The 144,179-nt window shown below is 43.8% G+C and overlaps 4 protein-coding genes and 4 long non-coding RNA genes across 10 annotated transcripts in view; 4 read left to right on the forward strand and 4 right to left on the reverse strand.

Moving 5' to 3' along the window:
* Positions 1-10,085, forward strand: part of slc30a6 (solute carrier family 30 member 6) — a 60,062-nt gene extending 49,977 nt beyond the window's left edge. Inside the window, exons 11-15 of the mRNA XM_026190990.2 lie at positions 5,299-5,418; positions 5,800-5,902; positions 6,008-6,055; positions 6,797-6,865; positions 9,132-10,085. Of these exons, the coding sequence (XP_026046775.2) occupies positions 5,299-5,418; positions 5,800-5,902; positions 6,008-6,055; positions 6,797-6,865; positions 9,132-9,764 (973 nt within the window). The 3' untranslated portion in view covers positions 9,765-10,085. The remainder of the gene's footprint in view (positions 1-5,298; positions 5,419-5,799; positions 5,903-6,007; positions 6,056-6,796; positions 6,866-9,131) is intronic.
* Positions 10,086-15,380: 5,295 nt separating this feature from the next.
* Positions 15,381-69,681, forward strand: LOC113034873 (uncharacterized). Its single transcript, XR_013901065.1, has 9 exons — positions 15,381-16,557; positions 22,454-22,663; positions 22,774-24,388; positions 24,476-27,474; positions 27,797-27,948; positions 28,041-28,258; positions 58,613-58,768; positions 66,872-67,040; positions 68,476-69,681. It is a non-coding gene; the product is annotated as an uncharacterized LOC113034873 (long non-coding RNA).
* LOC113034875 (uncharacterized) lies at positions 34,757-40,546 on the reverse strand. The gene is made up of 2 exons (XR_003274255.2): positions 40,079-40,546; positions 34,757-38,601 (listed from the first exon to the last, which is right to left on the reverse strand). It is a non-coding gene; the product is annotated as an uncharacterized LOC113034875 (long non-coding RNA).
* A 3,200-nt stretch (positions 69,682-72,881) lies between the features above and the next one.
* LOC145419729 (uncharacterized) lies at positions 72,882-78,685 on the reverse strand. The gene is made up of 2 exons (XR_013901067.1): positions 77,263-78,685; positions 72,882-77,031 (listed from the first exon to the last, which is right to left on the reverse strand). It is a non-coding gene; the product is annotated as an uncharacterized LOC145419729 (long non-coding RNA).
* An 11,272-nt stretch (positions 78,686-89,957) lies between these two features.
* On the reverse strand, positions 89,958-92,310 carry LOC145419728 (uncharacterized). Its single transcript, XR_013901066.1, has 2 exons — positions 91,167-92,310; positions 89,958-91,069 (listed from the first exon to the last, which is right to left on the reverse strand). It is a non-coding gene; the product is annotated as an uncharacterized LOC145419728 (long non-coding RNA).
* A 6,293-nt stretch (positions 92,311-98,603) lies between these two features.
* On the reverse strand, positions 98,604-102,847 carry foxg1b (forkhead box G1b). Its single transcript, XM_026190270.2, has one exon. It carries the CDS (start codon positions 102,453-102,455, stop codon positions 101,274-101,276), a length of 1,182 nt encoding a protein of 393 aa, XP_026046055.2. The 5' UTR covers positions 102,456-102,847; the 3' UTR covers positions 98,604-101,273.
* A 24,159-nt stretch (positions 102,848-127,006) lies between these two features.
* LOC113035310 (acylphosphatase-2) lies at positions 127,007-133,272 on the forward strand. Of its 2 annotated transcripts, none has more exons than XM_026190797.2 (4): positions 127,007-127,185; positions 127,474-127,490; positions 128,269-128,378; positions 132,892-133,272. In XM_026190797.2, the coding sequence occupies exons 1-4, from the start codon at positions 127,122-127,124 to the stop codon at positions 133,004-133,006; spliced, it is 306 nt and encodes a 101-aa protein (XP_026046582.2). In that variant the 5' UTR covers positions 127,007-127,121; the 3' UTR covers positions 133,007-133,272. The 2 variants fall into 2 exon arrangements, with proteins under 2 accessions (XP_026046582.2, XP_026046583.1); XM_026190798.2 differs by having other exon boundaries at positions 127,011-127,181.
* A 5,573-nt stretch (positions 133,273-138,845) lies between these two features.
* LOC113034882 (spectrin beta chain, non-erythrocytic 1) overlaps positions 138,846-144,179 on the forward strand; it is a 100,506-nt gene continuing 95,172 nt past the window's right edge. For both annotated transcript variants that reach the window (XM_026190024.2, XM_026190026.2), the window contains exon 1: positions 138,846-138,985. The gene's annotated coding sequence lies outside the window, so the exon portion shown is untranslated. The remainder of the gene's footprint in view (positions 138,986-144,179) is intronic.

Below are 144,179 nucleotides of genomic sequence, written 5' to 3' on the forward strand. Positions count from 1 at the left end.
GTGCAAACCTCTCAGGGTCAAGGGAGGTTCTACCTGTGCTCTCAGGTGGGCGGAGACTAGTCTCTGCATCACCTTGATAACATGATGGATGGTTGACCTCTGATGGAGGCGACTTGTTGGTCACAGGAGACGTGATTGTGCCACGGAGGTCACGGAGTCCCACGCCTTTTTCTGCCCGTGCAGGCAGGACGTCTGACCACAGTCAAAATCATTCGACACTTAGAAATCTCTACCAACTTAACTCAGTTGGTAATTTAATTTTCTCTTTATTTTCTTTTTTCCATCTAAATTGATTGGCCTGGAGAAGGCCAGCACAAAGATGATTGGACTAGACTAGTGATGTCACAATGAGCTTAGATTAGCCCCCAAACACCTGGGCAGCAGACAGATGTGTGACTGCAGATGTTCATCGTTGAACGTCTGTATGAGCTGAAGTCTTTACACATATTTAATTGTTTCCCTTGCAGATCATGTGATGTTTACATTGAGCTGCTGTGTTGTGTCATATTTCAGGTTATTGTATGCAGGACTCCTTTTGCATTGAAGTAAAAAACACTTGCTGTATCACTGAGCGTCTTCTTCTCTCTCTTTTTTTAAACTGGCGTTTTTTTCTAATGACGATGTGAAAATATTGTGACAGCGCGAGAGCGGTTGCCCGTAGCGTTGTTTTCACTCGCAGCAGGCGTCTGTGTTCAGAGGAGAAGCTCTAAAAAGCCACAGCGGAGTACCTGCTCAGCAGCAAACAGACACGGCTCAGTCAGACGCTCGCTGCTGAACACGGAGAAGCTTTTAGCGGCTCGAAATGCAGACGTTTCCCTCGGGAGCCGTCGGGCCGTAGCTCCCGGATCTGAGACGTGTCGCAAACAGAGAAGTGTTTCTGACGGCCAGCAGGGGGCAGTCACACTGGCTCCAATAACGCTTCACCTTGCATGAATTTTACCTTTCCTGATGCCTTTATGTGCTCACAGGCTGGATGTAAATTATTGTTTCATATTCAGGAAGCAGGGAGGAGTCTGTACTCCTCCCTGCTTCCTGAATTCCACGGGTCCGTCACAGTTCACTCGAGTCAGGCTCGAGTCAGGCTGCAGGGAGCTGAATATCTGCACACCTGATATTTGTGGGTGGAAGCTGAGACTGGAAACCAGTTTGTCTTAAATTGTGTTGATCTGGAGTTTTTTCCTGCAGATGTTTTCTGGAACTAGGCCGGGATGCTAAAAGCGTAGCCACGGGAACGACGTTATTTATAAACAAACTGCAGTGTAGAAATTAGAGATGGCACGATGCCACTTTGTTACTTTGAAATGCCGTTTTGGTAGCCAGGCTTCAAATGCTCAACCAGACCGCCGACAGGTCTCGCACGCCACAGCCGCTCTATCACGTGACGCATACTGCTCCGACGTGCTAACGTTATGAGCTGAATTACGCCGTATCGCTAGTTTTGGGAGGTGCTTTGGTGATATTGAATGGATCAGATTAGATTTTTTATGTCTCTCCGATATCCAATCCAGTAATCTAGGTCAGTATCGGACCGATGCGTGATATTGGTCCATCCCTAGTAGAAATGAAACATGTCCGTACATGTCGATCGTAATTCCCTGCAGCTCCATCAGAACCTCTGACAGAGATTCAAACCTGCATCACACTCAGCGTGAGTCAAGGATGCTGCTGAATGATGCACGAGGTGGTAAAAGCATTAAAGGGTTATCTACGAATGTCCACTAGTGACCGGCTACAAAGTGTACGCAACAAGTTAATTGGTTTAAACGTGGACGGGCTTTAGAGGATTATCCCAGGTGTGCTCAGTGGTTAATGAGGTGTCAGGTGTTCCTCAGATGGTATCAGTGAAAACGCCGAGTTCAAAGCTTCAGCGCTGGACCGCGTGCATTTATACCGACTCCGTTGTCGTTGTTTCAAATAAACAATCATTTGTCTCCAATGGGCGTGAACGACTTCAACCAGCAGCAACTTTAAATGTGATTGGTCCCCTAAGCAGATCGCTGCATGCTTCGGACGGCGCTTCAGTCGAGCCCGCGTTCAGCCTGGAGAGTTCACAGTGATCGAGTAGTCGTGGTCCTGCCTCCTGCAGCGCTGTGTCCAGGCTCCGCCCCTTACCTAAACTGGAGTTTTCCCACAGGTTAACGGGTTGCAGTTTGGGCGTTTGTCTTCTTGTTATCGGGTTCGTTGTGGAGCCGGCAGAGCGCCACGGGGTATCAAGAGTTCGTTTGTGACTTTGCTTAAATCCTGCAGCCGCTCTGGATGAGCACACACAAGGTCACATGTCAAATTATATCAATGCATCAGCGGGGATTATGGGATCGCTGGGATTGTCAGGCTCATCCTCGACACTCTGAGTCTCGCCTCCTTTTTGTCTTTTGCTCTTTCCAGTCCAACACTAAAGACAGGAAGTCTCACAGTGTGCAGACTCAGTTTTTCACTGAATGTCAGATTAAAGAGCCCGGAGCTTTCCTTCAGTAACAAGATCAGATGGTCATTTTGTTTCGTCTGTGCCTCAGTTTTACGTAAATTAAAGGAAAAAACTCTCCAAACATCCATTTTTTCTTTAATTAAATGATCCAGATGAATCTTTGCAATCTTAAAGCTACGAGCAGTGACGATGATGATGAGGAAGACACCTAAGACACCTTTTATGTCCCCGCAAAGGTCCTGCGGGGACATAAAAGCACCTCCTAAGCCTGGCGAGGGGAACCCAGCAGCTCCCGTGTCGTGAATCATCGCTCAGGTTTCCTCGCCGCGGCACAGATATGAACGCGGAGCGTCCTCCGGTGAATCACAACATGTGCTCGAGTATCCCGCTAACATCGCCGCGTCCTGCCCGGCCCTCCATTATTCACCGTCCGAGGAGCCGCCACAGGATCTGATGACGCCGTCAGCTGACCTTGAAGACATTAAAGGAGGAGCACGTGCATTTCTGTTGTTGCTGCTAAACATGTGATGTCCCCCCCCCTCGTCTGTTCCCCCAGCTCCGCCCGTGGCGAGCACACGCCTCTCTGAATGACATGTTTGACGTTAATTACGTGTTGACATGCGTGTCTCTGCGTTCTTTCTAATCATCATCTAATGATACACGCCCAGGCAGCGGCGGCAGAGTGCGGCCATGTGACATATTCAGTCTCACCAGGGGCGCGAGGTCTTTTTGCTGCGTTTCATGTTATGGATTTTGGTTGTTGGCACTGTGGGCCCTCCGTAGAGGTGCTCTTTTAGGCTTTGGGGCAGGATTAGGACGGAGGATGTCCTTTTCTTCTGCCACAGCTGGAACAGCAGGATTTTTGGCAGCGTGTCCTGAGGCCAACGTTTCTCTTTAGCTGTTTATAAAATGACGGCGAGCCCGTCCACAGGCTGCGTTCGATCTTCGTCTATGGACGAGGCGTCATCGATGGGCGGTCCTCTCTGACCTCTTTCAGTCGAGTCTTCTCAGGCTGAACATCCGGCGCCACGCCGCTGTCTCTGAACCGCGACGTGTGGCGCTCCACCGGGACACCATCCCGCCACCGCATGTCACGCCGCGTTGCATCACGTCACGCTGTCACATCACATTAGGTCCTGTCAGATGCATCGTTTCCTGCTGAAGTGCCTTTGAGCAAGAAACCGAAACTTTCCACAGCTCCACAGGTGCTGTTTTTTACGCTAGCGCGACCTTTGACCTCAGCTGAGAGGAACAATAAAGGTCGAGGGGTCAAACTGTTCCTGCAGGTGGTCGACTTTCATCGCACACCTTTATTATATTTGTTACTTCTTCTTCTTTATTATTATTATTATTATTATCCAACCAGCAGCAAATAATGAGCATGTATCTGTATAAATATTAATATCTGCTGTTGTCTGATACATGTGACTGTATTTAATAAACCATTTTAAATTCTTTTTGATATTTCACTGTATTATTATCATTTATCAGGGTTTTCTTTTGTACTGTGGGATAAACTATATTTCATCTTCAGTGCCTATTTCCTCGTCCTTCTGATGATCATGGAGTCGGGATCGCTGCTTCTTGGAGCAGGTCCTTAGCGTTTAACTCCCGGGATCGTTTAGATCAGCGTCCCCGTCGGCTCCTCCCACATTAAACCATTTGCTGCTGTTGGCATGAACTGAGAGGGAGTTTTTTGTGTGACGGCTCTTCTCCGATGCTCAGGCAGGATGTGCGGGAGCTCGGTCGGAGCTTAAACTAACATGAAACAAAACAAGAATGATCCCATCAGGTCCAGTTCAAATCCCCCTAAAGTCCATTATGATGGCGTGATCGGGTTAAAGGCCTAAACCTGAAGACAAATATAAACACCGGAGGATTCAGGGCTCTGCCTCCCAGAGACGCTGCTGGGTTTCAGGAATTCCAGATACTATGAAACTGTGAAGTCAGTTTAAATTCATACCTTTGCGCACCTGTTACCTGTTTGACGCCAGAAAGACTTGAGAGCACACAGACTCAGAGGTGCGAGAATTTGACATTTTATTAACAAGTTGAACCTGCTGCTGTGTCTGCGATGAGCCAATGAGGTGAGGGTGTCCTGTTAACCCTGTGAGGTCATCAGTCGAGAACCCCTCAGGTGTGTTCACACCTATTTTTGCACAGTCTGATTTTGTGCAGCGAAGCCGACGGGCGCAAACGTGAACAGAAGCAAATCCAACCAAAGATTTTAACTTCGGCAGAAAGTTTTCACGTGAGCAGCTGGCGAGACGTGGAGGAGGAGTTATTAATGCTGAGGCTGAGTGATTCATGGATCAATAGGTCTCCTGGTTCATCTGACGCCTCCGGGACGCATCGTACGTGATGTTTACAGTTTTGTTTTTTTTAATTCGCTCGCTGCACGACCAATGAGCTCGTGCGACGGGGAGGTGACTGTCACACATCCGTCCTTGCACAGTTGATAACGTTGCTGCTCCTCCGAGTGTTGGTCTGATTTTAATGACAGTTTCATTCACAACGATCACCAAACAGGCTGCTCGGCTCTGCTTTGCATCTTCACCAAGTTTAAGGGCAGCTTACTTTAAAACTACAATTTCATTATAATCATAAAGAACATGCACGTGAGCATAACTGCACTTATTTTTAATAATATACAGTTAGAAAAAAAATTATAAATCAAAACTAGGATGTAGGAAACATACGTAAAGGAAGCTTCCTTAGGAAGTGACCTGTTTCATGTTTCGTCGTATTTTAATCATTTTTATGTTTTATTGACGCTGGAGGAGCTTTTGGAGTTTGTTCAGTGGGAGAATGTGGAGGTGATCATGTGCACTAATCCTGTTTCTGTTTGTTTCCCTGTGTGTGTCTGTGTGTAGTTTGTGTGGCATCGTTCCAGGCCTGAGCAGCGTGCTGCTGCCTCGCATGAACCCCTTTGTCCTGATCAACATGGCGGGAGCTCTGTCCCTGTGCATCACCTACATGCTCATCGAAATCAAGTAAGAATTTAATCTGCGTGGATGTAAATCCCCACGTTCACGCTCGTCCACGATCTGTTTAACCAGCCCGAGTTTGTTCAGCTGATGCCGTTTCCATCCCTGCTTCCCTTTTATATCTTCAGCTGTGCTGAGCTTAGAGCGGCAAACGTGCACAGATGAAAATGTCGACCAGCTTCAACGAATAACATGAATATTGTCATTTATTCCTCTGAAGTCTTCCTCAGAGTGAACTGTGCGCTTGTATCGGCTCATTTACAGACTGGATTATATCAGGATCTGTGGTGGTGACAGTGATGTCGTTTATTTATTTTAGAAAAGTGGAAATCTTCTTTATGTTTGATGAACCATTTCTTCTCTCGTGTCCGTGATCTGTGTGCTCAGCAACTTCAACGCGGTGGACACGGCGTCTGCGGTCGCCATCGCCCTCATGACCTTCGGCACCATGTATCCCATGAGCGTGTACAGCGGCAAAGTGCTGCTGCAGGTGAGACAGACGGGACAGTGCGCTCCCCTTTGGCCTTTAACCCCAAAATATGATGCAGGTATGGAAGCCACGTGATCATGATTATTAACCACCTCTCGCCCACAGACCACGCCCTCCCACATCATCGGGCAGCTGGACAAGCTTCTGAGAGAGGTGAGAGCCGGCGCTTTATCGCAGCGTTACTGCAACATCAGGAAGTGTTTCTACTGCTTAGTTTTATCCCAGAATTCATCATAACCAGAGTTTAAAATCCAAACATAAACTGGATCCACCAATCAAATTCTCCCTGCGAGGCTTCATACATCACTTACATTGAGTCCAGATTGTTGCATAAAACTGTCACTTTTGGCATTTAAGATCAAATTTCAAGCGCAAATGTAACTGTTGACGTATCGATCGGGTGTCCAGCACACTGCACCATTAAACTGTGCAGAAACTCCGAATTTCAAACCTCTGCAGCTGACCGGCTGCCTCGGGGCCGACTGCGATTTCACCGACGCTCAGGATCTCGACTTCGTTCACAGTCAATCCAAACCACGAAGTAGCAGATTACTGACTGGGCGGATCATTTCACAGCTTTCGTTTTCAGCTTCCTGTCGTACGATGGCGTTCGTCTCCGCCCATCAGGGACTCACAACATGAACTTTAGTTAAAGAGAGTTAACGAGTCCTGAGCTAACCCTCCAAACATGGCTGCTGTTCATGTTTCCTTCATTCACGTTAACGGTGACGGCAGCTTGGTTTCTGAGTCCTTCAGACACAACACGAGGTCAACGTCAGACGGAAACCAGCGAGCAAACGCCGTAAACCACGTTAAACTTTATTAGGAACAGCTGAGAGAACAGCACACTGACTGATTATGATTGGCTATTTGTGCCTTCTTGTGTCCAATCAGGTGTCGACTCTGGACGGGGTGCTGGAGGTCCGAAACGAGCACTTCTGGACTGTTGGCTTTGGACGTCTGGTGAGTGACAGAGGCCGACGGAGAAACTCTGGATTAACTTATCCAGTTAATCGTGGCGTCGGATCGCTGGCGTTAGAATCAGTGAAGCCCGATAAGGAAAACGTATCCTGGGCTGAGCCTGAGTGCAGCTCTGCAGACTCGTAGTAAATAAATAAGTGAGGGCGCCGCGATCTCTTTTAAAGAAATGAATCGGGTTACTTACAGAGCGGGGTCGGAGGTCTCTCAGGGTCTGCTGATCAGTTCCTCTCTGACGGTTCTTCCTCTTCCTGTTGAGTTTGTCCCGTCTCCCTCCTCCGTCCGCTCCTCCGTCATTCGTCGGATTAGAGCGATGATCTGCAGGGATTTGTTCAACGAGACGAAAAGAAGGAACGACTCATTCATGCGGAGACTTGGCTCCCCCCTCCTCTCCCTCTCTGTTTTTTGGGGGTGCGTTGTTGTTGTTGTTGTTCGTGTTGCTGTCGTCGCAACGCAAACAAACCCAGCTGGCTTTCAGGGCGGGACGCACACAGAGAGGAGCGCACACACCGACAGTCTCCTCTGCCGGGCTCAGATGCTCATTATAATTTATGGATAATTTAACCGTGCTGCTGTTGAGCCTGAAGGTTCACACGAGGAGAACTTCCTGTCCACTTCCTGCGTTTTTTTAACGTCCTAAAAACAAAGTGAGGAAGTAAAAGTGAAGCTGTCGCTAATGAAAAACAACAAAGTTCAAACAGGGATAAAATAGTTCATCTGCACTTCATGAGTCAGCTTTCAGTTCTGCTTTATAGCTTATTATCTTAAATTAGCAGCTTTCCTGTTGGAGTTTTGTACTGAGACGCTAACATAAGGCTAGCACAGTTTCATATCACTCGGCTCATACATGTTAATAAAACCAAAACACAACGTTTAGTCAAATTTATCCACCCTGCAGCGCCCTCGAGACTTCAGTGAACACACCCATTGGTTCCGGTGGTTTAGATGGGTGGAGTGGTTGGGTCAGGTGGGGCGATGGGGTGGGAGGGGTGGGTGCTTTGAGCCTGTCAAGGTTTAAATATGGTTGAAATCGGCGACTTCAGGTTGAGTTTAGACTTCTTCTTGGATCTCCTGTAAACGAAGAGCTGCGAGGCACGGAGGCGTTTTCCAGCCGAGGCTCATGTCTGTGGGGTTAAAGATGACATCACCACAGTATCCATGGTTACAGGCCAAACCTTCTGTGTTAGGCGTCTGTCTGCTGAAAGCTCCTCTCTGGTATGAAGGATGAAGGCCGCCGTTCCTCTGCCTGCCTCCGGGTGGCGCAGCGCCCGTGTTTACCTCGCCCTGATGCTGTTTTTATTGTTTGTATTCGTGTTGTCGATGCCGCCGCCCCTCGTGTTGTCGTTTGTGATGCTGCTGCAGTTACACAACTGTTGGTTGTTGGCCCACTGCTAACAAAGCAGCTGTCCAAACTGATTTGACCCCCTGACTGCACTTCTGCCCCATGGGGCGATTTGCTCTGCATGTGTGTGTGTGTGTGCGTGTGTGCGCGCGCGCGCGCGTGTGTGTGTGCGCGTGTGCGCGTGTGTGTGTGTGTGCGTGTGCGTGTGTGTGTGCGTGTGTGTGCGCCTGTGTGTGTGCGTGTGTGTGTGTGTGTGTGTGTGTGCGTGTGTGTGTGTGTGCGTGTGTGTGTGTGCGTGCGTGTGTAAGAGAGGGAGTCTGTCCTTGTGAGGTCTGAATATTCCCAACAACAGAAATGACAAACTGTGTTTAATGTTTTAAGGTCAGAGAGGTTGGATTTAACAGCGTTTAGAGTCCAGCTAAGCTTCGTTTCAGCGCACGTTTGTGACGCCGCTCGGTTTGCCCGAGGAGCGCTGCAGGAACACTGGAGACGTCTTTGTTCGTCTCCGAGTTTGGATCTGAACTGTTTGCATGATTTTGGATCAGATGATCGCTCTCGTGTCTGCGCACCGATAACGGGGTCACGGACTTGAAGACACTTCAGGCCATGTGGGCGTGGCCACCGTCACATAACCCGCTGGTTTCTGCATTTTGAAGCTTTTTTTTTGCTTCATTTTGGGTTTTCGGAGCCAGATATGACCATATTTGGGCATCGATAGACATCGTATGGGCATTTTAATATAGGCGTGTATGTGGAGTGAGCCCCGTGTGGACGTCAGAGGAACTGCATGATCAGGCTTACTGTAATCTGTGTGTTATTGATCTGGTCTGGAGCGTGTTTGTATTTAATCGCTTTGCTGAGCAGTTACTGAAGAGTTAGCTCTTCTCTCTCTCTGTTCTTGTGTTTCAGGCTGGCTCCGCCCACGTCCGGATCCGCCGCGACGCCAACGAGCAGCTGGTTCTGGCTCACGTCACCAACCGGCTGCTGCCGCTCGTCTCCACGCTGACCGTGCAGATCTTCAAAGACGACTGGTCCCGGCCCCTCCTCACCGGGGCCCTCTCCTCCTCCTCGTCCTCCTCGCCCGCTGCCTCCCCGCTGGGTGCTGCCGATGGCTACGCCGCCCTCGCCTCATCGCTGCCTCCTCTGCTCTTGTCCCCGGGAGGAGACTTCGACCCGCTGACCTCCACCCCCTCCAAACCCACCAGCCCCCCTCCGGAGTTTTCCTTCGACACTCCGGGGAGGAACGTGCAGCCGATGGTCCTCGCCGCTTTGGGACACCACACCCACAGGCCGTACGGAGGCCTGGGACTCTCCTACGGGTCGACCCCCTACACAGGGATGCTGAATCAGGGCCTGGCGCGGCCTGGTGGCGGGATGGGACTGGGCACACAGGGTCTGGGGGTCGGGCTCGGACTGGGCGTGGGCAGCGGCGGCGGGCCGTCCTCTCAGAGCTACAGAACTGCGTTTGGCGGGTCGACGGCGCCGCTGCGCTTCGGAAACCCTCTGGCTTCACAGTCGCAGTACCGACAGTACCGGCCGTGACCGCTCCGGCGGGTTCAGGACTTTCGGGTACTCGAAATTCATTTGTGACGGTCGGCTCCTCGGGAACGTCGAGTCAGGCAGCGGCGTCACAGCATCGACGACGGCGCCAGTTTCTGGTGTTAGATGTCGATGACTTCAGAGGAGCGATGGTGGTGATGTATTTATTGTCCGGACGAGGAGACCACCGCGTATCTTTGAGTGCTTTCTTTGTTATGGGACTGATCGTGAGGTTTGGCGGTTAGAAAGTGGCGTGCTCGTACTTTGTAAGCTTTTTTTTCCTGCAAACATTCCTTAAAAAAATAAAAGTCTTTGAGTCTGAAAGAGTTTGATGTTTAATATTTCCAGCATTGCGTGAAACAAGTATCACAGCGAACTCCACGTCTCACCCGAGATTCACCAAACATCAGAAATCCTCGTTTATCTTTTCGTTTGAGTCGTTTTCATGCAGATTTTATTAACGAAGAACTTCCTCACAGACCGACTTCGTCCAGCGTGGTGGAGCTCCGCGTCACGGGGCAAAGGTGAGACCTAAGTGATCAGGAAACTTCCCAGATCTTTATCCGGTCCATAAATCTGCTCAGTCCATCAACTATTAAACTTTAAACACCATCAGTGACTCCGCCCCTGTACGAGGTTTCCCGCGTCCTGGCGTGTGGGGATGATGAGGAGGAGGAGACCAGCTTTTATTTAGGCGGGTCCTAATCAGGAAATCAGGGCTGCACATCCCCATCAGACGAGCTCACAAAGAGGCCATGAGGCTTTGGGTACAGTCGCACAAATCAGCTCCTCTTCCTCCTCGCTGTCCTTCAGTTTCAGGAGGTCGAGGGAATGTTTGAAGGAGAACAGAGTGAAGCCAAAAGAACTCAAACAGTTCCTAATGACACTAAATGTTGGGCTGTGACGCCTCTGCTCCAGTCGTTAAAAGCAAATCGTTGAAGTTCTGAAGTCCGAGCCAGGAAAACTTTCCCGACTTCTTAAATTTGATGTTTTCTGAGGTTGGAAGTTGACTGAAGACATTCTTGACTCTTCTCAACATCTGAAGCTTCGTCTGATTTTGTGAACATGAGCCGAGCTCTTTGGAATCCTCATCGTGTCCTGTAGGACGCTGGTGACCTTCTGACCTCTCAGCTTCTACCTGATGATCCTCTGTCTGTACTGAGACAGCCCGTCCTCTCTCACGCCCAATACAAACACAGACAGGTCCCCATTGGTTCACCTGACCCCCTCAGAATCAGCTGATTTTTTTAGATTAATAACTTTATTATATTTAATAAATCCAAAGTTTTACCTTCATACTATGAATATTCTACAGGACCTCCATTTAGTACTTTTAAATTATGCTTCCAGCTGTTTTGACTGCTCTGCTGAACTTCATAACGACGGCAGAAAAACATGTTTAAAGTTACTTATTTTCAAAACGAATTAGTTACTTAGTTACTCTTTAAAAGCATGATACACAACCTGAGTACGTAATAAAGACAAAGACCTTCCAGCCCAGTTCTATTTTTTCTGCATCATATAAACTGAATCAAATGAAAACGTCTCCTTTTAAAACTTTTATTTCGTTTTATTAGTTTTAATCTTTTAACAAAAATTAATCAAGCAAAAATTAAACTATATGCAAGAAGAAATGTGTTTAACATTTAAACCTATTGTCTGCATATTCCAGCATATAAAATAAAATAAAACACTGTTTTGTGTTTACACTCTTTCAAATAGATGCGAGTAAAACACAGCAGAAAATAAATAAAATCAAAGACTGAGCAGCTCTTAAATCTGTTGTCACCTGTTTGGCAGGAGTGGGGCGGGTGGAGGTTTGCCCACAGCGGGCGTGTCAGTGGGGATTTCTCTGTCAATGTCACGTTCCCGTGGCAGCGTGCTCGCCGCTCGCTCAGATTTGAAGTTTCATTTTTCGCTGTAGAAACAAGTTTTCTTCCCACGCAGAGTGAACAGCGGACGCTAATGTTTGTCACGTTTTACTGGATCAAACTTAAATTAAGGTCATCTTCCAGCTGTGATCCCATCTACGTCCGGATCATTTTGTGATGTGGAGCTCATGGACCTGTTAGGTCCTGAACAGTTTTCAAAACCCTGGAAGCATCAGAGGGTCTGAGGACGCCGCTGTGGCGTGTCCTCACTTCATCTTGTTTCTGCTGTCACATCCAACGAGGCCGACGCCACAAAGCGTGCTCAGCCACACGCTTGCATTTTAATGGATGACACACTTTAGCGACTTTGCTGCAACTGGTCATTATTTTGTCCCCTGCAATTATGTTATCCTCTCGGCCCTCGGTTCGCCGCCCTCGCATCCTCATCAGCCCAGAAAATATTCAAATGAGTGAGAGACGCTGCGGGCCGGCGAATGAGAATGAAGCGAGGAGACAGCTTCGAGGCCGGCGGAGTCGCAACGTGTTAGGAGGCCAACAGACTCCTGACCCCGTTACTGAGGGACCCGCCTGGTCTCCAAAAACCGCTAATAGGCCCAAGTTTCGCTGTTTTTCCAGCTCGGCGCACATTGATCACTGTGTTTGTTCAAATCCAACGATGGGGAGAAGATTGGGCACGGAGGGAAGCTCGCCGTTTTCCCAGGAGTTTACTAAAGAGGTGCGTGTTCAAACTTTGTCCCAGAATGTGCCAAACGCGACCAAATGTTTACCGACACACTCGTCCCCTCTCGGGCTCCTCCTGCGGTAAACGCAGTGATGCTCGTCTCTCACAGAAACGCATCACTGAGCCTCACGCAAACTGACAAAAGCATTTCCTTCCCCATGAAACATTCACACGTTTTACTCCGAGCTTCATGTTTCCTCTGTGATCAGGATCCTTGCAGGGCTTGGCTCAAATCTGAGGAGTTTCAAATACATGAGACACAGCTCTCCACCAAATGAAACTTTATCATAAATTTCAGCAGCAGAAGTAAAACACTGAGGATAGATGACATGCTCAAGTCCATCTTTGAGACATAAAACTCACTGAAGAGGCAGCTGATCACCTCCTTATGTCCTCAGCACAATGCCTTTCACCTTTCAGAAGAACAAAGGTGTGCCTATTTTTGTAGAATCTGAATGTGTCAGAAACACTGAGCAGGGTTCAAAGCTGCACTTTGCTGCCACTTAAACTGGCCTAGTTTGGTTCACGTTTTCAGCTCTGCTACAAACTCAACAATCTGACTTTAGTTCGAATGCAAAGACTGTACATAAAAGATGGGGATCCAGCTTCCACGCTATCATCATGAGGTCACTCACTGGTTTCTTGGCTTCAGATTTTGAAGCCACTGCATTTGTATTTTGGCCTGTGTTAGCCTGTATGGATACATCACACAGATAACGGCAAGACCTTCTTTGAAATGTGACACAAAGGAGATATTTTGTCATCTGCTGACCCATCCATCCACCCTAACCACCTCTGTCCCTTTTTCAAGTCACCACTAGAGGGCAGTGTCACTTGATGGTAAACCTTAGGCTGTACATAAAAGGCTGAAGTCTGAACAGTAGTGCTCTGGATAATGCCAGAAGGGACTACATTCAGCACCCGAGGGTAAAGTGCTAATGCTAGCAAGCTCTATTAAGAAGATGCACTAATAAACTGTAATTGTGCATCACACAGGCACAGATGTGGTTAAGATACTGATATGAAACTGGACATAAACATCAGTTTCCTGTTCAAGTGCATCGGCTCCATCAACCTGACCTCCCCCCCATCCTTCAGTCATTGTTACAGCTGTCATTAGAGGGTGTGTCTTAAAAATATAAGCTGTAAATAAATGATGGCTGTAGCTACTGTGACGTCACTGGTTTAAGTATTGTGGTCATCACCGTCCTGGTTTTAGCAAGACAGGTAAAGCACTAAGTTATCAGGTAATGCTAGTGATGTCAGTCAAAGAGGCCACGCCCCTATTAGCGCAAATGTTAAGCTTTAATACAATTTAAGCTTTCTCCACCTGTACAGGTGTTACAAAGGTGGTAATTACCCATAGAGACGAAGCAGTTTGTGTGTCAGGCTGTAAACATGTTTATTTCTGGTCTATGGGGACTGACTCACTGCTGGTGCCTCCGCTGGACGTTAGAGGAACTGCAGCTTTTCCTTCCTCATTGGCTTCATCTTTCAGGATTTGATGTTTGGTTTTGCCGAGCCCACAGCTGCGCTTTCTGTTGTTCTAAGCTTTGGAGCCTCGTTTTTTGGATGATATGTCAAATTGTTGGAGCTAACAAGTCGCACAGCGCCGCTCGTATTTCCCCCCAACACACACTCGCAGAAGCTGGAACCCGTTTAAGTGCCTCTTCTGAAGAATTTCATTTCCTCTCCAAAGGAGGATAATCCCTCCTCTGGTTTTGTTCTGCGGCTTTCAGAGGAGATTTTGACCAAACAATCAAAGAAGTACTTTTCCTTGGAAAGCTTAGCGGGAGCTTCTGCTCCCTCAGCGCTGGATGTGCTCAACAGTCATTAAGCCTGTAACGAGGTCCTGCAGCATTTCAAAGTCCGGAGTGGCAGCGTTTTTATGAGTGTTGACTTCACACGCTTGTTACAAAACAAATGGTATTGAGCTTTTGTAATCTGTGACCAAAATCCCCACCAAATGAACAGGATCAGTGCAGCGCCGCTGCTTTCTGGGTCAAATCTGACACCGCCGAGGTCGACGCTGCCCGCCCCACGGTCAGCTCAGGTCACACCGGCCGACTGCGTACACGCAACCTAACGAGGAAAGTAGAAGTACATTTACTCGAGTACTGCTTGCTGACATTCCACTACTCTTTCAGGAGGGCGGAGTCAGGATCTCACCTTAAAAAACCAAACAAGCTGAAAAAAAAATAGATTTCTGACATTTAAATAGTCAGATCTGGACAAATCTCTTGGCTCTCTTATTAGAGATTAAATGAGCGACCATGATGATATTTATAGGCAGTGTTGGAGGGTTTATGCAGAAGCAAACACCTGCTGATGTAATGTACAGGCAGAGTGAAGATCTCTTTACTTCGAGCGCACCTGTTTGGTCTCCTTCACAGTCTCAGTGTCTCTAGTAATAATAGTTCCTGTAACAGCTCCAAAGGCTGCCGTTGGATTTGAGCTGATAGACCCTGTGCACGAGAAAATGCTAACTTCCTCGTTTGAGACCGGATGTGGGGTTGTACATTTCCGGTAGCTTTACTTTGCGGTCAATCGCTGGTGCGAAGATATATCCTCCAAAATCATGTCCAAAGCTCGAAAACGGAAAGATGGCGTTAAGTTACAAAGAGCAGAAGGTGGGAACACTCACCGCTGTTGTGTCATAAAAAAGTCTAATGATCAATTTTGACGTTTAAAGAGTTTAGATCGATCAGTTGTTTGCATCACTCAACACAAGCAGAACTGCATCACTGCAGCAGAAGACACATCGTCCACATTCAGAAGCACATCTCTGTATCGTGACTGGTCTCATGATTTAAACAGGCAAATGTTCAGCATTCAAACTACAGGTGAAGAATAGTCGAACCAGATTCACCAGGTTCACCTTTCACCTCGCTGTTTCACAGATTTTAGTGCAAGTTTGCATGCTTTTTTTTCTCGTGTGATTTCTGAGGATAAAAAAACTGACTGGAATACAATGATGATGAGGAGGAGGAGGAGGAGGAGGAGGAGGAGAGCAGCGTATGTAGGGCAGCCTGCTGGAGGTGGAGCGCGGCTGCAGGGAGGTGACTGAGGCTCTGCTGGTCTTTTAGGAATATGTCGGGTTAAGAAGGATTACAGCGTAGAAGGATATCTGCATGAAAAGCAGAGATGTGGTGCACGTGCTCAGTGCGGTCATGGCAGCCGCAGCAGCAGCCGCGGGGGCGATAATGATGTCAGAGGTCCTCTGAGGTCACAAACCCTGACCTCAGCTGCGCCAACTGGAGCAGAAAACCTGGAGGGGAAGGGCGGGGCCTGTGACCTCACTGATGGCTGGTCGCTCGAATAGACTTTCAGAGGTGATCGCGTCGTTTATATGGCTGACAGATTAAAGGAAAAGCCAACATCGAGCTTTTCATTCTGCAGCTTTGCTTCTCCTCATGGTTTTATGCTTTGATGATGAGGATGAAGATTCAAAAGCCACCATCAGTGTTCAGTTGGGCTGAGATACGAGGACTCTGAAGGAGTTAGCACAAAGTGGGAATCACCAGATTTTTAACGTTTTGTCAAATGCAGAGTGTCGGAATAACAAATATTGCGATTTTGTTAGTTATCTCACGTCACCTTTGATCTTTTTGAGATTGTGAAGCAAACAAACACTCGCTAAAGTCAGTCTGCAACTGAATGCTGCAGAGTTGCCAATCACATGCATTGTGTTTTGTCCCTGGATCATTTTCATCCTCGGTACAACATTCAGTGACTTCTTGCGTCCTGTGGGAGACAGCGCTATCATCCTGTACGCGGTCTGTAGGAGATACATAAGCTCAGTGTGATAAATTATATATTAGCCTCACATGGGTCCTTCTGGCTGCTGTAAAGTCGAGCTTTAACAATACTTCCTAATTCCCAGCCATCACATGCTCCTGATAACTCTGTGCAGGAACATTCTGGTGGCAGAAAAACAGGAAATGAGTAAAAGAAAGTGACGCCCTCTGAACGCAGGCGTTTAGACTAAATTCAGTCATTTCATATCCAGCAGGTTCCAGAAATCTGAGCTGAAACTGAATCTGGCTGCACATCGCATCATACCGCTGTGGTCACAGCACCATGGAGCTGTTATGGAAGTTTATCGATACTGGAGTCTCTTTAATGAACCACTAGGGGGCAGCACCTGTGTTGGCACTCGACAGGAAGTCGAAGCTGGTTTCTGGTGAGTTTACAGTGACTCCTTTTTGGTTCGTACTGGGTAAAACATCAAGTCTAAAAAGGCAGACATGTAATGTGTCAGACAGGAGGGTTTTCCTGCACATGCTCACTGGATGTCGCTAGATTCACACCACAGTCGTCACATCTGGTGAACTCAGACAAAGGAAGCTCATTTCCACCACTTGTGTCTTTGACCTCATTTTTTGGTCACTCCCTGCAGCTCAGGGTCGCAGATCGACGGAGAACCACTCCTGATCAGTCGTAACCAGACTGCATTTTGTTCACATCTGTCTCAGCCCGATCCAGTTGTTGAAAAACGATTAGTTTTAATCACGTGTGAAAAGGTTTTCCTCCCATCCTCGCCTTTCACAATAAAAGCCCCACACAGTGAGTGTAAAATAGATTTTGTCTTTGTTTCATGAACCAAATCCACGTTTTCTTGTTAAAGTTGGTTAAAAATCAGAGCGTGAATCACCTGATCTCTACCTGTGGCTGAGGCTGTGCGTCACTAATGCTGTAATTCTTCCTGCTGTCATTTTCTGATTCCTCAGAGCCGCCTCGTTTGAAACGTCGGCCCTCCACAGGAAGCAGTTGTGTGATCAGAATGAAATCACTGTGTTAATCTCCGCGTGTTGTGTAACGCTGGCAGTGAACACTGTGTTCAGACAGGCGGGATCACTGCATCTGTTTACAGCGACCTGCAGATTAGATGCGACCTCACACTTCAAATAGAGACTAATCCGACGCAACACACACACACAGCGCCGAGCTCCGCGGGAACATTAAAGTCAACGACCTAATCCCCCGAGGCCGAACAGAAACACTTAGAGCCACAATCACTGTCTGTTTAACATCCAGCAACACACACACACTACAGCTGCTTCCCTCTCTTAAAGCAACCAAAATCTTTTTTTTATCACCACACACACACACACACACACACACACTCGTTTTTCTTGTAGCTGATTTGTCAACTTGTTTAAATCATGGATTTTTTTTCTGAGAGCTCCTACCACAGATCAGTGAGATAAAAGTGATAATAGGATCTTAATATTCAGACCTACTTCTTCACTTTCTGAACTTTGTGTTTTAAATGTTCAAAAATTAAAACGGGCGTCCTTCTGCTCCACCTGCAGAATGTTTGCAGCCTGATACGGTGCTCTCTATCGTTACTTCCCCATTTATAACAACCCAGAGGGTTTTATTTTTAACTCACCTGTGTAGGCTCAAATTTAGCATTATTAGGGGCGTGGCCTCTTTGACTGACAACTGAATGATGTCACAGATGACTCTATAGGTGCTAGCTGTCCGCGAGGCTTCGCCTCAGCTAACTGGAGCCCCTGAATTTGACCTCTGTGCTCAGTCTGTTCTTAATAATATTGTTTTAAACAGCACTACATCATCAGCATTTAATGATGTCATATGCTCATTTTTAGCCCTCAAGCATCATAGCAGATTGTTGTCCCTCCGGCTAAACGACCTCCTCAACATGTCTTGTAGTTCTCCAGAGGCCTGGTAATGAACTAATCATGTGATTCAGGTGTGCTGACCCAGGGTGAGGTCTAAAACCTGCAGGACACCGGCCCTCGAGGCCTGGAGTTGCCCACCCCTGGTTTAAAGCCAGCAGCGTTCCTGTGCTATGCACTGCAAGCTTAAACCTGCATTACTTTTAATGGCCACTGGGGGCGATAACTGCGGCTGCAAAAAGACTTCCAGTCTGAGATTATGGGCTCAGGCACATATCTGACACAAGCACTCGCAGCACCTTCAGAGTGCGGTTCGCAGGCAGCATCAGCGGAGACGCTGTATTGGAGGACTTTATGACACCCTTCCACCTGAGGCTAGCTTACCTCAGAACAGGTAACGCCTCCAAGCGATGATGCAAATGTGTGGGGCTCAGACAGGAGATGGGCCAGTTAGAAAGGAGGGCAAACTGACAAAGACAGGAAGTGTAGCTGACAGCAGAATTCCCAGGAATACACCGAGACCAGCTCCATTACGTTCCAGCTGTGATGTAATCGTTCCCACTGAAGACAAAGATTTCACTTCCAAAGACTCTGTGGATAAAACGTTCCTCTGAAACGCTCCTGCTGTGATCTGAACCCATGATGGCAGAAAATGTGTGGAGATGCACAAACACACGATTCCTGCAGAAACTTTCCTCAAAATACAAACAGTGTGTACAATGACCAGTCAAAGCGTAGGTTGGAGCGACGTCTTCAGCTCACAGATACTTTCACAGATTTGAGGCTCATCTCTTAGCTCCAACAACCATGTCAGTATATCTTCATTAGGGATGGGTACCGGTGTCCGGTGCCATGATGGCACCGGTTCTGACATAAACGGTAGTAACCAGACCGAAAAGCAGCGCACATTTCGGTGCTTTATTTCGGTGCTTTTTTTTCCCTGAGCTGTGATACACTTCTAGCCAATCATTTTACGTTTCCGAGGATAGTAGGCGGGGCCAGGTACGTACGTTCTGTTAGAGCAGAGCTACAGATTAAAAATGCCCAAGGCGAAGCGGTCAAAAGTCTGGCTGTACTTCACAGCAAAAGATGCAAACTCAGCAGCAACAAGTGCTTTAAGCTGATACTGTGATACTGTCAAAGGAGGTAACACCTCGAATCTCATGAAACACCTGGAGACGCATAGCGTTTTTTTAAAAGCCGAGAAATGCGCCGTATTTGATAGCTTGCTGCGAGACCTCACACCGAGCACATCTACTGCGGGTGGGTTGCCTGTTATGCAACATCCCCCAAAAACCCGAAGAGGAGAGTCCTGGCCCCTAGCCCTGCCAGTGTAGCAGAAATGATGAGGATGATGATGCAGCAGCAGCCGTTCTTCTCTGCGTGAGTAGCTTAATGTTGTTCGTGTGTAATGCATGTAAGGTGAACTAGCAAACATCATCATAGCTTCATGCAGCTGTCCTCTTGTTTGATGGCAGATACTCCCTTCACCCTGGACAAAAAGGCTAAAATGACCAAAGAAAAAGTGGAAAACAGTTAAACATGAGAGGATTTAAGTTTGTGTTTTTTCCATTGTTTAAGCACTGCTTCCAGCCAAGAGTGATGCCATATATGCCCCATAGCTGCAGAAAAGGCTAACATTGTTATCTTTTTACAAAAAACAGATGAACATGAGAGGTTTTTGGACCAATTTTGTGTTCTCCATTCTTTAAGCACCGGTTTGAGCACCGTTTAAGCACCGGCACCGTTTCAAAAGTACCGATTTGGCACCGGTATCAGATAAAACCTAAACGATACCCATCCCTAATCTTCATAAACTGAGTTACCGTGAGAACAAACTGGTCTCCTCTCATTTACAGTCTGATAAATGTGAGCTGTGACTGTGTTTAGAGAGCAGATGCAATCATGTAAAACTGCAGACAGTTAAAGAGAACACAGGCTGAGGTCCGATGAGGTGCAGTGCTCCCGCTGCAGCAGCAGGGCGGCGACGTTGAGCTGAGTTTGAATGCTGCTCGTTTTGACGTTGATGCTGTTTGACGTCCCGCCGCCTCCTCGCTCACCCACAGTCAAACACTGAGTGCTTCACTCCCATTAACAATGGATAGGGTGTGTGTGTGTGTGTGTGTGTGTGTGTGTGTGTGTGTGTGTGTGTGTGTTTGTGTTTGGCTTTCTGAATGCTGACTCCAGTACTTGATCCTACAGTTACTGTGACGCCGCTGCTTCCATCTTTTCTTGAACTTATTACTACAAGCAGTATTTCAGTAGCACTGCTGGTAGTAATGGTACTGCACACTGGTTATCCCTGTCCTGCCACTGATGAAAAATAACTCACCAGCCACTTCATTAGGTACACTTTGTTATTTTACCTTCAGACTTGTTTGAATTCTTCATTTCACAGATTCAACAAGCAGCTGCAAACATTCCTCAGAGATTTAGCTCTATGTCGACATGACATCATCACCATGTGAATATTTATTTATTTTATTTAGGACAGTGCATGTTAATGAACATAAATGTAAAAAAAAATAATACATGAATGTAAACATACCAGATTATAGCCAAGGGCTAATTTCCATCTGTTGTCCTTAAGCATAAAAAATAGGCATAATAATTCATAAAAATTCATCATTCATTCATAATAAAAACTCCATCACCAAACTTACACATACACACCATTCTGTTCCCAAATAAAACATTAAAACTATACAACTCATACATGATCACACACTTGATTTGTCCATAACCAGTTTTTAAGCTTTGCCTTAAACAAATTGAATGTAGAGCATTCTCCCGTTCCACCACATCCTGTTTCTGGTTAAAGTCTATCGGCCCATCCATCAGCCCCACCTCGTCCATATTCCTTAAAAATAATTGCAGTTGTCACTAGACAATAGTAATCCATAGGATGTAATATATTAATGATGGACGTAGCCACCGAGACACCACCCAGTGGTGATGTCACTGGTTTGATCTGAGACCCCACTGTGGTCATCGCCATCCTAGTTTTAAAGAGCCATACCCCTTTTGGACAGGTGAACCACTAAATTATCAGGTAATACTATGGTAGCTAAGAGGCCCCGCCTTAATAATACAGATGTTGAGCCTTGATACAATTTAAGTTATAAAAACACATGTAGGTGTTTTGAAAGGAAATTATCTATAGAGACCAATCAGTTTGTGTATCAGCCTGTAAACGTGTTTATTTCTGCTGTAAAGGTTTAACATGGGAGTCTATGGGGACTGACTCACTGCTGCCGCCCTGCTGGGCATCAGGGGAACTGCAGGTTTCTTTCTTTAGAATCTATATTTGGAAGTTAGTTTAAACCTTTTTGGACTTAAATATGCCTGAAATATTTAACATTTATAGAGAGGGAAAAAGGCTTTGATTATATTTATATTCTTATTTTGTTCATAATAATTTATCTAAACACATATTTTATTTAAATATGTCCTTTCTTTAAATCATAATTAAAATTAAATATTAGTAATATTAGTAATTCAAATCATATTATTTAATAGGATTAAATAAATGTAAACTGAAAAACAAACTATTCCTTAATTTTAAATATAAATGAAGAATTGAAATGGCACCAAAAAAACGTTTTTCTTAAAGTTGACGAAGAACTATAATTAGTCTTTCACTTAACTAAAATCAACCTGTTAGCATCACACAGTGTCCTGTTTTATCCTGCTTTGTCTCACCTGCAGACAAATGTAATTTACTGAGTTTTAAAACAGTGAACACAAACCTCTGGAGCCTGAGACGCTTTCATTAAAGAGTTATCGGCCTTTAGTCTTTAAAATCGTTTGGCATTAATCATCAGAAGTGCAGATACATAACTCTGTGTTGGCAGATTAATCAATCACAGTCAGCCGTTTTCAGCGGCGATGCGGCGGCAGATAAAATGTCAGCGTTTGAGCCCGGGGCAGTAGAAACAGGAGCAGCTGAGTGTGTGGATGCAGTTTGCTGCACTGAGCAAATCTCTCCAAATTTCAAGTCGATACCAGCTTGAGTTTCCACCGTGTTTCAGCTGCAAATGTCAGCGTGTGTGTGTGTGTGTTTAACAGTAGGTAACGTATTGACTGTGGATGAATGCATGAATGGATGGATGGACAGCTGGGTTGGTTGGTTGGTTTAGCAGGAACAATCGGAGGGCAGCAGGGTTAGCTGTGTTTCCATACAACAGATAACTGCCAGAGGGTTGAGGGGTGTGTGTGTGTGTGTGTGTGTGTGTGTGTGTGTGTGTGTGTGTGTGTGTGTGAATAAGGGGATGGAGAGAGCGAGAGAGAGAAGGGGTAAACAAGGCCCAGAGATCAGAAATCTGAACATGTGACCTCAATATCTCTGGTTTGAAGGTCGGACTGCATGTTGCAGAAAATTGGAGGCAGGATAATAACACGTACGACGTGTTTGTTTTCTAAATATACTTTTAGTTTCAGGTGAGGAAACAGCTGATATCTGTGGAGCACATATGCACTCCGGCGAGCCTCTGAGAATCAGGGTGGAGGGCGTCCATGCTGCGGTCACACAGGGCAGAGTGGAGTCTTTGAATAAAGGAAAGAAATCCAGAAAAGCATCATCATCAAAGCTCATGTCCCCTCCAGCTCTGTGATGAGCTGATCATCTGTAAACGATCCCGGGAGGTGATAAACAAATATTTAAATCTGACCGATGCAATAATATTAACTGTGATCATTTTTTTGAAGTAAATACTCCACAGACCAACCTTCTTCCTTCCACCTGCTCCTCTCAGGTCCTCGCTGTCCTTCAGGACGTGCTGAGTGCTGATGAAGAGGAGGGAGCGGAGGAACCTTTTAAAAACTGAAGGTCACTTCTAACAAAGCAGCGCTTTGACCAGAGAAACAAATCTCACCCTGACTGTGTGCGAAGGTTCAGCTGCTGCGTGTTCCCGGGAGAAAAAGGCCACAACTTCAGAAACATGGTAACACTGCTCAGCATGTGACGTTCACAGGAGATACGTAAAAGTCAAACACTGGATCTGTACGTCTGACAACAGCTTGATACGATAATTATAACCAAGATTATTAGAATAATAATAAAATACACTTGAAACAAGCATTTTATGAAAAGAAATATCCTTATAAATATAATTAATAAAAATAAAGAAGTAAATATCTTCAGTTTTAGAACTCGTTCATCTAACGAGGCTTTGGATGATCAGTGAGAGTCGACTGTTTACAAAAATCAGTGTTTTTATATTTAACACCTGTGCTGTAGATCTGACGATGAAATCAAAGTAAACAAGCAAACGTGCAGTGGAAACTCAGCCAAACAAACTCAAAAGTCAAAACAAAATAAACATAAACACTAATATAAAAAGAAAAACGATGATGACAGACGTTGAACTTTATTTATGGGCAAATTAATGAGTTTCCTCAGATGTGACAGGATTTTGTGTACATGCACTTTTTGTTTACTGACCATATTCAAAAGTGAAGTCGTCCTTCAAAATAAGAGTACAAAGGTGTTTTGGTCCGGCTGCAGAGGCTTTTGTAGGACTGCTGTGACGCTGTCTGCATGTGTCAGGTAGCAAATAAATGATTTTATGATTTTTGTTTTGGAGTTATTCCGTCTTGATTTGGACAGTTTGAGTCTGTGTGACATCTGGAAACATTATTATTACATTCTGTCCGCACTGAGTACTTTGAATCGTTGCCTCGGCCCTTACAGCGCGAGTCCTTCCTCTTCATGTATCTGCAGTCACGTCTCAACTTTTTACTTATTTTTAAGGATTATTTGATCAGAAGTTTATTGTTCTGGGATTTAAGCTCCATCAGCCTGTAGATCTGTGATTGGTCCAAGAGAGGGAGCCAAGAGAGAGAGAGAGAGAGGAGTTTACCCCTCCTTTACCTTCAGATAGCACCCCCCCCCCCCCCCCCCAAACTCTACTGACTGCTCTGTGTGTGTGTGTGTGTGTGTGTGTGTGTGTGTGTGTGTGTGTGTGTGTTTGATGCTCATGCGGACCGACAGCCGAGTCTTCGGGTCACTCTCTGGGACGTCTCGGGACCCCGATCAGTCCTGGCTGAACGCCAGACTGTCTGGGGGGGGGGCTCTGTCTCAACAACACCAACACACACACACACACACACACACACACACACACACACACACACACACACACACACACACACACTACATATCTTCTATTTGCATGTAGGTGCTGTGTATCGTGCACATTAACTTTGAACTCTCTTGTGCAGTAATAACTGCAGACTGCACTGCATTATGGGAAACATGCATGATGTCACTCTAAATGTTTAAATCTGTAGTTTTTTTTGTCAGTTTTGTAGTTTTACTGTCTTTGGAGCACGCGTGTTTCACACAAAGTCACATCTGGACAATATCAGGTAATATTTTAAAAATCTGTTTCTAAATCAGTGGATTTGATCCTGTGAATGACCTTTAACCTCGTCCTGTGGTCATCAACATCCCAGGTACAGGTAGACTGCTTCACGTTAACGTTGGACAGAAGGTGTTTTTAGTGCAGGAAGCACTAACCTCAACTTCTTGTTCACTTCCTGTGATGGAACCAAGCATCTGTGTTTGGATCGTGTCAGCGATGAGGAGCTAGCAACGCCATCCAAGCCACGACTGCAGACTCTCCTGGGACTGGCGCATGCCTGCTGCTACCATCACATGATCGACATGATTGACAGCCACGCTGCCAAAGTGGTCGCAAGAAAAATTAGTTTTGATTTAAAGGCTTTGTTGGAAGCACAGGTGGGTGATGGTCGCTGATGGTGAGAGGTCTTGGTGCTTAACTTCCTGTTTGGGTTTTTTATTCTAGTGTTTGAAGCTTTGAAAGATTTCGTTATTATTCTAACGCTGACTCTGATTTCGTGTCATATCGTTGAGATCCTGCTTCTGTTTGACTCTGTGGTTTTCTGATTGGCTGTCGTGCGATCCTGTGTTTTGGTTCATGTCTCCATTATTGTTTCACTTTGTGGTTTCTACTGAGAAGTTGTTGTTTTTATTTACTGGACTTGGTGCCTCCTTGTCTCTCACATCTTGTTGAGCGTTCATGTCAGTGTTTGTGATGGTCTGCTCCTCCCTGATTGGTTCACCTGCTGGTCATTACTTCCTCACTTGTCCCACTGCAAATTTTGGGAACATATTTAATCTCTGAGATATCTCAACATAGTGAAATACAACTTTTTGGGCTTCAGTTAAAGAAACAAACGTGTAAAATGACACATAATGTTGTTTAAACCTCGTGTTTCTCTCGTCTTTGTTGCGTTTCCATATCTCAGCTTCGATTATCAAAGCAGTTCTTTGGACTTTTATATCTGGTGCTGTGGATTTATTGTGTTTGCCTTGGTAGTATTACGACAGAAATGTTTCCAGTAATGTTTTTATCTAAATATTTATATAGAATATGTATATTCTGTATTTCTTTAAAGTATATAAAATAATATTTGAAATATGGAAAAATTGGACTCACTAAATAGTAAAACAATAATAATATTAATAACAATTGGGAAATACTCCCAAAAGATGTTTTTAGAGCAGATACTGTTGCACAGATTCATTTTGATACTTTCAGTTACCTGGATAAAACTGCATGTCAGAGCATTTTTCGATCATCAGCCCGCTGAGGCTGAAATTAAAAATACTAAAGTCTGATATGTAGCTTCATAATCATCTCTTCAACCACTCAGCCTGTTGATTTATGAATAGTTAACCCCTTTAAGTAAATCCCGTTTTTATGACCTTCCGGGGGGTAAAACAGGATTCTTGAAACTACCGGCTAAACGTTTTCCGTAACAGGAAGTGAAGGTTAGCGAACATCAGAGATGGGCAGTTACTGTAATCTGATTACTTTTTTCAGGTAACGAGTAAAGTAAGGGATTACTATTGCAAAAACTGTAATTAGATTCCCGTTACTTTCCCGTAGGAACGCTGCGTTACTTAAACCGTGATTTTTTTGCGAGAATGTCTCACAACAGTGACGTAAGCGAGTGCGCCGTTCGTGACAACAGCTGTGTGCAGATCAACAATGGATCATATATCGATTGCAGAGAGAGTATGAGCGTGCAGCGTTTAAAGCGTGGAAGTACTGACCTTACTTTGAGTTTGATTCCATAAAAAGTGACAAAAACATTAGTGTCCGCTGTGCGTGGGAAGAAAACTTCTTTTTACAGCGAAAAAAACCCCTAAACTTCCAAACAAGCACCAAGTAGCTACGACGTAATGGATTCTTCCACTGACCGCGGCACACCTGCACCAGGGTAAACCTCCGCCTACCCTGCTCCTGCTTTACAGGTGAAAATAGAGCAACAGGACCGCTGAGGTTTTGACTTTATTTATTTTCTGCTGTGTTTTACTTGCATCTATTTGAAAGACTGAGTGTAAACACAAAAAGTATTTTATTTTATGTGCTGGAATGTGCAGAAAATAGGTTTAAATATTAAACTAATTTCTTCCAGTCAGAGAATGTTGCAGATAATTAAATTTTTGCTTGATGCATAAAGTTAAAAGATTAAAACTAATAAAACAAGTTTTAAAAAGAGACTTTTCCATTTGATTACATTTTGTATGATGATTATGCAGAAAAAGTAGAATTGGGCTGAAAGATCTATCGCTTTATCACCTATTCAGGTTGTAAATCGTGTTTTTAAAAAGTAACTAAGTAACTAAGTAATTAATTACTTTTGAAAATAAGTAATCAGTAAAGTAACGGGATTACTTTTTTGGGCAAGTAATCGGTAATTAGTTACTTATTACTTTTTTCAAGTAACTTGACCAACACTGGCGAACATTAATGGAAAACGCTGCAAAAGCACACAAAACACAACGGAAATAGGAAAAAACACAAGGGAAGTGTTTCTGGGGAGACAATAACCCGACGCACCAGTTGCAGGAACTCAAAACATGGTGGGTGTGTCTTATCATGATTCATAAAATACTGATGACGGATTTTTGTGCTAATAGTTAGGCTAACACACTTACTGTTCATCTTTTCTTTCCTCACAAAATCGACAGATCCTCCGCTTTTAAGTGTCTCTCAGTTCTCAGCATTTTTTGGATTATTGTCTCCCCAGAAACACTTCCCTTGTGCTTTTGGAAATCAGTTTTTTCCTTTTTCCGTTGTGTTTTGTGTGCTTTTGCAGCGTTTTTCTTATTGCTGGTGTTTTCTTTAGTTGCAGTCCGTTTGGCCTCTCAGGGCCACCGTAAGGTTGTCCTAAGATGGCACACTATCTCGTATCAGTTCAGTGACATAAATGCTAAAATGCAGATTTGATTTGAGTAAAACAACATTTTCTACTCAGCCTTTTTGCATTTCCTCATTTCTTATTTTAGCTTGCACATTATTTCTTTCTCTCAACAGGTGAAAAAAAAATCCTCCCCTGAAGTGTTAATGGGTAAATGTGACACTGCAATCAACACATCAGTGCAGGATTTTTACGCCTTCGAGCACGAAATAAAGAGCAAAGTAAAACAATAGTATTCACCTCATCTAATGAGAACCACATGCACCTGCTTTGCTTTGCTAGCTAATATACTGAAAGTAAAAACTAACAAGTAGCTAATTTTAATGTGAGTGCATTTCAATACATTTAAAAACACATTTTTCACTGTCAGTCTTTGAATATTTCAGTATATTTTCCAGTGTGTGTCACATGTATGTGCGCTGTGTAGCAGCACAGTGTAAAATGACAGTACAATGCAGATGTGATGCTGTAAGTCAGTCGAGTGTATTTAATCGTGTTTCTCTGCTTGCATGAAATTAAATGTCATGTTTTCACCTCTTGCAGGTTTTCTGTTGACTGTTGACGATACTCAGACTCTCTCAGGCACTGTGTGCCTCACATTTCCTCATTCATGTCTGTTTAAGCTCTAATTCACACGCACTGAGGTCACACTCTCGGTTTGGAGCATAAAAGAGCAGCGGGACGACGGACATGAGGTTAGATACACAGACAGACAGTCATTAAGACATTCCTCTGCACGCCGAAGCGCTCACTCATCCCTCGGCCTCTTTCTTCTTTTGTATTTCAGCCACACACTCCTGAAGGCTGCTGGGAGAGGCACGGGAGGGCGTCTCTGTCTGGACCTGCGTCGCTATGGGTCTTCAGTCCAGCACTGCACAACAGCAGCAGCAGATTTGGAGGGCGTTTGGCTCGGTTCATCGGCTCTGAACGAGCGGCACCGCGGTGGCTCTGATTGGCTGGCTGGACATCCACTGAGCGCGACTTCAGGTGACGGAGAGGTTTAAGGTAAGACTCGTGTTTTCATACTGAGACAGCAGCTGTTGACTCTCAGCTCAGTCTGGCTGGTGTCTTCGGTGCTGTTATGCTGCTGAAACTTCTGAATTCTGATTGGTTGGAAGGTGTGGATTTAAATAACTGGAAACCTGTAATGGAGGCGATATTCTGCCAATATGAATCAGTGTGCTAGCAACAAACTGCAAGCAGAGACAGCCAGTCCTCAGCTAAGGAGAAGCTAGAGAGCTCAGGTTATTTCTGTAAACACCAGCAACAATCTAAGGAGGACAAACCAAACTGGACACCTCGATGGGTGATGTCACAGTGGTTCAGGCCATCCTTTATATACAGTGGATTAACTGTGCAATTTGGTTCAGATGGAAAGCTGAAAACAGATTGAAGGAGATTAAAAAGAAAAATTCAAATAAAAAGTTACAATTGGTTTTTTGTCAACAAAGCAAATGCATTTTTTCCAGTATCCAGCAGGGGGCGACTTCTCTGGCTGCAAAAACACGATTGTCTATGACAAAATTGATCTATGGACTCTATAAACACTTCCCTGATCATGTTTAATGAATATAAGATGAGTTTGTTTTGTAAATTATAATCCCAAACACCACTTTATTGACACTAAGAGCAAAACAGCAGCGTGTTTTTCAGGTAAGCTACTTTTGACTGATGAAGTCAACATCTAAAAGTCCAGCTGAAGGCTTTTTAAGCAGAACTTTGTTTAACCAACATTTCTGTCTGTTTTACAATTTGTAATATGGCTCCAAACACCAGCTCATAATTATCACCACTGAAACTTAGGGTTTACTCACACCAGAGCACAGTAACCTCCCCGTGATGACCAACAATCAGTGGTTGCATTCAGTGTTTTTGCTGTCACAGACTGATTGGTAGAAAATGGTAGAAAAGCAACCGATCTGCAAACAGTCCAACAATCACTGTCAAATAATTACAGTCTGATTTATAAATGCAGGTTGTAAACAATCTAAGCTGGTCTGCATCGATTAACTCGGATCATCTATGACGTGTCTTTGCAGTAGGGGACTTGACTAAGCTGGATGCCAACTGGTTGTATTCTGGTTAAAGTCCTATAGTTAGTGGTTGGTCTTCGTCACTAAAGCACCCCTGTTTCTCCCTCGTGTGACTGCAGGATTAGCCGGGGCTTACATCTTGTTTTTCTTTCCACCAGTTTTAATAAATTAAACGTTAGCGTTCAACTGCTGAAATGCTCGTTTCAGTGGTGCTCAAGCGGGTTCTGGCAGCACTTCCAGCTACTAATAACTGGACTGTGATTAAATCTGTTGTATCAATTATTTGTGGTATTTTAAATAGCCGATATATTGGCTCACAAATGGAGTCATATTCTTTACCTGAGCCGAGCGTCAGCATCAGGTCACATGATGACGGCCTAAAGGCCTGTGATAAGAGAGCAGGAAGCTAGCAGCTGGTTATTTAATGCAGCGGTCCCCAACCCCCGGGCCATGGACCAGTACTGGTGCCCGAGTCGTTTGGTACTGGGCCGCGAGAATTGAAGCTCAGGTGTGAAATTTATGGTTTTCAGGGTTTTTATCGTTGTTGTTTTTTTATTGTTTTTATCGTTAACTCTGTTTCCCTGTTTTTTTCTTTCCTGTGTGTTATTAATAAATATTTTTTTGGTACTGGTTTTATTTGTAGCATTTATCCGCGACACCTTAAAGGTCAGTCCGTGAAAATATTGTCGGACATAAACTGGTCCGTGGCGCAAAAGAGGCTGGGGACGGCAGATTTAATGTATTGTGAAATATGTCGTTGGTGAGTCCTGAGTGAGCGGACACCAGCTTTCCCGGCTCATCGGCCTGTTTGTTGGCTTTGCCTGTGAATCTAAGCTCACGTCCAGGTGTTTGATGAAACTGCCGCCATTACAGCCCCTACAGAGCTGCTGAGTTTGTGTGGTTTGTTGGTTTGCTGGCAAAGTGGTTTATTTACTTGTATTACACTTTTCTTTTCAGTTCCCAGCCACCAGATGAGTGTAATTTGTTTTTGAACACCACAATTAGATAGAAAAACCATGCATAACTAACGTTTCACAGAATAATGCATAACGCTCTTATCATATTATAAATAACTCATACTGCCAACCATACAGCCCCCCCCCCAAAATGAAACACCTTTCAAATGCAACAATTTTCCAACCCCCGCATCATTTTTAAATCTAATTGTTTTATGTTAATTTTGTGCAGTCACATCTTTTCAGGCCCTGTCTGTGTGTTTCTCCCTCATCCTTTAAAAATCAAAAACAATGCGAGGCCGCGATTTTAAACACGTCGACTTCGAGTCAAACGAAGGTCAGCAGGATGGCATCGTAAACTCTTTTCATGGTGTCGTAGATTTAAATGTGAGGGACAAGGAAGTGAAAGTAACTTAGAGCAACCCCAATTATGAATGATTAAAAAACTTAAAAATTGACAAAGAAACCAAACCTGCAGAAACAAATCAGGGGATCCAAACAGTGGGAGCTCTGAGGAGGCCAACAACAGGAGTTAAAACCTCAAACAGGCTCAAAACTCAATTATATCACAAAAACTCAGCGCAGTAACACAAACCTGGCACCGTGTCATCTTGTGTATTTAGCCGTCGAGTTCATTAGTTCATATCACCCCCTGCAGCCGCTCGGGCCCATCGGGATGGTCTTCACTGTGAGAGCCACGGATCCAGACGCGGCCGCCCAACACTCCCATCCGGCCTTTTAAAAACACCTTTTTCCATTTTAGGAGTAGGACCAGAGTTAGCCTGCAGTCAGGGTTTTTATTCTTCTTTATTTTGTTCATTTTGTTTATATTGTTTAATTTTCTTTGTCGTTTAATGTATGAGATTTATCTGTTTTTTACTGGAGAGCACTTTGGTCACTGGTGTTATTTTTGCTCTATAAGTAAAGTTGGATTTTTAGAGTGAACTTTTTACACTAATGCAAAATTATGTTTTAAGTCATTTTATTAATCTTGCCCACATGAGGTCACACTGGACTCGTGTTTCTCATGATGACAGATGAATTGACAGCTGTGACATGTTGTGATTTGGTGCTGTGTGAATGAAACTGAATTGAATTAAATGTTTGTGTTTGCATCCTGCAGTGTAAGGAACTGTCCCACTATTGCATGTTAAAGCATATCTCAGCATTACAAGTATGATCGATTTCACACCACAATGGACTTTTCTCAGGTTATAAACGTGTTATAAACGTGTAAACAGTGTTGAAGCTGCGTCAAAAGTGTTGCTGGGGTTTGATCGCTTAAGCGAGCCAGAGCTTTGGGCTTACTCCAACACAAAACTGTGGTCTTAAAATGTGTTGCATCAAATTGATAAATAACTGAAAGTATATTGAATTTTTTAGATGTGGCATTAGGAAAAAGAGGAGCCTGGACCTCGAACTAACGTGGACGGCATCACGAGGGTTTCAGTCCTGCTCTGTTTAGGCTTTTTTCATGAACGCAGCTTTTCAAACTCACGTGACTTGACGCTGTTGTCATTGGTTAGTGATTCTAAAAATATTTGCAGCAGTTTATGACGTACGGCTCATACAAACTCAACCGAGAGCTTAAACTGGAAGTAGAAACGGAGAGCTAGTTTTCTGTGATATTCACAACACATTTCACCTGAATAACTGTGCGAATTAGATGTAATATTTATCTTTTGATTACCAATAAAGTCAATGTTACTGGATATTTAAATATGAACAAATATTCTAAAAATCTAAGATCAAATAAAAGCACATTAATACATTTAGAAGCACCAAACATTTAAGAGTCGTAGTTCCTAAATTTTAAGGCTTTTTGTCAATTTTCCACCAATAATTCATTAAGTTGACCTTAAAGAGCTAAATGGATGTAAGCTACATTTTTTTATGGATCGTAGACACGACCCCACTCCACACCCCCACTGAGTTTTATCAGCATAAAGTCAAAACTTGAAAATGAGCTGTGGTGTTGACAGAGGGACACGAATGCACACGAACGCTACCAAAAACAGAACCTACTGATGATAACGATTTCAACAAAGGATTTAAAGAACGTGCAGAACAAATTTTACCAAGAATGGTAATTTTACTCTTTCTCAGTGTAAGCATGCACGTCTTTATTAAAAAGAGCAAAAAATAATAGAACTTGTATTTTATTTACAAAACACGAGCAATAACTGATGTATTCTTCATTAAAGAGAAAAAATAGGAGTGACTTGAAATGAAAATGTGATTTCTATAACACATTTTCTTACACTTAAACAAAAGAGAAACAAAGACATGACCACACGAGCTGTTAATATAGACAAACTTAATGAATTATTGATTAACAGAACATTAAAGCATACACTGCTGAACACGGATATGCACCCAGAGGAATTAAAGATAGGATAGGAAAGCCTGAATAATGCATTGGGATATGGAAACAGTTGTGATGGATCTGAGGTCTACTCTAAGCCAGACTGGATCTAATCCTGGATCTGAGACCCCCCCCCCGACCCGTTCACCCTGCCCACAGTGTGGCAGGTGACTCGTGTGCAGGATACAGGTCTGGTATTCAGCATGTGACAGACAAATATACTGTATTTTACCCCAGCTCAGTCTCTATGTGAATAATATAAACATGCATTGCTACACTCATTTATTCCCTTAAATCCATGAAGCTGTTTGGCACAGTAAACTCTGCATAACTGAATAATATAGCAAAAATAACTTCCCGCCGGCTTCACTTATCTATAGTATTTCATTCTTTATCGGTGCTCCATCACTGCTCCAGATCGCCACTGAGGCACATGATTCGTGGTTGAGCGTGTCCGAAGGAGGCCGACTGCTGCTGCGGTGTTGAAGTTAAAGAAGCGTTGACTTGGAAATACTGGACACCACCAGAATGTAGGAAAAAAGACTAAAATGCAGTCCCACATAAGACGAGACAGCGGGACAGGTTTGTGCTGTTCTATGTTAAAGCAGATGCTACAGGTTTGATGGTTTGGACGGAGCTGCTTTGCAGGCAGGAGAGTTTCAAAGTCTGTGTAATTTATCTGAACATACTCTTTGTTATCTGCAGCCTATCTGTGGACGCTACATCTAGAAATCTATTCACAGACAAGAGCAGAAGCATGTGGATGATAAAACAAACACATAACCACGTATCCCGTCAAACTTAAAGAACACAAACTCTTCCTAATATTCAATTTAATTCACTTAAATTTATATAGAGCCAAAACACAACAGCAGTCACATCAAAGTGGTTTATAATGTAAACTAAAGAGCCTACAGTATCCTTATGGGAACCAACTTATTAATTAATGTCCTCTTTAATGCACATTTGTTTTTGGTCTATCTTTTGAGCTGCCCCGTTGTCGAGGACACATCCTGGGCTTTCTGGATATCTGGTGTGTTTGAGTGACCTCTTTTAGCTCCAAAAAGGAAGGAAATCACAAAAAACACTTTCCCTCCATTCTCAGGAGGAGACGTCTGAAGTTAGGCAAACTACTTTTAAGTCTCTTCGCTGTGTTTTAAGTTTGTTACATTCATATTTTCTGATACTGATCGTCGTTTTCCTGTTACTGAAACACATCTGGATCCCTTTCCAGAGTGTTACTGACACTGGGATGCAAACATGGATCGGATATGTGGACCAGTATAACTCAGAGTTCTTCTGCAGTCTCCTGTTTGGTTTAGCGTGTGGATAGTTGATGGCATCATCAGCGTACATCTGTGAAGTTGTAGCAGGTCGTTCGCTTTAATTCAGGTTGCTAACATACAGAGTAAATAGCACAGGACCAAATATGTCAGCATACTGGTCCATGTGTGAACGAGCTGCTGTGGAACTGTTCAGTTGGGGTCCATGAGGGGGCAGTAGACTCCCTCCTGGACCACCCGATGGTCTGAGGTTGTTTGTGCCGGTGTGTTTGGGGGAGTCTAAAACGTGGAGGTGGAAGGGAAATGAAAGCAGAAGAGCCATGTGCTGGTTGTTGTTGTTGTATGAGGTGTTGGATAAGGAGATCTGACCTTAAATCTGGATCATAAAATGGAAATAACAGGAAGTTTCATGGGATTAAAACCGAGCTGAGGTCGTTCAGCAACAGACAAAACACATGTGAGTGCAGGTTTGCTTTTCAGACTTCACTGTAATGAGATTACAGGAGCTCTGCAGTCTCTAAATATTGTTGCATGTTATTATTTCAGTCCGATTCTGGAGGTGAAAGACTAACAACAGTTATTGTATTTTTAAAATCAGCGATCCCTTTACTCCCAAACACACAATCGCTCGTGTAGGTTTAAATCTCGTTTTCAGGGGCCGACCTCGGCTGCGTTCAGTGACCCCAAGGAGCAATTGGATGTTGTTTACATCCTCGATTACATCTGTAAGGTCAGGATTAATCTACACGTTTCTGTTTTGTAGGAGCGGGCATGAAAAATAAAACGTCTCCTTCATTTATTCAAACACACCAAACTCTGTGCAAACAGTTCAGCTGTGACTCAAACAAACACACTGCAAGCATCTGTGAAAAGCATTCAGCTGCCAGTTTATTAGGCACACTATTCTGTGATACATTACACCTTTATTACAGTTATATGGTCAGTGTTCCTGATAGTGTCATACAAAGGGGTTGTATGACCTTTTGTGACACCAACACACTATGCTAATATTTTAAACTTGATGTACAAGACATAAAAATAATCAACTTTGTGGTCGTGGTAAGAAACCGTTTGAAAGTTGAGAGAAAGTTTAAGAAAGAAGAAGAAGACAGAGAAGATGGTGAACTGTCAAAAATACCTCAGAGTCGGGTTGCAAAGAAATCCAACATTTGGTTAACATTGTTTGTTTTTGGTGAAATTTAGCAGTGAAAAGGGGAATGTAGAAAGTTTTATGAGGTTATTGTTCTTGTATCGAGCTGTTTCTGTTATTTTGTCCATCCCGTTAATTCCTAAATAATAATAATAATTAATAATAATTGTCGTATAATTACATTTTAATTTTACTTCATCTGTAATACCCATAACAGCTGAACTTTATTTTAACAACTTAGCTGGAAAAGTGCAAACGATTGATATAAAAACCAGACGTTTTACTCCATACGTGACTGACAGTTTTAAACTGTGTTTGTTCTGCTGCATAATTACTACGTACATACAAAGTACAAATACTTTGCTGAAAGTACTTGAACACTTTTCTACATTAACAAAGTTCCAGACTTGTAATCAACTATTTTTACTTTTGAACGGTTCCTTACTGTATAGTTCAGAACAATTCAAAGCAAAACGTTTGTACGTTATCAAAATGAATTATTGTAAATGTAAACGAATGAAAATAATTTAAATACTTACAAATATTTTAAACTAAACTTTGATCACATGTATTTATGCTATATTATATGTTACTTGCACCGACCTGTTTTAATCTTAAATGTTGTGAAGTGGCCAAAAACATTAGAATCATTCATGTTAAGGTAGGTTTGTGTGTGTGTGTGTGCGTTTTGTTGCACTACCACATGTTACAAATACAGAAAGGTTTAACGTCTCTCTCTGTCCTATTACGTGACAGATTTTGTACAATAATCTCAGATTTTAAGGGAAATTCTTCTTCATGTTCTTTGACATTTGAGTTTACTGTGCTGAGGAAAAATCCTCCCGTACATGTGAACACAGCCTCTGTGTCACAGTCAATGATGGCAATCAGTAACGGAGCAACACAGTTTTAAAGTACACTCACAGTGAGTGCATACAGTGCACATTTTGTGTATCAGTACTCGAAAGAACGTCTTAATGCAGCAGGCTAGTGAGAAAGAACCAAATGTTAAAGGCTGGTGTAGAGTACCGTACACGGTACATCCAGACTCAGACCAGTTCATAAAGTTTGGGGGCCATACTGGTGCCTATTGGCATCCGTCAGCATTGTCATGTAAGAAAGTGTTTGTGGGGATTTATCTATTTATTTTAGCAGGTTTCAGATTTGCATTTTTTTTACTGCTTGTAATGAAAACTCTCAGGAATATAAACTGAAACAACTTTATCATGTTTTAAGTTTAAGAAATAAATACACGTAAAAATGTTTTTCATTTAAATTGTTTGAAACTATTAATTTTTTTATGTTTTATTGTAGAAGTACTTTTAATATTTATACAGTATAAATAAATTATAGGTTTTATTTATTCACAAAATACCTCTTATTAAACTATAATTAGAGATGTCAGCTGTAAGATCATAATATTCAATTCAGTTTTTTTAAATATTGAGGCTCTTTATATTTTGAAGGTAGACCCTACAGTAATACATACAATAATATCATGCATGGAAGTGGACGGTAATTATTAAAAGCACAGTGTGTGTTCGTACTGGGCAGCTCCCAGTGTGGATGTGCAGCAGAGTGGAAACCAGCTCTGAGCTCTTCTCTGCAAACACAAGAACGCGAAGTCTGAAATACAACCAGACGGCAGCTTCTGTGCTCCAGGTTCCAGCAACGCTTGTTCTCTGCATCCAGAGGGCAGCGTGGGTCATTCAAGACGTGGACGGAGCAGGCTTTGGCCCATTTTAGGTACAAATACTTAGATTAATTAATAAATTATTAAATAAGAAATAAATGAGATGAGGAAGAACATGATGTTTTGAAAAAAAATCAGCATTTGTTAACCTTGAATATTTTGTGAGTGAAGTGTGGTGGGTTTAAAAAAAGCTGATAGAGCTGCGTTTGTTGATCCATCTGTCCAAAATTACACTTTACAATAAAATAAATTCTTTCTTTTAGTATTTTTTAAAATGTAATAGCAGAGCATACACTTTTATGTTTGTGAACAAAGGAATTCCCAATATTTGGGGATAGATTAGCGTTTCCTACCTGGGTGATTGAATGATGAGACAATAGATCACGCAAATAAGAAACGGTTCCCTCAAACTTGTATCTATACCAAACGGAGAACAGCACTGAAGGACAGGACCGTGTTCGTGCACGTGTTGTTAGTGGGAGGGCCGACGTGGCCGAAGCGAAGTTCATGTAAAGCATTCAGAGCATTGTGAGACTTAAGTAAGCCTGTGAAACCAGAATGATCTCTGGATCCAGTTTCATCTGAGATATTTTCACGGGAAAACTTAATTATTCCAGTTTTTCTCATTTTCTAAAACCAAAGCAGATTAGGACCTGGCTCACAGATAAACCGTGCAGGTCACAGACGGTGACGGTGTTTGTACTCTGTCATATCCTGTTTCCACTTTCCCCTAAACCAGCACTTTACTATGTTAGCTCTCACTTCAGCTCCGTATTACCTCGGAGTTTCAGTATGGATGTATCCAGAGTTCAGATAAACACTTCCCGTTCACACTCACAAGTCTTAACTTTCTGGAGCTGGTTGATCCCTAGGAAAGTTTCCCACAATGTAGATCCGGAGAGACGGGATGAAAGTAGTTTCCCAAAAGGGACACACCTGATCACTGTACACCTCAGCAAATATATAGTAATAATATAAATATATTAAAAAAGTGTGGGTGTTCAGATATAAAATGTGACAAATGGATTTCTGACATTTGCGTCTGTAGTTACCTTTGTGTTATTTTATTTTATATCTATAAATTAATTTTATTTGCATTTCTGCCTTTAATTCAGCGTCACACCTGTTATATTCTAATATAAACCAGCTGAAAATTGTTACTGTGTTAAATGTTAGAATTGTTTATATATAATTAATTTATATTAGAGTTCAAAATCTTTGAATTTTGTGTAATTTTGCCCACATTAACATTATTTTTAAAGTTTCTGTATTTGTAGTTTTGGTCATCTGTAGCCTCACAGCTGTTATATTTACCTTTGTTTATGATTGATTAAAGCAGTGGATAGATTTAAAATTTGAAATCTTTCTTGCCCCTGTCGACCAGCAAGCGTTTGAGAACCACGTAGACGTCGAGCAGAGCTCCTGACGTAATCTGGATTTCTTCTGCCCGACACGAAACTGCACAGCGTGACTGAAACCTGAACATTTTATTCATTTCATATCAGAAACAACTAAATAAATAAAGTTGCTGTAATCAGAAGCAAAACTCTTCACGGTGGTACCAGTGTCACCCGGCAGAGGGTCGCAGTGCGTCTCCCAGCTCATACTGGGCGAGGGGCGGGGCACATCCTAGGCTACATGTGATGATGTCACTGTGCCCGCCCACACCCTGTGATTGGCAGGTGCTCTACAGGAAGTGTGGATGGCTGAACAGTACTTTAATGTTGACATAACCTGACACGAGTTTATACAACAACACGGGGTCAAAAACACGATGAGACGTCGCGCTAAACGTGAGGCTTCAGCTCCCAACAGGAAGTTCCTCTTTTTAACGGCGGCTCGTCTGTCGTCTGTGTGTGGACACGACACTGTGAACACAACACTGTGAACACGACACTGTGAACACAACCACACAAATCCTGCTTATTAACAGTTATTACCAAAACATCGAATAGCCGCACCACGTTTTCACTAAATTTAGGAAAGTTAATTTCACTATTGCACTTATTGTCCATCATTTACACTTAAATATCGCAAACATAAAGGAGCACTGATTTATTCACCGATGTCTGATCAACGTTCGGCCACATCTATGCATCATAAACCTGCTGCAGGTTATTATTTTTCCTTTAATCCTGCACAAACCAAGTGAAGTATTACTGCAGTAATAAATGAAAGGCTGTAATAATGCATGTAAGAATCAAAGTGATTGAAAAATCTCATTTTTCTCACACAAAAGTAAAGAAGCATCCAGAAAGAGTTCTTTGATAATGAAACCTCAATAAAACAACGATCGTCTGCTTCTATTACAGGTAACAAATATATGCTGTGTAAAATACATACATTATATCATTTCTTTATCCAACTTTTTTATCAACATTAAAACACACTGAGCTGCATAAAAACTCCAGAAGTGCTGATTTTATTTAAATGAGGTGTAACTGTATATTTTTAATTATTATTACCAGAGAAGTTTTTTTTTACTCTATAATTATTTCTTAATAACTCGTCTGGATTGTTTTTAAAACTCACGTGACCTGGAAATATTTTACATATTTTGTGTTTTTTTCTATTTTACCTCCAGAGATGAAACGCTTCATTAAAACACACAAATATATACATATATATACATATTAAATAATAAATTTATTTAATATCCTGTTCTATAAATTTTTATTTCAACTTTTTTTTAGTGTCTTTACCTTGTTCTGCTAAAATAAAATCCAACGCTCTGACATTAAAGTTAATTAATTTTAAATTTCTTACACTTTCCGTATTTCTTTTCCATCTTTGAAGTATTCACACACAAACACTCTGATGTCCTGACTTGGTTTGGAATCGAAGCCGTAACGGTTTAAAAGCAGAAATATGAAATCGCTGCACTCTTGACGGTAAATTCAAAGTGCGACATTTAAAACGATGGATTCAACCTGGAGCTCTCAGAGTTTTACATTCATGCTGTTCTTTAATTAAAACTAGGTTGATGTACGTTATTTCGAGACGTTTTGGACACCGACGATCACCAGGACGCTGCTCTGCAGTCGAGTAAATTCTGTGTAATTGTAGGAAAACGTTGAATAAAGTGAGAAGAGGAACGTAATCTCGACTCAAACGGGACGATTTTATCTCCACTTTCAGGATTTTTATAGCGTCGTGAAACTGCGACGGCGGCTCGCACGTTTTCTGTAGGTTTTTATATTTTATTGCATCAAGAAAGCCCAAACAGCCGTGATGTTAATTCCCTTTGAGAGGATCACACAGAGTTACTCCACCGTGAGAGGCTAAAACGAAGACTGTGAGTGGAAACGACTTCTTTTAACAAGACGACCACGACCCTGAACGCACCTCACAAAAGCTGGATCGGCTCGGGCTCGACGGCAGAAGGACCGGAGGAGGAAAAATGTTCTTTTTGCAGCAAAAACCAGGAGGCTCGAGCGTCGCCTCCCTCCTGCAGCTCTACAGTGGCACCAAAGCACTCCCGGCCAGCGCCGCCATTTTGTGTCCGCAAACCGTTTTCGGTTGCAGTTGATCTGTTTGGAAAACCTTTGCAGACTGGAAGGCAGCTCCTTGTTTTCACCGCCGCCTTCGCTTCCCTCCGTGTGCGAGCGGGCGACACCTGCACGAAAACAAACCCCGGAGTGCGTGGGAGTGTGTGTGTGTGTGAACCCCACACCCTCTCGCGCCATTAACCCCCGACAGCCTCGCTTTTCCCCCATCACACCCAGTGACCTCTGTGTTGACGCATCGGCCATCTTGTTCCATTACAATGTAGTGTAAATGTGTGTGTGTGTGTGCACTGTGGCGGGGCGTGCAGACGCTTCTTTCATTGTCTGGCTCGGTTCATTACCAGTCCGTTGGTGGTCATCACTTCACTGATCATTAACGGCTGTACAGCTGGACGCTGGCAGCGAGCCATAAGTCTGTGTGTGTGTGTGTGTGTGTGTGAGCATTAGGGCGTATTATGTGTTTAAAATGTTGAGTTCACACATTTGAATGTTTATCACTGCACAAATGGTAACAGCGAGCTCTTAAAGTTCAAGACAAGTTTGATCAAAGCTTTTCAACGTGGCTGAAATGTAACGCAGCAGCAACAACGCCTCGTCCCTCTGGCATCTACGGAGACGCAGCTTCGTGTGCACACCAGTCAGCATCTGGTTTTAGACACCTACACTTGGAACCGCTGTAGCAGTCCAGCCAGGCTGATCGCCGAGGCCTCAGTCTGTACCGCTTCCTCAAAGGTGCCGGCGTGGCTGATGGGTGTCTGCAGAGCCGTGTGTGCTGTGGCTCTGTGCTCGATGTCAAAGGTGACAGCGATCACTCCCGTTACGTGTGAACGAACAGGCTTGTTGCCGTTAACGGGTCGTTTTAACCCAAACCACAAATCTCCCCGATCTTTCACCGAGTCGTTTTTACAACATCAGCATGACCATCGAGTGGAAGGCGGAGCAAAAAGAAAAAATGTGCAAACTCAGCAGAACCCTTACCTCTGGAAACAAAGTCCCTGCGACTCCTCCGACCTCCACGATGTCCCCCCGCAGCAGAGAGAAGTGCCTCCATCCATCCCTGCCCTGTGACGGAGGTGCAGAAGCATCAAAAGCACAGCTGGCACATCAGGAAGCAGCTCAAGTGCAAAGATGTTTTTCTTCTCTATTTGACTTTGCCTGATTTTATTATTACTTTTATTATTCATTCATTTTTCTACCGTGCATGCTTAGTCACCTGCGTCCGTCGTGGACGGTGGATGTAGCCACCGTGACTTCACCGACTAACGACTGTGACGCGTGCCGACAAATCGTGAGCGAATAATAGAAACCCTCCTTTCTGATGCTTGTAACAGACCGTGATCAGCATGGAGCCACACTGCTGCTCGCTCAGCTTCACGGCGCGGCTCATCAGCTTCATCACCAGCACACTTCTCTTCATCGTCCCCTCGCCCTCCAGGATTGTGTTAAAAAGCTCTGTGCGCGCTCTCCTCCGCAGCTGCCTTTAACACGACTGTTGCAAAACTGAAATGCAACTGTATTCATAGTAAACAAGTGTTGATATCTGAGCGTCTCCTACACCGGACGAGGTTCTCGTGCTTTTAACTCTTTAAATAAGAGACCGTAAAAACTCGTTGGGCCTTTCCGGCTCTGTTCACAGTCAGCTCGTCTTCAAGCTCAGCTTTTTAAAGCTCACGGCCTCACCGAACGCCGATCATCTCGTTGGTCACATTCTCTCAGCTGAAGTTTGGTCTGTTTTTGGCGTCTGATACTTGTCTTTCGATCGTGGCTCAAGAGTTGGGAGTTCGCCTTGTAATCGGAAGGTTGCCGGTTCGAGCCCTGGCTTGGACAGTCTCGGTCGTTGTGTCCTTGGGCAAGACACTTCACCCGTTGCCTACTGGTGGTGGTGGTCAGAGGGCCCGGTGGCGCCAGTGTCCGGCAGCCTCGCCTCTGTCAGTGCGCCCCAGGGTGGCTGTGGCTACAATGTAGCTACCATCACCAGTGTTTGAATGTGTGTGTGAATGGGTGGATGACTGAATGTAGTGTAAAGCGCTTTGGGGTCCTTAGGGACTAGAAAAGCGCTATATAAATACAGGCCATTTACCATTTACCATTCTCCTCCAAACATGGCTGAGATTTCGTTTTCTTTTCTTCCAGCAGAGCTGAAGGTTTTTGTTTTTTAGGAATCCTCCAGTTGGATCGTCTGTAGTTAACTTCCTCCTAACTTGGCAGTCGTTGTAAATTTTAGTTTACATGGGTGTCGCTTTATTCTAACACCTGGGAGAACTAAGTGTTTCAAACTGGTTCCCAGTTAGTTTTGAGGACATGAAAAAAGAACCTGGCCCCATAAACAGTTAAGAAGACAGGATTTAACGAGCGGATGACTGTCAACCCTGCGACCGTGAGCGCCGTGCTCACTTTAGCTGTATTATGTGTATTTGTGTTTATTTTTAGCCGTGTGGTTCACTGTTTCTGCCCCCAGGACTCATCTGCTGTGTCCCGGCCTGCAGTTTGGATAAGACATGCTGTGTGTCATCACGCCCACGTCTGTGTGCGTTTTTGTAGAATCTGAGACGCTGTAGTAAAAAAATGTGACTTCATGCACGTTTGTCTGCTTGACTGCATGTCTGCGTGTGTGTCTGCGTGTGTGTGTGTCTGCGTGTGTGTGTGTCTGCGTGTGTGTGTGTCTGCGTGTGTGTCTGCGTGTGTGTCTGCGTGTGTGTGTGTCTGCGTGTGTGTCTGCGTGTGTGTGTGTCTGCGTGTGTGTGTGTCTGTGTGTGTGTCTGCGTGTGTGTCTGCGTGTGTGTCTGCGTGTGTGTGTGTCTGCGTGTGTGTGTGTGTGTGTGTGTGTCTGCGTGTGTGTCTGTGTGTGTGTCTGTGTGTGTGTCTGCGTGTGTGTCTGCGTGTGTGTCTGCGTGTGTGTCTGCGTGTGTGTCTGTGTGTGTGTCTGCGTGTGTGTCTGCGTGTGTGTAAATGTTGCACATAAATGAGCAATTTTGTGTGTTTTCCTGAGGGCTGGGGTAGAGAACATCTGCAAGTTTCTGTGTGTTTTACAGTACAGCACACACACACACACACGTGTGTCACGGTCTGGCTGGGGCAGACCGTATGTGTTGCAGAGGAGGACTCAAACGCAGACCAAAACGTGGTGTGGATAACAAAACAAGCCGTTTATTGAGGTTAGCAACGAGGGTACAAAATAATAGGGCATCGGTGAAAACTAAACAATAACCTAAACTGGGAGAACTAATAACAAAACATGAAAAACCTTAACCATAGTGAACTGACATGGGTACCTGGAGATGAGACATGGATGAGCAGACGACCTGACAATGGCATGAAGAAAACAAAAGGCTTAAATACAGACATGAGGTGATCAGGGGAAGTGGCGACACATGGGGGAAAACCGCTGACAGACATAAACCTAATGACAGGACCAGGGCCCTGTTTCAGGAAGCCGGTTTGGAAAACTCAGAGTGAAAAACGACACTCACGGTTGAGTAACCCCGAACTGTCCAACTCGGAATATTCGGTTTCAGAAAGGCTGATAACAATTAGTTCAGTCAACGCGGAGTTGCTTTAACCCCAAGTGAAGCGCGCGGACGAGGATACATAAAGCCCTGATTAGTGGAGCACAGATTAAGCGAGTCACCATGGAGACGGAGGGAAAGAAGGCGCGGTCAATGTATCTTACAGCGCTTGAGGCCGAAATTCTGATGGCAGCATATGCCGATAACATGCAAATTCCGCGGAAAAAAGTAACACAGCCTCAGCTGCAAAAGCATGCATGGCAAAACATAGCCGACAGAGTGAATGCGTGAGTGTTAATTTAAACATTGATCGAGGGATTTCCACCCATTTAACACGTTATTTTATCATATGTTATTTTATTTGTTATTTTATACATTTGATTTTGTGACGTGATGTGAGCGCAGGTGCAACCCAACAGGCCCCAAACGTTCCTGGCAGCAAGTAAAAATGAAATATAAAAATATAGTCCAAACAGGTAAGGTGTAATTGTATTATGAGCCATAGTGCTTGGTCTGTTTGTCCCATGTAAATCAATTGCAGTTAGAGGCTACATTAATTTTCTGTCTGTAAGCACTTATTGAAATTATCTGAGCACATTACAAGTACATATTTGCTTACTCTGTATGCTCAAATGTGGCCCGTTATAGCCAACAGAAAAAAAGCGGAGGCCCGAAAAACAGGTGGGGGTCCTCCACCACCACCACTCACAGAGGCTGAGCAGTTGGCCCTCAGCCAAAACAGTGGGCGCCCTGTGGCCGAAGGCATCTCTGCGGGGACATCCTCTGAGGCAATAACCCCGCAAGACACAAGTGCCTACATAGGGGGTAAATTCAAAATAATACATGATGTGCATACATCCTTTCTTCACAGTCACCTTTGCAGTGCTACTCATTCATTTGATAAACTCTTTACCATAATGGATTATTTTGTAGTGAAGTTATTTTCCTACTGATCTTGCCTTCCCTCAGTCTTGGTTGTCTTTGAGAGCATAATGACAATGAAGTGTAAGGTGATTGGTATGTTTGTTAATTGCCATTTGGTCCCTTGTAAGTTATAAGTGACCTGTATAAACCTCATATTCTATCAGTTGATGGTGATGGTGTACTGCATCTGGTGCAGCCTCCTGTTGAGCCAGACCAACATGCAGTTGTGAGTAATACTCCACAGATCATATGAGTTTACAGTAGAACAGCAATGTTGTTTATTTCTTTACTACAGGAAAATAATGAAGAAACATTGACAGCTGTTACAGAGGAGGAAGCAACAGAGACACTTTATGAGGTTTACATCTTTTAATACTTTGTGTACAGGAAATACAGGCGACCAATAAAGCCAGTTGAACAAAAAATCTGTTTATTCTTCTTTCAACATGTTGAGGTGATGGGTCAAAGGAAATGATTGTGACATATGGTGTCTCTGACTGCTCTTCCATCTTGTATGTCCGTGGGAGGGTCAGGATGTTCATGGTTTGGATCACTGCTGATGTTTGGTTCAGAAGGACAGTGTTCTCCTCTAATTGTGGCAATGTTGTGAAGAATCACACATGCCACAATAATGTCACATGCCCTTTCTGGGGTGACCCTGAGTCTTTGCAGGCACTGGAACCGGGCCTTAAGCATTCCGATAGTCATTTCAATTCTGGCTCTTGTCCTGCAATTAGCCAGATTATATCGCTGCTGTGGGCCCGGTTCAGGGTCAGGATAAGGGGTAAGCAAATAGGGTAAACATGGATACCCCCTATCACCAAGCAAGTAGCCAGTGAACTCTCCTAAGACAGAAGGATACACTTCAGTTCAAATGTCCCTGAAGCAATTGGTCTTTATATATTTTAAAGTATTCTCAACTCACCATGTCCAAATTTTGTGCTCAGTGTACATTCACGGAATATTTGTGAGTCATGTACAGAGCCTGGCCACTTGGCTTCCACATTTGTGATAATGTTGGCAGCATCACATATGATCTTCACAGTGCAGAGAACACAAATTAGCATCCATTACTATAATGAAATAATTTGTTAGTTTGAAATGCTACAGGGAACTATGTACCTGTACATTAATGCTGTGGAAAGACTTCCTGTTCACATAGTCTCCTTCATTTACTGAAGGAGCAATGATTGGAATGTGAGTGCCATCTATACAGCCAATCACGCCTGGGAACCGTGAGAATAAATGTAAAATTTAAGTAGTAGTCCAAGTATCACCACATCATGAATTAAGTTTCGTTCATCCTGATACCTGCAATTTTGTGGCATCCCTCTTTGATAAATCTTGTGGGTCTATGACCGGGGAACACCACAAACGAGTACAGGAGACGTTTCAGTGCAACTGTAACATTCCTGACTGCCCGACAGACGGTAGCCTTGGAAACGTGCTCAGCGTCACCAATATTATACAGAAAGCTCCCGTTTGCAAGAAACCGAAGTGCAATACAAATAATATGCAATGAACTGAGAGCATGTCCGCGATGTGTCACATGCGTAATATATGGCCTGAGGATGTTATCCAAATAAATTATAGATTGTGCTGAGAAACGGTAACGTTCGCACAGACAATCATCAGGAAATGTTAAATGTCCAAACGCGCTCTAATCACTCTCTCCCGGCGGAGAGCTCTGCGGAGAATTTGGGCTTCACGATCTACTGGCTCTTCAAGGAAGTGGCACGCCATGTCCGACACTTCCTACTGTCAGGTTTCCGACAAAGGGGCGGAGACAGTCAGGGTTAGTTGAAGTAAACCTGCTAGGGGGCAGGTTAGCTTCACGGAGTGTGTCGTCATAGTAACTCACTCAGGCTGCAGCTGAACTCGCTTTGTGAAACCGAAAACCCAGAGTTTTCGTTAACTCAGGGTATACTTACTCAGTTTTTCCACTAAACCGGCTTCCTGAAACAGGGCCCAGGAGAGGAAAGCTAAATACAATAAACAAAGAACACATGACATTGTCAGAATAAAACAGGAAATACTAAAACATGACAACACAACTTAACAGACCTAATATGTGATGAATAAATACAAAACCCCAAAACATAGAAAACCCAGGAACAATAACTGCCTAAACTAAAGGCAGATAGGAAATAACACAAACTAAATCACATAACAAAATGAGACAAATACAAACATGAACTCAGAGCGCTGGGTCAGAGACCCAGCCTGTGACACTTGTGTGTCCATTATTGCAGTTTGACAGCACGCTCATATCTCCTGTTTAATTGATTGATTGGTTTTATTAAGCACATCAAAACACATTTATTGAAACCACATAACTGCAGTCTGATATTAGATCAGCGTTACAGCCTCGATCTCAGCAGCTGCTGCATGCTCTCCATCACCAACAGCCTGAGGCTCTCATATGCAGGGTGCATCCTGCACAGGTGTGCAGCAGGTCAAAACGATGAATATCTTATTTAAGTGCTGTTGTTTATGTCTAATATTCCTCGGGTGCTGAGCCCCGACAGGGGGCAACTTAGGCGTGGTGGGTCGCCGGGCTTACAGTATGCTGGCGGGAAACCCTCTGAGCTTAAACAGAACGTCAGGCCATCTGTCCCAAAGTTTAAGTTGTACTGTAAATGCAGAGGCCTCGTCTAAGCCATGGCTCACTATCATGGAAAACACAGACAGCAAACGTGAGCTGCAGACGGCCGTGCTGGCTGCTGAGCCGGGGCTGAAGCTGCTTTAAACGAACACATTTTATTAGTTTAGCATCAGGTCACAGTCAGCGTCATCCGCGGGTGTTCTGTCGTGTGAGGAAAACGTCCAGCGTCACAGGAAGAAACAGCGTACTGTATATAAAAGATGGATGTAGCGTCTGCGGGTTCTGAAGTGCATGAAACCTGTATTCTGTCCAATGGCCAGCAGGAGGCGACTTCTCCAATTGTTCTTCACTCTCAATAAACCTGAAGCAATAATTCTGAGTAAAATGCAACTGAAATATATAAAATCCAAAGTTTATTGATTCACATAATGAATCATTCAGGAATGTGTTTGGTGTACGCTGAACGTGTGCAAGCCATTTCATTTGATGTGAACAGATTTGACATTTTAAATTGTGCTTAAAGAACTAAACACACAGAAAACTTGCAGTAATCACATTTCAGTCAACAGTTTTTTTTGAGTGATTGGGAAATTATCCCGACGGATTTAAACTTCAGTAAAAACTTTTCTTGTTATTTTGTGCACTCGGTCAGTGCTGTCATGTCTTTTTTATTATTATAAAATGTGAATAAATGTAAGTTTAGGTTATGAACCTGAACTTCAGTAATCGAGCTCTACATTTAACTTTTCAGCTCAGTAGGTAGATCGCTCGCCCCGTAATCGGAAGGTCAGGGGTTCAAATCCACTGAACAGCTACCCTGAGGTACCCCTGAGCAAGGCACCGTCCCTAAGCACTGCTCCCTGCCTCACTGAGTGAGTGGGTTAAATGCAGAGAGTAGTTTCCCTACAGGGGATCAATGAAGTACACGAAAACAAAAAAGTATTTCAACATTATTGTTGACATATTAATTCTGTAAGTGCAGAATAAAAATAAACAACCAAAAATATTATTGCTGTAAAAGCAGCAACAATAAAAGCTCCGAGATACTCAGTGGTGTGTCTAGAAAAGTTTTGTTGGGGGGGCCAGGTGGGGGCACAGATTTGGAGAAGGGTGGCAGATAATGTTAAAAACAAATCTACCAACCGTTCATCATAATTCAGTAACCCTATAAAACTAATAACCGAATGTGCTTTTAACTCTTATTATAATGAGGTTTTAACCACTACAGTGCAAAGTTTTTAGATACTGCGTTGATAAAGTACAAGAGATACAATCAGTCAGTGTTTACTCAGCATTTAAGGACAGCAATATTTGCATAGTATTTTTACTGATATGTAGTGCACATATGTTTTGGGTGAAAACATTTTTGAATATTAAAATACGAACATTTTTAACATACAATTGGCAAATTAGCCAGTTCCAATGCAAAACCAATGCCTATTAAAAAAAGAAGATAATCTTCTCACAAACTGGTGTTTGATTTTGAAACAGGAAAAAAGTGGGGAAACAACTGAAAAGACGAACATTTGAATAAAACCTGAAAGCAAGTAAATACTTTCTATGCTGCCTTATGGTAAACTTTGGTAATATTGATAAAGAACAACACTGGCTGATGATGAAATCCAGTCAGCTGGCATGGTGACACTGCCAGTATTAACCTGCAGGGCTGGACTGGGACAGAAAATCGGGCATTTTGACTACAGACCGGCCCACCAGGTAGTAAAGCCATAAAGCCTTTGAATGAAAACAGACGCTGTGGTGACAGTGATGTACAGTCTTTTTGGTATATGTATGATTTCTATACATTTTACGTATAATTCGCAAGATTCAGATAATTATTTAATAAAAGCTAGATTTTTAAAATGACAAAAAGAAAGAAAGGTATGTCTTTCTGCCCTCCTCTCCCTGTTAATGCCCTACCTGCCCCCCTGGCATAACTTTGCTAGACCCGCCCCTGCACAGTTACCAGCTGTCAGCTGCTTAGAAAAGGATCCTGGTGTTATTAGTCTCTCAGAAACAGTTCATAACTTCAACTCATCCATGTCACCTAAAAGGTAAACCTGTTTCTCCATCACCTGTTCAGCTCTGATGATTCAGTAAGGACATCTCCTGGTTTCATCTTCATGTTTCCCTCTCACCACATATCCAAACCGACATCATGACCAGCAGCTTTACAGCTGTGGCTCCAGCAAACATCAGCTGATACTAGAAATTAATATTAAATCAATTCTAACAACAGCTGATCAAGCTTAAACGTGCTGCTGTTGTTTAGCGCGACATCCGCTGGTTTCCTCTTTCTGGCGCAAAGTGATAAACAAACAAGAGAGAAAAGCCGATCAGCTGATCATTGATCAGTTTCATGATTAAAGTAGCAACAGGAGAGGGAGGGGGGAGAATGAGAGGAGAAGAGGCAGCTGTGCAGCAAAGACACAGAATAACTCCAGCTTTGTGTCTTTTCCATTCTAGCTGAAGTCCGGGACAAACTGTGTTTCTTTTCAGCTCAACACCAAACGCGTAATATTTTCTCTGAATGCGGGATGATTTTGTTTTTTACAGGACGGTTGGCAACTTTACTAACTGACCTTATGAATAAAATAAAGTTCACTATCAGTAACATCACAGCACCCACCCAGCTGTATAGGAACTCCGTCATGCTAGCTCACACAGTACGAGTTATTGTAACTCAGCGGTCCCCAACCCCCGGGCCTCGGACCGGTACCGGTCCGTGAGTCGTTTGGTACCGGGCCGCGAGAGTTGAGGCTCAGGTGTGAAATGTTTAGTTTTCAGGGGTTTTATCGGTTTTCAGAGTTATTTTGTTATCGTTTTTATCGTTTACTCGGTTTTCCTGGGGCTTTTCACGTGTGTTATAATAAATTTTCTTTTTTTCGGTACCGGTACCAGTTTTATTTTGTTGTATTTATCCGCGACACCTTAAAGGCCGGTCCATGAAAATATTGTCGGGCATAAACCGGTCCGTGGCGCAAAAAAGGTTGGAGACCGCTGTTGTAACTGACTGTAAAAAGTCAGCACAACGAAAAGAAACTCCACCTAAACTTGGTTTATATCTGACCCAGACAGACTGCAGGTCAGAACTTCTTACCTGAAGTTCACCTGACGCTCAGACCGGCGGCCACCTCAGGTCTCTGCTCCTCCGCCCCCCATTTCCCTCATCCACCTGCTGGCCTCTGTGGAAGCTCCGCCATAGCCACCACCAAACAACTCAGTTATTTTTACACATCGGCAGCATCTGGCCAATCCACCACCTCTCATTGTTCATGCCGTTACAAAAAAAAAGTCATCAGCCCACCGGTAAGCCCGATGGCCAGTCCAGCGATGTTAACCTGCAACCAAATCTGCAGCTCCATACAGCAATGTTACGACTTAGATTATATCTTATAACTCATAACTCTTATGTTAGCTCCCCCAGCAGTCTACTGTCTGAAATATTCGACGGTTGCAATAATTCTTTAAGTGTTATTTTTTCCTTGGGATTGTAATTTAAAGTTTACTAAACTCAACAAACTTAATATTACTTACCGGGACATTTATTCTCTCCTCATTTTCTTTCTCCGAAAAATTGTTTCCTGCAGTGCGTCTTTCTCCTTCCTTTGCTAACATGATGCTCATAGTGCCGAAGCCGGTGCTGCATTCACTTACACTTGGATATCTGAGCTTCACTGTGAAAACATAATCGTAGATTTGCTATTTGATTGAATTTTATTGTTTTAGCTTCGGGGTGGCACCTGGGGTGGCCAGTCTGGGGGGGGCACGGCCACCCCGCTGGACACGCCACTGGAGATACTAATGGCAAAGAATAATAGAGAAATTAAAGTCTTGTCATAAAATGTTCAAAACTGAAATTTTGATTTGTTTAATAAATATTAAATCTTCAAACTGAATAAACAAATGTAAAAAAGTAAAAAGATTCCAGAATTTTTTTTCTCAGAATCCAAACAATAAAAGAAATAAAGGAAACAAATACAGTTTCTATTCTTACAGAAACATGATAATAATAAAATCACGCCTCTCTGATCTGGGCACTCACAGACTTTCAGGGTCACGTTTATTCTTCTGCATTTTAATCTCCTCCGTATTATTTTAATATCTCAGTGTATTTCTGTGCCTTTGTTTTGATAAATGACTCAAACTAACCGTGTTTCCTCTCGTCTCTGTGCTGGGAAAAAAGACTTTGTTCCTGTTTAAACCTCAGACCTTATTTCCCCTGAAATCAATACAAACATTTAATTTTAGCTGCCCATTGGTGGGGGTGGGGGGTCAGGGTAAAAATCATTTGTGGGGATGTGATATGATTAGCGCTGACGTAATGAAGTGGGTGTCTGAGGTTGGGTGAATAATCAGACTAGCTGCTCTGGTTTCTGGAGGATTTATTGCAGGTCGGTTTGTCTGTGATCATGTGACAGCTCCTCCTTATGATTATAAGCAGCTGTGATTGGACGATGCTGTCCGTGTGTGTGAAACAGCAGGTGTGACTGTTGTGGTCTCTGTGAGCTTCAGTGTGTGTCCATGTTCTCTCTGTATGTGTGCTATAATTGTACGTGTGCCGTCCCATTGATTGAGCACTTCCTGTTCTCTGATTGTCATTGTTTCCAGATGCCTGATTATCAGTGAATGCCCCCCACCCACCCGCCCACCGACCCCACCAGGCCAAACACAGCAGCTGTACAGTGATACATGTGCAGCATGGATGGCTTCCTGTGTGACTTTATCAGCGTCGTTGCTTCGGCTTCACATTTGCAGCATCCATTCATGCACAGCTCTCTGAGCTCTGCACTCTGGACCATCGCTGCAGCTTCTATCTGTCCTTTTTCAGCTGTTCTGTTGCAGATTTGCTGCTGTGATTGGATCTTTGTCCTGTAGCTGTGGGACATATTTGACTCTACTTCGGTATACTGAGGAGTTCACGGTCCACTCCTCCCCGTGCTCACAGCTGGTCTGAGGAGTTGGTTTTGTGCATTAAGGACAAACGTCTCCTCTTTGGTCTCGTCTGTTCCAGCAGTTGTTCTTTGTTCAGATGCAGCTTTGCAAACCTAAGCTGTGCTGCTAGCCTTTCCAAACCTGCCATGACCTTTAACCTTCAACCTGCTAACTGAGGCCTGTAGAGTCTGCGGTGGAGCTTTTGGGTTTTTGCAGCTCCTCTGAGCAGCGCTCGGTGTGGCCTGGGGTCACTCCACTACTGGGAGGACTGGGAGCCGTCTTGATGATTCGACTGAATGTTTGTCACTGTTTGATGACGGGCTGCAGAACACTCTCCACACTGATGTCCTTTTGACATTGTGTGAACACAACTGCAACACCTCTGCTTTCACAGATGTGCTCACGCTCACTAATGAATTCATTAATTAGCGTATCTGATTAGCAGCACCTGAATGCAACGTGCCCTGTCCAGTTTTTCACACACTGTTTCTGCGGTTTTCCTCATCTTTTAAAGAGCTAACGACACAGGGTGAGGTTCTCTTTATTTAAGACCTGCAAAGGAGCAGATGGTTTTTAGTATGTCCTGAGAAAACTTGAGAATGGAAGGAGGAGGAGGGTATACTTTGTTGTCCACTAGTGTATATAAAAGGTGGCTGTAGTGACATCACCTGTTGGTGTGCAATAGTATTGCCGTTTTTTGTATGTGAGGGTGGAGAGCTGAGCTGCACAGAGCTCAGTAACATCCAAAAAAAATCCAAAAAAAATCCCAGAACAGACTTCTTGTGTGTGTGTGTGTGTGTGTGTGTGTGTGTGTGTGTGTGTGTGTGTGTGTGTGTGTGTGTGTGTGTGTGTGTGTGTGTGTGTGTGTGTAAGCTGCAACAGAAAATAAATGTGCAGATGTTGATTCTTACTATTTGTAGACAGATGAAACCGTCCTGTAGCTGTGGACTTCTGGACATTGTGTGGGCTTTTTCAGTGATGGTGTAGATGACAGACTCAACAAGAACTCAAACCAGCAACCTGCGTGTTACCAGTCAGGCAGCCAAACCTCTGGTCTTTATCACATGGCCTCACAGATCCAGCACTCCCACAAAGACAGATGAACACTCACACAGAGCTGAAAAATCAACACAACACTCCTGACATCTGTTAAATCCATTATTGACAATCGTCCATCTTTTAGAAGGAATCTGTCTCTCATGATGCCAGTTTGGACCAGATACTCTTCCTCTAATCCTGCTTCATCGTCCAGGACAAATATTTTACAAATATCTGCTGTACTTTTTAATCTTTCCCAGTTAAGAGTTCAAAGAGCAGATCTAAAGATCCCTGGATTCTCCTTACATCCTGTCAAAGCACACAGAGGTTTGGAGGCTGATTTTCAGCATTTTTTGACAAAAATGAGATTTTTGCTTTATCACTTTCTGCTGTGGCAACATAACGTGCTGCTCCTCGTTTTCCAGCCTGCTGTTGCTCTAACAAACGTTAGCAGTGAAAGAAAAGAACAGAAATATCACCTTTCACAATACATGGTAATAATCCTTTGGAAAACCGAGGGCGCCGACGACTTCTCAGAGCATCTTCGTGTTTCCGTTGCCATCGAGGTTTTCCCTGGCGGCGATGACATGTGTAAGCACATGTAGAAATGTCGGCCATATTGATCGTGAGCAGCCTTTAATCTGCGGCAGCTCTTTCCTCCATTACAGCTGATTAGTCGCCGCTTTAGCTTCCTGCCGCGTTGTGAAACCTGAGACGGCGGTTGTGGAAACACGAGTGTAATTACAGCCGGGAAAGACACAACAGGCCGGAGAGATGGCTGCGTGCTGTTTGAAAATGTTTGAATATGTTTATTGAACGCAGCCTGTAAAATCCTGACCAGTAAACCACAGTAAATCCCTGCAGGGCAGATGGTGGTGTAATTGCTCTCTACTGCACCCTGCCTGGTGGAGCGCCGGCTGGAAAACAAGGTCTCAGTCCGGCCTGGGAGAAATATCTCAAAGAGCGAATCAGCAGCACCGATACAATCAAACACATTTCACATCCTCACAGTTTCTTCTTTTGATCATTGTGACAATTTTTTCTGGTCTGAATTTGTGTTTTCATCACAGAAATACAGAAACGTGTTTTCCAGGTTCATGAAAACTGTGTTGAAGCTTCGCTGCATGAAGTTAACTGAGAGGCAAAAGTGAAAAGAAGAAATGAAACTTTTAAGAATGACAGCGAAACATAAAACAAACAGCTGAGTGAAGCCGTCGACCGAGGAAGAGCGCGGGGGGATTAAAGTAAACGTGCCCGTTAACCTGAAATCATCGATAACGATCACAGTGACTGTTCCCCAACTCCTCCTGGAGGTGCTGATCAGTCGGGATGAAGCTCACTCTGTTACTGGCCGTGGGACCAGGATCATCTACGTATATATGTATATATGTTATCTGTACTAATATCTATAGAGCCTTGGAAATTATACGTTTGCAGTATGTTTATGCTGTTGTTTGTAAATAAATTATTTGATAGAGAATCACTGCACTAAAAATAGTTTAAGTCCACAGAAATATGTTGTCATACATATCTTTAAATAAATCCTCATCGTCGGTGATGCTAACAGAGCCTGTAATCGATCACTTTGCCTCAGAGCCGGAGCTCGGCCTCGGGGCCGGTGTCCTGCAGGTTTCAGACGTGTCCGTGATCCATCACAGCTGATTTAAATGGATAAATGACCTCCTCAACATGTCTTGAAGCTCTCCAGGAGCCTGGGAATGAACTAACCATGTGATTCAGGTGTGCTGACCCAGGGTGAGATTTAAAACCTGCAGGACACCGGCCTTCGCACCCTGGAGCTCCACCACCCCTGTCTTTAACTATGAATATGTAGCTCGCAAAGAAGAAGAACAATAAATATGTTTTTATAACTTCGTTATTAAAGCGATATAATGAGCATAAAAGAATGACGTGGTAAATTAATATACACGTCTGTGTTTTCATTCATAAGAAGCAAATAAGCGCTGCATGCTGCTGGATTAATAATAACTTCTCAGGAGCAACAGGATAAATCTGACGTGGGAAATGTGACGGCTTTCTCATGAAAGTGTCTGCTAAAGGAAGTGAATGAGTTCATCTGCAGGTCATCACAGAGCTTTAAAATCAGCTGACAATAAAGTATAATTTTACACTGACATTCAGAACGAGGCGAGATGGGAAAACTTCACATCCAACTTAAATGTTTTTAGTGGGTTTGTGGGGGCTAATCCTTTTTTTCAATCATTCAGATCACCCACAGTTGGGACGCTCCTGTATGCAGCGATAAGCCGGTCAGCGCTATGGATTACTTCTGATCGCAGCAGTTGTGCGATACATCAGTTGTGTGTCTGCTGCACAAACATTGTGTAGGTCGGCAGGCTTAAAGCTTAAAGCGGCTCTCCAAATGATAAAGAGACAGCGGATAAAGTCGAGAACACTTTGTGATGCAACTGTTCTGATTTCTTCTTTTTCTCTGGTGCTCCTTTGCTTGGTCAGTGAATCTGTTTGGATTTTCTTGTGTTTTCTTAGTCACTTTGTCTTTAGTCCTTTTTAGTTCTCTATTTTATTCTGTTTTGGTTTATTCTGTAAGTGTTTTCTTTGTCCCGTCCATTTGCCTCCACGTTAAGTTCATTCATCTCTGCTGTTCCTCGTGTAATTATTCTAACTTCATGTTCAGTCTTACTTCCCTCCTCTTGTCTCACTGTCTTGTTCAGCGGTGCCTCCTTACCCTTGTGTTTCCACTTCTCTGATCACCTTCATGTGTATAAATAGCCCTGTCCTTCCCCTCAGTCTTTGGGGTGCGTAGTGTCCTTGGTTTGTTCTCTGGTAGGTTTTGGCCGTCACCTTGCAGGCTTTGTATTGTGGATTTTTCTCAGCAACCTGAACACCGTGACATGAAAAGTAGATCTGAGTAAATTTGTCTTAATATGTGTTATTGGAAATCAGAATAAAGGGTAATAATCTGCTTACGGTAAAAACCCTTCAGCTCTGTCAGTGAGAACGTAACGTCTAAATATCCTAAGACTTTTTGCTCTTTTTTGGAGTTTAAACATCTTGTTATAAATGTTCATGATCTTTTCTGAAAACAGAAAAATCACAAAAGCCCTGTTTCTCCTTTGTGTTCCTAATGTTCTGGCCCATAATGTAATTAAAGTGATAGCTGAGGAAATTTAGAAATATTTATAAACATAAGAGCTAGCTTATCGAGAGGCTTACTCAGCATGTCACCATCCTCTGGACGTCAAATCTGATGCAGAATTTAAACTGTCTGAGAAACATCCGTCTTCACGGGCTCTAAAACAAAGGAGGAGAAATCTGAGACAATCAAATGATCTGCTGATGAACTCTTGGTAATTACCTCTCCAGCTGCTCTATTTACCTTACAGTCGTATGATGTGACCACGAGAAATCCCAAACAGACCTGCGAGTCTAAAGAGAAAGACTTAAATTGACTCAGATGACACGAAGCCGTCCATTAGTGTCTAAATCTGAAATCTAAGGAAAACATCTGCGCCATCAGCGTGATGCAGACTTCACATCAGGCCTGTCTGGTTCTGCCTGGACAGTTTGTTCCTCAGAGTTTTTCCCTGGAAGTGGAGCGTCGTGCGCCTGTTGTCAGTCGACGTTTGGAAACAAAGCGTGCAGAGCGTCATCTTTTCTTAACAGACCATCAACGCACAGCCAGAGGTGAAGTCACTTTTATGGAAATGAGGAAGATGAGAGGAAGCGGGTGGAGCCCAGACCGGCTTCAGACCGGCTGAAGTGGCACACAGTCCTGTGTATGAGTTCAGGCATCGAACCAAACTAGCTTCAGCAGCCTGTTTGCCACGAGCGAGTCCACCACGATGGTCTGAAGGTGGGCTGATGGTGAACCAAGAAGGTGTTGCTTTGTTAGACGTCCCTGTCGTGTGATTTTTAAAAAAGAAACAGAAACTGTGATTGTTTATTTTTGATGCTCCTCCCTCCAGCCCCAGCTACCCCCAAACACCTGCACATGAAGACCTGAAAACCAGCAGCTGGCTTCAGCTGTACCTAAAACGTTTTTAAGACATGATATTTAAGCATGGAGCTACTGTGATCAGAGACTTAAAAGTCAGCACATGATAAATGTAAATGATTTCTCTGATTTATAACTTTCATTTTACTCCAAATCAGTGAGATTTACTGTTATTTATGTAAAACTGAATTACGCGCGTTAATCTGTTTCTGAATTTATTCCCTAAAAGTTTTGGCCCTGTTTGAATTTAACTGTCACCAGTTTGAAGTCACAGTGTCTAAAATCTAATATTAATATCATATTAATTGTATTATATTTGATACTAATATATGATTAATATTTTAATATTATGACTCCCTATTTCTGTGTATCACTAGTCCAGCCATAGACTGTATATTAAAGACTGACATCCATGATGTCATCCTTGAGGGCGGAGCCCTTCAGTGATGGAGTCGAGTGATTCAGTATCTCCAGTATCCGATAGCCTGAACTGTCACTAAGTAGTAAAGTAAACTCTGAGTGATGTACTGTAACTGTTCTGTTTGAAAACCATGATTTTAACGTTATCACTATTTTTTAATCCAAAGTCTGTGCACAGAGAGCCCATACATCACTTAACTATGCTGTTAGTTCATCAGTAACTGATGTGATGTTCGGATGTTTGGACCTGTGCTGTGTCAGTCAGCCCAGGTGACAACAACATGACTCTAAATGAGCCCCTCCTCTAATCCAAGAACCGTCACACAGGTCCAGTCCAGGAGCGCCTAGCAAATTAAACAGGCGAGTTTAAAACAACAAACCTTCATGCTTGTGCAGGCTGTAAATGTGTATGTTTGCTGTAAAAGTTGTGCATTTTACCAAAGAGTCCGTGGGAACTGAGTCACCGCTGGAGCCAGTCTCACGTGGATGTCAGAGGACCTGCAGGTTTTTGGCCAAACTGCACGTTCAGTATCTCTAAACTAGTTCTGGATGCAAATGAGCGTCTTACTGTTTGGCTTTATTCAGACTTAGTATTTGCTACCACGACTTTATCGAGCGATAAGAGTCGCTTGTTGTGTCTCTTGCTGAGAGAGTCTGGCAGTCGAGTCTGCTGAGACTGGAAACCTTGTGCAGGGTGATGTTTGCAAAGATGATGTTCGGGTCTTTTACCAAATCTTCCTGATAGAAGTACACATGTTCATGCCAGAGGCCTTCTTTGTGCTTCATTGGGCCCCAGCCCTGGCAGTACGATCTCTGTGCATGAGTGAGTGTGAAGTCAAACTAAATTTTATTTGATCTGCATTTAATGAAAAAGCTAAGCTTATTAGCATCATATCTGCAGTTTGACCTCCTGACAACTGATGCTGGAGGAGTGAATCTTAATTTGGGCTGATTTTCTGCCTTTAACAGCTCGTGTTGGTGAGACGGCTCAGTGAGCCCGGTGACAGAGGAAGGAGAAAGACCAGCAAAGAGGTTTGACCAGGCGTGACCGCCGCCCCGCCCGGGACAAATTCCTGACAGTTATCATGACCGCTGGACGAGGACAGCGAGGCTTTCATCTCAGAGGTCAGATTTACTACTGAAACCACTGAGGAGAGCTGAACCCTCAGCACTAAGTGGAAAACACTGAACGCTGTGATCTAACTCAGAACATTCCCGCTCCCACGTCTTACTCCATCTTTCAAGTTGAAGTCTGAATCCGGGCTTTGGGTTGTTCCCATCTCTCCGGACTGGTTCTTGACATGTTAAAAAATGATTTTGTGACTTTTAGTAAATCTTCCGAGGCTTCAGATTAGCCAAAGGACAAACCCATGAATGTCAGCATCAGCGTGTCCTCTCCTCTGTCTTTCATGCCTTCACTTCACCACAGGGGTCCCTAATCCAGGAGGAGTTAAACCTCTCCTCCATTCAGGCAGCATAGAGACGAACAGACCCAATTACACAAAGGAAGACATGGACAGAGAAAGAACACAGAGAGGAACCTGATGGACATGAGAAAAGAGACAAAAGGTCAAACTTAATGCAGTGCAGTGCTCAGAAAACGACCAAAAAAAGGCGGGTAGATGAAGTTAAACTGACAGAAAGACGGGAAAAGGAGGAATGAAAGGACAGGTGGCAGAGGTCAGGCTGAACGCCTTGCACTGGAGAGTAACGAAACTAAAGAGCAAAGTGGGAAAAGTAGGAGATTACTGGGGGGAACAGCATTGGCCAGAAGCCAGAGAGACCATTAGCAAAGTTGGTCCGGTCAGTGTAGCGTAGCACCGACGTGCATTTAAAAACTCTGCTTCCATCTCACATTTCACACGCTCTGCAATCCTGCTTTCAACCTCTGCTGCGGCGATGTTGGCGCACCTCGTTCTCAGGTCACAGAAGAAGAAAAACCTGAACTGGGAGGTGAAATAATCCATGTGGGTAGCACCGGAAAAGTCAGACCTGCAATGCTTCAGTTCACTTACACAATCTTATATTATTAAAGAGCCGATGTGTTGATTAACTGGCTGTCACACAACCATGTATCACCGTCTTTCCACATGAGGCTTTGCCTGAGTCACAAGCATAGAAAGTCTCTTTTTATGGTGGTGCACTGACTTCAGAGGGGACACGAGTGTTTGTGATCTGTGGGCTTTATCACAAAAACCACAAAATCAAAAAACAGAATCAATCATGCTGCCAGGAGTACAGACCCTGAATATGTCTTTACACTTACAGGACAACAGAGCTTTTACCAGGTCTCTGTCTGATAGTATCAAAACAACTCTTTGATTGGTCAAATCACAGGACAGTTTTCTGCTCAGGCCCAGAGAAGCAGCAGCATTTCGCTGTCATATTGAGATGTGTGGGAGCACCTTAGAGACCCAACCGCGCGACCCACGTGTCAAACTCAAACGATCGTTAACGCTGATCGGGAGAAAAAAGTCCAAGGAGCGAGACATGGAGTTAAATCTGAGAACTCTAGGAATACTAGGAAACTGGGAAATCAGAGTGAGGGAACACAGCTTAGAGAGACAACACGGCAAAGGACAAAGGAGGACTGAGACAATATATACAAAAGCGATACGGAGACAACTTTACCAAACAGTGGGAAGTTAAACAAGATCAAAATAAAACAGGAAGTAAAACAGGAGAAACGTGACACAGGAGACACCGAAGGACACAAAACACAACAGGAAACTAACAGAAAGTAACTGTAACTAACACGAAGTAATACAAAGTGTCAGAAGATAAATGAGGCTTGCAAACACAAAAGGAAAACTAAAGACTGAACAACCCAGACACGCTGAACCCAAAGTGGGATACAAACGTAAATTATCCTCAAAACAGAATCACAAACCCACCCAGGGACTGTGACACTGTGTGTGGAGCTCGATGTGTGGAACGGTCCAGCTGATTATCGATAAAGTTATTGAAATAAGCCGCTATAAAAATAGCACATCGGCGCAGACGCCGACACTGTAGGGATAACAGGATGAAGTTTGGGTGACATCATCATGTCATGAGAGAATGTCATGTGAAATCTTCAATATGTAAAATTCATCATTAATGTAGCAAAAGTTCATCAAAGTGCTTCAATTAAAATAACAAAGTAAATATAAATAAATACATTTATTGATTGTTGCATATCTAAAGTTCTTCCTTCATTAAAATATTAAACCGTGTGCTTTGTATAAAATGTCAAACAATATTTAAAGAGAGTTATTGATTCTTCAGCCTTTAACTTTATCAATAAAATGTTTATGGGTTTGTAATTAAAATAAAAACAGATGCAAACAAACAACTACACAACCGAGTTTAGCTGCTCACAAAGCAGCAGGACGAAGGTTTTGGTGTTTGACGTGTTTGTTTTTACATCCGCTGCTTTATAAATCATGTATTATGCTTGGATTTACGGTGCAGACGCTCAAACGTCTGTGACCTGCTGCTTACAAACACTACAGCTGTTAGTACTGCTGCTGTGCTGGGTGAGAACAGAAGCACACTCCTCCTCTGATGTCATCGACACTGATTTAATTGGTCATTTTTAAAAACATCTTGTGTTTCAAGTTTCCTGGAAACGAAATGTTCGACTAAAAGAACAACAGTAACCATCCGAGGTGGCAGAACGGGCCACGCCCACCGCGCTGAAACGTTTGCTCCATGTTCATGTGGTGCTGATGGAGGGAGGAACGGCGGCTCCTACAACAACAGGCCGCCGAGTGGCAGTTAGGATGCCCGCTGACGCCTGCGGACGAGGACCGACACCGCCGCGATGACCTGTTTGTTTAACCTCTTCACCCCACCCCCGAGGAGAGGTCGAGGTAGCCAGCCAGCAGGACCTCCTTTCTCCTCCTCCTCCTCTTCTCCTTGTTCTTCTCGTCCATGTCCTCTCCCGCTGCTCCCCTCCCGCTCTCATACAGACCCACAAAGACCTCCTCGCGCTTCCCACGCCGTGTCGTTACCTCAATTACATCACATGTCATCAAGCACACCAGGGATTTGGCCTGCTCGGGTTTTCCCTTGTGCCAAGTATATGGTTGGCTGTGGAGGAAATGCCTGTGAGATCCTAATCACTACTTTCTTCTCTGCCAAGGTTTAAACGGGAAGTTTGGTGCAGTTTCCTTTGTGTTGTCTAAACGGCGCTGTCACAGTCACTGACATGTAAACTCTGCTGCCTACGTCACACTGCAGAGTCAACGATGTCTGTAAGTCAGTGCTCGGTCGTCATTCTTTTCTCCCCGTTTTCATGAAGCAGGTTCCTTTGCTGTACTTTGGATTTTGAAGAAGGCAGCTGCTCATTTCCACATCCAGAGCAGCTTTGCATGATTCACAGTTTAAAATGAGCCATATTTATCTGATACTTTACCTTGGAGAATCCCCTCAGTGTCACGCTCCTGGATTGTTTGACCCAGAGTTTTTGGACTTTCCATTTTTGTTTATTTAGATATTTTGATTCTTGGTTTGATCATTGCTCATATTTTCATCATGTAGTCTCCTTTTATCGTGTATTTAGACTTTAGTCCGTTCTTAGTTCCTGGTTGAGTTTAGTTCTTCCCTCGGTGTTTAATCCTCCCAGTGTTGCCAACTCCTCAGTAAGGAAAATCGCTATTGGCTGTCCTGCAAGTCGCTAGAAGTCGCTAAATGACGTCATCGCCTAATTTGCATAATTGGTTATGCTACGTTGTTGGAGAGAGAAATAACATCGTGGAAGAGACATAAAGCGAGTAAAAAAACGTCCTAAATGCATTTAGAATGTATTTAGAACTACAAATTAAATACAAATTAAATTTCTTTTAGCGATTGTTGATTTTGTTTTTTTGTTCCAACCCTGCTCCTTTACCCGGGCTTGGACCCGCAAAAGTGACCCGAACTGGTGGAGTTACTTTGTGTGTGTGTTTATAAGTAGTTTTAAACCTTGTGATCCACAAAACAGCATAAGAGTAAAAGAAGAACTGACTGCGTTACAGTCAGTGCAGAGCAGCGGCTTCACTGATGCGCGATTCATTTGCCGTTTGGACTCATAGGTGTGAACGTCTCCTGCCCTGATAGCAGCTGGGGGAGGACTATCCTCCGCCCGTGAGCGTTTTGGCACGGGTGAGGTGCCCACGGCAGCACCGCTGCTTGTTGAGAGTAAGAGCGATACGTGCTTTTATGTCAAAAAGTCGTCATAAATAAGTCTCCAAAAACACCAGAAAAAGTCGCCAGATTTGTCGCTAGTCGCTTTTCAGAAAAAAAATCGCTGAGGGGGTCTGAAAACTCACTAAATATAGCGACAAAGTCACTAAGTTGGCAACACTGAATCCTCCTGTATTAAGTTCATTTGTGTGTCTGCGACTTCTCACTTCCTGCTTTATTTTGATAGTTAGTAGTGCCTTACTTTTAGTTTCCTTCCCGTTGTCTTCAGCTGCCTCCACTTCCCTGATTACCCTCAGCCTCATTAAACTCCTGCCTTTTTAAAATCTCACCTGTTTTCTGTGTCTACATTTTGGATCCACAACATCACGAGCTAATGCTAGGTATGTTAGCTAACAAGCTGCATCTATAAACTGTGTAAGAACATTAAAGCGACAGAATTAGTGCCGAGTAACATTCAAATAAAATCCTCATATTTCACTCAGGAAACTGGGCTCAGAGTCTTGGATGTTCTGTTAGTGCAGTGACGTCACTGCAGCCATATTATTGGTCAGATGATGTCATTAAAATGCTCCAGAAGGCCCGACATGTTTATTTCTGCTAACATGGGGCTTTGTGGGGGCTGACTCACTGCTGGAGCCTCCAGTGGACGTCACAGGAACTGCATGTTTTGTCACCAGCAGTGGTTTAACATAATTACCAGATAAACTTCAGGGTATGAAGGTGTTTGAATAGTTTGTTATATCGGGACATTATTAGTGTGACGTTCACTGAGATATCAGACTTATTCAGTCGCTGCGTTCCCCTGTGCTGCTGGGGTTTATGCTAAGCTAGGCTAAACAAATGTTTCCAATCCTGTTTCCATTGGAAGATTTAGTTGGTGGGGAAAAAAAGTTATTTGTGACCAAATCTGCCCCTGAGCTCATCTTAAGAAAAAAAAAGATTCTAGGTGTTTACATGGGCCGACTTCCTGTTTCTGCCGCACGCCGCCAGCACAAAACATCACGCCATCCTCCATAAACGAACAAAAATACGACTCATCCCCTCGAGTCACGCAGTGTTAATGCAGCTGTTGGCTGTGGACTCTGTGGCCAAACACAGCTCTTAATGTTGGTACACAGGATTAAGCTGGGCAGTAAAGCCTCCTGTTATCAGGCAGCATCTCTCAGGAGGCTCTAACCTGGCTGACCTGTGAGCCTGTGTGCTGGAGTCCGGCCAGTCTGCAGGTTAATGAGTAAACAGAAAATATGATGTTCCCTCAGAGCTGCGCTAATGCGGCGAGCTTCTGAGCGATAGGTCCGGTTACACCGACTCACCGTAAACAAAGGGATATTTTTACTGTTGGTGTTTCCAGGCGTGCGACCCCTGAAGGCCCGCTGACGCTCGTGCACACGTAAAAGCAAAAGTCTGAGAGTTTTTTATAGGAAGTTTGATCTGAGCTTCATCTGCGTGGTCTTTATAATCAAACACACTTTACTGAGCACACAGAGCCTGGGTGCTATCATACTCACTCAAGAGTTGGCAGTTCGTCTTGTATTCGGAAGGTTGCCGGTTCGAGCCCCGGCACGGACAGAAATAACTGAACGTCTGTTAGTTCGATTTTAACTTAGTTTAAAAGCAACTTGCAGGTTGGTGACCTCAGTTAATCAATGCATAGGAAAATTAACAATATCCTGATTTTACACAAAACAAATGTATTAAAGAAATGTTTGGTTGTTTTTATAACATATCAGAGTGCTAGAAAGCAAAGTCTGTGTGAGCAATAAGAAATATGAAGAGAAATCAGCACACACGTGATGAACTACAGCCTTCAGTGAGCCACAAACAGACCAGGATCAGGACTGACCAGTCCGATGATCCCAGTCACGGCACTGGGGCTGCAATCCAGTGTTTTCTGTGTGTTTATTCCTTGATTGTTGTTATTCATGGTTTTAGTTGTCGTGATGGTTTTCTGTTCATGTTTGTTGTTTTTAGCTTCTAGTTTTCAGTCCCTGTGTTTCATATGCAGTCAGTCATGTCTCAGCGTCTGTGTCTCTGTGCATGCGTCATGTTTTACTTTGACAGTCTCGCGTCCTGCTGTGTTCAGTTTTGCTTCCTTTTGTCTCGATATGTCTGATTACTCCCAGCTGTGTTTCCTGTTCCTCTCGTTACCCTGCGGTGTATTTAAGTCCTCAGTCTTCCCCTGTTTGTTGCTGCTTCCTCCACGTTGCTGTGTGTAGGTCCATGTTCTCCAGTCCGGTCAAGTCCAGTCACTACTGACCAGATTTTTTAGTTCTCGTTCATGTTTCATTTGTTTCTTTAGTATTCATGTATTTATGTTTTTAAGTTTGTTTTTCCAGCAATAGAGCTGCCGCCTTTAGTCAAGTTGTATCTACCTACCTACCTATCTATAGTAGATCATATATAAATATGGATCTATTAGAAATGAACCTACAAGTTAATTGAGCTGTGACCTGAGGGTGGAGGGATGTTTATCTCACTTTGTGACTAAAGACACATCCAAGAATAGACATTTAGTGAAATCATATTTAGATGTTTATTTATATTTTTATATCAGTGAAATAATGAACAATAACTGGGCGTAGAGGCCAAACTTTGCACCTCTCTGGAAAATAATCACAAAGGTTCTTCATGAGTCTGAATCCACAGTGCTGCTGTTAAAGCTCAGCTCATCATCTTCATCAATATTTTCTCTCACTTTCTATAAAACTAACAGGTCAGTTTCTCCTTCCTTTCTTCTTTTTCCTCATTTCCATTGGTTAAATCAACACCTGAGTTTGGACACGCCCACTCATCTGTAGAGTAGAAGATAGTCAACAATTAAATCGACCAACCAGCAATTTCATATTTTTCTTGGAAAAACTCGTGTTTTTAGAGTTTTCAGTAACTGCTTTTCCTCTCGTTTACCTTCCCTGCGTGTCTGTTTTCCCTCTTTATCGTGCGTCCACCATATTTTCAGTTTTCCCTCTGTAGTCCACGTCTTTGCACAGATATTCTTCGAGCTTTGAGTTTCAGGTTTGGACGTGCTCTCGCTCGTGTCAGCAGACAGGACGGCGTCCTTCATGCAAACGATCACAGGAAGTCACCTGTGTGACTGACGCTGTAACTACGCTTCTACAGTTATTGTTTGGAAATGAGCGCCATCGCCATGGAGCACGGCCTCAATCCTAAACCAGCCAATCAGCACACTTGAGCACAATGCTGATGTTTTCATTTGCTTCCTTTTAAGGAAAACTGAAGGACAGAAGTGCTGTTTCATTTAAAATCAGACGTCACAAATACAAAGTGAGCTTCCTCCAGTTCACTGAGGAACAGCTTCCCGGCACTTTGAGCTGATCTCACGGACAGCTTCAGTATCGGGAAGTCGGACGGCTCAGCTCTGTCGACACTAATCGCTGTGAAAGCCCAGCTGAGGTGCTGTTCATGGCCAAAGACAGCTGTTCAAGCAGACACATAATGAACAGAGCGACTCTGGAGCTACAGGAAGTGTCCGATTTGGGTTTTTGCTGCTAAAGGACTTTTCCATCAGCTTCATCCATCTCTGATTTACAAAGGAGAAAAACTGAATTCTTATTGTGAAATTTAGGACGTGTTCCATCATGACTAAAATGTGCCTTAAACAGGTGGATGGGAGGACACGTAATGTCACACGTGCTTCCCTTTTTGGACCGATGCCGCAGGTATTTGTGTATTCCCACTCGGTTTCCTTCCCTCATCCATTAAGCCTAAAATATCTACTGTGAGGCTTATTAAAGACCTTTATCCCTCAGCAGTGCCTAAGATTAGTGACCTGTAAGCCTTTGTCTTGGCACAGGTCAGGAGCAAATGTATAGCAAGCTACTGGCACTCAGTAAAGATGGTGGTTGGGGTGGGGTGGAGGGGACTTGCTGTTTCCATGACAGCAAACAGCTTAGGGTTAGCTTTGATCCTTCAAAGACTATTAATCATCGCTTACACCTGGAAACGTTCGACATGATTCTGTTTTATGCATCTTATTGTTGGTGGGTTTGTAAACAGCCTGCAGCCTTCGCTGTATTCTGAGTCCTCCTCTCTCTGATTAAGGACCACATTTCCCATCAGCCCTGCTGCTTAGCGTTCCTCCACCATCTGCCCTGTGATGCTGTGTGCCAGCTGCATCCTGTTCACTAACGGTCGGTGTGCTGTGGATGTTTCCTCCATCTGCACCACACAACTGAAGGGAACCACTGCAGTTAAACCACGCACATCTGAGGTATTTACAAATCTTCTTTTATCTTTTTTTATCTTTGTTTTTATCACCACATTTTTCGAAGATGAAGACTTTCATGGCTAAGAGACAGGAACCTGAAGTAGATGTAAGCTGATGCTCAGCTGTGAATATTGTTGGACAACACATTTATCACCAGATCAGTTATGAAACCGCTGAGTCACATTTTCCAATTTGTGTTGCTACTAACAAAAATCATCAAGTCTAACTTTGCCTGGTACAAAGCTGGAAGTCCCTGACCCTGCAGTTCCTCTGATGTCCAGCAGAGGCAGCAGTGAGCCCGTCCCCGTAGACTCCCATGTTAAAACACTGTCTGGTCTCTGTCCATGACTCCCTCCTTCATAAGATCTTCATGGAGGAAGATGCTGTTTGCAGTGCGTTTGGGGGCATTTATGATGCAGGCCATGCTTCCTGCAGTAGAGGCACGTGTTGTCACTCGGCAGCAGCCTTGAAATGGCTCTGGGTTGTTATTCAGGGAGTTATTTTGGAGAATTAAGTTCATTTTGATCTGATCTCAGTGTTTTTATAAAACATGCATGTATAGAATGAGCAGTCGAGCTGGATAAAAATCTCTCAAACATTCACAGAATTTGCCCATAATAAACTTTTCGTAACTCGTACTTCACATCAGTGGTGATCCTAGCCTGTTTGGCGCCCTGGGCGAACACTCCCTCGGGCGCCCCCCCCCCCCCCCCCCACACACACACACACACACACACACATAAAACATATTAAGGATTGTACATTAACATAAAACTGTTGTACACACACACACACATATGAAGAGAGAGAGAGTATGCATGGTATGCAAACGGATACCAAACCGCCCTCTCCTCCCTGTGCCGCAAGCAGCAGGCGCACCTCGCAAACGAAGGGCGCCCTTACTCCCAGCAAATGGGCGATAGAAAACCGATCGGTGCCTGTGACATTCACAATATGCACTGGCATGACGTCGGGGCAGCACGAGTACGATCATTTTTAAAAAAAAATTTTGCCGAGGCCCGTGATGCCGCCCCCACCATGATGCCACCCCGGGCAACCGCCCGTGTCGCCCGTATCTAAAACCGCTACTGCTTCACATAATTCCTCTACAGAGGGGACAAATGACATTTGTGACACTGAGTCAGCAGATTAGAGATCCGACAGGAGGTTTATACAAGCTAACCTAAACGTTGACCTCTCGTTTGACCTTTGATGCTGTTGCAGTTTCAGGGCATTTCAGTCAGGAGGTTGCCCCGCCCTAAATCAGCCCCAGTTTTACTGTCCGTGTTGACTCTAATGTGATCATATTTTACAAAGTGAACTTCACGTTGTGTTTCGTAGGACCTGAAACTAGAGAGCGAGACGATAAACTCGTCAGGAAACTGTTTTAATAAGATGAGAAGTAGGCTCATTTTCTCCTCCACTTCTATGCACTCAGATATCCTCTGGAGTCGCCCCCTGCTGGGCATTAAAAGAACGCAGTCTTCAGGCCTGGAAGCTCGGCCTGTTTGTTAGTTTAAGGGATAACTCCTTCATCCGTGGGGGCAAATCCTCGCTGCAGGGTCAACATCTGGTGGGAAAAATGAAGCCAGAAGAGTGGAAGCTGTCAGAGCCGCAGATTAAGGCTGGAATATCGGAGTGACATCCATCATATGAATGTCCGCACACTTTTAGGGAAGATTACGTTGGCGTGAGGCTGGATGGGACCGATCAGTCCTCTGGTGTGGGCTGATTACAGTCACAGATTGGTGTCATGGCTGCAGGCAGCAAACGGCCTCATGTTAGCACACACTGCTTTCACTGAGCCGAGTCCTGCTGGATAACAGGTTGCTGTATTTGGTTTTTTTCCTCCCCTATTTAAACTCGACTCAAACTGTAAAGTGCAGCCCGGGGCGTCCTCTCAGATTACGCTGAGCTGAGGAGAAGAAATGGGATGTGAGCAAACAGCCGCTGGTCAGCTCGTTTTTTTCTGCCTAATTATCCTCTAATTCCCAGCAACGTCTTCGCAGTTTGGGCACGCGGCGGATGTTGTTTTCATCCACAGTGTCACTAAAATGAGCCTCGGCGACACGATGCCCGACACCACTGGGAGCCAAGAGCCACACGCCTCCTACAAAATAAAAGTCTCAACATGTGTCCGTGCGGCTTCAGAGCGTTTTGGTGAACTGACTTTTACTTTCAGTCTGTCAGTTTTCCCAGAGCGAATGTTACAATTAAAACACGTCAGGACTGCTTTTAATAAAATCCCATCTATGTTGTGTAATTTAATTATTTTTTTCATTTGTTTATTTTTGTGCATTTTGCTCCTTTGTTGTCATTCTTAATCCTTCTTAAAAACAAAATAGATTTTTTGCATTTTTAAAGATCAAAAATCGAGAAACTGTATAAAAACAGCTAAAAGTGTCTCTGTCTGAACAAACACACCAATAAATGTAAAGCAACAGTAATAAACATGGTAGAGTGTTTGATTTTATTTATTTCATGTTAAAATTACTTTTAAAAGAAGATTATTAGCATACCACAGCATGCTTTTGTTTCTTTTAAGTGAATAATATAAATGCTGCTTCCATCACTTGTTTATGTGCTCACACTTTCTGATGGTTAATCTAAAATTTAATAAACTTTCAGAAATGTTTTTACTTTTAGCAGCAAAGTTCAGATTCATCATTATCCATGTTCTGTTTTGGCATCATGACTACAGCCTGATTACAGCTGCGCAGACACACACACACACACACACACACACACACACACACACACACACACACACACCTAATAACGATTGTCATTGTAATCTGATTACTAATCAGTGTGGTCAGTTTGGGTGCTTGTGGATGTGATCATAAGCTCACCTCTCTCTGCCCGCCTGCTTACAGCTTCATAAACTCTCTGAAAACTGTTTTCATAAAGTTCACATCAAACTTTATTAGTTCTGATTTATTTTGCTGGTTAACAGAGAAAAACACATTAAAGTTTAACTGTGTTTTATTACAGACAAAGTCTCGTGGAAGCTACAATATCTGTTCGTCATTATTATTTATTATCTAAAACAAAAATGTGTTTTCTGATTTTTTACTTTAAAGAATTTATTTCTTTCCACAATCATGCAAATACACAATAATAACATTTCAAACAGGAGAAACTTAAAAAAACTTAAAAACGTGTAATAAGCTCTTCAGACAAACTTTAATTAATTCTGATGTAATTTAATGTCATTTAGACTTAAAGTATTATTACATCAGCTAATAAGTTTTAGCTGCCTAATCATATTCATAATTGCATATGCATAATTGTCCTTCTGACAGTTTATGGTGGATTTTTATTATTATTATTATTATTATTATTATTATTATTATTATTATTATTATTTTAAAGTGAAAATCATGAATAGTTGGCTGATTTCAGCGCTGCTCGCTGCAGGAAAACCATCAAAGTTTCCGCTTTGGTAACCTGGCTGTGACTCTTTTCTGCTTCTTTTTTATTTTACCGAGAAAAATCAAATCGAAATCATCAACACGCTTTTTCCGATAATAACTAAATAATACTAAATAATTAAAAAAATGTATATATATATATATATCTGTGCCGTTTGCGGACTTTTTACCGTCACTGTTTTTGCGTTTCTGTCTCCTCTGACGGATAAAGTTACGGTTTACTTTTTTAAAAAGTCTCAGACTTGAACTTTTATTTAACGTTTAACAAACAGCCTGATCTCCGTGTCGAGGCTCCAGGTTCCAAACCGAGACTTCACCCTCGGCAGCTGCTTCTCACACTCTTAAAGGAAATAGAGATTCATTTATTTCCTTGTTGTTACGAGGAGAAAGAAAAGTTGAAACACGTTTCATTTTAATTCCGAGGACAAAGAAGCCGCTCGAGACTCAAACGGAAAAAATAAAACCTCAGACAATGCTGCATTAGAGGGAAAAACTGTAATAATCTGCAAAAAGTAACAAAATGATTTTTATAAAAACCAGGAAATAAAGAAAAAGAAAGTAAAGAGTCAGGTGGGATAAAAGAAAAAAGACAAAAAAGATTCTCAAACCGAGAACAACGCAAAACACTCAAACGCACTGCGCGTTTTCCGCAGACCTGTGCGGCTTTTATTATTGATGTTATTGCTTATTTGTTTCTTTTTGTGAGGCTGTTTAATAAAAGACCAAACTGCAGGTTTGTGCTGTTCACAGCTGAAGAAAAGCTCTCCTGTCATCACACTGAGACCTGCTGACACAGGAACGCCCGTTTATAAAGCGTTATTATTACATTATTATATGTTGTGTCAGGATAACATTAAAACTCTACAAAAACAAAACAAAAAAGCCCTATAAGCAAAATTAAAATCTGAAACCAGTCTGTAACGTGCATTAATATTCATATTGTAAAAGAAAAAGACTTCCTGTTTCACCAAAATAAACACAAGAAATCTTATTTTTCTTTTTAAGATAACTTTAAAGATTTTTCATTTTATTATTTCATGTTTGTTTTTTTTACATAAATGACTAAAAATATGTGACTATAAAGTCCAATAATTGTTTTCACTTTAATTTAATTAAAAGTCAATTTTATTTCTAAGCACATTTTAGAATTATTTTAAAAAATCAGCCAAAAACCACAAAAAAATCAGAAACAAACACGCAGAATGATACATTAAACTAAATTAAATAAAAATAGATCTGCACCACCTTTATAGGTTTTAGCTGCTAATTTAGAAATGATGATAATTTTATATGAACTTAAAGTGAATGCAGGCTGGATGGATGCTTTCCATTCATTTCACGAGCTCATTAATAATCGATGATACGTTAGTGTTATGTTATGAATGCACGGTGACCCAGTTAGACCACTGGTTTAAAACCAGTATATAGTAAATGTATCAAAGTGGTTTTTAATGTAGCTGTGCTTGTTTTAAGATTTGCAAACCCAGAAATGCCAATAAATGTGTTTATGTGTAAAACACAGCTGTGAGACACAGAATGTGTGTTCATGGGGGAGCAGTCATGGCTGATGAATGTTTCAGGTAAAAAACTGCGTTTGTTCTGCGTTACGTCCTCGGATGTAAAATCAGGAGTGTGTGTGTGTTTCCATGTATGGAAGCCTGCGCGTGCCAACATCCCAGCACACAGTTTAAAGTGAATCTGATGCATATAAAATGAAATTTTTAAAGTTCGACGTCTTCACGAGCTTCTCCTCAAACATTTACAGGAAGTCGTGTTTACTGCCGCAGCGCCTGTGACCTTTGACCTCTCAGACGGCGCCACCCCTCAGCGGCAGCGGGAAGCCTCCTTACGGAGCAAAACATCTCGCCGTTGCCCCAACATTATTAACCACAAGCCGAGTTGAGCTGATCAGCTGATCAGAGCTGCGGCGGCGGCGGTGGATGCGCCCAGCTGCTCGAGCCGCTTCGACCTCTGAAGTGATTAGTGGTCACGCAACGGGCATGAACGCAAATACTCAGAAGAAGAACAAAAAGGGGACGAAGAAGAGGAGGAAGACGAGTGAAGGAAGGCACGGTGGTTACCAGAGGATCTCATTGGTCTGCACGCTGGTTTCCAGTGAGCTCTTATTGGCTGCAGAAAGTTCCCATGAGCACACAGGGCTCTACGGGGGCGGAGGCAGAGGAGGGCGCAGAGGAAGGTCAAGCTGGCCACGCCCTCTTCCAGTGCAGAGGCCTTTAGCTGACCCTGGCTTACCCACCTGCCTCACCTCCTCCTCCTCGTCTCCTCCGTTCACTCCTCTCTCCTCATGTTCTCGCCTCCTTTTTCCTCCTCCTCCTTCTTTCCTACAGCTCTGCTTCGCTGTCCCATCACTTCCTGTTCCTTTCCCTTTTCTCCTCAAATCAACAACAGCAGCAAATAATAACTTTATTTATGCAAGTTTTCTTTGACAGACATGGAAATACTGAACCGGGATGTTCATAAAAGCCACAAAGTTACAAAAACAGTACAAATAACACGTGAAAAAGAACAGAAATGATAAAAACATGATTATAAAAGACAATAAAAGCCGATGAAGATGAAGCAGGATGAAGGAGTGAGGAAGCCCTCGGCTCAGGGTCATGTGATCTGTAGCCCGAGGTCAGAGTCAGCCATGTTTGTTTGTGCAGAAATAAAAATACAGAAATAAAAATGTAATCATGTCATCTGTTACTGCTAATCAGTGAAAACAGGTCCAAAGATGACCCGTCAGGTTCTGCAGGTTAAACACGCCGCTGATCTCAAACATGCCAGTGAAACGCTTTGTTGTGGGAATAAATACGGTTAAAATAAAGACGTCACATTTGAGCTGTCGTGGCCGAGTGAGTCGGAGGTGGTCGGGGTGGATGGTGGCCCTGCAAAGTCCCACAGGTCGAGGTTCAGGTCGAGGTTCAGGTCTGGACGCCTGCCGCTCCGTCAGGGAACAAAAGCGTCGGTGTTTAGGTCGAGGAAGGCGGTGCCTTTACTTCAATCACTTACTTAAATGGATAAAACCTCAAAGCTTCCTCTGGGTTGCACGCTGTGAAACTTCCTCGTTGTGGCCTTTTTTATTTCCTCGTACTCGTTTCTTTCTCACAGGAACTTTTCATGGTTCTTGTGACCATTGGATGTCGGCACCATCTGTCGCCTCGCTGTCATTTGGATGACGATCGCAGCTGTCTCTAATTTTTTACTACTGTTTTTGATGCTTTCCTGCGCTCATGTGGTCAAACAGCTGACGGACTTACAGGTGGACCAATCACGGTGCACCCACATTCCCTAAAAACACATTTCTATAAAGACATCCGTTCACTGAGCCGAGGTTTGTAGCTGACTGGTATTCCCGCCTCAGGTTGAGCATCTGTCCTCTGATATATTTACCACGGCTTCATTAATCCTTTAGTCTTTATCAGAATCTTTATTTTGAAAAAACACAAGGAAGGCATACACAGGAACTATCGATCTTATTAAAGTACAAATAAATGATGTACACACAATGTTTACAGTGTTAGTTGTTACCTGTGTCCTTGGCTTGCAGTTGCTGCTCTCCATAATAAATATCATTTACATTTATTTGTTGGAGAAAACATCTTAAACAGTTTCATGTCATGTTTCGACCACATTTCCCACAATGCATTTCTTTCAGAAACACGTCAATAATCATGGAGCCCGAGGAGGCCGAAGGGCACTGAGGGCGAGCTCGTGATTTCCCCCCCTCCTGCATTAGTCTCGGTTTCACCTTTCCTTCCTTAGCACTAAGATCCACATATCTACCCATTGAGGACACATCTTTAACATCTGAACCCTCGTCGGTACTAGAACAGTTTGAATTTGTTTCCTTTCCGACCCTTAAGGAAATAATAGCTCAAACGAAAAATTCCAATTCCCGTCATGATGTGCTCCCTTCTCGCATTATCAAAAACGCCCTGAATATTGTAGGACCCTGGATTTTACTTATAATGAATTCATCACTACTATCAGGCTGCGTCCCTGCCGTGTTCAAACATGCAGTTATCCAACCTGTAATCAAGAAAAGTAATCTTGATCCTAATGTCCTCTCAAACTATAGGCCGGTATCGAAACTCCCTTTTATGGCTAAAGTCTTAGAGAAAATTGTCCTCAAGCAATTGCAATCTTTCTTAGAGGCAAATGGAATCAATGAAAAATTCCAATCTGGTTTTAAACCTCACCACAGTACCGAGACAGCTTTACTGAGAGTTTTTAACGATCTCCTCGTAACTGTTGATACAGGGCGCCCTGTGGTTTTAGTTCTTTTAGACTTGTCCTCTGCTTTTGATACGGTCGACCATGATATTCTCCTTTCAAGACTTGAACATGTAGTTGGCTTTAAAGGCAAAGTACTCTCATGGTTTAAATCATACCTATCCGAGCGGTTTTTCTCTGTCTCTATGGGAAATCACTCCTCTTCCCCCGCACCCCTTCGTTGCGGTGTTCCCCAGGGGTCTGTGTTAAGTCCCACGTTGTTCTCTCTCTATCTGTTACCCCTGGGAAAAATCTTTAGAAATCACAATATCTCTTTTCACTGCTATGCGGATGATATCCAAATCTATTTCCCTTTGGATTTGGATCTTCAATCCCCGCTATTGCCGTTGCTTAATTGCCTGTGTGACGTCAGAGACTGGCTACTGCATAATTCGCTCACCCTCAATGAAAACAAAACAGAAATTATCGTCTTTGGTAGCCACATGCCGTTGAAACAGCTTTCGGAGACTTTAGGTTCCTATGCCAGCCACTTATCGCCCACTGTCAGAAATCTCGGAGTAATGCTGGACAGCTCCCTCAAATTAGATAAGCAAGTGGCTGCAGTGGTAAAAACCAGCTTCTACCAACTACGCCAAATTTCGAAGGCAATGCCTTACCTACGACATAAAGACCTTGAAAGGCTCATTCATGCTTTTATAACCTCTAGACTGGACTACTGTAATTCTCTTTACTTAGGCCTCCAACTCTCTCTTATTCAACGCCTACAATTAGTCCAGAATGCCGCAGCACGCCTTTTAAGCGGCGCTAGAAGACAGGATCATATTACTCCCATTCTAGCTGACCTCCACTGGCTTCCTGTCAAATACCGTATTGTTTTTAAAATTCTTTTATATACTTTTAAAATCTTAAATAACTTGGCACCCAGTTATTTGATTGACCTTCTTAATCTATATATCCCTACAAGGGCACTCAGATCCTCTAATCAGGGGCTTCTAATGCAACCAATGTCTCGATTAAAGACGAAGGGGGATCGGGCCTTTGCTTTCGCTGCACCAAAACTCTGGAACAGCCTACCGGTTGATGTCCGTGTGTCGGAAACTATCCAATCTTTTAAATCTCGGTTAAAAACCCATCTGTTTAAGCTCGCTTTTCAAACTACTTAGCTTAATTTTCCCTGATTCATGTCTGTTCTTATATTATTATTTTATAATTTTATTCTTTGTTAACTGTTTCTCCTGTTGTAAATTGCAAGTATGGTTCGTTTGTGAAGCACTTTGTTGTACTTGTGACTTTTAAATGTGCTATAGAAATAAAATTGAAATTGAAATTGAAATTGAAATTCCTTAGCCTGCTTCTATCCTCCACATGCTCCATGAACCTTCTGCTCCCCCCACGAGTCTTTACAGTCTTCATCTCATTTGCTGTTTCCTCCCTCCTGCTGTTATCGTGTCTCTTCATCCTCCCCCTCCGACCAACTAACCAACCATCCTCCCGCTCTACCATCCTCCACCTCCTCTCTTTGCGCACTCCATCAGCCGTGTCCTGCTTTCGTCCCCTCTGCTCCGTCTCCTCAGCGATGCCTGCCCTACAAACACACCATGTTCTCCTGCTTCATCCACCTTCTCATGTCGGTTTCTGTGTGTAAAAGTGAAACAAAACCTTTTTAATATTACAGAATAGGCCGATGTTCATGGCCATGATTCAATTATTCAACATTTAATCGTTATAATAAAACTTGAACATGTGAAGAGGGGAGATGCCGGGCAGGAGGGAAAGAGGAAGACCTCAGATGATGGAGGCAGATGACCTGCGAGTGAAAAATCCACAATTTCGACCACATTTGTGAATAAACAGCAGAAATGTTCAATTTGAGAAGCTAGAAGCAGAGAATCTAACGTCCCTTCACGACTTTACGCTCAGCCAAAAACCCAAATCTGTTGGTCAAATACAGTTTCCACGTCCCGCTGCCTCCTCTGTGGAGAGCTTCTCCTTCATCACCCTCACCATCCTTCAGCAGCTGTGAAACCGACCGCCATGTTTCCAGCAGTCCTTTCTGAGAAAGTTCCCAATAATCTGGAACAAACGGGATGAAACCGTTCAAGGATTAGTTTGGACGTTTAGCCCTGGTAGGGTTTTGGTGTTCCAGCGTGATTCACTGTAGCTGACAGCGTGAGGGAGTGCTCCTGATGTGACGACAGGTTCAGTCTTGAAAATGTTCATATTGTGACTCAGTGAAACCGTTGCGTGTCCTCTGTTGGAGCCGCTCGGTTGTGGAAACGTCCGTGGACGTCGTAGCATGTCGGCCTGTCTGTCCCGGCAGTCTGATTGGTTACATGATAAAGAAAGGTGAATTATTACTGGAGGATTATAAAAGGATGAGGAGACAGACACAAACACGTCATGATGCACACGAGTGTAAAACCTGTTCGACAGCAGGAAATACAAATCAGCTGTTTTAGTGATCCAGGAGGAGTTTCTCCTGCTTTAGTTCCTGGTTTTACCGTCTTGTTCATGTTTTTGTGGGTTTCACCTTTTTGATTTTACCTGCCTACCTCAGCATCCTGCAGCTGGGTCCTCTACACGACCTCTGACCTCCATGTAACACGTCAGGTTCTGCCACTGACGTCTCCTGATGCTTTCAGTCAGACAGCAGCAGCTGATTCCACTTTGCTTCCACGTGGAGATTAAAGAGTTAAAGAAAGAAGGAGAAGAGCTTTCGGTTGGACTTTGGAAGGAAAAGATGGAAACCTGTTTGACGCTGATGGTTCAGAAACACTTTGGCGACGGTGTCCGAGCGAGCCGAGGTGACGTGAGGTGAAACTTTAACAGTGGCGGGGCTGAGCGGCGCAGAGGGATGACAGGATCTATCAGACGGTGGTGTAGCGAACATTTACTGTGGGTCTGCTGCTTTCATGGGATTTACTGAGAGTGAGACAAATACACAATATCAGCAGACATCAGAATCAGCCTTTAAAACTCATGTTTAATCCGATTTCACAGATTTGCAGACAGGAAACAAAAAACGCCCCCCCGCGCTCGCTGGCACCTGAAACCTCGGACAGTTTCAGATCCAAACGTGAAAAAAGCCTCTCCGACCTGCGGCGTGTTTCTGAGGAAGCGTTACCTGCGCCTGTCTCTCGGCCTGTCCGTCTAACTCTTGGGCAGGTTGTCCGTCTGACTGCCTGCCTGTTTAAATCTCGCCGTCCGATCGCTGCACACACCTGTCTGTCTCTCTGTCTCTTTGACTGACCGGCCGTCTGCCCGGCTTGACGCTTTCTTCTCGTTTCTGTCTCTTCGCTCTTCCCTCCCTGCCTGTCTGAGCCCCGCCGGCCCGTCGGTCTGTCCGTCGGCGGACAGTTAAAATCCGGCCTCGCCTTCCCTCCTGAACTCTTCGGCTTTTGGGGCGTAAAAATCAGAGAAAGTCGTCTGAACTTTTGCTCTCGACTCGTCTGAAACTGTCCAGTGTTCTCGCAGTTTCCCCTCATTCTGAGTGGAGCTGTGAAGATTTCTATTTGTCCGTTTTAGGTGTTTTCTGAGTGAAACTCTGACCTTTGACCTCCTGCTTGTAAAGCTGGAGCCCTGCAGCTTTTTGTGCTTCCCTTTCAGAGGAGGGTGTCGGGGAAGGAAACGGAGATTAAACCCTGACAAACGAAGGTGGTTTTAAAGAAACAACAGAGTTAATCGGCGGAGAATGAATCCTTTCCTCCCGCTTTTAGCTACTCTGTGAGGTACCAGCTATAATCCGAGCTGGTTGAGGCGACATCCATCACTTTTCACCTCCTCTCTGATGGAGGAAGTGGGTTAAAAATGGCTGACGTCTCAGGAGAGGGTCAGCTGGAGGGAAGGCGGCTGACTTTAACTGTAAGTCTGGAAAACCTGCAGACGTTTGCGTGAATGCAGACGGTCACAAGACGGGAAGGAAGGAACGATGGAGGGCGAGGAATGTGCAGCAAACACATGGTCGAGATGAAGCACGCATAGGTAATAGAGCGTGAAGCCACGAGGTGAGGATGAAGAGCGGGTCAGGATCGCCCGCCTTCCTCCACCTCCTGTGTTTTCTTGTTTCATAGTAGGAAAGGAAAGCTGGGGGGAGGGAGGCCGGGCTGCAGAAAGCGAGTGACGGTTCGGAGGGAGGGAGCAGGGGGCGGAGTCAGAGGGGAAACTGGCACTTGGGTGGACCACTCAGGCGGCGGCGCTCCACGAAAAAAGAGAAAAAATGCCTGAAATCCTGCAGAAGATTGAGATAATTCTAATTAGAAGTGACTCTGCGTGCCAGTGATCCATGCAGACGATTAGTGTTGTCACGAAACGCTGCGGACGCTACTGAGCATGCTCGGTAAGTCGGGCAGCCCCCACATCGACAGGCTGTTTGGCGAAGGGAACGGAAGGTCACGTCGCAGCAGCGAGCGCTCCCTCAGCACGCTCAGGGTTGCCTAGATTCTGCACGCGATCTTCACCGGGGGGCGGGGTGAGAGCGGCGCCGCGGCTGCCCGGGTCAGAGCTTCTTTTTTTTTCCTGCGTTGTTTGTTTGAAAATACTGCAGAACAGTTTTGCTGCGTTTTGGCTGCTGTGCAAGTCGATGCCCTTAAAAAAGTCCACTGAGAGTTCAAGGCCATAGGTCGCTGCCAAAACCCGACGACCGCCGCGTGAGCGATTCAACTCCAACGAATGAAAGCTCGAAAGAAAACACGGCTGGCAGAAAAAACCAAACTGACGTGTCGAAGCCGCTCAAACGCGCGTTTAACTTTTTTGCTTTAGGAAACGAACCCCTGAAAACTTTTCATAGTGACACGAAGATTAAAAGTGACGCAGAACGAGCAACTTTAAGTGTCAAAACAACCAAACGCGATCTTGAAAAAACCAAAGTGAAGTCTAAAATCTCCCAGATTAGGAGTTTAAAGACCGAATTTAAGGTTCACGGGAGCCTAATCGTGCCATTAGAGCAGGTCTGAGGTGTTAAATTTAGAGATTCGAGGACTCCAGGATGTTTGGTACAATCACAGCTCGTTAAAGCAATTTATGGCCTTTTGTTAATCCTTTAAAAGAAATCAGTTATCTTATTTTCTCTTTACTGTTCCAACATCTTCTGATCATAACAAACTAACTACGAAAATGTGCAAACGATTAAAACCAGAAGAAACATGTGTTAGAATATTGACGACAAAAGGAAAATTTGATGTTTGATGAGCAGAAACCTGCTTCTTCTTTACTATTTTGCAACAGTAACAGAAATGAGTATAAATGAGACAATATGTGTAAATACTGAGTATCAAAAAACGACTGAGTGGGTATTTTTTCATCATGTTGTGAGCAAGTGAGTCATTTGTCAAAACACAGGAGCAGGAAGTTATTTAAAGCCGCGTCTTAATGGGGTTAAAGTGTGTTGGTGCTGTTTTACATTCGTATGTGTGCGATGGAGGGGGGTTGGCTGCTCTACATTCCTGTTGTGTGCTGTAAAGTCTAAAATCAGCTCTGAACGTTTCTCTGCAGAAGACCAAGAACAGTCACACAGGACGTCTTTGTCTTCATTCAAAATCACATTTAATGGCAAAATTGTATTAGATGTATAAAAAAATGAGGTTCCTTATTATTATTTCCATTTATGCAAAGACTCGCAGGCTTTTCTCCGGTTTAGTTCCCGTTTCCTTTTTGGTTAAAAGAAAGTTAAACTTCAAAAATTTTAAACGTAATTAAAAAACAAAACAAAACAGAAACTTAACTTTTTTATTTTATTTTTATTTATTTATTTTTATTATTATTATTTTGTTACTTTTGTAATAAAAATTACAAAATGTTTTGCAACAATCACAATTTCTGCCATAAAATATATTTTTAAATTTTAAATAAATGTACACATTTGTAAATTTTGTGTACATAACATTTAAACTGTTAAAGTTTTATGTTGCAGATTAATGTTTTTTAACTTCATTAACATTTACATGTTTTTTAAATACCTGTTTCACCAACAGCTATGAAAAAGTCAAACAAATGTGAAACATTTCAGTAACAAATATTCTGTGTTTATACAGTAACCTCCTGATATCTGTGGATATAGCTGAGTACAGGTAAAACTGTTGTTTTTCCACAATGACTGAACATCTGCAGGTGGAGATGTGCCAGGCTCCGCCCACAAAAACAATAAATAAATAAATAAATAAATGAGGTAAAAACAATATTTTACATGAATTCTGCAAAGTGAAAAGGTTAAAATGAGCGTTTGTTTTAAAATCAGCATTTTCACAAAGTTGGTTTATTTTTTTATATTCTATTTTTTATATTTTATATTCTTTTATATATTTTATTTTTTTGTTTCACCAAAAGCAACTTTTTAAATATTCAAATTTCAAAATGAAAATCAGAATAAAACAAAAATAATTTTTGAACCATTTCATTTCTTTCAGACCTGAGATTGTTACAGACATGATTTTTTCTTTTTCTCCATTTGATTTTACCTGCTGCATTCACACAGTGCTGCCTTCACTTGCTGCTTGGAAATCACCACATCCTGACAGCCAGAATCGTTGGTGTCTAATCAAACAAACCGATACTTCCAGTTCTTTTTAAACCCTGAAACGCGTTTATGATTCAGAATAACTTGTGTTGAAGTTTATTTCCTCCAGCTCTGACTTTTCTTTCCTGATTCTGAAGATATTTTGAGACATGACATAAAAGACTAAAACCATCTGAAGCTGTTACTTTTTTAAGTTTATGGATTTCTTTACACATACGAAAAGTATTAAATACAAAATTCAGTTTAAAGAAGTTACTTTTTGCAACAAAATTTCATCACTTCAGAAATAACTTCTATGTATGCAAATTAGACTAAAAACTGTCTCCTCAATACGTCAGCATGTGTTCACCTGAAACAAATCAAAGTATCATAGCGGTGCTTTCTTACCAGCACACCTCCTCCTCGTGTCCTTGTGGCGTTTCTCATCCTCGGGGGGTGTTGTCATCTTTTAAAAAGCTGCACACCCATCCGGGTGTTTGCAGCTCTGCACACGTCAGTCATAAACAACAACAACGATGTGGCACAACCTGTTAGCTGTTTGCTGTCCGTCTCAGTGCTCGTGTTAATGACGACGAGCTCGACCTGAGGTGGGTCTGTGCTCACATGACCCGCTGACGCTATAAAGGTCGTTTGAGGGTTTTAATCATTCGCTTTAATTTTAAATAAATCTGAGATCATAAACTCTGCTTCTAATTCTGCAAAACCCACTCATGAAAACTGTGGATTATTTTCTTCTTCGGTTGGAGCCGTTTTACTTCAAAAATATTCGCTACAAAGAAACAACAGTCCATTTTACAGGTGATTCTAGTGTGTAAGAGCAACAACGTAACAATGAGTCTGATGTAACAGATTCTATTTAAGAGAGTAACAGTAATCTGGAAAAAGTAACAATAGTGTAAAAAAGTAACAACCCTCTGAAAAAGTAACAAAGTCAAACAAATAATGGTCAGTTTGAACTTTAATACTTTAATATTTGAACTTTAACTTTAATACTCTGAAAATAATACACAACATTATCTGAAGTCAAAGTTAAAATCTTAACAAAGACAAAATATTAGAAACCAAACACAGATGCTGAATGTGGGTCTTAAACAACAGCCGTAAATCGTTAATGATGGTTTGGTTTCTGAAGTTCAAAGTAAAACGATTATTAATCTAAAACGACTCGATTGGCTTTCTTCTCTAACCTGAAACATCAGATTCGCTCAGTGTGGGACCAAAGTTTGTTTTCTTGTAGTTTTCATCATGTGAAAAACATGTAAATGATTTGATGAAAGACAGTAAAATAACCTGATACGTTAACGAGGCTCAAACCAAAACCACCCGAAGCTGGAAATGAGAAAACTTTGGTTGTTGAATCCCAGCTCAGCAGCTCATCCTGTACAAGGTTTCTCTCACTCTTTGTTAATAGAATCCATTTTCTTTTTCTTTCCTCATTTTTGTTTGAACTCACAGACTTGACGGCGTCTCGTCCTCCACCCTGAAGCTCGCCGCCTCTCCGAGCTGAAGCATCGAATGAGTGAAATTCAGTGTTAACAACCTGTGATGAGCTTTGTTTAGCAGCGACCCGATCGGTGACCCTTTACACTCCAGCTCTGCGGCTTGTTAGATGCCACTTAGAAGGCCGCTGACCAGAATGACCCTCAGTGCGGACGCACACCTCCAGAGTACACCATCTGACGCCCGCGCAGAGGGGGACTCGGGTTGAAGCCCAAAGCATTTTTCTACTGATTTTGAAGCCCCGACACTTCAAGTCAGTGAAGTTCTAGTCTAAGAGTTTAAATCTCCAATTAGGATTTAATGACGATGGTTAATTTCCCTATAAAATGTCACCATAATAATAATAATGATAAAGATCACAAAAAGTTCTGAACTGTTTGGCTTTTTGTGTCATGGTCCTGGGTCGAGTGACCCAGTGTTTGAGTTTCATGTATCTTTTGTATTCATTTGTGCCCTAGTTCAGCTCATCTAGTTTATTTTGAGATTGCTGTTTAGTCTTGTTCCTTAGCTGTTTATGTCATCTCCCCCTGTACCAAGTCTCCCTGGTTCATGCGTCATGTCTGCGTGGTTATGTTTAGTTCATGTCATGTCCATGTTTCCTGTTTTACTTTGAAAGTCTGCATTTAATGTCAGTATATGTAGTTGCACCTCTCCTGTCCTGTCTTTAGGTTCACGTGTGTCAGCTGTGCTCCCATGTGTGGCCACTTCCCCTGATCATCCCTCATGTGTATTTAGTCTCTGTGTTTCAGGCAGTCTGTGTCGTGTCGTCTGTGTTCCCACCCTCCATGTTTTCACAGCCAGTCTTTGTATTCGTAGTCATGGTTTTCTGTGTCTTCATAGTTTATCATAGTATCAGTTTCCCAGTTTAGTTATAGTTTAGTTTTGTCACTGCGTTTCTGACTTGTTTGAACTCCTTGTCATTCAGCCACAATAAAGGCTCGCTTTTCGTTCGAACTCAGTTTCGTGTCCTCCACACACTCTCCACACGGTCTGCCACTGCGGACCGTGACATTTTGTCTGGTAATAAAGTTAAAGATCAATCTGTAAGTTTGGATGATTTCCATCAAAATAATCAAAGTTAGATTCTAATAATAGCGGGAAAAAGAAAGAAATCATTATCCAGTGACTCAGTGTAACAGCAACAATAATAGTAATTATACTGCAGTAACAGTTTTGGGTTTTTTCATATTTCTTGTTCGGTTTATGAGATCGTGGCTTCTCGTTTGTTGGTCTCATTTTTGTGGCTCTTTGATGTTTTTAATTTGGCCGATCTGAGGTCCAGATTGTTGTAATACTCAAACTTTGAGTCGCTTCCTATAAAATTCCTCATGTTTTCTCCCTTTGCTCCACGTCGGAGGTGACCGCCACGCCGGCTCGTGTTTGACCTCGGGCACAAATTGATTTTGGACTTTTCTCTTTGTAAATCAATACGGAGTAAATTATATGTCTTCTGCGTCCGTCTGAAATAAAGGGACTGAGCTAAGACCCTTTGCTTTGCTTTGCTTGTGCTTCTCTTAGCAAAGTTTTAGGACTTTGCCGTGATGGCGCTGACGCACAGAGCCGACTTTACCATGAGGAAAACAAACACTGACGTCACTTAGTCATCGAGACGTTCACTGCATTGGACGCTGAAGCTCGTCGTGTAGACAAAAGCACATAAAGTGAATTCCATTTACGGACGGCTAAATGATTTTGACAAACTGTAAACATCATATCTCGGGGATTTTGTTAAGCGTATCACCATCAGGATTTAAGAAACGCGTCGTAACACTCGAGCAAATAAAGCACCAACATTTAATGTGAGAGATGTTAAATGTGGAGAAAGACCAGCGAACATGGACCGAACAGCGACGTCATCTCTCGGGTCAAAACTGCTCACAGGCACAAAACTGAAACTAGATGAAGGATGTTGATGCTGTTTCCATGTACAGCAAAGCAGAAATATCAATCGTGTTATAGCAACGAAGAAACGAAACACGTGCATCTTTTTTTAAATAAACCGTTGTGAACATCTACTCCTCGTAGCAGATAGCGTGATAGCACGCCGTCAGTTAGCGTGAGGCGTGAGTTCAGGTGTTTGAGCAGCGCTACACTTGGTAGCTTTTCCTTCTTACAGCTTTTACACACCGAAAGTTTAAAATCTGTGCAAATATTTTGTGTGTTCCAGTTTTCAAACTCACGCACTCTTGATGCAGCCGTTCACTCTGACGGCGTCATTTTGCCGGATGAATTTGCAGAATTTATTTTTCGAGTTTGTCGATTTCTCGAAAAAACAGGTCTGACCAGTCGCACCACTGACAACATGTGGACTTGTAACACAAAACGCACACGGTTACTGAACACACAGTGACATGGAAACAGTCAAATAATCTGTTTTACCTCAAACACACAGTGTTGGTCAAGTTACTTGAAAAAAGTAATCAGTAACTAATTACCGATTACTTCCCCCAAAAAGTAATCCCGTTACTTTACTGATTACTTATTTTCAAAAGTAATTAATTACTTAGTTACTTAGTTACTTTTTAAAAACACGATTTACAACCTGAATAGGTAATAAAGTGATAGATCTTTCAGCCCAATTCTACTTTTTCTACATAATCCATCATACAAAATGTAATCAAATGGAAAAGTCTCTTTTTAAAACTTGTTTTATTAGTTTTAACCTTTTAACTTTATGCATCAAGCAAAAATTTAATTATATGCAACATTCTCTGACTGGAAGAAATTAGTTTAACATTTAAACCTATTTTCTGCACATTCCAGCACATAAAATAAAATATTTTTTGTGTTTACACTCAGTCTTTCAAATAGATGCAAGTAAAACACAGCAGAAAATAAATAAAGTCAAAGACTCAGCGGTCCTGTTGCTCTATTTTCACCTGTAAAGCAGGAGTGGGGTAGGCGGAGGTTTACCCTGGTGCAGGTGTGCCGCGGTCAGTGGAAGAATCCGCGAGTTTCTCTGTGAGTTTCCCATTACGTCGTAGCTACTCGGTGCTTGTTTGGAAGTTTAGGGGTTTTTTCGCTGTAAAAAGAAGTTTTCTTCCCACGCACAGCGGACACTAATGTTTTTGTCACTTTTTATGGAATCAAACTCAAAGTAAGGTCAGTACTTCCACGCTTTAAACGCTGCACGCTCATACTCTCTCCTGCACTCGATATATGATCCATTGTTGATCTGCACACAGCTGTTGTCACGAACGGCGCACTCGCTTAGTCACTGTCATGAGACACTCTCGCAGAAAAAAATCACGGTTTTAGTAACGCAGTAACGCAGCGTTCCTACGGGAAAGTAACGGTAATCTAATTACCGATTTTGCAATAGTACTTACTTTACTCGTTACTTGAAAAAAGTAATCAGATTACAGTAACGCGTTACTGCCCATCTCCGGACACACAGCTAAACGCTGCTGCGGGTCAGTCGCCTCTCTGAAATGACTATCAGAGGCCCAAACTGAGCCACTGACGTCCTGAAAAGCACAAAAGCCTCAAATCCTGGATCAAACCGTGAAATTCTGCCTGATGCTGCTGAGGAATCTGTTTCTTCTTTCTCTCGTTCAGTCTCATCAGGACCAGCTCATCGTGGCTTCATGTCAACTCCATGTTTTGCATTTGAAGAATTTTCCTCAGAAACACAACGCGTTCGATGTGTGTGCGTGTCGCACGGCAAGTTTGAATCTCAAAAATGTGAAAATCCCTTCCTCACAGACAATATCTGATTCTGCTGTAGTTGATAAAAACGTGACGTAAATGAGTTCTTCAGCACAAACTTTCTCTCACTACAAAGCCAGACACGGATTCGTGAAGTATATTCAGCTGATGGCAAACTCTCCTCTCTGAGGTCGGTGTTTTCAATCATCGGTCAGTGGGCTGTTTGCCGATGTCGTGCCAAGTATCCACCACAGAATTTGTTTCCTCTGCGTCGGCAGCACACACTGGGCTCTCCAAATCACAGACAAGCAGTGTCCCACATTCTTGACTTTTAGTCCACAAACACCTCCAAAGTGTCAGGACTTATTACTCCTGACACTTTGGAGGCTTTAGCTCTTTATAGAGTAAAGCTACAGGAGGATGCAAATAATTATCAGGCACAATGTCCTCGGTTTATTGGAATAATCCTGTCGTGAGAACGTGGTGTAGTAATACAGGTGGTGCTCATGCCACAGCTCCTTGATGGACTCTACAACTACAACTCTCACCAGTGGCTGCTCCCTACAGCATTCACACATCGTCATAACACATTTTTCATTGTGGTTTTCATTGTCTGTCTCTCGCCCTCGCTCTTCTCCCTCTGTGTCCTGGTGTGTGTTTCTCGTACTTCCTGTTTTAGTTTGACAGCCTCTTGTCCTGCATGTATCATGTTCATCTTTGTTCCCCAGGTGTTTCCGATCTGTCCAGCGCCGCCGTCTCCATCATCCTCCGGCTGTGTTCTGCCCGGTTACTGTATCTCAGTTTAGGTTTCCTGTCTTCCTTGGTTCATTCTCTTGGTAATTCAGCAAAAAAGTTGTGTTTTAGTTAAAATGCCTATGAGTCTGCATGTTGGGCCCGATCCTCTCCTGCCTCGCACCATTAAAGATATCTGTTGATGTTCTGAATGTGCAGGAAGCTTTGAACTTCTGAGCTATTAAAATCCAGGGGTTATTATTTTTGACCAGGTACCACAGATATGCACATTTAAGGAAATTACTTTCCTAAGCAAAAACATAGATATAAATAATTTCAATTTCTGTAGCACAAATTTTGACAGCTGTAGAATGGTGCTTTATAAAGTAAGACTACAATAGTGGAGAAAAAACCCAACTATCAGATGATGCTGGGAGCAGCATTTTGGTGATGTGGGGAGGAAGAGACCTCCAGTAAACCCCAGGATGGAGCAGTAAGGGTTAGGGGAAGAGAAGAGAGAAAGTAGCCTGATCAGACAGAATTATCAGCTTTTTTACTCAAATTAATGCGTAAAAATTCACCAGGATGCAGGAAAACTGCAAAAACCCTCCATTCATGTGTCCCCTCAGTGCTCAGACAGAGCTTACAGTTTGCTGCTACAGAGAAGAACAACAGTGTCTGTGTTTCACTGTCTGACTTTTATTTGCTCAAACTGACAACGATGGACTAAAGATGTGATATTCCACCTCCCAACTGTGGGTTGAAATAACAGACAGCAGACGTGTGGAAGTCGCCCTTCCTTCATTAACCCATATTTATTGCCTGTGCAGCAGCTCGTTCAGTGGAAAGAAAGCGGAGGAGCCTCAAGCTTTAAGGAGACGATTTCTGTTTCAGTCCAAGCAGCTCGACTTTGTTTCAAACATACACGTTACCCAGAGGACGTCAGCTCTCGGTCGTTACAGCCGCGCAGCTGCACGTCAGCACTTTCAGAGTCTGCAGCAGGGAAAGTCTGTGTGTAATATGTCAGCCTATATGTTGTGCTGTTCACACTGTGCCCTGAGCAGTTTTCATTATGCAGCCTGTGCACAGCTCTGACTGTCGAGGACTAAAGACGTTGTGGAGGTTCAGCCTTCATAGATTTACTCACACATAGTTCCTGTGTGGACCGCATCCTCAACGCTGCCGCTCGTCGATCGTCCGCCCGCTTCGCGCTCAGTGTTTCTGTTTTCGCAGACACTGTGTGGTAAATAAAGGGCAGCAGAGCGTGGCAGAAACTAGACACCAAAGTAGACGCTGTTTGAAACCTTGTCTCACTTTTTAAATTTTCATCACACACTTTGTAGTCAGCTGCCAGCATCACGTCCCCCGGTGACGCCTCCAGCCTCCAGCGCTGATATTTACTAACAGACGGCACAACGTGTCGGGTAATTAAAGATGCAGGATGGATGACGTGACCGGGTCTACTCAGCAACGAGCAGATGTTTTACCTCAAAGGAGTTTTGTCTCATATTTCCAAACTTGAAGTGAAAAACTTTATGTTCTGACCACTTCATGAACTTCCCAAAATCTCAAAAACCTTCCACCAAATCAGAAAAATAATCTTCATCTTTTTCACAGAGCACTCTCCCAATGTGATGCCGCTCACTTGAGTTTAATTCAACCCGAGGACAGTGAGGAAGAATGCTGGGAAACAGCACATGAACAGCACGCCGGTATCAGCAGGATCCAGAGTAATGAGCATCAAATGTCACTTACTGAAAATCAGTCATCGGTGCAGCAGCGATCTTCAGTCTGAGCTCAACGAATGAGAACTTTAGTTTTGTTTCCGGTCACATTGATCCTCTGTTTGTGGATCAAACCAGCAGCTTATCTGATCGTTTCCTCGCCTTTGCCGCTGCGAATTTCACACAAAATCACTGACACTCGCTAAAATTTGTCACTCCCGACTCTTCACATGCTGATTCTTGGTCAGGACCTCTTGGCATCACAGTTTAACCTCTTTAGTGTCATTTTTACAACTTGCAGTCCAGCAGGCTTCAACAGAACTCCCCAAAGATTTGAAATAAACTGAACCAAATGTTTTTCTCAGTGCCATGGCTGACTCTACAGAGGAAACTGAGGAGAAGCTTGTTGCAGACTTTAGATGTTTGCAGTTTAACTTGTGGCGTGAATTATATTCAGATTTATTTATACAGTGCCTAATCACAAAAACAGATTGCCTCAAGGCGCTTTATTTTGTAGGGTAAAGACCCGCAGAAATACAAAGAAAACAGAGAAAACCCCAACAATCATATGAGCAAGTGCTTTGGTGACAGTGGGAAAGAAAAACTCCCTTTTAACAGGAAGAAACCTCCAGCAGATCCAGGCTCAGGGAGGGGCGGGGCCATCTGCTGAAGCAGGAAGTTAGCGGCTGTCCAGGTCTTTATGTCTTTAAGACATTCCTGCAGTTTAACTCATTGGTGTGTGTTATCTGGCTTCATGGACAGATAGAGCTGGGTGTCATCTGCATAGCAGTGTAAATGTATGCTATGTCTTCTAATGATGCTGCCTAAGGGAAGCATGTATGATGTAAACAGGATGAAGCTGCAGGTACTTCAGCCTCTTAACATCTCAGGATCTCGAACTTTCCACTTCAAGTGAAACATGTAAACGTGTTAATGATGTCCAGCGTTGTTACTGTAACGTCTGCATGTCTGTACATTTCATGTTTTGCAGAGACGAAGCGTGGACTGGCGTGTTGATTTCACACTTAGTTGTGATCCCGGGTTGTGTAGTTATATTATGTATTTGAACATTTTTTTTAACAGAATAACCGACTTCAGATGTGAAAGTGTTGATTTAGAACTGTTAACCAAATGCAACAAAATATTTTAATACATGTTTTTATCAAATATATTTACTTAATTTTCTTACATCTACTGTTTTAGGAGCAAAAAATATAATTTACAATGTACAATACAGGAATTGTATTAAACAGTTTGCATCAAGTCTAATTTCTTGCAGGACTTCGTGCTGCTGAGTGCGTCTGTCCTGAAGGGTTTTCTGGATCCGTCAGGCGTGAACGGGCGAGCAGCAGAGACATCTGCTGCTCGTGTTTTGATATCTGAAACCGTCGCTATCAAACAGATTACGGGCAGAAATACCTGATGTGACGGCAGACAAAAGAGAATCAGGTATTAACACGTGTGACATCAAACCCGAGAGGCTGAGAGCTGAAGACGATTACAGGCTCCAGCCTTCAACACAAAACTGTTTGTTGCATTTATGTAGAGATGTTTGCTACTTGTTGTCCTCGGACAGGACTGGCCATCATTAGAGACCCACGCTGTGTTTATTTCAGTCACACATGTTCCACTGTCATGATCAAATGTAGGCACTGTGACAGAAGCAAGTTTTATTAACAGAAATCAGAAGCAGAGTGCTATACTTGGTACAGTCACAGGTTACAGGTGCGCACTGAGGTGGCGAAGCATTGGATGGGACGAGCTACAAGCTTGGAGAGTCTACTGCAGTGGAGAGCGATCGGACAGGTGAGTTTATTTTTTAGGGTTGAAGGAAACAACAACAGCAGATGAACACAGGAGGAAGAAGAACTCAGGTAAATACCAAGAACATGTAGTTAAGGATGAAAGCAGGTAGAGCCTAAACTCATTACTACTGTGTTAGTACTAACGATCTGTACGACAGAGACGGTCCTTAAATACTCAGCAGGTGAGCTGATGGGCGTGGCAGGACTTTACAGACGTGGCAGTAACAAAGCAGAGGCTCACCAAGCTGCTCCAGATACGACGGGACCTCGCTGCCTGCTCTGCATTCAAAGAAACATGGCGGTAATTAGCCGCCATTGCTTTGGTTCGGTCAGTTTGAAGGTTACTCAAAAGAAAAGTTCTGCATGAAAATGACATTTTTACCAGATGTGGTGAAACAGATGTTTGACCACATGTCAGTTCACAGCTGGATCCAGGAATCTGTGGAAGGGTTTGTGTATTCTGAGATTAGGCAACATGTCCTCAAAAATACTGAAATGATCAGTCCCAGTCCCAGACTGGTTTCTCTGACACTAACCACAGCTGTCTGTGTCGAACTGCCCGACCGGTGAACTGACGGAGGGACGCCTCGTGCTAATGTCGGAGATGCTGTGAAGTATGTCCCTCCCTGGCAGGGACCTCACATCTGTATCTGTCCGCTGTGACTGGATCAGTCTGTTTGTGGAGAATTGCAGACACATTATTAACAGCTCAAAAACAGGATGAAGGCTGTTTGAGAAGGAGTCACCTCCCCGCCGCCGCAGAGCGAGGCGCTGACACTTCCTGTCTGGGACCTCATTGATCCCATCGATGAAGAGGAGCGGCTGATTAGCGCTAAGACGCTCGCAGCTTTGATCAGACTGCAGTTATCATTGTTCAGACAAACTGGATGATTCAGGGGATTTAAGTTTGTTTTAACTGATTCAACTCTGGTTGAACTTTAAACTTTAAACTGCTTTTAAGCTTCCCGTTAAATTGGATTGAAGCTCTGGGAGGTGTGACCTCTGACCTCTGGCTTCCTTATTATTGGTTTCTTGAGATGTCTTCGTCTTCCTCACACAAAGAAACCTGAAGACTTTAAACAGCATCTTTCAAATCGTCACGCTGAAGAAAATCTGAACTGTTTTATCGACACATTTACAGTTTGTTTGTTTTTTAATCATTTATCTCCCTTTAATGACTCATCATGTGTAACTCTGGCTATAAATAAGCTAATAACCGAACCCACCTTCATGTTTCTGCTGTCACTGATAAATATCGCTTCTCTGCACCTGAATGTGTCTTTTCAGACTTTTATTTTAAACCAAATGCCAGAAAAGTTTTCCCTCTGTGTTTGATCACTTAGAGAATCACGCGCCCACAGAAACCATGCAGGCTGGGATCGGCTCGCTCAGGTTAACACGCTGCCACTGGCTCGTGTGAACATCTGATCTCCTGCTTTGCACCAGTATAACAAAAAACCACAGCAGCCGTGCAGAGAGGCTGAAGGAGCATCGAGTTGGGAAGAGGAAGAGTTACATCGGACCCAAAGCATTCAGCTGTGTCCAGGAACACGAGTGAAACTCACTTTCGTGTAACTGCGCATTCGCCATCGCAGCCTACGGTGACTGCGATTGGCTCGTTTGGTACCGACGTTTTCTCCTACACGTGTCACGCTCGTGTAAATGAACCGTAACATCACGGAGACTGGACCCTGTGGTGGAGGAGAAGGTTAAGCTGATGGTTCATGAAGATTTCGGATGAGATTCGCTGGACGGCCTGGATGACAGGCAGCCTGAGAGGGGGAACACAGTGAAGCTGATTGGCTCAGAGAACTCAGGCAGAGAGTTTATTGGTTAAAAAAAGTGTCGTAATAAAGCAGAACAGAACTAACGAAGCAAAGCTGGAATGATGGCAGAAGAGATCTTCCTCATTGAGCTTAATTAAAATCTTCATCTCTATGTGAGGCTCGTGGCACCACGCCTGCAAAGGTGGATGTTTCAGTCTGTAAACCTGGAAAAAACGCCGGCCGATAAATAATCCCATTTCATTTTGGAAATATTTCACAAAGCAGCGTGAAACTCTGCTGCTCATCATTTTTTTCCATAATTATCTTTATTTGAGCTGAAAGACTCGATCAGATCAGAGCGAGGATAAGCAAAGGTTGCTTGACTCTGAAACTTCAAAATAAAAGCCTGTCATTTAGCTTTGATTCTTTGAGGGAGTAAAAGATTTGAAATGGAGCTTATAGGTTTCATCTGATGCTGTTTTAGATTTTCTGTGTGTGTTTGAGCCGTGAAGGCTGTGAATACCTTTGAGTCACAGTAATCCACCTGCATGAGGGCCGTCTGTCCGTCTGTCAGCTTAAATCCTGCTCAGCTCCAGTTTCAGCAACATGTTCACTCGATCACACTCTTCAGCACTTCAGCAGTGCGACCAGGTTCAGATCAGAAATAACTGAAAGGAAGGTCTGATGTGTTCTTTTTGCACTTTATCTTTCAGGACACGGTTATCTCAGCCCACAGCAGCAGGCTGAAAAACCATCTGAGATAATGTGAGTGTGAAATCCTGGATATCAAACATTTGTTCATGTTTGAACTTCACTGTTGAATCATGTAGGTGCACATCTGCAACCCAACGGCTCCTCGACAACACGAACATCGGTGATGCAAACTCTGCGTCTCTCACATCCTGGATCAAAGACATGACAGCCAACACTGAGGAGGTCAAAGGTCAGTCTGCATGCTTTAGTCATCTCATCAACCCAGCTGCAGCTCCTGACAGCTCAGTATTGTCAGTGTTGGAAGGAGGTGACTGTGCGTGACTCACTGGAACAAACCGTCAGAGTGAGGAGCTCCAAAATCAAAATCAGCTGAGAGGAATCTGCAGGTTCTGATCTACACGATGGAAAAATCTTACATGCTGATAATTAATTTTCTGGCATCATAACTTTGTAAAGTCACAATTACACATTTGTACCAGTAAGCCCACCTCTGTCCTTTAAGTCACTTCCTGTCTTATTTTGAAGGGGTGTTTCTCCTCCTTTGTGGTTCCGCGCCCGGTCCTCGTTACTTTGAGGCCCTGGACACTGAGAGTTTCCCATGCCTTGGGATAAGGACCCTGGATGTTGCACAGCTGTAGGCGGACTGGGACAGGGAAGCGTCTCACTCTCTGTGAGGAACCTTCAGGAATGGTGACGCTGTTTGTCCAGATATCTGATTGGTCAGTAGGGGGTTCGTACCTGCGCTCCTTTTACCTGGAACATAAAGAGTTCTGCAGCAGGCATAAGAAGTGAGCCCAACAGCATCACTGAAACCAGAGTTAAACCTGACGTTAGCCGGGTAAGCTTTCGTGTTACTGATACACTGATACGACCCAACAGGAAGTGTGTGCTCTGCCACCAATCCTACACCAGCTCTGGTTCTGGGGAGTCTTTTACTGATTCGGGACCTGTGAGTGTGTCAGTGTGTGTTGGGTGTGACATCACTCGCTCAGGCACAATTACATCATTAGGCACCCTCCTCCTCCTAGCCCCCCCCCCCCCCCCCCCCCCCCCCGGGGCCGTCCCAGCTGCCAGAACAAGTGAGCAGACCAAAGTGCTGCGCTGACCTAAATTCTCCCAGAGAGACTCCTCTTAAAGCTGCAGGGACACAGACGCACTCTGAGACAGGAAGTCAGAGACCGAGACTTCCTCCGTCTCAGATGTGTTTAAGGATGAAATACTTCTGAGGACAGGAAACACCTAAACACCTGTCCGAAGAGCCCATAAATCAAAGAAGAGAAGCCTTTTCTCTGATAGCAGTGAAACATGAAATACACTAAAACCCACATTTGTGTGTCAGTCGGCCTTTTTGACTTCATCTGATGTGTGAAATTCTCACGAAATCTAATCCACTGATTCAGGTTCCCAAAGAAAAACAGCCGTGTCACTTTTATTTCCTCACACCTGTTCAGGTGTCCACACAGACACAATGTCCACTCTGAGTGGAAGCGATCATTTTGATCATCACATTACTTTTGTTTCAGTTCATTGCTGGGTTAAGTTTGCACATCAGATTTGTTTGGTTTTATGGCCCCGAACTACTTTCTAAGATTTTACTGCTGAAGGAGGTCGAGGAGAACTAAGCATGTGACACAATGAGCAGGAGAGCGTGGGGGGGCAGGCGAGGAGGCCATGCTGCAAGTCGGCTACGAGCTAAGCTAAGCTAGCGAAACAGTAAAGACAGTGAGTGAAAACTTTAGCTTTAAATCAGGTAGTGAGTACACAGAGAGTGTGCTTCAGAAGCACGTGAAGATTATACTATGAAATAACAGGTTATCTATAAGCTTTTAATTAGATATCTATGCAGATAAGCTACACAAAACACCACTGTGTGTTGGAACAGGAACAGGAAGTGATACTCTAGCGCAGAGAGAGCGAACACCACCAATTTAATTTACACAGTGAGGTTTGGGCACCAAATGTTTGAGTCTGCTTGTTTACTCTAAAAATCTAATATTTCATAAACGTGGATTTTTGATCTGTGCCGGGTTGAAAGTCTCACTTTAACTCAGACACTAAGTCCCGTCTCCTCAACTGCAGCACGGACATTTTGGTTTCAACATATTTGCTTCCACATCACATGTGACATGTTTGTACAAACATCTTTGATATTAACGTTTGTGATTTTCTTCTGTTGCTTCTTCTTTTATATCATTGTAAAAGGAGATTAACACAAACTGTTTCCTCAACCTAACCAATGATGTTTAAATCAGACTAAATAAAACTCAGAAGATAATGGATCCATGTGAGAGTTAAACTCCAGTTTTCTGGTTGAAGTCTCGCAGATTTATCATCATCTCGACTTCGTCGGTTAAACTGTTAGTGGGCGACGGTAAACAGGGTCAACACTAAAAACAACCCACAGACGGATCTAGAGTCCACGCTAATACTACCTGATGCTGTCACACACACATCTGACAATCCTAGTTCCTGATTGGTCTAACCTCTCGGTGGTCAACGGTAATAACACCCCCCCAAATCCTGACGGACACAGTTCCCTCACCCGACTCTGCAGCTTACAGATTGCAGGAGTGCATAAAACGGAGCAGTTTGGGGTCATTATTTTTGTTACTGTTACCATCATGACTGGTGCACATAACTTGGTTTCTCAGTGCTTATAGTAACTTGAGATTCATTTATTGAGTTTATTTCATTGTCCTGACTGTAGTCTGGGCACCTGGCTGATTAACATACAGGTGGCCGCATGTCTGTTTTTGGTGTTTGTCTTGATTTTGTCATCTTTACTGAAAAACTAACATTTTGTAGTTTGTTTGTTTTTTTAATCGGTTACAGACTTTAAAGGAACAGAGTATCTACGGGTCCTCAAAAAGCAACAGAAGGTCATAAACATCATCTTAAATTCAGTTTGCATGGCTCTGAAATGCTTTCAGTCACTTTATTTAAATCAAAAGATTTACAGCTCGATTGGCTGTGATTTAAAAGAGGTGATGGTAACAGTTGGCTAATAAGATCCGTTAGCTAACCATTGTTGCTCACATCAAATAAAAACATTAATATATAAAAATGCCCAGGTGACTTACACCCAGCAGGCCTCCGGGTTAACAATGCGACAGTGAAGATGATGAAGGAGGCCACGTTAGCTTTTACGTCTATAAAACATTTCTACTCCAACTCAGGACTCACAGTGTGTTTTTTAATCACAGGCCTACCTACGTTCACTCTCACACTCCAGTGGAGGCATCAGGGGTCACTCGAGGTTCAGCGTTTTGCCCAAGGACACTTTGCACACAACCCACTCGACCCTCTGATCCCCCTCTGCCCCCAAAGCACAACAACCAATGACAGCAAGCATAACTCGGAATAAAGGTGGAAAAATGCTAACAAGGCAAACTTTGCTGTGTGTGGATGCTATTTCAAATTTACTGATTTAATTTAAACTCAGACCACTGAAAAAGTGTAATATTGATCTCATTCACTGAGTTTGTTCTTAAATTTCACTTTTAACAGTGTAAAAAAACAAGCGTTAAACTTAACCACAGGTATGAGATATGTGGATATAAAAGGAAAAATAACAATACTGTAAATCTACTGTGATCCGGAGATGGCTCAGGCTAAATGCTGGACTATCATAATATCACTATTACGATTATTGTGGCAAAAATAATTCATGATAAATGTATTTTTACAATATCACAATAATTAAAACATATAAACTGCTTTGTTGTGTTGTGTCTCGTTTTGTGTTGTTTGTAACAAAAAAGAAAAAATTACATGTTATTACTGTGTATTAATAATGTTTAATTTATAATAATAAAAGTTTAGTAAAGTGAGGATTAACTTTACAAAAGTGTACAAAAAGAAGAATGACTATTATTTTTTTAAAACATCACAATACAAAAAGAATTTACAAAAACATTATTGTGATTTTTTTTTAGTGCAAAAGTCAAATTCATCTTTAACTTCATTGTTTGTGTCTAATTTGGAACAAAAACCCTCCAAAAACAAATAAAAAGAATTCACAGCAACAACATTATTGTTTGTGTTATAAAAAATTATCTTCAAAATTAGATTTTTATCTTAAACCTGAAACGTCTTTACCAATAACATTAACACGACACTACAATTATTGCAAAATAACTTATTCTAATGATATTATTGTGACACAAAATATCACCGTAGTGTTAATCTTTACCTTTATTATGTGTTTTTTTTCTCCGTTTGTTTTGGAAAAGTGTAACACTACAAAAAGTCACAATAATTTTATAAGGTCGTCTCAGTAAAGCCGACATTTAATCCCTTTAAACAAATGTTATTCTGTTAACCTGCTGAGCTTCATTCTTTTCTCCATTATAATAATTTTGATATTGTTCAGTGAATTTCAGGTTCTGAGAAAATAAAATGTTTCACAGCTGCAAAAATAAACACAAAGATTAGAATCTACATTTACACTCACGTCTGAATTCTGTTACATTTTTATTTTAAACATCCATAAAACACTAAATCTGCTTTAATCAAACTCCCATTTACATTTGAATTTCCTCTCATTTTAGTCTTTTTTTTCTGAGTACAGCTGAATGAGCGGCTGAACACACACACACACACACACACACATCATGTGACTTTCGACTCAGCAAAGCCCAGGCTGTGTGTAAACTGACTGGATGCACTTTTTCAGACTGAACTCAAACAACAGAGAAGAAAACAAATCATAAAGCAGCTGAAATAAACCTGGAATCATCAAATCATGAAAACTGGCCTGTTCAAAGTAAAAGTTATGGAGCTAAAGAGTCAGTTTGAAAACCCTCCTGTTGACATCAGTGTTAACACAGAGCTGTGAAGGAGCCTCCGCGCAGCCGAGAAAACAGAAGAAAGAAATGTATAAATATGTGAGTGTGAAGGCCAAACGTTCAAAATGAAAGAGGTAGAAAGACAAAATAATATTATTAATGACCATATATCTATATATATATTTATCTATATATAAAATTATCTATATTACTGCAAGTAAACCTGTTTTTTTCAGACTTTATGCACAAAACGTTAAACATTTCTGGAAAAACCGTGGGGACAAAAAAATCATAGAAACATAAATTAGGCCAATAAACAGGCCTCATAATAACCCTAAAGGAACCAAAACGGTCAAATAAGTCACAATACAACTAAAAACTGCAGTTAGCATGACTAAATCATTTATCAAATGATCAATTTAATACTAATATCAAATAAAAATATCTTCCAAAAGCTCCCATGTGATAAATGCACACCTGACTTATGATTTAGTAAATAAAAATATAAAAAATAAATAAAATATGCAATTCACTATGGAGCAAATCAAAGTCTCATAAAAGTTTAAAGAAATGAAAAACAATAAAAACAGCACGTCAACTGAAACAGAAATTCATTCACAGCCTCAGTGACGCGTCTGTGTGCGCACTTTGAATAAAAACTTATTGCTTTGTGATGTTTGCACACATCATCAGGCAGAAACTCTGCTTCAGGTTATTTCATCCTTTTTAATCAAGTTTAGTTTCTCTGGAAAAATAAAACACAGACAGCAAAGAAACAGACATTACAGACTTTGTACAACTGAGTGATGTCTAACTACAAAAGTGCAAAAAAAGAATAAAAACCAAACAAATCCCCAAAAATCAAAAACAATTTTTACAAACCCAGAATGAAAAAAGTGACAGAGAGAAAAACCGAGCCGACAGTTTCCCCCAAAGTTTCCCCACAGACAGACCTGCAGTGTGTGTGTGTGTGTGTGTGTGTGTGTGTGTGTGTGAAGGTCAGCGTCTTCTGAGCTGCATGAGGCTTTTATTTCACCGAGGTTACATAAATTTATATGTTTGCACTGTAAAAAGTAACAATAAAAAACAAAGTTGGCGATGTGGGGGGGGGGGGGGGGGTGGCTTCCTGTTTCCTGTGTGCGCACTCAGCTGTTTGAAGGATCCAACCTGCAGCTCATTTACACTCAAAATTCTAAATTCTGTTTATTTTACAATAAAAGCCCAGATGTGAAACATTATGATCCATATGTTTGCTTCCTGTTTTGAAACGTTCTCACTTGGATTTATTTCCTTTTTTTCTCTCTTTTCTGAAATTAACACCACGTTTATATTCGACTTTTAAAATGATCACAAGCATTTTGTTGCATTTTATTTTTGAAAAGCTGCTTTTACTTGGATCCACCTGAGATCTGAGGATCAATACCACAGTGATCGGGACTGATTGTCAAACGCTGCTCACGTTTAAAGTGAAGAATCGGCGGTTAGATTAAAAATAATTTCTCTTGATTAAAAATGTTTAAAAGTGTCAAACTCGCTCCTTTTTTCCTTTTGTTGGTTTACGTTGTTTTATTTTGTGAGCTAAAATATTTTAGAAACATATTTACTGAGGAAATTGAATCAAATCACATCTGTATATAATAATACGTCCACGTGGCTCCGGTGGAAAGACATTAGCTTTTCTTTTTTTTTTAAATATAAAAAAGTCATAAACAATAAAATTTTGGACCATGTGTTCGACTAAAGTCACAAAAAATACTTTAAAATATTTTTCCAAATAACAAAAATGTGCAAAAACCTGGATTTTAATATATAAAGTTTTTTACATTTATTTTCCACATCAGCTTTTATTTTCACTAAAGCCTCCCTGTAGCGTGCGTGTGTGTGTGTGTGTGTGTGTGTGTGTGTGTGTGTGTGTGTGTGTGTGTGTGTGTCATCTTAAATGTTAAATATATGCCCCTCCCTTCCTGCTGAGGTCAGCTGACCAACATTTTCCACATGAGAAACTTTCTGATGACTTTATTTCTCCGCAGAATATTTTTTAAAAAATAAGTTGCATATATATGATTTCAGTTGGCCTGAAGCATCTCCAGTTTCATTGATTGTCATGCACGTTTTTAACTCTTCCCACGCCTCCGACTCCTCTGACTATTAAATTATTCGTTTTTTTAATGGCTGTCTCCTAAAGGTAACATAAAGTGACTCCATGGCTGTGAGGACGCTCTGATTTTCGTTCATTTCATTATTTTAAACTCTTCTCTAATCAAAAAGAAAAAAAACATTAGAAAAGAAAAATAGGCCTTTATGTGTGTGCGTGTGTGTGTGAGGGCCTGATGCTTGTTGGAGCCCCTTAAAAGGAAAGAAAATAGTCCCAGCAGCAGCACAGAGGCCACAAGCCTCCGCGGGTCACTTAAAAATGTTCTCCAGGAACCAGAGCGGGTCAGCGGGCCAGAAAAAAAGCGAGAAGACGGCAGAGAAAGTTAAAAGAAGAAGAAGAGGGGCTGTGCGGCGGCTCTGAGCGCACATGCGCAGGAGCTTTTACGCTCATTCAGGCCTTTACGCACAAACACACACACACAGCAAAATAAACGGAGTGAACAGTCTGCGTGTTGATGCTGAACAAAAAAACGTGTTTGCATAATTTCAGCTGAAGAGTTTGTTCCAAAAACATTTACACACTTTTCTGGATTTAGTGATCACGAAGGCCGAAAAATACATCGAATTATTTTTGGAAGGAAACTCTTCACACAGAGCGGCTTTAACACCATTATTTAATCGCATTGTTCTAATTCAGAGGTCAAACCTGAGATATGATTTGTAGGCTTCTGCTTCCTCTCAAAAACCCTGATCGTTTCCAATTTTAAGGCTTTGTTCACGTGTTTTTCCTCCCAGTAAAACACAAAATAAAAGTTTTGATTGTCTCGTTTTTTTCCTCCTCGATTGTCTCAAAATTCATAAATAATTATTAACCCTGTCGTATTTCCAGCCCCACCCCTCGTTTTCCTTAATACTGAAGCGCAAACACTGACGAATAGAATTTAAATACAATAAATACAAAACATAAATAAACGACAAACAAAGTACTGAAAATCTTTGTACAAGATATAAATAGTTTGAAATATACTTATAGCGTTACCTTTGGCAAGTCTAGTTTACAGTTGGACGACCGGCGGTAACAAAAGTTTCTCCCTTTTAAAGTAAAGATGAAGCCGAGCTGTGCATCGCACTCCGTGTGGCCAGAAGTCTCGCTTCATTTATGGATTCATACACACATTTCTGATGTTTACCACTTTCTATTTGCCCTTAACGTGACGTCTGTGCGTCCTCGTCCCGGCGCAGTCCACGAAGCCAGGGTGTGTGGGTGTGTGTGCGTGGGGGGTCAGTTTAGGAACGCGTTAGGGGTCACCCTCTTTTGGTGGGACAGCACCCCGGGGAACCCCGCGGACACACCGGGGGAGAAGGCCGGTAGCGAGCTGTTTCTGAGCGAGTCCGAGAGCAGCGCCTGTGGGGAGCCGCCGAAGCCCGGAGCGCCCTGCGGGAGGTGAGGAGGCGGCGGAGGAGCCGCGGGCGGCGGGCCGCCTCCCCCCCCCGGCGGGGCCGCCGAGTGCTGGCTCCCTGACACGAAGTATCCTGGCTGACCGGACAGCAGCCCGACCGGCGACGAGCTCATCCCGTAACTGTTCGTCAGGCCCAGCGGCAGCGAGCGGCCCAGCTCCCCGTTACTCAGCTGCTCCACGGCGGGCAGCAGCGAGCCGTAGCCGGCCGCCTGGTTCAGGAAGCCGGCGGACGAGCCGTTGTAGTGCGGGTGATGGTGGTGGTGGTGCAGGGACAGGAACGGGGACAGCTGCCAGTACAGCGGGTTGCTGCTCCGCTCGTTGATGCCCAGCCCGAGAGGAGCGAAGCGCAACCCGCGCTTCATCGCCAGCTTGCCCCGAGAGGTGGCGGAGCGCCGGCGGAGCTTCCCGGTGGTCCCGCCGATGAACACGTCGTCGCTGCTCGGGTCCAGCATCCAGTAGTTGCCCTTGCCCGGGTCGTCGTAGTGCCGAGGCACCTTGACGAAGCACTTATTGAGGCTGAGGTTGTGCCGGATGGAGTTCTGCCAGCCCTGCTTGTGCTCTCGGTAGTACGGGAAGTTCTTCATGATGAACTCGTAGATGCCGTTGAGCGTGAGCCGCTTCTCGGGGCTCTGCCGGATGGCCATCATGATCAGCGCGTTGTAGCTGAACGGAGGCTTGTCATACTTCCCGTTTTTGCCGCCGCCGGTGTTCTGCTCCGGTGTCGCCTTGCCGCCGTCCCCTCCTCCGCCTCCCCCTCCGTCCCCCTCCTCTTCCTCCGGCTCCTCCTTGCCAGGTTTCTCCGGCTCTAGAAGCGTGGAGGCCGCAGAGTCCACCTCCGGGGGGTCCAGAGACTTCTCGCAGTCGGAGCCCGGGGAGAGACACGGGGCTCCGTGGATCGCGACCGTCGCGGAGTCCGCACGCTCGCACTTGGAGGGCAGCAGGAGGCTCTTGATGCTGAAGGAGGAGGACCGGTGCACGGTCGGCGGGTCTTTTACATCCTCCATGCCCGGTGGCGGCTCTCCCGACAAAACCAGGAATAAATAATAAAAAAAAATGAACAACCACAACAACAACTCCGAGGTCCTCCACCTCCGTGATCCGAGAGAGAGACAGAGAGGAGAGAGAAAGGAGGCTCAGGATGAGAGACGCATGGATGGAGAGAGAGAGAGAGAGAGAGAGAGAGAGGGAGAGAGCGTGGCGTGGATGTGGAGAAATTAGTAATTAAGGAGGTTCCGACGACATCACGGAGAGGAGGAGCTTCTCCAACTTGGTGATTTTGTCAACAAATCCTCTTTTCTCCTCCTCTCGCTCTCCGCGCGCCTCCGTCTCCAAACCTCCGACCTTTCCTGTCTCGAGCCTCACAAACCTGTCACTTCATCTGCTCCCCTTTAATCTCTCTCTCCCCATCGTTCCATATTTACGCGCGCGCGCACAGTTCCCTCCACCTCTTGTGTGTGCGCCAAGCCCGTGCGTAAAAGCGCACGTCCGCTTATGGGTGTGCGCGTGCGTAAAAGCGCACGGGCAGTCGGGGCTTTGTTTTCTCGGCGACAATAATAGTTTGAATTCATGTCGGCAAACATGGCGCGTGCACGCACAGTGTGTGTTTGCGCGCGTGCGTCTGTGTGTTTGGGGATGGAGAGGAGGAGGGCACCGAGAGAAGCGCCATTGTCTCCTAATAAAAATCATCGTGTCGGCAGTAACGACACAGCAGAGGCGGCGGGTCTCACGCTGGAGCCAGAGCGCCTCCTGTCGGCAGCAGGCGGGACTGATCCATGTGAACAGTTGCTTCCGGTGTCAGTTTGTGTGCAGCAGACAGAGCAGTTTGAGCGACCATCAGAGGGGAGATTTAAAAAGAACGCACTGAATTTACCTTCTCAGTTTACAGGTCATTACATGCAAAACACTTTATTCAAACAAGCTGTCAACATGTAAAAATAATTTACAATTTCAGACATTTTCACTCTTGTGAAGCATTTTTAACAACAAAGATCGGTTCTCCATTTAATTTTTTAAACTACGCCCCTGCAATATTTGGAATTTCCTAAAGCAGAAACTCTTTTCACACAGAAGGTTGTTCTTTTTTAGGGTTTTTAAAATAACATTTCTATAGTAGACAGTGGGGAAAAAATTGTTTATTAAGTACTTATTTCTTTGGTAAAGTATGTGTGGCTGTGGAGGAGACATTTGTCAGCAGGAAAACTCATAGGAATACAGTTAAAAGTCCAAAAGCTTTCCTAAACATTTTCCAAAGCGCTCCGGTTGTGTCTTTGCCCGGCTCATTCTGGGCCCCGGGCCTTATATTTTGCACCCTAGTGTCCACTGGGTCAGACTGGAAACTTTGGCACGTTTGTTGAAGCCTGCCTGCATCGGTGGTGTCTAACATGTGGCTCTGGAGCCAGATTCCAGCCCAGCTGATCGTTTTTTAAGTGTTTTTGTTGTTTGAGTCCAGCTTTTGTTTTGGGGTGTTTTGTTTTGTTTTTTTGTCGTTGAGGTTTTTGCTCCCTGTGTTTTTATTGGCCGCCAGTTCCTGCTTCTTGTGTTTTTTGTTCTTTGCAGTCATCAGGATGTTTTAATGGTATGACTGCAGACTAGCAGAGCGTATGGTGACAGTAAAGCTTATCTTATCTCTTCTTCGTCCTCTTGCTTTATTTTGATCATGCTTTTGTCCGTGTGTCTCTCGTGCTTCTACTTCCTGTCTTTCGTTTCACCTTTTGTTTTTCTGGTCCACATTCCAGCCTCTCAGCAGACTTAATCCATCAGTCCAGCTTGAAAGAACTTGTAGTGAATTTGTTCCCCTCAGTTGAAGGAGCTGATCCCAATTTGACCCCCTCTGACTGCTGCAGTGACTGAACCTGATCTTTACTATGCTCATTATCTCATATGTACATTTGTGGACTTATTCTGTGTGTTTGTGTGTTATTAGTCTTTGTAACCGCTCCTGGTTGAACTGTTATAAGAGATTTTTAGTCTGTGTCGGCTCTCAGTCACCAGGATCGTGGGAAAAGGCAGCTGGAGGACTTCTTTTGTTCCCGAGGATGTTTGCCTCTCATCCAGAAGTTTTCTTCAGTTCTAAAGAGTCCCGAGTCTTTAACTCCTGTGTGAGGTGGTCCGAGGGTCTTTGAATTAACATTAATCATGTGAGTGGTCACATGAGCCAAAGTGTGAAACAAGGCTTTTAATCTGAGGGGTTGTATAATTGTGTTACCGTCTGTGCCAGCTTCACTACACAGGAGACATTTAAAGATCAAAAACAGTTATTTGAATCATAAAGATGTAAAATATTAATCAGTTACAGAAACTCGATATGTGAAGGTTTTTGTGCCTTTCTCTGTGATCTGTGAGGAACTAAAACGAGTTGGACAATCCTGCTTCAAACTCTAAACACAAAAACTAAACCTGCACAGCAGAAGGCCCCGTGGCTTGTGGAATCGGGATCGGGAATAAATCTGTTCAGAACTCTGTGCTCAGAACAGATGGAATACATAAAAAGTGATGGCACAAGAATTTTGTGTTTTAAATAAATGTAAATATATATTTTTGCAGCAAACACAGAAACACACACAGATCACAACACCACACCTACAGCCAAAAAAAGCAATAAAAAAAAGCAAAATTGTTAATTTAAGAAAAATAAGTAACATCAGGTTAAAAGACAAAAGTTTCACCACATTTAAAAAATACTTTTGCTTTAAGTGCTCAGTACTTATAAAAGATGTGTTAAAGTCACGCGCATCCACAGGACCAAACGTCTAATGATGCACATCAAAGTAAAGAAGCTCTGCTTATGTTTGAGTTAAATGGATTTTTCAAGTTCTATCGTAAAATTGACACGTTTTGTAGACGGACTCGGGCGCAGACCAGGAGACCTTTGCAAAAACTGACAGTGCGTTTATTTACAGTGATGTCACCAGGTCTACGCAAAGTGTTCGGGAGAGCGGTCCGAGGGGAAGGGTCCGAAAACACACCCCACTCTCTCAGCAACGATCCCACTCCTTTTCCTCCAACGCTCCTCTCGCTCACTCAAAGATACAGGGACGGGTCCAGGGAAGATCCACGCACGCACACACACACACACACACACACACACACACACACACACACACACACACACACACACACACACACACACACAGAAAAATCCAATTAGCACGAGGTCGCATGAAGACCAACAGACTCAGACTTGCTGATCACAGAATAACTGATGCTGGTGGCTCAATGTTCCAGTGACGAGTAGCGTAGGTCTGCCATCCTAAGAAGCCCTTCTGATTGTAGCAATCAGCGACAGGCAGTGTTAGGGAGTAACGGAATACATGTACGGTTGCCATGGTTACAGGGCGACGCTCTCTCTCTCTCTCTGCGACTGTGTGTTTCCTGGGTGAGAGAGCGCCTTTTCGTTGTTGTTGTTGTTGTTGTGCTAAGCTAACAGGCTGAATGCTACAAGCATAGCTCTAAAGAATGTAGCATCATGGGCAGTGTAGTCCGTGCTGCAGGGAGAATGGACTGCCATACACGTTATGTGTCTGTGAGCGAGGAGGGAGAAAAAGGGGAGTGGAAAGGTACGAGTTGTCGTCGAGGAAAAACGGGAGCTGGAAGCATGTAAATATAATAATAACCACTGCAGCCAAGAAGAGAGCCTGACGAGCCCAGTTGTAAGTAAGCTATTAAGACTCGACTGTACACCGTGTTCGTGTTTTCCTCCGAAAACAATAAGTTCCGTTGGAGCCTTTCAACGCCTCTCTCTGTCTCTGCTAGCAAAGTTGACCCACACAACAAAGTAAAGCTAGTTTTCGGCTACGAGCCGACAGGGACCCCGCCGTATTAGTCAGAGGTCCCTTTACTACAGTTCGGAGTCGCGGACCTTCAGTAACAGTAATAAATCACACAGCAATAGCACATTCATGTTGTTGTAAAAAGCATGATAATATATTAAGTAATCCAAAGTATTCAGAATACGTTACTCTCATTGAGTAACGTAACGGAATACGTTACAGAATACATTTTGGGGCATGTATTCTGTATTCTGTAACGGAATACATTTTAAAAGTAACCTTCCCAACACTGGCGACAGGTGTGATGACGAGCACAGGTGCGTGGGCCGGGGGCGGGAGCCCACAGTGAGCACCGCTGCGGCAGGGGGAAGAGAGAGAGAACAAAAACGTGTTTCTAACACGGACTCAGCCGGTGAGGCACCGGGGCCGTGACAGAAATAGAGGAAAACCATTTATTTAACTGATGTAAACCTAATGTTTCAGATCTATCTAAATAAACAGGACAGCAGCTGCGTCTTAGGTTTCTGTGGCGTTTCAGGCTTCTTGCCTCTGTTGTGTTTTAATTGCAGTGACTTTCATAAAACTTGGGCCCGTGTGAGATAAGCCAACAACACGGAAACATAAACCTAAACTAAAAACATACCTGTCATGACTGAAACTGAAACATGACTGAAATGGGGGAAAAGAACTCAAAATAACATTTTAATTATGTATATTTATTAAATATATATGAAATATAATACCCTGCTGTTTGCTTTTAAAGGCTACAAACACCTGTTCACAGTATTTACGTTGTGTCCCACAGTCCCACGGTTTACAGGAACACTGGTTTTCTGCTCATTTGAATATCTGGAAAACAAATAACTGGGATTGACTGCTCACTGCATGGTTCATGTGGGCTTTAATTCACCCTGTAAAGCCGAGTGTATCATAGTTAAGTTTGTGAGACTTCAACATCATCAGTGTGATTTTTTTCCCCTAAATTAAGTGGACAATATGTTTTATGCAATAAGTTGCAAAATGAAAAAGTAAAAAAAACAAAAAATAAATAAACAATCTTAATGTTTAATAAACATTCAGTTTCCCCAAAATTCAGATTTTCTGGTAATTATTTTATGGTTCAGACTTTAAAAGGTTAAGGAGGATATGTTACATAAACTTCATAGTGTGCATCCATGCAGGTGCTTATCCGGGCCTGTTTCTCTGAAGCAGCAGACTAAGCAGGCCTCGGCCTCCCTCTCCCTCCTCACCTCCTCCTGGTGGGAGCCAGTCGAGAAATGTAATCTATGCGTTCTCTTTTTATCAGAAGTTCATTTTCAACACTTACATAGAAACGTAGCTCGAAAAGTAAATCAGCAGATTTTGTTTTCATGCTCAGCGCTCGCTTCATCACAACAGAGCTATGCAGCATCTTAATCGCTGCAAACACCGATCCCTCCACCAATCACCCCTGACCCGGAGTCATTCCCGTCGCTTCACGCTCAGCTGCTAACTGCCCGGTGCGAGCTGGAGGAGATCTTTCAAATAAGTCAGAAGAACCACATCATCAGCAAACAGAGACATGAGGCCATGGAAGTGGAGGCACTCCACCCTTCAACTGCGCCTGGAAATAAAGGTTCTGAACGGAGGTGAGTTTGACACCTGCAGGAAACCAGGCTTACTGCTGGAAGTGGACCCGAGCTCTCACTACAGCTGTACGGGGACGGGATAGCCTGACAATGGGCCCTGATACCCCCGTATTCCCAAAGCAAATCAGATCGATCTCTTTGGGAATGCGATCAGATCCGAGTACAGGAAACATGTTTGTGGGATAAACTCTGACACTCAAATATTCTGCAGAGGACAAAGAGCTGCCGAAGTTTAATAGATGGACCAAAAAATAAAAACATAGGATACAAACTTGGTCTTGAAGTCATAAAATATCTTTTATAGTAAATACTTGCAGTAAATTTGCTAGATTTATTGTTCGATATGTTTCTTGCAAACAAAACGAACGACGTCCTTTGTGGCACCGTTACACAACAATCCTGGGCACGAACGCTGGCGCGGACACATTAACCACCGCGGGAGTCTCGGTCATGGCGGCCTGTTAACAGCTAAACCTTTAAGCTGTTCTTGGCCACGCAAACACTGGGAACCATCGCACACATCCACAAGAACGTCAACATGTAAACACAACACACTGATTAATGATCACAACAGGAAATTACAGACTTCAGGTGTTTTCGTGGAGCACCTGAGGTTGTTAGAGTTCACTCGTCACATATTACAGACTCGAAACAACACAAAACAAACCACTGAAGCCACTGAAAGCTGGATATCTTTCATATCTCTAAGAAAAGTAAAATATAAAAGATCATTAAAATCAAGGAGTCCTGGCAGATTCATGTGCGTGACGACTTCCTGCAAAGCCTGATGTGAGAAAAGAAACATTTAGCCCGATCCTAACGAGCAGACAGGAAACTGAACTTCTGTTGGGGCTGTTTGGTTGGGTTTTCCTGTTTTTTTAAGCTCAATCTTCCCAAATTTTCCCTAATCTATCAAACAAAACCTGTTGACACACAGTAAGCCTGCAGCTTTCTGAGCCTTTGGAGCGCTGCCGGGATGCTAATCCGCACTACAGCACTTTTAGGCAGTTATTATAAAAGGCTGCTGAGTCACCCAAACATGTTTTCCAAACCAAATCCAAAATTACAGCTAAAAAAACCCCAAATCTGAAAATAAACGTTGTTTTCTTCGTTTTCAGCATGAAAATCAGTCTTGTTTATACACGAAGAGCTCAAACCAGTTAAAATCCCAGTAAGATGACTGTGATGGTGATTTTCCAGATTAATTTTCAGGGTCAGAGTCACAGAAACACCGTAAACTTCACCATGTGAACCTTTTTAATTACAATAAATAACTGAACAAGTTACAAGCTGTGTTCAGTGACACGCACAAGCTCTACAGTCACCTTTGTTTACACTCACAGCCGATTGTGTTGGACAACAAAGCTGAAATCCAGATTACACACACACACACACACACACACGCACACACACACACACACACACACACACACACACACACACACACACACACACACACACACACACAGGCCTCCCTCCTCCAATCTGCTTTATTAAATCTCTGCTGTGTTTTTGTGCCAGATGGTGTTTCAGTTTAACTGGATCTGAACCTCCAACAAAGGTGGTGCAAACGCAGCCGCCTCACCTTTCATTTTGCCAGCAGGTGAAACTCAAACGTCTGTAAATCAGAAACATGGAAAACAACACGTTAAAGATTTTTTAGAAGAACATTGTGATCAGCTGGGTTATCACAGGTCGTGCTCGCTGGCTCGGCCAAACCTGAAACCTCAGTCAGCCGTAACAGCTGTGGTGACGGAGGCTATCAGCTTTCTCTGTTAACCCTTTCTGAGCTCACATGAACGAGTGACATCTGTCAACAATAGGCTGCAAAATTATGGCTGCAGTATCTGCAGAAATATGTCCATGTGGCTGCAGATTCAGACTAAACGTTAAACTTTTATTTCCTGCTAAATCAGCTCGATCCGTGCAGAGTCCTGCGATTGTTCTGATGTTTGTGCTCAAAATGTTTTCTTTAAGTGAAGAGTCTTAAACCAGGGATGTCAAACATAAGGTCCGGGGGCCAGAATCAGCCTGCCAAGGTCTCCAATCTGGACAACTGGACAGCTTTGTAAAAAGTGAAGGTGAACATGTTTTTCAGACGTAACTGTATTTTTATACGGTTCCCGCTGATAGAGAATCTGTGATTTTTACAGTAGATTCTGTCAATGAACAAAAACTTTCTCTATATAAATTTCAGGATCATCTGTGCAACTTCCATAATGTCCCCCTCGAGCCCAGAGCAGCATTTCTTCACCATGTGGAAAAACTCAGACTGCACTTGTTTCTCTTACATGAAAATATCTCAAGAATTATAATTTGTATTTAAACTTGTTTACATAAAGACACAGGCTGTGAACGAGTTCGACTCTGGGTTTTCCTGACCTGGAGTGCGTGAAGGCGTGGCTCTCCCAGCATGCTCTGTGACGGGCTCAGCATCGTTACTGCACTGATCCAACAGCTACATGCAGGTAAACCCAACAACGCTCGATTGTCCGTGAATCTCACTGCTCAGTAGTTTGACGGCAGTTTGTCTCTTACAGAAAAACGACTGATTCTTTATGCAGTAAAAGTCTCATTTTCAAGTGTGACCTGAGTCCCGCACGACGAAGTCGAACTTTGTGATACACGTGATGCACTTTTGACATTGCCACGGCAACTGATGCTGCTGACCTGACTTAATCCCGGCTGGATCTGGTTTGAGATCAACAGGTGTAAAGATGGGAGGGTATGCGGTTTATTTAAAACAGAAATATCAAATTTTCCTGTTGACAGTTTAGTTTAGTAAGTCTGAGTTTGGCGCTTCGATCAAGAAACAGGAACCTAAACCTTCAGCTTTTGATTTGTAAATTGCAAATCACCTTTGGCCAGAAAACCTTTGTACACAACAACGGTTGCATTGTGTTCTCATGCAACGCGTGTCATGTGCTGTCCTTGATTGAATAAACTTAACTAACTACATCTGCTTTAAATTTACATGACAATCGTTTCTTTTATTTTTGTTTAAAGCACTTTGTAACACCTAGTTTTTTAACTTAAGTCTGATTATCTGTGAAGCACTTTGAAGTACATTAATCTGCATGAAAGGACCTGAGGTTACTACAGTGGATTGAGGAATTAGGTTTAATCATTATTCGTGTGCTGAAGCCTCTAAAATGTGATTGTTTGCTGCTTTGTTTTGTATTTTGGACCAAAAAGGCTCTTCATCTCTCATTAGGAATGATTTCTGACAGGTTGTAGTTAAAGTGACACTAAGTCCTCAAACAGAGTGTGGACAGACTTCACATCAGCCTCAACAAACCGAGCTCTTGTTTTCAAAGTCAGTTTCCTCGTGGGTAATAAATCAGATTTCTCTGACAGAAGAAGCTCGTCTGATCCCTGCTTCCCTCCTCTCCTCTCCGAGGCGGTCGGTCGGCGGTGTCAGTTTTTCCGCTGCTCGGGTTCGCCACCAGCTGCACAGATTACCGCCCTGTTGCCAAAACAGCACGGGTATTTATGAGCAGCTTTCAGGAGTTAGATTATCGTGTGTCTGGTCTCACAAAACATGAACTTGGCTGACTCCCCGTTCGCTCGGCAGCTACCATAAGCCCTCCATTCCCGAGGGGCGCAGACGCCTGATGTAACCTCCCAGCTGTCCTTTCTGCTTACCTCTGGTGTAAAACCAAGCGCTCCAAACTTTGGAACCAACTGGAAGACGTGAATCACGTTGAAGGTCTGATCTCTTGTTTGATTTCACCTGCAAAATCCGATTTAGTCATCAAGGAGAGGAGCCAAAGGAGGGAGGAGGTTTAAAGGAGATTCAGCCAACAGAAGTAACGAGGATAAGGCTTTCACTCTGAGGACAAAGGAGGTCGCATGCCATAATGTGGACGGTACACAGCATGCAAGCAGCAGCACTTTCATTTGAAGAGTGCATTGAAAAGCATGATATGCATTATTATTGTATTATAGTGATCTGGGCCCCATTCCAGAAAGTTTTTAAATGTAAACCCTGAGGGTGGTAACACAGACATGAGGGAAACTCAGACTCAGACACTAACCTGCTCAGATTTCTCTCTGGCTCCTCCCCTCAGTTCAAATCACAACAACAGTCTCCTCAAGGTGCTTTATATTGTAAGATAGACCCTACAGTAATACATACAGAGGAAAACACAACAATCACATGACCCCCTATGAGCAGCACTTTGGCGACAGTGGGAAGGAAAAACTCCCTTTAACAGGAAGAAACCTCCAGCAGAAGCAGGCTCAGGGAGGGATAGTAGTACTTTCCAAGGATAGTAGGCGGGTCCAGGTATGTACGTTCTTTTAGAGCAGAGCTACAGATTAAAAACACCCAAGGCGAAGCGGTCAAAAGTCTGGCTGTACTTCACAGCAAAAGATGCAAACTCAGCAGCCTGCAACAAGTGCTTTAAGGCAGCGGTCCCCAACCCCCGGGCCTCGGACCGGTACCGGTCCGTGAGTCGTTTGGTACCGGGCCACGAGAGTTGAGGCTCAGATGTGAAATGTATAGTTTTCAGGGTTTTTGTCGGTTTTGAGCGTTATTTTGTCATCGTTTTTATCGTTGGGTCTTTTCACGTGTGTTATGAATAAATCTTATTTTTTCGGTACCGGTACTAGTTTTATTTTGTTGTATTTATCCGCGAAACCTTAAAGGCGGTCCGTGAAAATATTGTCGGGCATAAACAAGTCCGTGGTGCAAAAAAGGTTGGAGACCGCTGCTTTAAGGTGATACTGTGCAAAGGAGGCAACACCTCGAATCTGATGAAACACCTGGCGACGCATAATGTTTTTTAAAAGCCGAAAAATGCGCCGTATTTGATAGCTTGCTGCGAGACCTCACACCGAGCACATCTACTGCGGGTGTGGTGCCTGTTATCGGCCCGGAGTTAGCAACATCACCCAAGAACCCGAAGAGGAGAGTCCTGGCCCCTAGCCCTGCCAGTGTAGCAGAAATGATGAGGATGATGATGCAGCAGCAGCCGTTCTTCTCTGCGTGAGTAGCTTAATGTTGTTCGTGTGTAATTTACGTTGAGTAGGCTAACCACGTTATTACATTAATGCATGTAAGGTGAACTAGCAAACATCATCATAGCTACATGCGGCTGTCTTCTTGTTTGATGGCAGATACTCCCTTCACCCTGGCCAAAAAGGCTAAAATGACCAAAGAAAAAGTGGAAAACAGTTAAACATGAGAGGTTTAGGACAAAGTCTGTGTTTTTTCCATTGTTTAAGCACTGCTTCCAGCCAAGAGTGATACCATATATGCCCCATAGCTGCAGAAAAGGCTAACATTGTTATCTTTTTACAAAAACCAGCTGAACATGAGAGGTTTGTGGACCAATTTTGTGTTTTCCATTCTTTAAGCACTGTTTAAGCACCGGCACCGTTTCAAAAGTACCGGTTTGGCACCGGTATCGGATAAAACATAAACGATACCCATCCCTAGAGCTACACATAAACTGTTAAAGTCTCCAGTATATAAACGTGTGTCATCTGCGTATAGTTGCACTTCTCTTCTTGTTCCTACCATCCAGTCGCTTCCCTCTGCTGTTCTGTTTATTTCTGCTGTAAAGTTGACATTTTAACATCTCACTTCTGGAGCCAGGCTCACTTGGACATTTGAAGAATTGCAGTTTTCACACTTGGCCACTTGATTTTAAATGAGCTTAGTTGGTGATTATCATCTCTATCTTTTGCCTCATATTTCGTCTTCGTTCTAAATGCCTGGAAGATTTTTTTTGACTTTGTTTCATTGAACCAGAAAACGTATACCAAAGAGTTCATCGATAGTTTGTGCACGACTATGATGAGGTATGACAGTCTGTCTGTCACTGTAAAAGCTCGCCAACGCAATTTATCAAGCATGATCTGCCCATGTCGGTGCAGACACTGTGTCTTTGACCTCCGTGGCGGTCTTTGATTGACCTCTGTCATCGCAGCTTTGGATGTCGCGTGGTCGTAGCCGCAGCTGTCGTCACGGGCCAGATTTCCAGGATCACCGATAATCTGTCTGCGTGTTTGACAAAGACCTCTCAACCCGACTGTTTCCTTTTCAGGTATTTACACCGGTCACCCGCCCCTTGTCAAACAAACTGTGACAGATATGGTGGCGTCATCGGCGAACAATATCATATTTACTCTGCAAGCCTGACATGATCCAGATCAGACTGGTTTAAACTGTTTGAGGAAGAGGAGGAGGGAGTCCGGGCGAAGAAACAAGGACAGTAGACGGGGAGTTACTCGCTGTCAGACCCTGTTAGGAGTGAGGCGGCCGTACTGTACCGCGGTAACTCCCAGTGGAGAGTACAGTGCAGAGAGGCGCTGGGTCCCGGTTATCCAAGTTGGCGATATTATGACGGTCTGAGCCATTAAACCAACACGCGGCAAATGAAATCAAGCAAGCTATTAATAGCACCTGGCATTGGAGTGGAAACTCCCTCTGAACACACACATCATCCTGTGTTTACTTTCATACATGCAGTCCCCTGCAAGGCTTTTCACAAACACACAACAGTGCAGGGAAACTGCACACTCTTCATTGAGAGAATGGGAAGGAGGAGGAGGAGGAGGAAGGCCTGGCTGGTGCAGCGGCGGAGCGTCCACACGGCCACGAGGCAACAAAACGTCCATTACAAATCAAAACACTTGGTTCATTCAATTCAGGATGTTTTCTTCGCTCCCTCCTCCTCCTCCTCTGTGTACGGGGCTCACACACTGACCTACATTGGCCGTAATGAAATCACGGTGTGTGTGTGTGTGTGTGTGTGTGTGTGTGTGTGTGTGTGTGTGTGTGTGGTTGGCGATGCCACGTTGAGGACATGAGTGTTTGTTTATACTCCTGCCTTTAACATTTGCACGCCTGCATGCACACGTGTGCTATTTATGACATGTGAGGCACAAGAAGAGTTTCATATTTTTGGAGCTTTTTGTTACTGAGAAGATTTTTAGACCCAAACAAAACCGTAATAAGACAAACTGTTCCTAAACTCAATTCATACATACATTTATTTTCTGGAAAGGTACCAGGAAATAAAAAAAAGGAAAAAATGAAAGTGAAATCACGTCTTTGCCTCCTTCAGCTTTAATATACACAGTGAACCCATGTTTTCTTGTATTTGGATGTTTTTAAAACGTCTGGACTGAAGCATCGTTTCTAAAACGAGACCTTCCCACACCGTCACAGCCGGTGGACCGATGTCTGTGTGCACAGTAAGAAGGTTGTGGGTTTGAATCCACTGTCAGCTGCCTCTTTCTATGTGGAGTCTGCATGTTGTCCTCATGCCTGTGTGGGTTATGTCAGGTTACCTGGTGATTCTAAAATGGTTAGGAGTCAGTGTGAGTGACAGTCCTTCTCTGTGTTGGCCCCGCCCCTCACGCCGTGACAATCTCCAGTCTCGCATAATTTTGTTGAGTAAATTTATTTCTGAACAAAAGACTTTATATAAAGGTGACAGAAAAAATGCCACGACACGAATGTAAGACTGAAACCTACACAGGAACAGTCTATGAGGTCTCAGTCACCAGGACTTTGGTGAAAAACTCAGAGAGACACCTGAAGTACGCTGAGGATGACCTGGAGAAAGGTCCTGCAGACTGGAAGCATCCTTCAGTCAGATGAGACTCAACCAGAAGTTTGCGGCCACAGAGATGCTGCTAATGTCTGGAGAAAGAACGGAGAGAACAGCGTCCCCACAGTGAAGCACGGTGGTGGGAGCATTATGCTGTGGAGATACTTCAGTGAGTTGTAACGGCGTTTTGCGAGGAAGGAGCAGCTAGCAGGTCCAGCAGGCATGTGGGGTGGAGGTTAGCTGGACAACTCTCTGAGGCCAGTCAGTTAGAACGGCAGAACAAGACCGTACAAGCCAGGTCTCCACGCCTCTGCGCTATCCGTACATACATGTGTGGGGGTCAGGTCCAGCCCGTTGCAATGGTACGGTCTCTCTAAACAGACGGACGGAGGAAGCTTGCTCGACTGTATGGGCTGCTGCTACACTCACACTAGACTCTCCAATGACTACAATAATAGGACGACACCCCCTAGCGGTGCCACAATAAGGGTTGTTACACTGTGTGGAGCTGGGAATCTCCCTGAGGGGGAAGGATCATGGAGGAAGGAGAAGATTCAGCAGCAAAACTGGGTCTGAGTCATCTTCCAACAGGACCGCGACCTAAATCATAAACTTCTGTAAACTTGACTGTTTCTATCGAAAACATGATGGATGTCTGCAGAAGGAAAACAATTAAAACATTTCTCGGACGCCATTTATTCTGGACTCGTGGTTGTTAGAGCGCCTCCTACAAAACCAGAACAGAGCTGGAGTTTTTCAGCATGTAGAAGTTGTTCAGCAGGACTTTTGTGTCCTGTTTGAGGTGATGAGCCGATCAGCTCTCGTGACTCTTCAGAGTAAATCTGCTGTTATCCTCCAAGTCTCCTCCTTTGCTTCCTCTTATGTAATCTGCTCTCCTTTGTGCTTTGTTACCCACCATGCACGTGTTCGATGATTTGCAGACTTTTCTGTTGCCGCCGCTGACTCTGGACCAGTTTGAGGTGTCCCTCGCAGGCCACCGTATAGCCCACTTCACACCTAAAGTAGATTAATGGGTCAGTTTGGCGAAGTTCATCCAGGGTTCAAGTAAAGGTTCAGCTAGAGTTCAGCCAAGCGGAGAGGGAGGAGGGAGAGTCTGTGCCGCTCTGCTGGAAACCGCTGCAGACTGAAGAGATGGAAATATGGAAATAGAATAACAGGACAAAGAGACGCAAACACAGAACATTAGGTTCATTATTTGTGCAGAAAATCATGATCGTACATGTATGAAGAGCAAAGTGTCTTTAAATCAGTGTTAAAGGTCAAAAGGGGACGAAACATGCAGGTGTCGGTCCTGATGACCTTCAGCTTTTATCAATGAAGACTCAAAACTCAGATAAACGTCGCAGTTTTTCTGTTGCAATGCAGACGTAACGTACAGCTTATGGTCGTGGTAAATTATGCATGACAGTGTGAGCATTTGTTCCTGCCTGAACCCAGGATCGGGAGGGGGCGGGTACAGTATTTGACTTATTCATGATGCTATAGCTGCAGCTCGGCGCCACTTTACTAACACGACCTCCCAGCTTAGGCTTAAGCTGCAGGTTTAAACTGCAGTTGTGAGGTCAGGGTCACGGGAGGTCACAGAGAGACGACCATGTGTGGACGCCACAGAGGATTTCACCTCTAGAAGAAACTGATCAGTGTTCATCTCTCTTCTCTTCTTCTTTTCTATTGTTCGTGTTTCTGCCAGGATGGAATAAAGTTTAGTTTACATCACTCAAGGCTGCAAATGAGTGCTGCTAACATGATACTGCTACATTTTTATGTGATGTCAGTGATATACTGGCGATCGTGGCTCAAGAGTTGGGAGTTCGCGTTATAGTCTCTTGTAGTTTCGGTCGTTGTGTCCTTGGGCAAGGCACTTCACCCGTTGTCTACTGGTGGTGGTCAGAGGGCCCGGTGGCGCCAGTGTCCGGCAGCCTCGCCTCTGTCAGTGCCAGGACCTGCAATGTAGCTTACCATCACCAGTGTGTGAATGGCTGAATGTAGTGTAAAGCACTTTGGGGTCCTTAGGGACTAAATAAAGCGCTATACAAATCAGAATCAGAATCAGAATCAGAATACTTTATTGATCCCTGGGGGAAATTATTTTTTGTTACAGTGCTCCATTTTAAACCAACATTAAGACAAGACAGACAATACGCTAACTAAGAATAGTACAATATATACATATATATACATACATACATACATAAGTCACTCATAAATAAATAGTTGGAAAAGAAACATGTGTAGTTGTAGCAGCAAACAGTGTGTTAAGTGGATGCGTTGTACAGGGAGATGGCCACAGGCAGGAATGATTTCCTGTGTCGTTCAGTGGTGCTTTTCGGTAATCTCAGTCTCTCACTGAACGAGCTCCTGTGACTGACCAGCATGTCATGGAGTGGGTGGGAGGTGTTATCCAACATTGTCTTTATCTTGGACAAATGCAAATACAGGCACGACAAGACTAAGCCAGACATGTCTGAGAGCGAGAGCTGCTGTCAGCCAAGAAAATGCTGGCAGCGTGGCAGTCCACGAAGGTATAGATGTGACGATCCTATGTGATTTTCAGAAAAGCTGACCTCTGAAACAGCTTCATCGCCTCACGTCAAAGAAGGAGACGAGAAAAAAAAGACAACATACAACAGCTGAGAGAGCCACAGAAAACATGTGGACTCTGTGGAGTGTTTATATGGAGCTAAATCAGGGTCAAGTTTTTTATCCATTTTAAAAATGAAACTAAAATTACAAGTTTCGATATGTAAAATTTAAAAACAAAAACATTGTGAAAACATTGTTGGACAAAAAACAATAAAAGGTTGGGGACCGCTTGTTTATACTGTATAGCAGAGGCCAACATGCTACGTTAACGTATCAGTAACCAATGAGTTACTAGCAGTGGACTCTGTCTTTTATATACAGTCTATGGTGTAGAAACCAGCGATGCGTCTTTGAGAACACCTAATGAATGCCTCCTCCCACCATAACCAGCAGCATCACTGCTGTGATGGAATGTAACTTATTACATGTACTCAAGTACTGAAGCACAGTTTTAATATATTTGTGATTTGATTGTTGTTGTACTGCTCTCTGATGTGAATACTGTACCTTGTACTTCCTTATTTTAAACACAGCTGAAGTGACACATTTGTTCACCTCGGTGCCACCACAATGCTCTGCTATAAACTCCTTATTTGAGTATTTGTATGTAAAACTCCCATGTGACCCTGAAAGCACCATTAAAAACATTTAACACAGAGATAAAAGAGCAAGCTCAAGTTCACTGAATGCAGAAATGAATCAGAGAAGCGCCGGAAAGCCTTTAGATGAGTTTGTGAGGGGTACACTGTGATTACTTTACTTACATCTTTGCTTTATCAGTCTGGAATATATTTTTAAAGTTGTATGTGTGGTCTGCAAATTATCAGCACACATTCCTTTAAAAGTTTATAAACAAATCCAGGCTCATCATTGTCAGTCATTGGTCAGGAAAGCTTGACCATTTATTGTTTTTGGTGAACTTGCAAAGAACCCAAAGGACGCTGCACACTTACAGGCTAGCAAACATGCTCGTTTAGCTCGTTTTACTCTAACGGGACCAGAGTTCACAGAATGGCCACCGAGTCGGATTCAGAGACTGAGATGATAAAATTATCAGGAAAGCTTGTTTACTGAGCTCATTGCGTGAGGACACAGGTGACTTTTCCCACAGACTGCTTTAAAATCTGACTCAAACAACAGAAGTCGCCCCCTGCTGGGCTTCAGACAGAATGCAGATCCACAAACACCAGCTCACACACGATGACAAACCCTTCCATTAAATTGAGCATTAATGTCAACATTGGACTGAAAGGACGAGCATCCTTCATCTCACACACAGACACACAAAGACACACACACACAGAGACACGCGCACAGACACACACAGAGACACACAAAGACACACCAGGCGTCCTGTGTGCTGTTTGGACTCAGAGGAGTCAGACACCAACTGACCAGACAAATGTTCTTTTGCTTTTTCTCTCAAAACACTGCCGCTGGCTGTGTGTGTGTCTATTTCTGTGTGTGTGTGTGTGTGTGTGTGTGTGTGTGTGTGTGTGTGTGTGTGTGTGTGTGTGTGTGTGTGTGTGTGTGTGTGTGTGTGTGTGTGTGTGCTGATGCCCTCCCACCCTCCAGGTTTGTGTGTATTATAGCGGCCCGCTGCTCCTGTGTCCTTTGATTAAGGTCAATTTCGTTAGTAGGGTTGGAAACACATCCCCCACCCAAACAAACACACACACACACATTTCATCTGAGTCAAATCAACCATCCTGTAACGTTTCCTGTAATCAGCATGTGGCATCTTCGCAAAAAAGCCATAAAAGTGTTAAAGATTAATGCAAAATCAACAGGCTCATGTCCACATCAGGATTTCTGTCATTTAAAAAATGGATTCATGCATCTTTATCTGCTGACCGCGTTTTTCAAAAACTGTATTTCTGCTTTACACTAAAATGTTAAAACCTTCCCAAATACGAGGAAACAGCGGTCCTGTTCTTGTCCACAAACGCTCGTGTGTTGTGCTGAAGTTAAAAATAGGCTCAGGCTGTAGTGAGATGGTGCAGCCCGTCTACCAGGCGACTCACTGGGACACAGTTTTATTTAACATGGCGGCGTGGGAAACCGCAAACGCTCTTGAGGAAATGAGGGAAGAGCTGAAAAAAAGCAAAAATACAAACAGAAATAAAGCTTCCCTCAAAGATGCTCTGCGTAACACGATGTTCACCGCGTGGTGGTGAGTAGCAGGTCTGTGTGACTGGAAAAACTGTTCAGAAGTAACAGGAACTCTGTGCTCAGGTGTAAACAGTACAAACAATCGATGGTTGGCATGAAATTAGTATTTAAAAATGTTAGTATAGAAAAGGATATTGTACTCATATATCTGCGTATACACAGGTTACAGATCCAAAGAACACGATAAACTAGAAAAACTCACTGCAGTAGTACAACAATCCAGCGATGAGTAGCACAGAGCTGTCGTCTTAAGTAGAATAAAATAGAATACAATAGAATAATCCGTTAATTGTCCCACGAGGATAAATTTGGTTGTAACAGCAGCAGAATAAAATCACATATACAAACAGAACAGGACACAGAAAAAAAAAATTTACATCATGGACAGTAGTTACAAAAACAGAGTACTGTACAGTTATTAAGATTAAAGTATAGGGTTGTTTTTTTAATATAAACTGAGAAAAATAGTGTGCAAGTTAAGTAGTAGTAGTAGTTAAGTAGTGGCTAGAGACATAAACATAACAAGTGGATGGTGAGTTTATTGCAGGTGTAGAGATTTATTGTAGGTAGAGCGGAAACCTGTAATGAGTTCTGCCCAAACAGAGAGGGAGAGAAAAACAACCAGTATCCAAAACCAACAACAAACCCGAATGGGAAAACCTGAGAGACATGGAAGACCATGACAAATGTCCAAAGAAGGTGTCACATATGCCAGCTAGCAGCAACTAACAGGCGCTAACACCTGTTAACAGAGGCTAACAGCTGCTTACAGTGGCTAGCACATGCTAACAGCTGCTAAAAGCGGCTAACAGAGGCTAACAGCTGCTTACAGTGGCTAGCACATGCTAACAGCTGCTAAAAGCGGCTAACAGAGGCTAACAGCTGCTTACAGTGGCAAAAATAGTAGCTATGCTGATAGAAAAGTTCAGGATATCCTCAACAGCTCACCTCAGTATGGTTGTCATCAGATGAAAGTGAGTTTCACTCATCAACATGTATTCCCAACTCGGACTCCTCTCCCAAAATTTGCAGCCTCTTCCAGAGTAAATAGACGTGCACACATAAGTTCCTTTCCATTAGTATCTACTCGGATTGACTCGCCACAGTCCTTCGCAGGTTTCACGGTTTTCCATTAGGTTCATGGTACAAGGTACAAGGTACTAAAATAATACCTGCACAGCTGAGGCGCCAAGCAGTCCAAGCAGGTACTAAAATGTGACGGCATCAGACTGCATGCTATCGATTGGTTGGTCAGTGGCATCGCTCGATGAGTCATGCATCTCGTTCACAAAGATCTAAATTGCCATTTTGGAAACCTGGCAATGAAAGAAACGGCTACAAAAAACAACACAGTGTTCCCCGAGTCTGATGAAAAGCCACAGACCGAGCAGCAGGTATGTCTTCGGCTGTGTTGTAGCATTTGTGTCACATGCTAATTACGTGACGTAATGCTTCGCCGTGTTGCTATAACAACGACCTCACACATTATGTGGGACTCGATTGAAACAAAACAAACAGTCAAGCTGAGTCGAGTCATGGCGATCATGCCGAGTTGATCTGAGGAGGTATCAATGGAAAAGGCATTTTATTGACAGCTGAGGTAAACGGCGGAGTGACAGCCTACACATGCAGATGAGATGAACAGAGGTCCGAGCACAGCAGCCACAGTAGCTAGGATCATGCACTAGGATTGGGAGGAGTAAGAAAACAGACTTCAGTTGGCTGCAGCCTACTGACATAACCTAAGAGCTAGCTGGACTGGCTAAAAGCGTTGTGTCAAATACTCACTGAGTCTGGAGTAATTCAGGACTTCATGTGACTCTTTGTTCTGTCGCATATGTGTGGCTCTTTGTTTACACTGTTTAATGCAGTGTGGCCCAATGGAAAACCTGAGTTATTCATCCATTTCCTCTTCTGAAAGTGAGTGACTTTACTAATTTTATTGATTGATTTATTGGTTAGCTGTTGGAATTTAAAGTCTGAGTGTTCAGACTGCTGCTAATCACAGACATGATTTGTTCTACAGCACAAAATAGATGTCATTTGCTGGACTGTTGTGAAAACCAGTAACTCGGTTAAATTTCCCTTTTTCATTAGATTGATAAATCTGAGTGTAAACATGTCTATTAACTCGCTGCCCACTGTTGTTTTCATCTCTGTGTCTGATAAGAAAGAAGATAACGAATTTATTTAACCACTGACCACCAAATATACTTCCCAGATTACACAACAACTGCGTCATGTTGCCATGGCAACTTTATTAAACACATATGCAGTTATCATTAAATTAGTTGTGGTGTAATTTTAGGTAAAAGAAAGCGGACAAATCTCCACCATCTTTATGGTCGTCGGACCGTCTCCTAACTTAGAGGATGAGTTTCATTCAGTGTTTGTAAAGCTTTCTCTGAGTGTCTGAGCGATTTCCTCCTTTTAAATGCCCGGTCGCGGCAGATGGCCCCGCCCCTCCCTGAGCCTGGTTCTGCTGGAGGTTTCTTCCTGTTAAAAGGGAGTTTTTCCTTCCCACTGTCACCAAAGTGCTTGCTCATAGGGGGTCATATGATTGTTGTGTTTTTCTCTGTATGTATTACTGTAGGGTCTACTGTACAGTATAAAGCACCTTGAGGCGACTGTTGTTGCGATTTGGCGCTGTGTAAATAAAATTGAATTGAATTTTGTATTTGTCCAGTTCCCGCTCATAAACTTGGAAATTAGTGCCAGGGTGTTCACTCTGGTTAAGAGGGACAGCGTTCGATCTTTGCTCTGATAACTCACGACTTTGATGAGGATCTGATGCAAACATCTTGTTTATCTGGCACCACAGGACACCTTCAGCACCTGTGGACTCCTCGCCCTGATGGTTTTAGCAGCAGGCGTGGGACAAACCCACTACCAGGTGCCCAGTTTGAATGTCGTAGCTGATGGCTGTGTACAATAATTATGAATATAAGACAACATATGTTCTATTTTATTTATTGAATTTTTGTTAAGCATTTAAAATCAAACACGTGAGCTCGATGAATGTAACATACAGTATGAAATGTAGGTCCTGTAAGTTTAAAGCTCTGAGTCACAACGAATCAGAAAGACTTCACCAGCTTTCACGAGTGTGTGTGTGTGTGCGTGTGTGCGTGTGTGTGTGTGTGTGTGTGTGTGTGTGTGTGTGTGCGTGTGTGCGTGTGTGTGTGTGTGTGTGTGTGTGTGTGTGTGCGTGTGTGCGTGTGTGTGTGTGTGTGTGTGCGTGTGTGTGTGTGTGCGTGTGTGTGTGTACTGGATGACATTACTAAAAAGAGTCGACATGTTACACAGCAGTGGAGGTTTTAAACCCTCCAGCGTCACACACACAGTCACACACACTCGCAGGCTCTCAGCTTGGCTCTGTGCCCATATGCATGACAAGACCTCTGGGACCCCCTAAGCACACACACACACACACACACACACACACACACACACACACACACACACACACACACACCACCACCACCACCGCTCCCATCCCCATCTAACTCGGCAGCCCAGTGCCTAATAGCGCCCAACATCTTCTCCTGTGTGTGTGTGTGTGACTGTGTGTGTGCGTTCATGTGTGTGTGACTGTGTGTGTGTGCATGTGTGTGTGCATGTGTGTGTGCGTGCATGCGTGCATGTGTGCACACGGCTGTGGCAGAAAGAACACTGCGACCTAAAAACCCAGCTCACTGAGAGCGACTGCACGCCGAACAGAAGGCTCATCCAAGTGTAAACACACACAGAGTACAGACCAGCGTGAACACACACACACACAAACACACACAAGGCAAGTGGACACATGCAGTTAGTCTCACACACACAGCAGATGCAGACAAATTAACACACAAACTGTCGCACTCAAAGAGAACAATGGTGCTGTACACACACACACACTCCTCACACACTGTGTGTGTGAGGAGTGTGTGTGTCCAGTGTCCTCTTTCAGCCTGACAAATCTTTACTTTTCCAGAAACAAGAAATTCAGATCATGTGATGACCACTGAAGCGTCTCCATGACGACCGGGGGAAGCCATGCTTCCTCTCAGACTGAGTTACTCAGAGTTGCGTTGCTGACATCTTGTGTTGCACGAGTGTACGTGAATCCAGACACACATTTATAATCTGAACGACTCTCAGCTTCTAAAAATGAGGCGGGCGCCTGTGGGAGCATTTAAGGTGGTATTTCTGTTTATTCTGAGACCTTAAAAGTGATTTCAGAGAAAGTGATCAGAGACCAAATGAACACGGAGAGACCATGTGGAACAATGACCGCTCTTCTGTGATGACCTGTGATCAGAATCCCAGCAGTGATGGGAGTTAGGACCAGACCCCGAGTCTAGATGGTGGTGTTGAAGATGAAGATGGAGGCTTGGATGGAGCTCTGAGTGACCAGGATGAGCTGAAGATGAGTAAAGAGAGACAGTCGATCAGACAATAATACTAACGACTTATTTAATCATGTATTTATTTCCCCTTTAAAGTGTATCATTATTCTGAGAGTGAAATATAAAAAGTCAGGTCAAGTATCACAAAGCTTTTGTCCAAAAGAGTGGCAGCAGCACCCGAGAGCCTCGCCGCTGCACGCAGACGGCATCCTTTAAAAACGGTGCCGGTTACGGTTTGAGACCAGACACGGCCTGGCTGCGCTACAGACGCCGCCGGGCTGCACGGAGCGCGCTCAGTGTGGTCGTGTACAGTAAATATTTTTACAGCACAGATCATGTTGGCTTCATGTCAGAGTCCTCAGCTGTCAGCACAACACCGGCCCCTGGCAGGGAGAGCGACGAAGAGCAGCGAGAGAGCCAGAAAACCCCGAGCACAGGAATGCATCTGTTATCACAGCGTTCAAACACTGCAGTCAGAATCACTGCTTTACACGTTTGAAATGAAAGATCATTCAAATATTACACAAAAGAATGAAATAAAAAATGTGTTTAACATCAAATGTAACACTTTTAAACACAGTTTTATCATCACTGTTTGTTTTATTTAGAAATGTATAGAAATCATAAAGAGGATTATAATGAAAGGTGATTATGAACCATAATATCTGCAGAAAGTCCTCAATTAAGTAAAGTGCTGCTAAATGTGCGCAGAGCTGGCACAGCAGAAACGAGAATCCATTTCCTCTTTACATATTTCTACGTTAATGTCACTGTTAAAGCTTTTTATGTCATTCCAGACGTTTTATTCTTCACTTTCTTTATTTTCAACATCAACTGAAAACCACAAATACTGAAATACAGCAAAATCCTGCTCCTCACATACAAGGTCTTAAATAATCAGGCCCCATCTTATCTTAATGACCTTGTAGTACCATATCACCCTATTAGAGCGCTTCGCTCTCGCTCTGCAGGCCTACTTGTTGTTCCTAGAGTATTTAAAAGTAGAATGGGAGGCAGAGCCTTCAGTTTTCAGGCCCCTCTTCTGTGGAACCAGCTTCCAGTTTGGATTCAGGAGACAGACACTATCTCTGCCCCCTATGAGCAGCACTTTGGTGACAGTGGGAAGGAAAAACTCCCTTTTAACAGGAAGAAACCTCCGGCAGAACCAGGCTCAGGGAGGGGCGGGGCCATCTGCTGTGATTGGTTGGGGTGAGAGAAGGAAGACAGGATAACGACTGTTTGCCGCGAACACTCGTTAAATTAATGAGATGTAAATGTTAGTGTTAAACTGCTAGAGTTTCATCTTTGTCTGACATAAATCTGTATTTTAGGGGGTTAAAGGTCATGTGTAGGATGATGACCTCTGCGTTCCCCTGATGATGTCCGAGGTCGCGAGCTGACTGTGTGTGCGTACTGTTCCATCGGTCTTTGTAGGAACACTGATGTGAGGACTTTTTGGACAGTAAGGACACGTTTGCGTTGGTTGTGAGAGAATCAGAATGCATCATGTCAGCGAGTGTCAAGACAAGCGCACACATGTGTGTGTTGTGTGTTGTGCCGTGCTCTTTGCACTGGATGTGCCGGCACATTCGGACCCCCTGGCTCCAGTTGGGATCAGCGTCCTTCAGGAGCAGGACTGACGAGCTGCTGTTTTCTATGAATGTGAGTCTGAACTGACTCACATTCCTAAACTGGATTTTTGCTGCTTAAATGCTTAAATGTGATGTCAGATCTCTTTCTCTGTCCTCACTGGCAAAATGCAGAAGCCAGTTGACATGTTGACCCTTCCACTGGGGTTACTGGTGTAGTAACATCCACCAGCGCCCTGTTTTCATCTCTTGCCCACCGATGCCGTCTTGTTCCAGTAGCCCACTTCTCATCAGGGCGTCCTGGTTCCTCAACACCTGACACAGACCTCGGGCAACGTCTGAGCTGGTATGGCTTCATATTTATGTCTCTCGCTGATGTCCGAGGTGGGCTTGGTTAGCGTGGAGGGTCTAGCCTATTGGGAGTCAAACCTACGACTCCCGTTCCAAAGGTGTGTAGACCAAGAAAGGACTTGGTCTGAATAGAGTCTGTGTGTGAGTGTCCTGAGTGATGAGGGTTACTGAGACCGTGGCTCAGATTGGTGAGGTGCGTGGGCAGGGGTGAGATGTGGGGGGATAGTGGTTGTTAACAGTCCATTATGGCGATGGCCTCCAGGGGTGGGAGAGGCCAGTGACGTTCAGAGTGGAGTTAATGACCCTCTGTGCAGCCTTCATCTTCTCAGTCGTGTCCCCTAAGTACCAAACACCAGGCAGGTGTTGTCACTGCTGATTTCAAAGGATCTGATCAGTTTACAGGAGGACACCTGCCCATCATTACTGTTTGTAGTTTTTAATGGACTACATGTTCCATGAGCTCCTCAGCTGGTGGTGAGATTTTCCTTTAAAAAGCTCAGGAGGACGACATGACCATGTGGTGAGGAGGCGGACGGAGACACTGCAGAGCTCTTCTGTTAAAGGGACATTTCTGAGCTCGAGTCTCTCAGGATGTCTGCTGATGACTCAGCCGGAAGCAATCTGGTGTCGGTGGACTTTGAAATCTTCGGTCACGTCCAGGGTCTGTATGTTTAACTCCCTTTTCTTCCTCTGCTTCTTAGACCTGTTGGCCTCTGAGAGCCTGTAAAACGATCCACTGCTGCTTAATTTAGGAACAAGCTGGGCTGGCCTCACTTTCACTTCTTAGAGCCTCATGAATGCCACCAACTTCACAAAAGCCCAAACAGACCACCTCTGTTAGGCTGTGTAAACAAGAAAATGCACAAAACACAAATGTGACTTTTGGAAACAAGCTATTAAAAAATAGCAGCTACTAATTCAGACTTTCTTTTCTCTCCTTCTTACTTTGACAGGCGTCTGCTTCCGAATGGTGAGTTTTCCTTTGAGCTCTCTTTTTGCTGCGATCACCTCCTGCTGCTTCCAAAAACCAAATCCCATCCTCACCAAACCCACAGCTCAGTTCGAGGCTCAGTCTGCACAGAAACGTAGCTTTTTCTATGCATCTTGGCCTTTTGCACACATGTAAACGGTGTCTCGATCATCCAGGTAAGGAAATCCCAGCAAGCTGATTCTGTTCATCTGGACGTTTTCAGTGGGAGAAGCATTACGTCATCATACAGGTGACTTCTTCAGTCTCAGCTGACTGCAGGTGTCCAGCCTTACGTTTGCACAGTAACTGAAAGCAGCCCGCTGACTAACAAGTGGCTGTGAGGTCAGTTTTTTCACCATAAATATGCTGTCGTGACCATTGATCCATGACCGTGACACTTCGCATATTAATTTACACAACTGGCGACACGATCAGGTGTGGATTTCACAAAACTCATCAGGCTACAGTGGGGGAAAAAATCCCAGTGAAAGCATTGAAATAAAACAACCTGCTTTAGCTCCTCCCCCTTTATGTCAACTCTAACCAGCTGTTTTTATTGGCTGCCCCTTCTTTATGACTAAAAGCATGCTGCATATCGTTCCTCTGTGGAGATAAACCAATAAACTAGAAGGATTATCCAACACACAAAACAGACATTAAGTATATACAATTTTTTTAATACATTATTTTATTGACTTAATGTTTTTATGTCCCACATCAATCTTTGTTTAACATCCAGGTTGAAGGATTTTATTAACTCCTTTCTTCCCGTCACCAGTACACAGAGAAGGAGGGTCTGCGGCTCGGGCTGGTCGGCTGGGTGAAGAACACCTACAAAGGGACGGTGGTGGGACAGGTGCAGGGTCCGGCTGACATGGTGGAGGAGATGTGAGTGCACACTGACACGCCACAGCAGGCTGGTGCAACTCTCACTGCAAAGTGCTGCGGTGATACTCTTTTTCAGCCACTAGATGGCGACCTTTGCCTTCACAACACAACGGTTACCTGCTTCAGGTCTGTTCTGTCGCGGCAGCAGATCTGCAGGCACCGACGCTTTGGTTCAGGAGATTTATGAGCAGTTTAAAGAGTTCTTGTTCTCATGCAGGTGAATTGTTAAATATTAAATACTTGCGACCACACTGCGGGTTCTTCAAGCAGAGCTACAGGATTTATATCTGCTCCCTTTGGTGATGTTTCTGCCTTTGTTTTTCCAGTTGAACACTAGAAACTCTGAGTTCCCAGCTGTCAGTGAATGCAGCGTAATGGTATCAGATCTGGAACTGAAGCCGGGCTCAGTTTGTTTTGAACGTCCCATCCTGTCCGGGGGGAGTGATGTCACTGGGTGGGGACGTCCGATTTAGATGACATCACCACCTCAAGGGATCTGCTGATGCTCCTTGACATCACACACACACACACGCTCCTTGCAGGGCCAGGCGGGCGGGGTCCCCAGAGGAAGAAATGGCACAAAAACAGATTTCATTTCAAGCTTCAGCATAAATTTTAGGAGCTGGACGCTTCAGTCTGAACACAGAAGCAACTGCAGGCATTAAATGTGTTTACAGGCTGGTTACACACATGAGGAACTGTGATTGGCTGTATTACAACAAAAGCACATCTAACAGTCAATAAGACTGTAAAGGGTCAGGGTTAATACAGTTCACACACACACAGCTTCTCTCCGTTGTATATCGACTATTATTTCCATGTTAACACACTTGCTTTCACGTCCTTCCTGTCGACTCCACTTTCACCACGACCTCACTTCCTGCCAGGCCTGTGAAACGGGATCCAGCTGTTCCTCCAGGCGTGCAGGAGGAACAGGAGGGAAATAAGGAAAGATGAGGAAAGGAGAGCAATGCAAACGTTAGGCTGTGTGGAGTATGGAGAGCGAAGGCTGGCGGTGGGAGGTGAAGCAGTGGGTGGTTTCTATTTATTCCTCTGGGAGCAGAAAAAATTCCAGAGCCGAGCTGATGAAAGTGAAGGAATGGAAACAAAGAGAGAGGCGGGAAAATCCTGACGTTAAACTACAAACACTTTGCAGTTTGCTGAATTAAAACACTGGATATCAGCGTTAGTTGTGGGAAATATGGGATTTAATCCAAATGAATGGAAAATTTATGTGTAATCAAAATATGTTGCTGGGGCAAATGTGGCACTGATTTAAAGGAGCAAACCCGCGGCTCCCACCCACATGTTGGCTGTTACTGTAGAAAGTATGTCTTAGTTTAGCTTGTGGAGTGTGTGTCGGGGTGTGTGTCCTGGGAGCCAGGAGCTTGGTGGTGTTTGTGGACACTGGAAAGTCTGCTCCACGTTTTTCCACATAGAAATTCCTCAAACTGTTAGAAGTGACCAAGAGAGCCGGGAAGGTGTCGTATCTTAAGTTGGCAATAAAAAGTTTAATTACACGAGAGGAGCTGCCTAACGCGCAACCACAGACCCAACAGTGGGGAAAAGCAGCCTGAGCTTCAGCCTGAGGTTACAGCACGTTCACGGAGCTCATTATCAGAAACTTCCACTGTAACAGGAGATGTTTGACAGGAAATAAGGAAAAGCAGAATAGACCCACATTAGGGAGTCATTCGTTGTATTCAAGGCTACCTGTCGTTAGAAAAATACATTTAACTTATAGGCGCTGTAAAACCCTTCCAGGTCTCCTTACATTGGTTATAATCAGGTCGATGAACATGTTGTGGTTTTGTCACAAACCTGTAAAGAGAGTTATTTGGCTCGGATCAGCAACAGTGTGTGCTGCTGACTTCCTGTTAGCATTGTGTGGAATATACCGTACATGAGGACAAGGTCACTGTAGCCAACATAAACTAAAGACCAAACCTAGACGATGAAACAGATCTGGGGTCACTGAAGCAGAAGTGATAATATTTGTGTCATTTCAAAAACAATCAAATAAAAGAGCGCATGCAGGTGAGTGCGGTCGCAGCAACGATGCTCTGGCAGAGAAGAGTTGCAGCTTCCACACAGCTGATTAACAGGCCAGTGCAGGACAGCTCAAAGGGAGAAACTCCACCCAGGGGCGGAGCAGCAGAAAGGACTACACCTGCGACTCCACTTGAGGCTTCACCACAAGGAAAATGTTTAAAGAAAAACCTGATGTCAGCCAGACGCCGCACCACGTCGTGTGCCGCTTCTTCTCCAGTTTTCAGTCTTGAGTTCTAACTTCCTGTCTCTTCCTCCTGCACGTCTGCCTCTCCATGTTTCGTTATTGCTTCTCACGTCTGATTTCAGGAATCATTTATCTCTCGTGTGTAGCCGTACCTGCCCTCCTGGCTCATGTTCTGTGATTATTATCACCTGTGCCTTGGTTTCCCAGCTGTGTCCACTTCCCCTGATTGCTCCTGTGTACATGCAGCGCTGTCATCCCCTCATCGCTGGTCATCGTGTTCTTGCATCACGGGATTAGTTTTCCTTTTACCTCCATCTTCTTGCAAGTTGGGTCCTAATTCAACACTTCATGGCATTAATGATTATAATAATGATTAGATTTTGGGGGGAGAAACACAACTTAATGGAACCATTTTTAGTCTCTCCGTGTGGTAAACTGCAGCACAGCTGGCTGCACAGCTGGTCTGATGAGGCTTTGTGTATTTGCATATCAAGATTGAGGACGTCTGATGAGTGTGAGTCAAACACCTTCACTATGTTACCTGTTAGAGAGATCACAGATCCCCGACAAACACCAAGACCTAAACTAACAGTGAAAGTGATAAAAAATAAACTTAGAGTAAAAGCTAAACTGTAATAACTCGCTGCATGAGACCTTTGGGTGGTCGTGCACAGGGTCAGTGCTGACAGAAACGATGCACTTATGATGTAATAACTGGAAATATCTTGCTTAGGGCGGAGCTTTTGACATAGATGGAGTCCTCGCGAGTGTCGAAGTGCAGCTGTGCATGAGCGGATCAGAGAGAAATGGCAGCAGATTAGAAACCAGCAAACATCCAGCTGCTGGAGAATTAGTGTTAAGCTGTGTGTGTGTGTGTGTGTGTGTGTGTGTGTGTGTGTGTGTGTGTGTGTGTGTGTGTGGACAGTAGAGTAGTGGGTCATGGAGCAGATCGGTCCACTGTAGACAGAGTTTGGCAATAAAGCAAAACTAGGACAGCCACTCTCTCTCTCTCTCTCCCCATCCCCACTCTTGTTCTCATGCTCGCTCGCCCGCTCTCTTTGGCCCGCCTTCAGTCGGTGCAGCTACATGGACGTGACCCTGATCCCCTGCAATCTCCTCTAATCTACACACGCCTGCACTCGACCAAACGCTCAGAGAGCTGCTGCACAGCAAACTCCCAGCGTTATGTAAAACCAGAGGAATGTTTTTATTTACCCATCATGCCTTTGGTCGTCCAGATGCAGGCCTGACCCCCAGTCGGCTGGTGGGGCCTTCTTTTCTGGTTTTGAACGTTTATGTCCCTCTAGCAGTGAGGTCAGGAACATCGGTTTCAGGACTCTGCATTTTGAACTCACAACTTTATGGTTTTGGCCGTCAGCATGTTGGTGTTTGGAGCCGGACGTGACCGTATTTGGACGAGAGGTTGGCGTGCTAAGTTACCAGCTAAGAGTAGCTGCAGTAGTTACCAGGTGCCATCCATAGACTGTATATAGGAGCATCACACAGACACTGAAGTCAGCCAATCAGTGCTCAGTAAGAACCAAATAAAATCCTAAAACTTCACTCAGCAAAACCAGAGCTCAGCCTTCTCGGACGGTCGGTTAGTGCAGTGAACCTAACAGCAGCTCTGAAAGGCAGACAGTTTTACATCAGAGTCTGTGGTGATTAAAAGCAACTGGATCCACGACTAGTTCCAGTTTTTACTGGACTTGAATGAAGAGCTTTCTGTGGACCGACTGAACTCTGGCAGCAAGTCACCATCAGCTGCCGTCTCTGTGAAAGCCATTCCATATCTGCCTGTAGGACACGCTGTAGAAGCTGCTGTAAGCAGCTCACAGTTGCTCTGCAAGCCACTTTGCAGCCCAACTCCACCCCAGTTCTTCCTCTTCTTGTTTTTTTCTCACTGAATCGCCATGATGCCTTTTCCTTTCTGGACAGTGGTGTTGATGCTGCTATCAAAGCTCAATATAAGTGTCTGCAGACATAAATAATCTTTTATTGGTTGGTGCAGGTCTCAACCAGACTGATCCTGAAGGAAATGTAAAAATGTCACGAACCTCAGGGAATCTTTGGCAAGTTTAAGTAAGAATGTTTGAAATCTTTAGGCAGCAACCACAGAAGAGTCGTCCGTGACCGATGACCCACCACTAAGCTGTGATCATCGGCCGTCACAGTAAAAACAAAAGTCTCTTTTCTGTCTGCAGTGCGTGTAGGACTTAGACCCGTGTACCATAAACCTGAACTGCACTCTCTTCTTTCTCATTGGGTCCTTTACAGGAAGGTGTGGCTGAGCAAAGAAGGAAGTCCCACCAGCCGGATCACCAGAGCCTCCTTCACCAACCAGAGGTCGATCGACAAGCTGGAGCTCTCCGGCTTCAAGACTCGCTTCTGACCAGTGAAGCAAAGATCCTGCAAACAGCTTCTCCACCGTCCCCTGGAAGAGGTCAGAGGTCAACGATGCTCCTACAGATTCAATGAATGAAGACTTTGGACGTCATGAAACCACTGCTGCTGGTTTATTCAGAGGGTGACTGAGAATTTATTTATAGTTTTTAATAAGTTGGATGTTGGCTTTGTGTCTCCATCTGTACAGCAAGCACCTAAAAACACTGGAACCATCAAAGCCTGATTTGTATGAATTAAATATCTTCCATCGTCTTTACTTCTCGATGACGTTCATTATCGACTGTGGCCTCTACATTAAGTTGCGTTGAGCGGTTTCCACACGGGCTAAGATAAAGTTTCAGGCTACGATCGAAGGCCTTTAAACTAAGACGCAAAAGGGTTTGTGAGACGTGTGTTATTAATGGATTTGCATCGTACACCACTGCGTGATGTAAACAAACACGCCCCTGCAGTGATGTCATTACATAACAGCACATCACCTGATACGATTACCTGCCATCTGATCCAATTAAATCACAGCGAGAGGCTCCCGGATCGGCAGCAACAATCCCCTGAGGCAGCGGGAGCCCCAGAGCAGCCGTCACCGCAGCAACGGCCAATCAGAGCCAGCGAGATGTGAAAATAAAAACAGCTGAATGGTCCTTTAAAGGCTGCGTTCATCAGGAAATATCTGCAGTTACAGACGCACACCACGCTGTGCGTGTGTGTGCTTAGAGAGCAAATCTCCATGGATACACTGTTGGACGTGGACGCTTGTTGTCATGCCAACCTGCCCTGAGACCTTACACACAAACACACACAATAAAGACAATTGGAGATTAGAGAGGAGGAGGTGTTCGTGTTTTATGAGGATCTTAATTCTCCTCAGAGCCTGTGCACATGTAAACACTTTGTTAAGCACACCTAGCTACAGTCATGCACATCTCATACACGTTAGAGCAGAGAGCAGAGATGTGGTGCTCAAAAACCCTGAATTCAAAGACGCTGCTGTCATTATGTTTGGTGACCACTGAAAATAAAGATAATTCAGATAAGCATCTGTACTTTTGAGCGTTTCCTGGCCCACATGTGACACGACGGGTTTAACAGGCGTGATGAAGGTACCGTGTCGCCCAGACACACCTGTCATCGACTAACCGTGACTCTGTCAAACACTCAGTGTGAGCTGGTCGAAGACCTTGGCTGTTCACGGCCAGTTTATGCCCCGATGAACGGCAGCACATGCTGAAGTGATGTCAAATCTGCTTTGCACCGTCAGCAGCTCAGAGGAGCTACAGATCCCGAGTTCCTAAAAACAAGTCCTGGACATCAGCAGTGGACTTGAGTCACCTCCCTGTCACGACTGAGACCACAGGCAGATGTCAGGTCCCCGTGGACCTGACATCTGCAGCAGCTGTCCTCCTCCACCCACCTCCAACCTTCTCTCATTCTTCCTGCTACAACAAATAATAACACAGCCGCCCCCACACTCAGTGACGTGCCATGAGAGCGAGAGAGAGAGGGCCAGCCCACCCACACTCTTCAGTCTCTGTGGAAATGCTGGAAAAAATCCACCAGCCTTAACCTGCTCTTCCTCCTCCTCTTCCTCTCCCAGCAACCAGCTTGGCATCCCATAGTGTTCACCATGGAAACGCCACTCTGTCTGCAAAGAGAAAGAAAGAAAAGTCGTCTCCTCGCCTTCTTTCTCTCGTGTATCCTCTCCTCCTCTCCTTTCCTCGGCTTTGTTTATCCATCTTCTCCCTTTAAATCTGCCCAGCACTCAAACTGCCCACACACACACACACACACACACACACACACACACACACACACACACACACACACACACACACACCTGAGTGGGTGCTGACAGCCAGCTGTTACTAAGCAACATGTTGAAGTTGAGTGCAACTTTGCAGTGAAAGAAATGCTGACATTTCGCACAAACAGCATCTTCTGTTCTCCTCAGGGAGGCAGGAAACAAACAGCCAATCAGCGACCTAGTTGTGACCATCAGACACGGTTTTACCGTCACGCTGTCGACCGACGACGAGGCACAAACATGTTTTTGCAGCCAGCTGACTCACAGCTTGAAATGAAGTAACTGACTCTGATCTGCCTGCAGTTCCTCTGGTGTCCACTGGAGGCATCAGCAGTGAGTCAGTCCCCATAGACTCCCATGTTAAACAGTTCATCTGGATGTAAACGTGAGATAAAAGCAAAGGACGCTTCTTTCTGGGACTGTGAAATTTCTCTAAGAAGTTACTTTTCTCAGTAGATTAAACTGTGATGTAACTCGTTTCTTTTTCATGGAATTAATCTTGTGTCGCCTGTCCATGATATCACTGATGGAATAAATGAGAGTTTATCCACTCAGATGTAACGACAGGAAGTGAATGAGCAGCAGAAACAGGGAGTGACTTCAGAGCTCTGCAGCAGCTGCTGCACGACGGGGAATTACCTCCACGACCTCTGACCTTCTCCTCAAATATGGCTGTGGTCTGTTAGACATTTCTACACGGTGTCTGGTATCTGAGTGATAATCCCACACACACACACACACACACACACACACACACACACACACACACACACGCAGTGAGCAGCCTGTTGTGTTCATATCTTTGTTAGGGCCAGTTTGAGTTGTAGACCTTGAGACTGCAGGAGTTTAGTGTAGACATCTGTAAACGAGACCAAACACTGTGTGTGCTGCTGCTTGAGGAACCTGTGATGTGGCCTCTCACTCTATAAACCGATGTGTCAGATGACCACAAAGGCAAAAAACATCTATAAAGAGACACAAAAGATCCACAGATGGATTGAAAATGTGCACAGCGAGGACTGCAGCAGAGGGCTCCAAGGCTCATTTTCTCTGATGTCCACTCCAACGTGAATCCGTCCCAACAGACTCCCAGAAATAAACATGTTTACAGCGTTTCCCACTTCATAACCACTGCACAGGGGTGATTAACCCTGACAGGCAGCTGTAGCTCGTGACTACCTGTTAGACTTTAGCTCAGTTCCTTTAAGTCTCTGAACTGGACGTCTTGTTCTGCAGAAATGAGTAACAAGAAGTTATTTTACTCATTTCTCAAGAGAACTGGAAAAGCTCTGTGTGGATAAATGACAAGCTCCCTGGATAGAGTATCTAAACACTGAAACCCAGGTTTGATCTTTGCTGCTTGCAGCTGTTGGTGGGAGTTTTTCCTCTTGTAAGGCAAGTAGAAACAATGAGATAATTAAGAATCACAAAGAGAAATAGTGTGGTGTCCAAAATGAGTGACACCCACCAAAGAGCCCACTGTAACACACTGAGGATGAGGCATCTTTACTTATTGTCTCGTAATCAGCACAAAACAAACTGTTAGGGATCACGAGTCCCGTCCGGCTTCATGCTTTACTCTCCCAGAGCAGCTTTGCATGACTCAGTCCAAAATCATATGTGTGGAGCTTATTCTACGTTTTAGCTCCTCCCCTTTAAGCTTCCTTTCTTTTGATTGACTGCCCCTCTTAAAAAGAACGTTTGAAAAGCAGGTGGGCGGGGCTTTTATCCCCTCAGATCTAAGAGCAGAAAACACTGTGATGACCTGAGAGTTTCATCAGCCTGAGCTCACTGGGACTTCTGTTACCTGCAGTGGCGTCATCATTAGAAACTATGGTCATGTTTGACGTGAACATCAATCAGTGGAAGAGTTATATGACTTTCATGTTTCCCTTTTAAAGCTCCTCTTTCTGTGTCCTGAGCTCACAGTCACTGAATAAAAAGCTTGAAGTTATCTTTCTCCTGCAGGGTGATTTACAGAGTCAGTGGACAAATGGAGCTCTGATCTGATGATTCATCGAGTGGGAGGTTTATTATGACCAGTGCTGCCAGGACACAGAGCCTGAGGTCTGTTTCTGCTGGACACACAGGGAGGATGTGGGGGGTAGATGATGGAGATAAGATCAGGGTCACCCAGACTGAGCCCAACGGGAGGCTCAGCTGAGTATTTCTAACTGCATCTTTCATATTTTGCTGCTCAGTGATGTTACACCTCCAACTTTTTGCATTTTGGCATCACTCAGTCTCTGCAGACTCTCCCTCCTCTCCCTCCTCCCTGCCTGACTCTCCGCCCCTCACTCTTACTTTGGGAGATAGGGGCGCTTCTTATAAACTCAACCGCAGCACAGACGGGCGGAGACGTTCTGGTGCTGTAACCTGGAGCCTAAACATGCACTGTCACTTTGATGAGGAGGATACAGCCTCCGGAGAACTGCAGGAAAAAGTATCGATAAGTTTTTTTGTCCACTGCAGAGGACGTCATGGTAAATGGTAAATGGCCTGTATTTGTATAGCGCTTTACTCAGTCCCTAAGGACCCCAAAGCACTTCACACTACATTCAGTCACACACACATTCACACACTGGTGATGGCAGCTACGTTGTAGCCACAGCTGCCCTGGGGCGCACTGACATCAGGCTGGTCTCCGAGGACAGTCCTGTTTTTGATTGTAAACACACACAAATTATTATTTTACATCAAAATCTTTTATTATTAATTTAATCTGTCTATGTGTATGCGTACAAAGTAACTATACAGTTAATGAAAAATGTAAATGTTTACCAGTGATGGAAGAAAAGACTGAATGTTTTGGTTTTATGATGCAGAAAATGTGTAAAATCAAGTTAAATCCAGTCAAAAAGGCATTAAATGAAAAAACAAATCACAAATTAACTGTTTTAGAAGTCTGAATATTTACACACCGACTGTACAAATTATAACTGATCTGTCGCATAAACATTTGTCATGCAACATGTACCTGAGTTTTGTTTACTGTTTAGTCATATTTTTAACCTATATAAGGCTGTATGGTAATTTGTAATGTATGAGTTACATAAAAGACAATTTGCATACACTGGTGGTAAACTTTTAATGTTTTCTACACCATCTAAAATGATAAATGATAAAAACAGTCTGACACAAATGTTAAAAAAGACAAAAAAAGAGACAAAAATAGTGAAGAAAACAAAAGTATTTTTGAATTCGAGAGGAAAGGATGGAAATTATGTTTCTATTTATGAAGAGTTTTAATGAAACTTTCATTTGTTCCACATTCAGTCACCTGACAACACGAGGTGTGTCGCTTCCATTAAAGACAACAGTTACATTAAAATGATAGCAGCATGGTGGCACAGCGGTTAGCACAAAGGTCCTGGGTTCAAATCCAGCTGTCTGTGAGTGTAACTGGCACATGGGGTGAAATATATATTTTTATTAGTTATCTCAGGGAAACTGAGGAGTCTGAACATTCAAGAAAAGCTTTTTGAACCATATATTTACCTGGCTTTTAAAAATTGTTTTCTATCTTACTTAATACTTAATATATATCTTAAATTAAAAACAAAGCTCAAATAAAATAGATGCAAAAGGAAGCAATATTAAAATTATCCAGTAAAGTCAATCTCAAATTCAACATGGCAGAATAAACAGACAGAAAATGTGTTATTAAATTTGTCTCGCCCCTCCCTGAGCCTGCTTCTGTCGGAGGTTTCTTCCTGTTAAAAGAGAGTTTTTTCTTCCCACTATCGCCAAGTGCCTGCTCACAGGGCCGAGTGTGGTTTTCGGGGGTTACCGTACAGTATAAAGCGCTGTGCGGTTTGATTTGATCGTACATGAACACAGTGAGTGTAGGCGGTGGGGATCTGTCAGTGTAATTACTTTAGTTTGCTTAGTAATATTTATGAGACTGCTGCGGATGACGTTATAATAATCGTCATAAAGCAGGGTCAGTGCCCCGGCGGGGTGTCCCGGTGTTTGAACCGAGCGCACCGTGCGCTGCAGTCCCGGCCGGGCTGAAGCGGAGGGCGGGGGGAGGAGGAAGAGGAGGAGGAGGAGGATTGGTGGATTTCAGGACTGTGCTTCTGCGCTCTTCGTGCTCCGAGCTCTCAGCAGCCCGTCCGTCCTTCGCTCCGAGCGGGACTCCACTGCGCTTCCGTCGGTCTCCAGGTGAGTGCAGCCCCGGTCTGCCTCTCTCGGGTTAACCTCCACAGCTGCGGGCTGTTGGTGCAAAGACGAGCCGGGCAGCGACGTCTTCTCCCCGTGTGTCTGTGCGCCCCCCTCCCCCCGCCATGTTCTCCATCGTGGCGTTGAACTTGTGCATGGTGCGCAGGAGCTGCTGCTGCTGGTGGAGGAGGAGGTGGTTGTTGTTTTGGTGAAAGTCTGCAGCTCTCACGGCTCAGTCGGAGCTGATGGAGGGTTTGTTTGTCCCCGCTCTCCTGATGGATGATGATGATGATGATGATGATGATGGTGGTGCAGGCGTGGTCGACCTCAGAGCAAACAAACAGCAGGACGTTCCCACAGCTTCTCTGGAGTGACCTTCTCTGTACTCCGTCCCTCTGTCCCGCCCAGCGCCGCTGCTCTCCCCTCACAGCTCATCGTTGCGTCTTAATAATTCAGATGTCTGCAGATATTTCTGCTGTTTCTGTGCAGGAGTGTGACGTGTTTCTAACGTTGCGGGCTTAAATGAAGTTCGGGGACGTGGAGGTGTTTCTGCGTGGACTGCTGCTGTTTGCGCAGACCCTGTTTGAAGCAATTATGTAATCAGATACAGGCCGAGTGCTGCTTTCTCTCCTCCTAATCTTTTCGTTCCCTGATCTGTCCTCACTGCTTCTCCTCACCCTGCTTTCTCCTCCTCCTCCCCTGCTTCTCCTCACCCTTATCTTCATCCTCCCCCACCTATCTCCTCATTTCTCTGATGCAGCAACTGGGAAACATTTGGCAACTTGTTGACCGGAGCCTTTATAATATCACAGTGAGGTGTGGAGCAGTTGTCAGGCTGCTGCTGCTTTAACAAAGAGCTGCAGTGAAACCAGAGATGGAGATTTGCACCTTTTCAGCCTAAATCTGCTGTTTCAGGGATAAAAATTATTGCTTTTCATACTTTGTTCCCACTGGGAGGCTCAAGGACGCCGCCGTGTTGGCAGTAAAAAGTTCATCTCCAACCCTAAAATCTTTTAAAAGATTCAAACATGAACTAAAAAAAATGTTGAATCACGCAGCCAGAGTTTTCCTTTCTGGCGTGTAAGTAAGATCGTAATCCTCACAGTTAACCGATGCTCGAGGAAAAGCATATTTCACACTGACGTGATTTCCTCCAGTCAGTTCTAGTGCCAACATTTCCCAGATCCCTTCCTCAGCTGGAAAACCTTCCTCTGGAACGCCCTGCTGGGCTTGTGACCCGGCTCTGGATAAGCAAAAGGAAACTGATAGATGTTTGGATGACTTCCACTGAGGATGACCAGTTTTATTTTACTCCCTTTAAAATACCACGGGGGGTGTGGGGATCCTGGAGGACCGCCTATGATCAAAATGTAACATTTAAATCACTTAAAAATCTGACAAGTTTATAGTAAATGTACTTTTTATAAAGACGATTCACCAGAGTATTCTCTCCACGTTTTATATTGTGTTAGACCAGCTTTGCATGAGTGTCAGTTCAGAATAATCCTACTTTATCTTGCACTTAAAGCCATTTTAGCACTGATTTTTCACTTTACACAAAGTCTCCTGATTGGCTGCCTCTTGATTTGAACAGCAGAGGAGGTGGGGCTTCTTTGTCTGGGAGAGCCATATTAGGCATATCCTGTCTCTGTGATGTCACACAGATCCAAGAATGGGGGGGAAAAAACCCCCAAAAAACGGTGAAACTGAGAGCTTAAGCAGGCTCAGCTCATTATTAGGGACTTTGGTCATGTTTGATATGAACAGGACATGAAGACAAGCAGAGTTCAGCTGTGATGGGAACAGTTAAACAGACTTTTAATGTGAACTAAATTTTTGTAATTTTGCTTTTTTCGTTATGGAAATTTTGCCCATTGTGAAGTTTGAGAAATGTTTCTGCGTATATGATAAAAATCCGCCGGTCTAAGGTTGGTGTACCCTGCTGGGCCGGTCTAGTTTGGGCCGCCTGGCTGGTTTCCAACTAAAAGCCTCATAAGTGAGCGAATAAACAAGCCGATCCCTGATTTTTAACTTTTAAGTGACTGAATTTGTTTCTGGATATTAAGAATCTCTCATTTTTAGCCAGTTTTTGTGATGCTTCTGTTCTGCCTGTGTGCTCGACCCAGACACCACCCTCAGCTCAGACACAGCCCCACAGCTGATCGTGCGCTTTGTGTGAGCGAAAAAGGTAAAAGGTGATGGGAATAGGGCTGCCACGATTAGTCGACTATCAAAATCGTCGACTGATTTAATAGTCGACGCGTCGTTTGAAGGTTTGTGATCCCAAAAGACGCAGGAATAAGTAGCAGGATTTAAGAGTGTAATAACGGACTGAAACAGAAGATGGCAGCACTGCATGTACAAGGATGCCAGCTGCCGTTAAACCCCGAAGAAGAAGAAGCTGTGTCCCAGAATTCATAGCGCAGCCCAGCGCAGTTTCCAACAATGGCGGCAGCTAGTTAGTTTTAATATTACTCTTATTATTCTTTCTGGGTCACAAAATAAACGTTTAACATATTTTCAGGCGAGAATGTAGCTGTGTAAACCTCAAATATCTGCTCAGTTTATCAGGACACCACATATTTTCAAAAGCGCTCCGACGTTTTTGGAGACGTCTGTTACCCACTAGCTCGATAGTTAGCCGGGGGCTAGGCTCACTAGCGCCGTGAGAGCACCGGACTCCCAGCAAATTGTTTTCAAACCCACCGCCGCTACTCAGGTTAAACATGATATATGAGTCACTTAGATAACTTAACAATGTTATTGTTTGGCTTTTTTTAGTATTTTATTTGTTCCTGAGTAAATCGGTTTGGCTGAGATTAAAGTTATAGTTTTTACACAGCTGAATAAACGTCAAGCAGACAGCTGATTATCAGAAGTGTGAGATGCTCCAGAATTTACTCCGGTGTCCTGTTATATTTTAGATAGCAAGGAGTTTATTAAACTTCACCGAAACAATCTGCAAATGTCATTAAAATTTAATAAACTATCTTTTTGTCTTTATTTTTAGTTAGCACCTTAAAAGCTTAAAGCTGTAAGCTAATGATAGTTATATAAGAGCAGATGCTGCTGGTGCAATAAGCTGTACTTTTACGTCCAATGGATGATGATCTGATTAGTCGACTATCAAAATAGTCGTTTGTGGCAGCCCTACATGGGATAGAAAGAAAGTGGTGGTGAAAGCAGGTTCTGCCGCGTCCTCGTGGTCAGAGCTCAGGTGGCTCTGAGACCTTTAAATGAAGTGAAGCTGGTAACGAGGGGAAGTCCTCGCTTGGTTTGTTTCTTGGTTCGATCCGTTTGGATGTTTTAACGGTCTGCAGGGACACTTTCAGTGGATCGATGCTCCTGATGGAGATCCAACGATGCTTCTGGGTGCGTTTTGGCTCCTCCGCTGATGCCTCTGAGGCAGTGTGGGCGGCGGTGATGATGTGGGTTTCGGCGTCACGCGGCGGGGGGATCCGAGCTGTAAGTCATCAGCTCTGCTGCAGCGTCCGAGTCCCACGCTTCCAGCTCCATCAATATTAAACAGTTGTGTCTTCAGCTCGCTGCGTTGTTGGAGCACGACTGCATAACAGGCGAAGCGAAAACGCTACGAGGTGGCGTCAGCAGAACTTCCTTTAAATGTTTGGCTCAGTCGTATTCATGAATGGAGGCACCGGTGGTGAGTTCAGCAGGTTTGTGTTGACTTTGTCTTTGAATGCACAGCACTTCCTGTTTGTCTTTGCCGTTGTGTCAGAGCGCCGATGTGAGCCCGAGCGGTCTGTGCGTCCTCCTGTTGTCTCTGCTCACCAAACAAAAACCTCTTTTCATGTTTAAGCAAAGGAAACGAAACCGTTTCCAATCCTGGAGCTTTTAGTTTGAGGCCTGGTTTTTGTATTCAAACATTTTCCCGTTTCCTCGACTTGCTGACCTGTGATCGTCTCAGGGTTTTGAACCCGTGCATGATGATGCTGACGTAGACGTTCTGGTTAAATGTGGAAAACTTTGTGTTCATCATCATGAACCAGCAGCTGGGACTGGAGTACACGATGGCTTTAAACATGCCTTTAGATTTGGATCAGACTTTATAAAGTAAACGTCTGTTGGATTCACATTGAACCATAAACTCATAGGAAACTGTCCACAAAAGCATTTCTCACTTCTTAATGTGCACTTTTGATAACTTCACTTAAGCCGCTGTTATTCGTGCGGTCGAACGCGTCCGCCTCAGACCGCCTTTGGTCTGAATCGTCACGTTTTGTGGCCTCCGTCCCTCCTGCTGTCGTTTCTTCTCCGAGCTCCTTCCTGTAAACAACCCGTCTCAGACGTCGGGTTGTTTGCATAGCGAGGACAGAGGGACGCCGCTCTGACTTCATTGTCGCCAGATGAAGGAGGAGGAGCCTGCGGTCATGTGATCTGAATCTGAAGCATAAATGCAGGAGAACGAGGTGTTTGGTCAGGATTTTGGTCCTGAGTGGGTGAATGTTTACAGACGGGGATCATTAGGAATCGTGTTTATGGCAGATTATTTGCAGCATGTTTGATCGTCTCCTGCTGTTCAGACGATTTCAGTTTGTTGAATATTTTATGCCGTGTCACTCGTTTCCTCCCAGAGACATTCATAATATCAGAAAAGTCCGATTCATTGAATTCAGGATGTGTTTCTCTGTAAAAAGCTCAGAAATATCAACTCTTTGTATTCAGGAAATATGAAATCTGGCTGATGTTTGGTCTGAATTTTGCCAAAGTCGTTGGCCCTTTAAAAAGAAGTAACGACCTCCATCGCAGGATGTTTCATTCCAAAGATGGCGAGGAAGCGCGTGACGAGATGGAGGTGCGTTTATGGGAAACGTGTAAACGGCACGCACGGCGTCTTTTTAAATGTCGACGTGTTTCTGGGATTGGTCATAAGGTTGATTTGCTGCTTTGGATGTAACGAGGAAACGCAGAGGCCTCCTTCCTGTTCTGCATTACAGCGCCAAACATCAGCAGTGACATGCTGTCCAAAGCTTAGAGTTCAAATCTGCTCTTTGGTTGGTGCAGATCCATGCATCATAAATCTGCCCACATCCTTTAATGCTCAGCTGATCTGCTGTAGTGCAGAGCAGCAGGAGTATCGATGAAACTAGGTTCCTTTAAGAGCAAAGAGGTGAGCTTTATTTTAGGAAACGAGGCCAGTCATCCTTCCTCTCTGTCTTCACCACACTTACCTGTATGC

Source organism: Astatotilapia calliptera, chromosome 13 (genome assembly GCF_964374335.1).
Source record: "Astatotilapia calliptera chromosome 13, fAstCal68.1, whole genome shotgun sequence".
NCBI lineage: Eukaryota > Metazoa > Chordata > Actinopteri > Cichliformes > Cichlidae > Astatotilapia > Astatotilapia calliptera.

Coding starts and splice junctions, on each gene's coding strand:
- foxg1b (XM_026190270.2), bottom strand. CDS start 102,455: ATGGAGGATGTAAAAGACCCGCCGACCGTGCACCGGTCCTCCTCCTTC.
- LOC113035310 (XM_026190798.2), top strand. CDS start 127,112: ATGTCTGCTGATGACTCAGCCGGAAGCAATCTGGTGTCGGTGGACTTT. Junction 128,379..132,891: donor GCTGACATGGTGGAGGAGAT/GTGAGTGCACAC, acceptor GGTCCTTTACAG/GAAGGTGTGGCTGAGCAAAG.